Source organism: Peromyscus maniculatus, chromosome 9 (assembly GCF_049852395.1).
Source record: "Peromyscus maniculatus bairdii isolate BWxNUB_F1_BW_parent chromosome 9, HU_Pman_BW_mat_3.1, whole genome shotgun sequence".
Taxonomy (NCBI): Eukaryota; Metazoa; Chordata; class Mammalia; order Rodentia; family Cricetidae; genus Peromyscus; species Peromyscus maniculatus.
This window is the reverse complement of record NC_134860.1, coordinates 44,963,653-45,107,082: the sequence shown is the minus strand read 5'-3', so window position 1 is coordinate 45,107,082 and position 143,430 is coordinate 44,963,653. Positions and strand designations below refer to the sequence as shown.

The 143,430-nt window shown below is 43.3% G+C and overlaps 4 protein-coding genes, 1 long non-coding RNA gene and 1 other non-coding gene across 11 annotated transcripts; 3 read left to right on the top strand and 3 right to left on the bottom strand.

The window, feature by feature from the left end:
* Positions 1 to 3,421: 3,421 nt before the first annotated feature.
* Positions 3,422 to 16,439, top strand: LOC121832264 (uncharacterized). 2 transcript variants are annotated; one of them, XR_013042358.1, is made up of 4 exons: positions 3,422 to 4,727; positions 5,033 to 5,134; positions 14,671 to 14,916; positions 15,727 to 16,439. It is a non-coding gene; the product is annotated as an uncharacterized LOC121832264 (long non-coding RNA). The 2 variants fall into 2 exon arrangements; XR_013042357.1 differs by lacking the exon at positions 15,727 to 16,439 and having other exon boundaries at positions 14,671 to 15,046.
* A 24,336-nt stretch (positions 16,440 to 40,775) lies between these two features.
* On the bottom strand, positions 40,776 to 63,647 carry Mapk1ip1l (mitogen-activated protein kinase 1 interacting protein 1 like). 3 transcript variants are annotated; one of them, XM_076544851.1, is made up of 5 exons: positions 63,513 to 63,647; positions 55,060 to 55,081; positions 53,578 to 53,774; positions 53,082 to 53,119; positions 40,776 to 43,355 (listed from the first exon to the last, which is right to left on the bottom strand). In XM_076544851.1, exons 2-5 carry the CDS (start codon positions 55,075 to 55,077, stop codon positions 43,342 to 43,344), a joined length of 267 nt encoding a protein of 88 aa, XP_076400966.1. In that variant the 5' UTR covers positions 55,078 to 55,081; positions 63,513 to 63,647; the 3' UTR covers positions 40,776 to 43,341. The 3 variants fall into 3 exon arrangements, with proteins under 3 accessions (XP_076400966.1, XP_006987566.1, XP_042140662.1); XM_006987504.4 differs by having other exon boundaries at positions 53,082 to 53,774; XM_042284728.2 differs by lacking the exon at positions 63,513 to 63,647 and adding an exon at positions 62,920 to 63,056 and having other exon boundaries at positions 53,082 to 53,774.
* A 6,882-nt stretch (positions 63,648 to 70,529) lies between these two features.
* Positions 70,530 to 86,074, bottom strand: Socs4 (suppressor of cytokine signaling 4). Its single transcript, XM_006987505.4, has 2 exons — positions 85,937 to 86,074; positions 70,530 to 72,866 (listed from the first exon to the last, which is right to left on the bottom strand). The coding sequence occupies exon 2, from the start codon at positions 72,771 to 72,773 to the stop codon at positions 71,463 to 71,465; it is 1,311 nt and encodes a 436-aa protein (XP_006987567.2). The 5' UTR covers positions 72,774 to 72,866; positions 85,937 to 86,074; the 3' UTR covers positions 70,530 to 71,462.
* A 205-nt stretch (positions 86,075 to 86,279) lies between these two features.
* On the top strand, positions 86,280 to 129,720 carry Wdhd1 (WD repeat and HMG-box DNA binding protein 1). Of its 3 annotated transcripts, none has more exons than XM_076544848.1 (25): positions 86,280 to 86,657; positions 90,744 to 90,855; positions 92,703 to 92,854; positions 93,617 to 93,728; positions 93,897 to 93,947; positions 94,844 to 94,939; positions 97,931 to 98,023; positions 99,675 to 99,781; positions 100,233 to 100,374; positions 103,457 to 103,670; positions 104,699 to 104,880; positions 106,227 to 106,411; positions 107,902 to 108,143; positions 111,295 to 111,432; positions 113,220 to 113,376; positions 118,689 to 118,803; positions 119,433 to 119,564; positions 122,160 to 122,377; positions 122,475 to 122,590; positions 122,919 to 122,972; positions 124,371 to 124,414; positions 124,700 to 124,870; positions 125,036 to 125,163; positions 126,950 to 127,088; positions 128,898 to 129,720. In XM_076544848.1, exons 1-25 carry the CDS (start codon positions 86,581 to 86,583, stop codon positions 129,087 to 129,089), a joined length of 3,369 nt encoding a protein of 1,122 aa, XP_076400963.1. In that variant the 5' UTR covers positions 86,280 to 86,580; the 3' UTR covers positions 129,090 to 129,720. The 3 variants fall into 3 exon arrangements, with proteins under 3 accessions (XP_076400963.1, XP_076400964.1, XP_076400965.1); XM_076544849.1 differs by having other exon boundaries at positions 86,301 to 86,657; positions 100,233 to 100,359; XM_076544850.1 differs by having other exon boundaries at positions 86,301 to 86,657; positions 128,866 to 129,185.
* On the top strand, positions 96,098 to 96,202 carry LOC121832512 (U6 spliceosomal RNA). Its single transcript, XR_006076155.1, has one exon. It is a non-coding gene; the product is annotated as a U6 spliceosomal RNA (small nuclear RNA).
* Positions 129,721 to 135,657: 5,937 nt separating the features above from the next.
* LOC143267125 (uncharacterized) lies at positions 135,658 to 139,265 on the bottom strand. The gene is made up of 3 exons (XM_076544034.1): positions 139,208 to 139,265; positions 138,456 to 139,147; positions 135,658 to 136,917 (listed from the first exon to the last, which is right to left on the bottom strand). Exons 1-3 carry the CDS (start codon positions 139,263 to 139,265, stop codon positions 136,714 to 136,716), a joined length of 954 nt encoding a protein of 317 aa, XP_076400149.1. The 3' UTR covers positions 135,658 to 136,713.
* Positions 139,266 to 143,430: the final 4,165 nt, after the last annotated feature.

Genomic DNA, 143,430 nt, shown 5'->3' with positions numbered 1-143,430 from the left:
TGCAAATGAAAGGTCAGGGCTAGCCAAGTGATTTCTGGCTATGCGTGCACAAAATCAGGAAAGAGCGTTGAAGCGATCGATTGATGCGGTCTTCCAGGAAGCAAAGAGAAACCTGCAAGGGAGATAAACGACTTCAACTCTGACACTACTATTACTCAGTGCTCAATCTGCCTTCGTGGCCAGTTCATTCATTCATTACCATGTCATTATTCATAATCCGGGCTACCGCCCTCCAGACACTCAGTAGAAGCAGATAACACAACAGGAAACCCATGACCCCTGCCCTTAAGGAGCACCCAAACACTGGACCTCGTGAACACAGAGATACTAACTACTGTATGACCGAGTACCTGCTAGGGTGAAAAAATGGGACGTATGCTGTGGTGGGCAGAGCAAGGACAATTTACTCCTCCTGGGAGTGCAGTAAGGAAGGGCAGGACCAGTGGAACACCCCAACCAAAGCCAAGGGTGAGGAGGGTTCCAGGTGTGATAGCAATACGATGGACGTTGCCCTTGGCTTTATTACTCGGCAGGAGCTAAGCCAGGCCTTTTCTGCCCTTCAATTTGTATGAGCCTCACAACAACCTATCAGTGAGTAATAAATACTTTCACTTGTTGATCCGGAAACCAAGGCATCGGGAATTAAATAAATGGACCAGGGTCACACAGAGAGTAAGTGGCTGACTTGGGGTTTGAAATCAGGCAGGGAGGCCTTGGGTCTGTACCATGAGCCACAAAACTGTGGTATGGGTAGGTCAGATTGTGAATGTCCTTTATGAGGGGTTTGCTTTAAAGTAGTGGTTCTCAACCTTCCTTAGTTCTGTGACCCCTTGATACAGTTCCTCATGTTGTGCTGACACCCCACCCACCCATAAAATTATTCTTGTTGCTACTTCATAACTGTAATTTTGCTACTGTTATGAAGAGTAATGTAAATAACTGATATTCAAATGGTCTGCGAAAGGGTTGTTTAAACCCCAAAGGGGTCAGAACTCACAGGTTGAGAACCACTGCTGTAGAGGGATGCTACAAGGGCTGAACTGTAGAAGGGGAGAGTCAGAAGGTAGAGGACTCTAGTGTTCTTGGAATACTTGGAATTTTGGAATACTCCAAGTATTCCAAGACTCAGCTTCTTTTTTTTTTTAATTATTAAAAATTTTTTCTTTCACTTTATACACCAACCCCTCTTCCTCCTCCTTCCCTTCTTCTGCTCCCCACCACATACCCCCATCCCACCCCCATCTCCTCCTCATAGAGGGTAAGGCCTCCCTTGTATAGTCAACACAGGCTGGCACACCAAGTTGGGGCCGGACCTAGCCCCTCCTCTTTGCATCAAGGCCGAGTAAGGCATCGCACCATAGGGAATGGGCTCTACAAAGCCAGTTCGTGTACCTGGGATAAGTCCTGGTCCCTTTGCCAGGGGACCCACAAACACATCAAGCCACGCCTCTTTCACCCACAGAGGGCCTAGTGCGGTCCCATGCAGGCTCCCCAGCTGTCAGTCCAGAGTCCATGAGCTCCCACTAGCTTGGGTCAACTGTCTCTGTGGTTTTTCCCATCACGATTCTGACTCAAGACTCAGCTTCTTAGACTGTGGGTCACATCACTGAATGTGGGGCTCGTGGCAAATGTGGCAACAGTGAAAGTCTTGCAAACGTAGAACTACCAAAAATTAATTCCAAAGCAAACAGGTAACACACCTGGGATGTCCCCGGCGGTCTTCACCCATGTTGTATCACGGGGACCTCACCGTAACGTTGGTTCCGAACACACAGAGTCCACTTTGCGCTGTGCATGCTGTCTGTCTGACATACCTCGGCTCACCTGCGAGGCTCTTCTACGTTATGAGTGGCAGTGTTTCTACTCTACAAGATTTTTGCTTTTAGAACAACGTAGTGGTTTGATTTTAGGAAGCAAAGACTTAAAAAAAAAATGTTAGGGCTGGAGGAATGGCTGGGCATTGAAGAACATTGACGGCTCTCCCAGAAGACGTGGGTTTGATTCTCAGCACCCAGTGGTGGCTCACAACTGTCTGTCACTGCAGGCCCTCTCCTGGCCTCCCCAGGCACCAAGCACACACAATGTAGACATACATGCAGGCAGAACACCCATAGCCATTAAATAATAATAATTTTTAAATTGTTAAATGAATTCTGGCTTGCTATTAGAATAGAATTTTTAACCATCTCTGAAACGGCTATGAACACACTTCTGCCATTTTATGATTATGCAAAGCAGCATGCTCAGCACTGATTATTTATAAAGCAAAATATTGATCAACCTCAAAGAATATTGAATGTCTCTACATCTTGCAGTATCAAACATTCAGCCAAGATTTAATTTTACATTTAAATAAATAAGCACATCCTTTTTTTAAGTGTAAACATTTCTTTCCTCTTAAATAAATGGTGAATTGCTACATACACCAAAGGATTGTTTAAAATACATTTCTTTTTTTTTTTTTTTTTTTTTTTTTTGGTTTTTCGAGACAGGGTTTCTCCGTGTAGCTTTGCGCCTTTCCTGGAGCTCACTTGGTAGCCCAGGCTGGCCTCGAACTCACAGAGATCCGCCTGGCTCTGCCTCCCGAGTGCTGGGATTAAAGGCGTGAGCCACCAACGCCCGGCTAAAATACATTTCTTTATGATTTACTATCAATAAATGTTTGATTTTTAGTCCTATTTGGTATATCTGTACATGCAGGGTTGCATCAATTTCTGCGGTGATGAGGGGTCACAAGTGGGAAATGTTTATTAAGAGACCCTGTTCTGAGAGAGTGCCCAGGGCAATGGCAACCCACAACAGGAAGGAGGAAGCTTCATTTGCTCCCCAGACAAGGTGTAGGCTAACTGGGAAGGACAGTGTGCATTCTGCTGTGGGGGCACAACCAGACAGAACACTGGTTTCTTGTGAGGCTGAACGCTGCCTCAGAATCCTTAACACATGACTCAGGCCGATGAAACCTAGTCACCACCCCTCAGTGGAACAGATGACTCGAGGTCAACTCTCTCTAACAGATCTCAGTGGCAGGAAGAATGCTTGGATGACAGGGGACAGTGTGGTAGTCACAGACATCATAGAGGCTTCGGACTCAGATCCCTGCTGCCGTCAATTACAGTAGAGAGGAGAGTGGAAAAGAAAACCATCGCTTTGATTTTTTGTTTCCAAGGATCGGAAACCCAACAGCATGCCCAAGAAAAGTTGAAGAGAAAATAAGGGTTGCCGGGCAGTGGTGGCGGCACACGCCTTTAATCCCAGCACTCGGGAGGTAGAGGTAGGTGAATCTTTGTGAGTTCGAGGCCAGCCCTGGTCTACAGAGTGAGATCCAGGACAGCCAGGGATACATAGAGCCTGTCTCAGAAAAAAAAAAAAAAAAAAGAAAGGAAGGAAGGAAGAGAGAGAGAGAGAGAAAGAGAGAGAGAGAGAGAGAGAGAGAGAGAGAGAGAAAGAGAGAGAGAGGGAGGAAAGGAAGAGAAAAGAAAAGGAAGAGAAAAGAAGAAAAGAAAAGAAAAGAAAAGAAAAGAAAAGAAAAGAAAAGAAAAGAAAAGAAAAGAAAAGAAAAGAAAAGAAAAGAAAAGAAAAAGAAGGGTCTAAGGTCAGGGGAGACCCCAGCTGGAGCAAAGAGAGAATGACACTGAAGTCTTCCAGGTGACCGTCATCTCCCACAGAGAACAGTGGAGGATGGAGGCTGTACCCCCAAACCACGTAGGGAGAAACGAGAAAGTGATGCCAGATACAGGGAGAATCCGGGCGGAGGTGCTCACGGATGCCCTCTCTTGTCTAAGACAAGAACAGTGATATGTCCGCCGGAAGGGTCCAGCAAGCATCCCAACCACCAACACAGAGAGAGCATTTTCAGAACTGGGGCGTGGGTGGACGCCACCTGCATGGTTTGGTGGCTGAGAAGATAAGGAGTGTAAAACTGTTCTGTGTAGACATTTGCAGGCACAGCTGGGAGCAAAGCCATTGCGCGGGGCTGACCGGAAGGAACGACAGGACGGAAGTGAGAGAGGGAAGTGGGACCTGGACAGGAGGCCGGAGGCCTGGAGGGGGAACAAGGAGGATTTCTTCTCAGAATGAGTTGGCCCTTACTTCACGATGAACTTCACATTTCCTCAAGAGGTTCTTAGCGCCAGCTCAGACTGCCATCCTTTGGTTACCGTATCCTCAGTCTCTAGCAAAATGCCAGGCACAGAATGCTACAAAGCTTGACAGTTTTGTTTTGTTTTGTTGAGACAGGGACTTGCTGTGTAGCCGGGACTGACCTCAAATTTGTAGCCCTGCCTCAGCCTCCCACGTGCTGGGACAGCAGGTGTGGGCTGCCATGGCTCAGCTGACCTCATCCCTCCTCAGACATGGAGGAGTTTTTAAGGTGGGTGCTCTTGAAAGTCAGGGGGTGGTCCACTCACCAGGAGCTACACTCTTTTTTAAAATCACACTTACTGAGTGTGATGCGTGAGGTCAGTCCTCTGCTTCCGCCACATGGTTCCTGGAAATCAAACTCAGGTTGCCAGGCTTGGTGGAAAGCACCTTGACCCATCCACCGTGTCACCAGCCCCAGGAGGCCACACTCTGAAAGAAGACTGACTTTCTCTCTCCCTCTCCCAGCAGCTAACAGTTACCAACAGCTCCTCAGCTAGGGGTGGGCCACATTCCCAGCCCTCCTCTCCACGCTGGCGTTTGACCAGGCTTGAGCTTGCACATGGCTTCCGCAGACTCTCACAGCCACCGTCAGTTCGTTCATATTTACAGCTCGTATTTACTTCTTACACAGTCAACTTATGTGAAAATCTGCTTTTGGGGAACTCTAAAGTTTGAAACAATACGGGCAGACCCATTGCAACCTTATGCCAAGCTCTGCGTTTAATTTACTTCTTTATACTTTTTTTGTTACAGGTGGGGGGCGTAGCTCAGCGGCAGGGTGATTGTCCCAGCAAGTATGGGGTTCTAGGTACAATCATGGCAGTGGTAAAAGAAAAATATTAACATTAGTTACAAAAAGTAAATATTTTATTTATTTTCTTTTTTGAGATAGGGTTTCTCTGTACAGCCCTACTATCCCGGAACCTGCTCTGTAGATCAGGCTGGCCTCGAACTCAGAAGGCTGGGATCAAAGGCATGCACCACCACCACCCAGGTGAATATTTCTAAAGCAGTTTACCTTGTCATCTGTCTATTCCTTAAATTGATACAGCTTTGTAAAAGTAAAACCTGGGACCATAAGTTGTAAGAAAAGACTTGACTTTTGAAAGTTGTTCTGTGTCCTCTACATACCCATTGTTCTGGGTATACATCTAAACACACACACACACACACACACACACACACACACACACACACACACACACATAGGGATCTCTGTGAGTTCAAGGCCAGCCTGGGCTACCAAGTGAGTTCCAGGAAAGGTGCAAAGCTACACAGAGAAACCCTGTCTCGAAAAAACCAAAAAACACACATATAGATGTATACTATATATATATATGTGTGTGTGTATACATATGTATATATATGTATATATAATTTTTAAACTTTAAAAGACTCTTCTTTAATAATTTTTTTACAATGTGTTATCTGTCAACCTTTGCTTTCTATACCCATTTTTATGTAGTTACATGCCCTGAGTCATGTAAAATTGTCTTGGGCAAGAAGGCTCTAGCATATATTTATATGACAGTACACACCCTGAGACACAGACTTTCGGGGCCTAGACATCCATATTTTGAAGAGTGTGGCTCCAGTCATCCAGGAGCTGGACATTCACTTGTCACCTGGAAAGAAAGATTTCTGTCAACATCTTCCCAGGTTCTTCATCCCTTTCCTTCAAAATGAACTCTCTCTGCTCAGCTCAGGAGGCAGGAGGAAAGTCAAGAAAGGCAAAGACAGAAGGAGGCTGTTTCCCAAGACTTCCACTTTACCGGTGAAAGCAAATGTCTCATTTCTAATTAAATGCCAAGTGGTAAGGCCCTGGTGAGAGATGGGGTGCACTCTGGGACTGGGTGTGGCCACTGTACTGGGTTGTTAGTCTCAGGACTCTCCCAGCTGATCTTCCAGAAGCAATTTTCTCCTCAGGATCAGCATTATTGTGACATCAGGGCCAGGTGTCCCTCTTTAGGTAACTGCCTGAAGGAAATGCTTTGGATATGTGAGGAAAACAAATTAGGTCAAGAGGCTGGGCTATGGTGGCCAGGAACTAGACCACCTGCCTTTCAAGACCCTGTTATCTCCAAGAAACTGTAGTTCTGACTTCAGACATGTGGTGGTATTGTGTTCCCCAAAACATCGTGCACCCTAATAAACTTATCTGGGGCCAAAGAACAGAACAGCCATTAGATACAGAGGCTAGAAAATGGTGGCACTCACACTTTTTTTTTTTTTAAAGATTTTTATTATGTATACAGAAAAGGATGCTAGATCTCATTACAGATGGTTGTGAGCCACCATGTGGGTGCTGGGAATTGAACTCACCACCTCTGGAAGAACAGTCGGTGCTTTAACCTCTGAGCCATCTCTCCAGCCCTGGCACCCATACCTTTAATCCTAGCATTCCAGAGGCAGAAATCCATCTGGGATCTCTGTGAGTTCAAGGCCACATTGGAAACAGCCAGGCATGGTGACTCACGCCTTTAATCCCAAGAAGTGAGCCTTTAATCCCAGGGAGTGATAGCAGAAAGCAAAAAGATATATAAGGCGTGAAGACCAGGAACTAGCAGCTTTTGGCTGGTTAAGCTTCAGGCTTTCAAGCAGCACAGTTCAGCTGAGAGCCATTGTGATGAGGACACAGAACCTTCTAGTGTTCTAGAAACAGGATCAGCTGAGGAACTGTCGAGGTGAGGAAGCTGTGGCTTGTTCTGCTTCTCTGATCTTCCAGCTTCACCCCAATACCTGGCCTTAGGTTTGATTTTATTAATAAGACTCTTTAAGATTCGTGCTACACAGACATCTGAAGCAACATTGCCCTAGACTACACAGATATCAGTCCTAAACCAACACGCCCTGTCTGGGGAAGGCAGATGGATGGGACCTTCTGTCAGCAAAGTTCTTCACAGGTAGAAGGCCAAGACTGACAGTGGTTGAAGCCAAAGAGAGAGGAGGCTTGGAGACCCGCGGAGGGAGGCAAATTCCCAGCCACTTCTTGTTCACTGACCTTTTAGAAATCAAATTTCATACCCTGCCTTTGCCGGAGCACTCAGCTCCCTCAAAGGTGGTGGTGGTGGTGGTTGGGGGAGGGGAGCTGAGCTGGTTCTGCATCTTGCTGACTCACCCAGCCATCAGTACAGCCTATTTTATGCACTTTATACACTTGTCTTTTAAACGTGTTACAGGGCTGGAGAGAAGGCTCGGTGGTTAAGAGCACGGGCCGCTCTTCCAGAGGACCTGGGTTTGATTCGCAACACACACACACATGGCAGCTAGCTCACAACCATGTGTAACTCCAGTCCCAGACCACCTTGCGTTCTCTTCTGACCTCTATGGGTATTGCATGGGAATGGTGCACAGATACACATGCAAGCCAAACACCCAGATATGTGAAAATATTAAAAGGTTAAAAAAAAGTGCTATAAAATCCAGCCTATTTTGTCTGGACTCTGTTAGCTCTTTATGTTGCAAGAATGAAGCACAGCCATGTCTCCACCCAGATGACTCACGGGCTCTGAGGCCTGGCTGTTTTTCCAGACCTTCTTAGGGTGAAGCTGGCAGAAACCTGGTCAGGTGTTCCAAGGGCAGGCACCTTGTCCCATGTCCTGCAGGAGCTACAAACACTCCCTGCAGGCCGGGGGGTGGGGGTGGGGGTGGGGGACGACGGACGGACAGACAAACCTCTCTGTCCCCCTCCCCAGCAGCAGACCCTGTTTGGAGTTGTGAGGTGGAGGGTCGGAGGCATTTACAAGGTCCTATACACTTTGGAGGGCTCCCAAATTGACACTCTCCTGTTTTGAGAAGTCTGTCGTACTCATCCTTTAATGTGTGCGGCACGCGGGTTAAAACAAGCAAAGAAACTGAGGCCCCAAATGGTTTTTTTAATTGATTTTTTTTGGTTGAGGTACTCCTGTCCCTGTGTGAGTATAAGCACACATGTAGTCTCTGGGTGCATGCACTTGTACACACGTGTAGAGGCCAGAAGAGGGTATCAGATGGCCTCCTCTATCGCTCTTGCCTATTCCTTCCGGGCAGGCGTCTTCCCTGCACCTGGGGCTCATTCAGCTAGATTGGAAGTCTGCGAGGCTCAGCCGTCCTTCCATCTCTGCCCCTCCTGGCGTTGGCATGTTGGGCTGGTTACGCGGGTGCTGGGATCCAGGCTGCAGCCCCACGACTGTGCAGCAAGTGCTCTTGACCACTGTTCTAGTTTCGTTTCTGTCACATGAAAAAGCACAGGGCAAATGCAACTTGGAGAGGAAAGGTTTATTTGATTCACAGCTCACAGTCCGTCATGGAGGGAAGTCAGGGCAGGAACTCAAGGAGGGACCTAGAGGTAGGAAGTCAAACAGAGGCCATGGAGGAGTGCTGCTTACTGACTTGCTCCCCATGGCTTGCTCATCTTTCTTTCTTATACCACCCAGGATCACCTGCCTCCCACATTAATCATTCATCAAGAAAAATGCCTCCCCGGCCGTGGCGCACGCCTTTAATCCCAGTACCCGGGAGGCAAAGCTAGGCGGATCTCTGTGAGTTTGAGGCCAGCCTGGTCTACAGAGCGAGATCTAGGACAGGCACCAAAACTACACAGAGAAACCCTATCTTGGGGGGAAAAAAAGCCCCACAGACTTGCTGACAGGCCATCTGTTGGAGGTCATCTTTCCACTGAGGTTCCTTCTTGCAAGATGACTTCTAGCTTGTGTCAAGTGGACAAAACCAGCCAGCACAGCCACTGACCCATCCCCACCCCACACCCAGCCCCCCAAAGGAAAGCTTTTGTGAAGCAGCATGGTGGGAATTATATCACTAGTATTGCCGAGACTGAGGCAAGGCAGAGATGCAGGAGAGAGGGACGGCTGGCGTCAGGTAAAGGGCCGCAGAGGTCGCACTGAGTGAGTTACCTTTGAACATAGACTGCTTCTCTGGAAGGAATCACTGCTTGGAGGCAGCTTCTGCCTCTCCCACTCAGCAGAGAAACACTTCCGGGCCTTGCCCTTCGGGTAAGGGGACCAGATTTTAAAAAGTCAGGTTTCCTTGCAAAAATACAAGCATTGTATTTATTAATGGGTTGTAACAAAAGCAAACTTAGACCATAATTACTTTTACGGAAGAGAATAATCCATGCACCAGTATTTACCGAGGACACTTTTGTTGGCTGTTTGCTGTGTGGCATCTGAGTCATTTGACACAAAACAGCTGCAAGACCTCTGCTCCCAGGACACGGTGGCTCTGCTGCCCGGAACCGTGTCCCAGTTTGATGTTTAGATAATTTATTTGTGCTGCTTGTGGCTGCATCGCGAGAGCCCTGAGCAAGACCACCACAGAGCCGATATCCGATGCAAAACACACCACACAGGCATCTATTGATCACAAGCAAGCCCGGGCTTGGTCCGCGTCCAACACACTGGCTAGCCAGGTGAAGGAGGACGGCCCTGAGCTCCCAGGGTGAGGCGTTTTTAAAGGGAAAAAAACCACAAGCAGGGTGGTACAAGCCTCGGCATCATGTGATTGGGTGAAGGTATGTAACCTTTGAATTGACTGGTTGCGGTTACAGTTATCATTTTTGGGCAGGCCTGGACAAGTCCCAGGCTCTGTCCTTGCGCTGCTGTGGAGGCTGGCTGTCCTGGCATGTTCACACTGACCCATGCATGTAGCTTTAAGTTGGTGAGGGGTCCCACACAGTAAACAACTGGCTGAACCTTGAGCAGTCAGAGTACGTGCAGAAAGGGAGCTACTGCAAGGACTATGTCTTTTGTTCACAGTCCTCCCAGAAACTGCTTGCTCAGTCTCAGGAAACTGAAATTGAGGCCTGATCTCTGAGAGAAGACTGACAGCCTGTTATGGCATCTGCTTGGTCCTTTCATGCTGAAATGTGGTGATATTTTATTTGTGCTTTAATAAATAAAGCTTGCCTGGAGATCAGAGGAAAAAGCCAGCCTTTATAAGTCAACAAAGAAGTCAGGCGATGGTAGCACATGCCTTTAATTCTATCACTTGGCAGGCAGGGATCTGTCTGGATCTCTGTAGGTTCAAGGCCACACTGGGAACAGAACCAGGTGGTGGCACACGCCTTAAATTTCAACACTAGTTAACCATGGAGGCCTGGGGGTCTGTACAGACAGACAGGAAGTGACAGAGCTGGGCAGAAAGAGGAAGTGATGTAACTGGACAGAGAGAGCAAATCAGATGGCAGAACAGCAAGGCATATAGGTGTGGATGGACAGGAAGTATCTCACATTTGGAAGCTGCGAAGTTGGTGAGGTAAGGTTAGCTGTGGTTTTCCCTATTTCCTTGATCTCTCAGGTTTTAACCCTATATCTGGCTCCGTGTTTTTTAATTTAATAAGGCCATTTAGAAATTCATCTACAGTCTAGTGCTGACAGAATTTGTATAGCAAATGCTCCAGCCTACCTTGGAGAGTCTACCTGTCCTCTCCCACACGTCCCAAAGTGTCCTACTCGCCCTTTCTCTGGCCCCAGCAAGCAGCACAGACCTTCAAATTAACAGATTCAGAGTGTTGCTTGGCTTCTGACCACATCCATAGGTTGCTTTGCTTTTAATTGATATAATTTATGTCATACAGAAAAATGGCAAGTGGGGCTGGAGATATGGCTCAGCGGTTAAGAGCCTGGCTGCTCTTCCAGAGGACCCAGCGCCCACATGGCAGCTCACAACTGTCTCTAACTCCAGTCCCAGAGGATCTGACACCCACACATAGAGATACATACAGGCAAAACACCAATGCACATAGAATAAATAAATAAATTTTACAAAAGAAAAGAAAAAAGGAAAATGGCAAGCAAGAGCAATATGAGTAATTCATAAATATGTGTCTCACTGTGTAGTTCTGGCCACCCTCAAACTCACACAGAAATCTGCCTGCTTCTCTGCCTCTAGAGAGCCTGAATTAAAGGCATGCACTGTGTACTCCACTCAACCCAAGATTTATTTATTATATTTATTTACGGTTATGTGTGAGTCTTGTGTGCACCACGTTTGTGCAGATGCCCACAGAACATAGAGGGTATTGGATCCCGCTGGAACTATAGTTACAGAGTTGTGAGCAGTCTGGTATAGGTCCTGGAAACCACTTACATCTGGGCCTTTGGGCAAGAGCAGTAAGCATTCTTCCCTGCTGAGTCACCTGTCCAGCCCCTCATATAATTCCTAACCCACAGTCACAGGGTTCGTTTTCTAGTTTAACAACGGAACGATAGTGATTCATTTATAAGGGAAAAGGTTTACTTTGACTCATAGCTTTAATGAAGTTAAGAGGGGGCTGGGCCCTAAGCTGCTTGAATTCACAGAGAAAAGCAGAAAGGCAAACGGATTCTTTGTAACAAGAAAAGGAACAAAAGGGGACAGAGCACATTACAGCTATCAGTCTTGTGAAGGCTAACGCATGCTCATGGGAACTCCATTCTGGAGAAAAGTGTCCATGACCCAAATACTTCCGGCAGGTCCCACCACTTCTCCAATCACTTAAGAGTGAGGAGAGACACGGTTTCCTTCCCCCATAAATACTTCAGTGTGCATTTCCAAGGCCAAGAAAGGACAGACATTCTGTTTTGTTTTTGCTTTCTGAGATCTGATCAAATGTAGCCAAGGCTGACCTTGAACTTCTCATCCTTTAGTCTGTAGCTCCTAAGTGTTGGGATTACAGGTACCGTACCACCTGTAATGTATGTACACGAGATATGTCCCACCACATCTAGCTTTTAGGAAGTATGTTTTCTGCACAGTCACAGAGCAGGTAATTCGATTGGAATTAACCATTATTCTCTCATCTATTTCTCTGATTGCTCCAGGAATCTCCTTACTTTTTTTTTCCTCCTGAGTCTTGGACTAAATCCAAGACCACACAGCAGTGTTTTGTTTTGGCCAGGTTTATTTATGCTCTTTTATTCTGGAACAGCTTGTGAGACTCTCTTTTTGTTTCCTGACTCTGGTGTTTTTCAGAGGATAGATCAGTTGTTCACAGAATGTCTTTGAATTTGGGCTGGCCTTGTGTTTCCTCATGAGTAGACTCGGGACATGCCTTTTGGGCAGGGCTACCACAGGAACAATGCTGCGTTCTTTGAGCGTATGATATTAGATACTAATCTATACGAAAATACAGCTGTTTAGTGACCTGATTGAAGCCTTGTTGGTCACTACCTGTGAGAGACCCAGGTATGCTGGGAGCAGCAAATTAGGCGAAGGCTTGAGTTCCTGGGATAACGACCTGGTATTTATACAGAGCCCGCACACAGCCTTCCCAATGGCCTTGAAGTTGATACGCAGCCAAGGATGAATGTGAATTTCCAGTCTTTCTGCTTTCACTTCACAAGTGCCGAGGTATGAGGTGTGTTACCACTCATGTCTTAGAAGATGGCAGGTGTCTGCCTCAGGGCTTTGCACATGACAGACAGGTTCTCTACCAACTCAGCCATGTCCCTGGCTCTACTTTCTCTTCCTTCCTTTCCTGTTTTTTTGTTTTTGTTTGGGGGGAGGAAGGGAAACAAGATCTTGCTATGTAGCCGATGCTGGCCTTGGATTTGTGATTCTCCTTCATCAGTTTCCAGGGTGCTGGGGGCCACCGGTCTACCATCACTTCTACCTATAAATTTCATTGATTTTTTTAAAATTTAATAGTTTGGGCTGAGAGATGCCTCAGGGGTTAAAAGCACCAGCTGCTCTACCAGAGGACCCAGGTTAAATCTCCAGCACCTACACAGCAGCTCATAACTGTCGATGATTCCCATTCCAGGGGATGTGACACCCTCTTCTGGCCTCTTTTGGCAGCAGCTACACATGAAGTATGAAGATATATATGCAGTCAAAATAACCATAAACAAAAATAAATAAACCTTAAAAAATAAAAAAGAAGCTCTTTCGGCCTTAGTGCCATCTAACGTGAAACTCCTGCTCCGTGAGATCGAAGTGGAGGGAGAAGCAAATGCCGAGGCTGAGGGGAAAGAGGAAAGATGAGGCGGAGGTCCACGTAAATTGTCCCGTGCACCCCCAAAGTCTGCAGCAGCAGAAAGAAGGGTGCTGAAGGCTGCGGCACTGGTACGAGTTGTTGGACTGAACGCTGCTGTCGGCAGTAAGTCTCAGTGGATCTGGGGCATCAGCGCCTGCACCCCAAGACCACACGAGAGACCGTCTGCCTTCCTTACAACCAGGACAGTTGGCCCTCTGCCCTGGCCCTCTGGCATCATGGATTACTTCTGTTCTCACTTGTGGTCAAGTGTAACTCACAAACAGTAAGTCACCTTTCTCAGGGTCTCAGCTGAAGAATGAAAATAAGTAAATAAAAAATTAAAAACAAGAAATAGTTTCTACATGTTAATAGCAAACTTATAAGAATAGAACAAGAGGGGCTGGAGAGATGGCTCAGAGGTTAAGAGAACCAGCTGCTCTTCCAGAGGTCCTGAGTTCAATTCCCAGCACCCACATGGTGGCTCACAACCATCTGTAATGAGATCTGGCGCCCTCTTCTGTATACATGATAAATAAATAAATCTTAAAAAAAAGGAATAATATAAGAGATGGACAATATTAAAAATTAGTGTTTTCTGGGACTTGAAAAGTTGCTCAGCTGTTAAGAGCACTTCCTGATTTTTCTTGTAGCCTCTGCAGAGGTGTATGTGTGCTTACACAAACACACAAACACACATGCACATACTGAGACATACATGCACACACAGAGACATACACACACATACAAACACACATGCACACATACACAGGCATACATGCACACACACAGAGACCCACAGACACACACACACACACACAGATATACACACAAAACAAAACTCAAAACCAAGCACTTCCACACAGGACAACCCTGAAAAGCACAGTGAATAGAGGAACTCTACTTTCTTACAAAAATGCCACCAATACCATTTAGTTGGTCTCAATACAAAAATGTACTTACGTTGAAAAACCCAAATCTTACACACTGAATTGTTAGCTCGATGCATGCACTGCTCTTACGGAGGACCTGAGTTCAGTTCCCAGCAGGGATGTCAGGCGGCTCACATCCACCTGCAATTCTCCATGTCCACATGCATGACACATACACATAATTTTTTTAAAATTTATTCCTATTTGATGCTCATTGGCGTTTTGCCTGCATGTATGTCTTTGTGAGGGTGTTCGAAGCCCTGGAAGTGAGTTAGAGACAGGTGTGAGCCGCCATGTGGGTGCTGGGAATTGAACCCGGACCCTCTAGAAGAGCAGTCAGTGCTCTTACCCGCTGAGCCATCTCTCCAGCCCTGCAATGTCGTTTTCTAATTGTTGTAAGCTAAAACAGAAGCATTTTGCTTGCACTAATGTTTTAGTTTCCATATTTCTATTGCAAGCGCACACACAAATGCGTCTGGACAAATAGCCATTACTTCATCCTGGCTTCATGTTTTTCCACTCACGATGATACACGTAGGGACCTTAGGACTCCAGGGGGATAATCGAACAATTCAGAGCTGTGAAGAACAGGAAGAAGAGAGAAAAAAGCTTTCACGGTCCCCTGACCCTCTTTTTTTCTGTGTTGAGTTCAAACCCAGGGCCTCATGTAGGAGCCATACCGACTGGATCACTGGCTCGGTGGTTAGGAGCACGTACTGCAGTCACAGAGGACCTGAGTTCAGCTGGGAACGGCTGCGAACTGCACCCCCGACCCCATAGCAGAGTCTACATGCTTTTCTCATCATTATAAGCATATTCGGCACAGACAGCAGAGGGCCAACAAAGTAGGCCTAAAGGTCTGTCTGCAAAGGGCCAACAGCCAGGTTCTCCAAGGTACAGCTCTCTTTTGAATTCCTGTACAACCCCTCACCAGAGAGTTTGTGAATGCAATCACCAATCCAGGGCCTCTCACGTGCTAGGCAAGCGCTCTGCCACTGAGCTACACTTCTGGCCCTTATTTACTTACTTGTTTTTTTATTTATTGAGACGGCCTTGAACTTTTGACTCTCCTGCCTCTGCCTCCCTAACAGCTGGCAACTGCAGGTGCAACTGCCATGTCGTGGCTCTGGGTTGTTTTTTGTTTTTTGTTTTTTTCCAAGTGGGAAGGTTCTCGTACATAGAAGCTTGCTGATTTGGTGACCCCAGGCCTGTAAGAGGGTATATTCTCCCAGCAGCGTTTGTAGTCCAGTGTTGCCTGGGTGCTTTACCAGTGATTCACCTGGGGGCTGTTCTGCTTTACAGAAACTCCCTTCTGCAGGTGGAGCTTGGCCCCAAGAGGCCGGTCCACACTGGTATTAGAGAGCAGTGGACCTGTGGTGGCTGCTTCACGAATCCTTTTAAGATTTGTTACCTGCCAGGCGCTGGTGGCACACACCTTGAATCACTGCTCTCAGGAGGCAGAGGTGGATGGATCTCTGTGAGTTCAAGGCCAGCCTGGGCTACAGAGTGAGTTCCAGGACAGGCTCCAAAGCTACATAGAGAAACCCTGTCTCCAAAAACAAACAAACAAACAAACAAAAGATTTGTTACCTAATATAAATAGCTGTTACAATGTATCATTTATGTAACAATGCAAGGAAAACTCTATGTTTAAAACAGATTCAGTGTTTTGACACAATTAAGGAAAATATTTTTGCTTTGCAGCTGGTTGACTCTGAAGACACAGACTCCGGGATGGAGGGAGCAGCTACGGTTGCCCCTTTTCTTACCAGACTTTCACTGGTTTAAGCATCTATTCTCGACTGTCCACCTCCGTCATCCTGTGTTGATGGACATTTTATTGTAATGAAGGTCTCCCTCACCCTTGTTTATTGTTGCTTTATTGCCTTTTACTGAGTGATTTGTTTACTGAATATTACTGAACCAGTAAAGACTTTTATTCAGGCCACATTGCTTACTCTGATGCCTGTCCCACACTTGACCAACCCCTTCATACTGCTTTCCAGGGTCTTCCAGATCCCACTCAAACAACGGTAGCTCTTTGAGCACTACTTGCTTTCTGGTTCAGCCTTCACTTTCTGTACTGGCTGATTGTGTGTGTCAACTTGACACAAGGCAGAGTCATCAGAGGAAGGAGCCTCAGATGAGGAAATGCCTCCATGAGGTCCAGCTGTCAGGCACTGTCTCAATTAGTGGTCAATGGGGGAGGGCCCAACCCTTTGTGGGTGGTGCCATCCTGGGCTGTGGTCATGGGTTCTATAAGAAGGAGGGCTGAGCAAGCCAGGGGAAAGCAAGCCAGTAAGCAGCACCCTCCATGGCCTCTGCATCAGCTCCCGCCTCCAGGTTCCTGTCCTGACTCCCTTCGGTGATGAACAGCAATGTGGAAGTGTAAGCCAAATAAACCCTTTCTTCCCCAACTTGCTTTTTGGTCATGGAGTTTCATTACAGAAATAGAAACCATAACTAAGATAAATCCTAACCCAAATCGACAGCAAGATCCCCTGTTCCTTTAGTGAGGAAAGCTAGCTAGAAACTGATACCCTGAGCCACACCAGGTTCGGACTCAGATCAGGCTCGATCAGTCATCATCAGAGAAGGGATTCATCAAACCCCTCCCCTTAAGACTCCGGGAACTGTGCAGAAGAGGAAGCAGAAAGACTGTAAGAGCCAGAGGAGATGAAGGACTTCGAAGAAACAGTGTCTTCTAGACACAACAGGACGGATGCACACAGGAACTCATAGAGACCAAGGCAGCATGCACAGGGCCTGCACAGGTCCATATGAACTCATAGAGACCAAGGCAGCATGCACAGGGCCTGCACAGGTCCAAGCCAGAGGGGGTCCCACTGCAGAGAGAGGGAAGTTGACATGAGCTCCCACCCCTAAACAGGAAGCTATCTCTAATTGACAGTTGCTTACAAAGGAAAAATTAGTTTTGAATGGAGTCTCACTGGGTGTAGAAACCACACTCAACGGCAGGCCCATGCCCAGCAGTGGATGGCCAACCCAAGAACTCAATGGCATTTGGGGAGATATTTTGCTTTATTCTGCTTTTGGAGGGCACTTTTGTTTTTGTCTTTTTTTTTTTTTTTTTGGTTTTTTTCGAGACAGGGTTTCTCTGTGTAGCTTTGCACCTTTCTTGGGACTCACTTGGTAGCCCAGGCTGGCCTCGAACTCACAGAGATCCACCTGGCTCTGCCTCCCGAGTGCTGGGATTAAAGGCATGAGCCACCACCGCCCGACCTGTTTTTGTCTTTTTTATCCACCTGGTCTTTTGCATGTATATTATAGTTTCTGATTCTGTATTTTTATGGGTTTTGTGTATGAGTGTATGCATGTTTCCAATGCTTTTTCTTCATTTTTTTTTTTAATTCTGGCTGATGTGGTTTATTTTCACTTGCATTGAATTGATGGATGGTGACGTGCAGAGGATCCAGGAGATGAGGGAGGGGAAGCCACGCTCAGAATATATTGTTTGAAAAAAATATATTTTCAATTAAAGAAACTGAGGGGGAAAAAAGGTACCTGGTTGCTAACTATGCTCACTTCTACTGGGTCCTCTGCTTTGAGGCCCCAGTGTTGAGTTAGGAGTCTCAGGTATAGCTGCACACATGTTTCAGAACTGCTAACTATAGCTCTGCTGGAAGGAAACTAAGGATTCAGTCGGGGGCAGTTCTTTTGTAAGATGTATTTATTTTATTACTTTTTTATATGTATGAGTATTTTTGCCTTCACATATGTATGTGTACCATGTGTGTGCCTGGTGCTCTCAAAGGTCAGAAGAGGGCTTTGGATCCCCTGGGACTGGAGCTACAGTCTTGAGCTGCCATGGGGTTGCTGGGAATGGAATTTAGTCCTCTGGAAGAGCAACAAGTGCTCTGGACCAATGAGCCAACTCTGCAGGCCTTAACTAGAATTTTTGTCTGTTTGTTTGTTTGTGTTTTTTTTTTTTGTTTGTTTGTTTTTCGACACGGGGTTTCTCTGTATCGTTTTGGTGCCTGTCCTGGACCTCGCTCTGTAGAACAGGCTGGCCTCGAACTCACAGAGATCTGTCTGGCTCTGCCTCCCAAGAGCTGGGATTAAAGGCGTGCCCTACTGCTGCCCGGCTTAACTAGAATTCTTTTTCTTTTTCTTTTGTTTCCCCCAGAGCTGAGGACCGAACCCAGGGCCTTGCACTTGCTAGGCAAGCACTCTACCACTGAGCTAAATCCCCAACCCCAAACTAGAATTCCTACAGGCAAAAAGTATGTACAGTGAAAGACACAAATCCCGAGTATGCAATGCAACAGAGTCAGCACTGTAGCACATGCGCCTTCTAAGGTACTGGACGTTATTCTCAGTCCTCTCCAGTGTTTCTGCCTAGTCAGCCACCCAAGCCCGAGGCAGCCAGTGCTCCAGGGCCTTGCCTGGTCTGTAACAGGAACTAGCTGCTACCCAACTTCCAGTGTGCCTCATTGCACACCCCGCCCCTGTGCCCGGCCTTCTGCTTTCCTTCTGCAGTTCTGCTCTGAATGCTGTCTGAATGCTTTTCCCAACCAGTGTTGCCAGGGGGCCTGATGCGGAATCGACTCCCACAAGCTTGATACTGATTGATTCCCGCACATCTACATTCTGCAGACGTTGACTGGGGCTCCCCAAAGCCCTTAGCCTGGAGCGTGCTTCCAGGAGAACACGGGCTCCCAGTTCAGCTCTTCTGGCTGGGTAGCACTGCCCTTTTAGGCTCTTCCGAATTCCAAGTCCTGGCTTCAGCTCGACTCATAACTTTTATTTTTTATTTATTTATTTATTTATTTATTTATTTATTTATTTAAATTTTTTGTTGTTGTTGTTTTTTCGAGACAGGGTTTCTCTGTGTAGCTTTGCGCCTTTTCCTGGAACTCACTTGGTAGTCCAGGCTGGCCTCGAACTCACAAAGATCCGCCTGGCTCTACCTCCCGAGTGCTGGGATTAAAGGCGTGCGCCACCACCGCCCGGGCATAACTTTTATTTTTAAAGATAGGATTCACCATGCAGCCCTCAATGGGCTCCAAGTGACAGACATCCTCCTGCCTTTGCCTCCCTAGTTTTGGGCGTAAAGGCATATGCCACTATGCCTAGCATAATTCTTTTAATAATTAAAAATAAAATTAGGAATCTCTGAGTTCCAGGCCAGCTTGGTCTACAAAGTGAGTTTCAGGACAGTCAGGGCCGTTTCACAGAGAAACCCTGTCTCTAAAAACCAAAAGCCAAAACAAACAAACAAAAAAAGGTGGTGGTGCATGCCTTTAATCCCAGCACTCAGGAGACAGAGGCAGGCAGATCTCTAGGTTCAAGGCCAGCCTGGTCTATAAAGTGAGTTCCAAGACAGCCAGGGCTACACAGAGAAACCAAAACACAAAAACAAAAAACAAATGAATAAATAATCAAATAAACAAAATAAAATTAGGGGGCTGGAGATATGTCTCAGTGGCTCAGAGCACTGGCTGCTCTTCCAGAGGACCTGGATTCATTTCCCAGCATCCCACATGGCAGCTCACAACTGTCTGTAACTCTAGTCCCAAAGCATCCTATGCCTTTTTTCTTGCCTCCTTGGACACAGGCATACATTCAAGCAAATGCTCGAACATATGAAATAGAAGTAAATAAAGTCTCAAAAGTTTTAAACTTTTTAAAATTTAAAGCCAGCCTATGAGATATGAGATATCATTATGGCTTTTTAAAAGCGTGCCTTTTCCATTCTCCTTCCCCTCTTCTCCCCGCTCTCAGCTACACTTAACTCCCCCTGAAGCCCTTCGCTGACGATCTCTTTTCATCCTTCCTGTCCGTGTGTCCTCTCACCCACTCCCATCCATCTTTGTCACCCATTTCACCCTTCTCAATCTCCTTTCTAATTCCGCAAGCCTAAATCTTCACATTTCCCCGCTCCATCTTTCTTGTTTTGAAACAGCGTCTCATGTAGCCGACAGTGGCCTCGAACTTGAACTTGTAACACAGCCAAATCTGGCTTGGGTCTCCTGATCCTTCTGGTCCTGATCCTTCTGGCTCCATCTCCCGAGGGCTGGGAACACTGAGCAGCACACAATTGTCTCCACTTGATGGTCACAGTCCTCCCTTCCCACCGAGTGTCCGAGCTGGTGACAGTCTCACAAGGATGCCTTGTGAGCTTGACTGTGACAGACAGGATCTGTCACAGGAGCATTTTGTAAATGTGAATCCACTCAGCCTACCACGAGGACTTGGTAAGTGGCCAGAGTCAGGGGAACAAGTAAAATATGTGGGTGGGCCCCTCCGCAAACCCGTATGAATGACTCTCTTTAATACAACCTAGAAAGGAGGACTCTGGAGACTGGGAACCAAGGCGAGGCCCTAGAACCAGGAAGTTACACCCATGTTAATATTTAGAAAACTGTGGGTTGTAACAGCCCACTTTCCAGGCTCCTGGATGAAAGAGTCAGTGTGGGTCAGCCATGGGAAATCTGAAAAGGCTCTTTGACATGGCCACCCTCAGCTCAGATCTTCACCGGGACCCTTAGTGACTCTTCCTGCTCTGCCTGTGTCTTCTGTGCACTTGGCTTCCCCCCAACAAGGCTAGAGGCTCCTCCAGGGGGCTGGCAGTGTCGTGCATCTTCCTGTTATTCTCCTGGCTCAGCTCCCTGTCTGGTGACCAGAGGTGTCCAGTCGGTACCTCAGAGTTTGAACTGAGTCTTCTGGGCCACCGTGATGAAGCCGTATTTCCCAGGGCATCAGGCTTCCCAGTGAAGTACCTACCTCAGGGGCGCTTCTCAGATTGGTTGAATAGATGATGACCTGATTCCACTGGCTTGCTGAAGTGCCCTTCCTTCCAGGATTCTGCATCTTAGAAGAGGGGAACCGTAGATGGCATTGCTTAACAACGGAAGTGGGGTTAGGTGAGCAGGGTTGTAGTGGGCAGGCACTGAGCCCCGGGGAGAGGGATAGTTACAAGCAAGGCCTGGTTGGTACCCTGCCGTTCATGGGCCTCTCCTGTGGCTGCAGAATTTTGGGCCATCAAGGGATTGCTCTGTCCTTCTGTCCTCCTTTCGTTTGTTCCCATTGGTCCGGCAGCCGGTCAGCTCCAGGACCTCCTTTACAGGCTTACAGGTGACATAGGCCACTTTCCAGTTCCAACCTCCCTGAGTCTGCTGTCCCTCCGTGCCAGGCCAGACACATTCCAGGATTTTGTTCCAGTTCCTCAAATCTTCTCTCAGGAGCCCAGTTATGTCGGTTCTGTTCTGCTGGCTTCCCACGCTGTCTTGACCCAGTTCCAGTCCCGCAACTCCTACCTAGATCGTTTCAACAGCCGCCTCCTAAGGAGTTTACCTGCCGCTGGCTATGGTAAGATGTATTGGCCATTATGTGGGATTTACGATTAGCCTCCTACCCAGGCTGCCACCCGATCCAGTAGTCTTCGAGGCACAAAGGCAAGAATAAGGCCAGGGAAACAGGCCATGTTCAGCTCCCAGCAGAACACCGTTCAGACGAGCCGGGTGAGTTGCTGCTGAATCTGGGGATGGCTCATTGAGATCCAGAGGAAATGGTCCTTCTCAGCCTTGGCTTTAACTGCACTAGAATGTTACACACACATACATAATTAAAATTTAAAAATAGTCTGGGCAGCAGTGGCGCACGCCTTTAATCCCAGCACTCAGGAAGCAGAGCCACGTGAATCTGTGAGTTCGAGGCCAGCCTGGTCTACAAAGTGAGATCCAGGACAGGCTTCAAAGTTACACAGAGAAACCCTGTCTCAGAAAAACAAAACAAAACAAAAATTTAAAAATAGTCGGGCGGGGGTGGCATGTGCCTTTAATTCCAGCACTCAGGAGGCAGAGGCAGGTGGATCTCTGAATCTGAGGCCAGCCTGGTCTACAGAGTGAGTTCTAAGATAGCCAAAGCTACACAGAGAAACCCTGTTTTGAACCCCCACCCCCACCCCCAACTAAAAATAACTGGTTGACTAAGATGTAGCCATCAAGATCATTCATTCATTTATTCCTTTATTTGTTCACTTATGGGGATCAAACCCAGGGCCTCAGGAGAGCTCCAGTGCTGAGCTTCCTCCAGCCTGTTGTTTTCTGTGCCACCCCTCCGTTTTTCTGGAGATGCTGTCTGATCTGGTCAGCTGGAGTTCTGAGACCGTCCGAGTCTGGAACCCCTTTGTTTCACCTTGTTCAGAGAGCTCTGTTGGAGTCAACTGGCCTGAGTCATTTTCCTTTTCACAATTATTTGGGACTGGAGATGGCTCAGTGGTTATAAGCACTGGATGCTCTTGTAGAGGACCTGGGTTCAATTCCCGTCCCTCGGATGGTGGCTCACAACCTCTGTAACTGAATTCAGTTCTAGGAGATTCAATACCCTCTTTGGTCTCATGTGTACAGACACACATCAGGCAAACACACACACACACACACACACACACACACACACACACACACATAAATAAATGCAAATCATTGTGTCCTTATTTCTTTGTGTAAGAGGCCAAGAGCCTGGAAACCTCAGCTGTAACACTGCCGGAGGCATGTAATCTCTTGGGGGTGGGTTGTGGTGTCTATCTGGGTTGGACAGACTTAACCATATCTAGGATTTTGAACTTCTGCATTTGGAATTCCAGCTAACTTCATGAATTGGAGATGATAGAATCTGCACTTTTCCTAGAAGAATGGATGACTCAATTTGGAATTACAGTGACCACAGAGTGGAAACTTTGACTTTGGTAGTTGTCTATTTGTGGGGTACACTGGAAAAGGAAGGACCAAGTTACAGCAGCCCTTTAAAGCAGAAAAGGCAGAAGTATTTATGTCTATGTAACAAGCTCTCCTTAGATACTTCCGCCCACTGAGGCTTACATCATGCTCTCATCCAGCAGTCGCTGGTGTTGGACCTAGACCTGAAGCACAATAGCGGGCTTTTGTTGTTTAGAAGACACCTAGTAGCTAATGTACTAAAGAACTCTTTGCCGCCTAACTAAGCCGGACTGTGTCAAGGTGTTCCTGTGCCTAGCCCTGGCTGTCTCTAGATGCTGCCTCATCTGGCTATTGCTTGGAGTCCTCCCTCGGAACTTGTTTTGCTTGTGGGACTTGCCTGATCCTGCACTCTCCCCTGCTCAGATAAGCTTCACTGAAGTGTACCGGAGGAAGGAATGCTCCTTTCAGCTCTTGCTGTGATGCATTCAGCTCTGGTTAGAGACACCAGCCTCATCTATCATGAAATATATGCTTTTGTCCGGTCATATGTTTCCAGCCAGGGTGGTGATGTAAGAACCCCCACTTGCTAATGGATAGCAGGCATTGGGAAAAGGAAGTCAGGTTCTGTTTTTTGTTCACTAGAAACACCTGTTTTCCTTTTTGGTGCAGGGAATTGAACCCAGGGCCTCGCAAATACTAGGTAAATGCCCTAAGTGATGCCTCTGGCTTTTTTTTTTTTTTTTTTAGGTCTCATTAAGTCACCCAGGTAGGCCTTGATGTTGAAATCTTTGTCTCCATCTCCTGAGGAGTGAAATGACCTGTTTGCACCAGGCCTGGTTAGGTATGAACCTTGAAGGTAATAATAATAATTGTGACGATTGTGTGTGTGAGGGGATGTGCACATGGGGGTCTGACGACAACCTCGTGGGTTGGTTCTCCCCTTCTGCCTCCACGTGAGTTCTGGGGCTAGAACGAAGGTCAGCAGGCTTGCTGGGCGAACCCCTTTACCCGTTCCCAGCTGCTCCCCCTCTCTCCCGTCAGGAGGGACCGTCTGCACCTTGGGGATGGGAGAGTTCCTTAGGTCTTTCATCGTTAGCATTCACAGGAAGAGCTGCCATGGCAGCCTGTGCCTGCAGTCCCAGGTGGGGAGGCGAGGCTGGTGGATCTCTGGAGTTCTCTGGCCAGCCTGCCCGACCGGTGGATGAGCTCCAATATTAGTGAGAGATCCTATCTTCAAACAGACAGTGGAAACCAGAAATTGAAAAGAAAAAGATGAGGGGCTGGAGAGACAGCTCAGCGTTAAGAGCGCCACTGGCTGCTCTTCCAGAGGACCTGGGTTCGAGTCCCAGCCCCCACATGGCAGCGCACAAGTGTCTGTACCTCCAGTCCGAAGGAATGTGCTGCCTTCCTCTGACCTCCTTGAGCACCAGGCATGCAAGGGGTGCACGTGTGCACACACGACAGGCAAATCACTCAAACACATTAAAAAATAAAATTAAAATAAATCTGTAAAAGGAAAAACACACGAACAAAAAGGGGGGGGAATAAAAATAGCTGGGTGTGGTGAAGCACACCTTTGATCCCAGCACTCAGCAGAGGCAGGTGGATCTCGGTGAGTTCGAGGCCAGACTGCTCTATATAGTGGAACTTGTCTCAACAAAGAGTGAGAGTGGGAGGCCTGGCCCCGCCCCTCCTCAGCCATAGTGTGGCATGGGCAAGGGGGAGATTGCCCCCTCCCTGCCTGAGGCGGGTGGGAGAGCGGGCCCTGAGGTCCTAAGAGCAGGAGAGCGGTCGCTGCCCCTCCCCAGCTGCAGCACTTGGAAGAGCAGGCCCTGCACCTCACCTGGACAGCACCGTAGAGCTGGCCCTGCTGGTGCAGGTGTGGGCGAGCCGACCCTGAGGACATGAAAGCAGGAGAACCAGTCCTACCCCTTGCTCGTTGCTGCAAAGGGCAATGCCAGAGAGCTTACCTTGGTGAGGAGGACAGGGAGAGCTGGCCGGCTGACCAACCCTGCAACTACCCAGTCCCAGAAACAGGGTTATGAGTTGGCCCACCCCAACATCCACCCCATCTATGATCTGCTGGAGCATGGGAAGGGGCACATCCTGCAGACCCAAAGCTACAAGATCCCCACGACACAGGGCAACAACAGGATACGCAAGAGGAGTCCCAGTGAGGGCCCAGTATAAATGGTGTAACAGAAACCAGAGGCCTTGAACCAGACCGATGACTCTTTGCAATGAACACTTGCAAGTAAAGATGTGTGGACCAAAGGTTTACTGTGTGACTCACTGTGTCACACTACAGCTTCCAGGACGAGATTTTTTTCTTTTTCTTTTCTCTCTCTCTTTTTAAAAAAATAATCTCTCTTAAATTTTATTTCATTTTATTTTGGGGGGAAGTTGCAAGGCAGAGGGTGGATACAAAGGGACAGGAGATGAATGGGCTCGAGATGCATGATGTGAAAGACACAAGGAATAAATAGAAAGAAAGTTAAAAAGAAAGAAAGAAGACAAATTAGGATCAACCAAGCTTCCTGAAGTGTAACATATGAGCAGAAACATGTATGCATCCTAGGTGTGCTGCTTGGTAACTTTATACAAAATGAACACATGTTCCTGAGGTGTCAGCTAGCCAGTCTGAGTAGTGGGACTTTAGCTATAACCTGAAGTTCTCCTCATACCCCCCACCCCCTTCCAGTTACTAATCCCGACTTCCCACTTATCATACTCATTTTGCTTGTTTTTGAGTGTCATTTCTGATGGTTAGTTCTATTTTAGTTGCTGTATGGTATCCCACTATATAAATGGACCACCATTACCCATTCTCTGTTGGTGGAATTTGGGTTGCTTCCAGATCGGGCTGTTACAAATATTACACTTCTGGCCTGGCGATGGTGGTGCACACCTTTAATCCCAGCACTCTAGAGGCAGAGGCGGTCAGATCTCTGAGTTCAAAGCCAGCCTGGTCTACAGAGTAAGTACCAGGACAGCCAGGGCTACACAGAGAAACCAATCCTGTCTTTAAAACAAAAATAAAAACAAAAACAAAAAAGCCCAACAAAACAAACAAAAACAAATTACACTGCTGTGAATATGCTTGCGTTCTTGTCTTTAGCTGGGCACAATCCAAAAAGAATTTTCACTCACAGTGTATACATACATTCATCGCTGATGGACACTGGAGACAGCCATTATGCGAGGGACGGTCTATTTTTGATAAGGGAAAGAACACAGAGCTGGCACCAGGCCCCAGATTTTTGGTCCCCTCTCAGGCTTGGGCTCACAGGAAGCCAAAGCGAATCACTTACCCTCTGTTTCCCCGGCTGTAAACTGGAAATAATTAATGCCTTCTCTGCCTGCTATGTGATGGGAGAGCCCTCTGCAAATACTCACACAGCACAAATGTGAGCTGTCATCAAAGTGGCAGCTTTTAATTATCAATGAAAACTAAGGGGTTACTACACTTACGTGGGTTCCCATTTCTAATTAAGAAACCAGATTAGATGTGGCAGCTCCGCTAAGCACAGAGCATTGCCAGGCACCACGAGGGAATTCCCAAACATACCCTCAGTCTTGCCTAGAAGATTCCTCTCAGTTTCTTCTTTCAATTGCCAAATACTCCAGGTGTCTTGTTCCCTCCAGTACCAACATGAGTTTGCTTAGTCTGGAAGCACCATCTGGCTGGGGTCTGCCTGGTTGGACAAAGTGTATCTCTCTGGAAAAGCCATAGGGCAGAGTTGGTCCGGGCCTCCACGCACTATTAACTCGCTGACTCAGTATTGCCGATGAGATGTTTTGGTGCCATGGTGAAACACCAAAGGTTATATGATACACTGACTCAAGAGCAGTAAAAAATAGTGAATTGAAAGTATCGACATCTCGTGGCATGTTGGTTCCCATGAGGATAGTTACACAAGCAGGAGACTGCGCCCTCTCCTGACCAGTGTCACACCTGCATGGCTGTGACAGGGGTTTCCGACTCACTAGACCGACTGGCTTTCCCTTGGGGAGGCCCATCCTGGAGTTATCATCAATCTTGAACAAATCATTTTTTGTTTCCTGCTGCCCTTTCCCCTTTAAACAAGCAAAATCAAACCTGTGATGGATAATTTAATGAGTCAACGTGGATAGGTAATGCTGTCCAGTTGTCTGATCAAACATATCTATTCATTGCTGTGAAGACATTTTAATTAATTAATTAATCGGTTTCCATTTTATTCACTTTCTTTCTTTTTTTTTTTAAAGATTTATTTATTTACTTTATATACAGCATGTATGACCAGAAGAGGGCACCAGATCTCATTACAGATGGCTGTGAGCTACCATGTGGTTGCTGGGAATTGAACTCAGGACCTCTGGAAGAGCAGTCAGTGCTCTTAACCTCTGAGCCATCTCTCCAGCCCTCCATTATTCACTTTCATACAATGCCAGCCTATTATAAAACAAAACAATCCATTTCCTTATGATAAAAAAGAATTAGAACTATCACTACATACCTTAAATTGAAACAAAAAGCATTCATTCAGATGGTTTTATTGATGTGTGCTGTTGGACACCGGGTCCCAAGTAGCTGGGGATGACCATGAATTCCTGGGTCTCTTACCTCTTTCTCCCCAGTCCTGGAAGTGCAAGCATCCCCCATCATGCCCAGCCACAGTTGTGTGTGTATGTGTGTGTGTGTGTGTGTGTGTTTTAAGGATGGAATTGTCTACTGTGAACAAAACAAAACCAAACAATAAAAAATGCAGGAACAACACCCCCTGAGGGACCAAACCTTAGGCCCTGCACACCCTGGCTGGGACCGACCTCCTGATGTGTGGCTGCCATGCACAAAGGAAAAACTAGATGGGATGCTAAGGGCTGGGAAGACAAGGAAAGATGGAGCACAGAGATGATCATCGAGGTTGTAGGCTAAACCTGTCCCCCAAAGCCAGAGTCCAATCCTGAAAAGGCCATGCAGAGAAAGGAACGAGGGTGTCAGAAGGAAGGCCACGAGGGCGAAGCTGATGCTGACGAGGATGGCCGTAACCCTGCCCAGCGTGGAGATGCCAAACAGACCAAGCACAGAGGATGCCTGAAGGTGCTGCAGATGCCAAGTGCATCACTCTGGTGCCTATACAATTTTTTTTAATTCAAATGTTATGTAAACATTGGATTTCATTTTATTTTCCCCTAAGCTATCCTATGATGTCAGCATGCAGGACACTTCCTGGTATTATTTATTTATCTGTTCGTTCATTCATTCTTTCTTTATTTAATGTATCCTCAGCTCTGGCTGGCTTGGAATTTACTGTGTAGCCCAGGCTGGCCTCGAACTCACAGAGATCTACCTGCCTCTGCCTCCAGAGTGCTGGGATTACAGGTGTGTGCCACCACGTCAGGCCACTTCCTTGGTTTTTTAGAGGAAGAAGAGCAGGTGCCACTGACACGTTTCCCAGGCTGCACTGGGAGGTTGGGGGAGGTGCCTTTCCTTGCTGGTTTTGATTTCTTCTTGGCTTCCAGAAAGAATTCCCTGATGACACATATAACTACAGTAGCCCAAACAAGTGTGGGAAAACTCAGATCCATTTCTTCCTTCCTTCCTTCCTTTCTTTTTCTTTCTTTTTTTAATTTAGAAGCATATTAATTTGTAATAAAGGAGTTTGTGTACAGTGTTGAAAAATCTACAACTTCTTGTTAAATTCACATTTGCACTTCACCCTTTTAAACAAACATTTATAATCATTATTTTATATAGATATAGATATGTAAATACAACATCGAGTTCAGTGATCCTTCAGCATTCTCCACTTAAATTTTTTTTTAACATAAAAACAGGTTATAATTCCAAAATCCAGAGTTATTTGAAACTGGAAAATATTTTCTGTGTAGAAAATAGTAAAAATGATAACATTTCCCAATAAGCCGTTGTAAGCCAAATAATAGCTGAATTATACATATATTGATTAGATTCTGGGATATAGAAGAAACCTATCTTCATCTGTTCAGAGAGCTATGTTTTACTTAAATTGTGTAAATGAGACTCATATTCATCTTCCCCTTCACTGTTTGATTTATGGCAGACATTTTTCTATAGGCTAATCCATAATCTAAAAAGATTTTAGCCTCTCCTCCTAAATATCCTTTTATCTGCTCTATATGGACAATTCTTATCCTAATAGTGAAATGTTTCACTAAATCATGCCCAGTGATTGGGCAAAACCAAAGCTTATTATAAGCTACAGTCATCCTAGGGTCCTCCCTGCTAGGTAGCCTCCCTGGATCTGTGGGTTGCAGTCAGATCCATTTCTGTGTCTTACCTTCAACTCCCTTAAAAGTTGTTGGACTTTGTGGTGGTTTGAATAAGAATGCCCTCCATGGCTGGGCAGTGGTAGCCCACACCTTTAATCCCAGCACTCCAGAGGCAGAGGCAGGTGGATCTCTGTGAGTTCGAGGCCAGCCTGGTCTACAGAGTGAGATCCAGAACAGGCTCCAAAGCTACACAGAGAAATCCCGTCTCAAAAACAAACAAGCAAACAAAAACAAAGAACAAAAAAAGATGAGCTTTGGGGTTGGGGATTTAGCTCAGTGGCAAAACGCTTGCCTAGCAAGCACAAAGCCCTGGGTTCAATCCTCAGCTCAAAAAAAAAAAAAAAAAAAAAAGATGAGCATCTATTGGGTTCAGACAGATTCAACATGGGCTTCCTTTTTAAGATTTATTTATTCACTATGTAGACAGTGTTCTGCCTGCATGCCAGATCTCATTACAGACGGTTGTGAACCACCATGTGGTCCCTGGGAACTGAACTCAGGACCTCTGGAAAAGCAGCCAGTGCTCTTAACCTCTGAGCCATCTCTCCAGCCCTCAAGGTGGGCTTCCAAAGCTCTTCCTTCAGGCAAGTCACACAGGAACCCTGTCTTGCAGTATTCTACAGAGACAGTATGGAATGCCTTTTTGCCCACGCAAAGTCTGCTGAAGTCTCCTTCATAGTCTAAGGCTGTTAAACAGAGCGTTCACATAGGCATAGTCCTTTGCGCACGCGCAGCCATGGCAACTAAACTTGGGCCTCTTATAATGAGACCAGGCGTCTATCACGAGCCTTGATGTTTTCAGAAAGCAGTCCTGACAAACTACTTTACCACAGTCACCAGTCACTAACAAAAGCCACCCAATGGCTGCATTGTCAGCTCTTGGCCAGGCCTTACTCACGGATCCCTCAGACATGTGCAAGGCATAAGAGAGCTAAACTGCTCTTAACTCTTTTCTCACAGTCCCTGTTTTCTAAGATGTCTATAATTAACTTTATCTATTAACTTCGTAGTCATCAGAGGAGCTGTTACTATAAAAGCATCCAGAGCTAATGATTTTCTTCTTAGTTATCCAGTGGGGTTTTATAATCTTGGGACATTTCCTGCAGTCAGCAGAGCTGCTGGGAAGCATCCCACAGACGCCCATGGGTCTTCTTCTCCTTTGGGGAAACTGTAAGCTTAAGCACAAAGGAGCATGTGAGACCCAGGAGGAAGCCACTCATCACATCTAGTTCAGCTTCTCCATTTCACAGACGAGGAAATGAGAACTTGGAATTGCTGTCTGTTCAGTTGCTTTTATTGCTGGTGTGTGTGTGTGTGGGGGCTTTTTAAGACAGGGTCTCACAACAAAGCATTGGTTGGCCTTGAACTCACAGAGACCCACCTACCTCTGCCCCCTGAGTGCTGGGATTCAAATTGTGTGTTACTGTGCTTGGCTTGTTCAGCTGCTTTTGAATGTCTTTACCACAGGGAAGTGTGATGGTGAGCATTAACTGTCAACTTGACAGGATCTAAGAGTCAAGTGCCTGGGCATATCTGCAAAGAATTGTCTTGACTAGGTTAACCAAAGGGAGAAGACCCTCTGTAGATGTGGGCTCCACCATCCCATGGCCTGGGACATGTGAGTATAACACTCTTCATGGAAAGGAGAAGGGGGGCTAAGGACCAGCTTTATCATTTCTGCCTCTTGACGTCAGATGAAGATGCCTCATCTTCCTGCTTCCTGCCTCCTCCACCATGATGGACTGCGTCTCCTTCAACTGTGAGCCAACAAGTCCTTCCTGTCTGTCTTCCTTCCTCCTTCTTTTTTCTTTTTCTTTTTTTCTTTCTTTTTTCTTTTCCTTTTCTTTTCTTCTTCTTCTTTTTTTTTTTTTTTTTTTTTGGTTTTTCAAAACAGGGTTTCTCTGTGTAGCTTTGTGCCTTTCCTGGAACTCACTTGTTAGCCCAGGCTGGCCTCAAACTCACAGAGATCCACCTGGCTCTGCCTCCCGAGTGCTGGGATTAAAGATGTGCGCCACCACTGCCTGACTTCCTTCGTTTTTCAAGACAGGGTTTCTCTGTGACGCCCTGGCTGTCCTGGAACTCAATCTGTAGACTAGGCTGTCCTCAAAATCAGAGATCCACCTGCCTTTACCTCTTGAGTGCTGGGATTAAAGATGTGTGCCACCACTGCCCAGTTTAAACCCTTCCTCTTCAAGCTGTTTTTTTTTTTTTTTGTCATTTTTAAATAAAAAACATTTATTCATTCATGTATGTTATGTATATGCATGTTCTGTCTTCATGCACATCATAAGAGGGAATCGTATCCTATTAGATGGTTGAGTCTGTGGAGGCTGGGAATTGAACTCAGGACCTCTGGAAGAGCAGCTAGAACTCTTAACCTCTAAGCTGTCTCTCCAGCCCCCTTCTGTTTTTCTTAAAAGTCTTTCTGCATATCCCTGTCTTGCTGACCAGTCTGGCCTTGAAATGGTGACACCGTCCCCTCCCACCTCTGCTACTGAGTGCTGGGATCACAGTCACTGGCCACCAACGCCACCTTCCCTTCTCTGTTGCCCTTCTCCCTTTCATTTGTCTTGTCCTGGCCTGGGACTCACAATCCTCCTGGCTTCAGCCTTTGGAGTGCTGGCCCACAGGCAAGAACCCAACTACTGCTCTCTTCCCAACTTCCGATGCTTAGCACTGTAGTTGGCCTGAGACTTTGGGATGAATGGTTCCTGTGTATTTCCCAAACCTGCAGGAAGGGATGGTGTGGCTGCTCGCAGGCTAGCTGCTGACTTTATGGGCATGGCAAAAGGAAAGCTGTACCCAACATGCCAGTGTCGTCTGTACGGCATGTCCCACTCAAGGCTGGAGGGCTCCTGCAGACTTGGCTCTTCTTTGGACACAGCATCTGCCTGCCCTTCACATCTCCCCCAAACTCACACCCGAACCTGTGCTTCCTGTCTGTCCCTTCTATCCAACAGCGCATGGACTTGATTGAGAAAATACAGCTGCGGACTAAGCAGCAGGTGTCCCCGTCCTGAGACAGGTTTTTCTGAAGGGTCTACTCTGAATCTTACTCTTGTGCCTTTGAGGCCTTGATGAGAAAGTGATTGAAATCTGAAACATTTTATTCTTTTATACACCTTAAGTCACCTTTTTATCATTACTTAAGCTTTTTTTTTTTTTTAAAGATTTATTTATTATGTATGCAGCAGGCCAGAAGAGGGCACCAGATCTCATTACAGATGGTTGTGAGCCACCATGTGGTTGCTGGGAATTGAACCCAGGGCCTCTGGAAGAGCAGTCAATGCTCTTAACCTCTGAGCCATCTCTCCAGCCCTACTTAAGCTTTTTATCCTCAGACATTTATAATTTGCTTTTATATACTTTTCTTCTTCCCAAAACATTTTTTTTTTTAAAAAATATGTCAGCTGAGAGTGTTTCCCATATCAATGGCGTCACACCATTCTAGAGGCTCGGTTCTCACTTATTTCCTTGGCTAGACTCTTTAACATTCTACAAGCCTGAGACGGAAATACCCTCCAGGCCTCAGGATAATCTCACATACAACCTGCCGTTCAGTGGGTGTTGCGGATCACCACCTCTCCTAACGCCATGTGGTTAGGTATTTGCTGCACCCTGAGTTTTAGCTGAACAATGAAGGTAGTAATGGGCTAAGTGACTCGTTCAATGTCATTTATCTAGTTAGCGGGACGCCCAGGGTTTACACACTAGGACCAAGAATGTGGGCTCTTTGTTCCCGTTTTCCTCCACTTACCTTAACAGCACAATGAAAGCATCACCCCATTGCTTCCTGTGTTTGAGGGGCTACATCCAGTCTCTGGTTCTCTCCACCACCAGGCCTGACAGCCTTGAATGTCTGACAATGGTCTCTTTGGGTTTGGTCTCTTTGGCTGGGTATGACATGCTGGTTTATGACTCATTCATTCTCAAGAACACGTTTTGGTGGGTGTTAGTGGACATCAGGCTAACGGATTCCCTGGGGAGAAGACCCTGTACACTTATATTCTTAAAATCAAATGTTTCTTAAAGCAATTAATTCCCCCCTCCCCCAAGACATGATTTTTCTGTGTAACTCTGGCTGTCCTGGAATTTGCTCTGTAGACTGGCTGGCCTCAAACTCACAGGGATCCGCCTGCCTCAGCCGGATTAAAGGCATGCGCCACCACTGCCTGGCTGAAGCAATTAAGAGAACTGGAGGCTTTGTGGTGTGATTTATTGTTACTGGAGGCAGGCTCTTGCTGTGTAAACCAGGCTGGCCTTGAACTTACAGTCCTCCTAAGTGCTGGGATTGCAGGTACGCAGACTCTTTTCAAAATTAAGTGTTTAGGTTCCATATACTTTAGATTTATTATTTGTGTGTGTATGCATGCCTGTGCGAATATATGCCACATGACCCTAGTGCCTGCAGATGCCAAAGAGGGGAAGTTACAGATGGTTGTGAGCTGCCTGAGTTGTGCTGGGAACCCAACTTGGATCCTCTGGAAGAGCGGCCAAGTGCTTTTAACTGTTGGGCCATCATCTCTATCCCCTCCACATGCCTTTTAAAGTCATGCCAGTTGTACATACAACTGAGCACCACATTGAATTGAAGGTGTGAGTCTGTACAGCACTGACCCATTCGACAGCATGTCATACCAAAGCCTATCAAGTCCTCCACATCCTTTTCCTCCCCGATGATGCTAAGCCTGCAAGAGACGTTTTCCGATGAATTAGGTGTGATTTCTGAGCACTAGCCATGAAAGGCGCTGGCAGCTAATGGATAGCAAAGCTTGGAGGATTCTGAGGCACCACTTTGCAAGCAAACTGACATCACAGCCACGTGCGGTCTGCATGGTGAGAACAGATGTCATTCACTACATGGAGGTCTATGTGAAGAATTAACCATTCTGGAATGTTCTATGAGCAGATGCTGCAGATGGGGAAGAGCAGAGAGCAAAAGGTGGGTATGAAGGGACAAGTGACAATAAGCTCAAAGCAAAGCCAGTCTGCTTCCCCCAGTTACAAGAACATCGCCATGTAACTGTGAGGTGGCTGTGGCCGTGATGGGAATGCAGCTCTGACAGCCTGAGGACTACACACACCAGTGTGACAACTCAGACATTTGATTCTTCCTGAGGACCACAGGCTCTAGAGTTCAAAAAGATGCCCCCACAGCCAAGAGGGGGCATCTCCTCAAGCCAGTAGGCACTTCTGAGGTCTTTGCTGTTTATTCCCTGCCACTGAGAGGTCCCATGAAGTAACTGTACAGTGCTTCTCCTCTTATTTTCAATCAAACACTCGAAGGAATTTGACCACACATTGGGCCGTATTTGTGTGTGGCAGTCACCAGGAGCCAAGAAATGTGGTCATTGTTCCAGACTGTATGGGACAAAGAAAACCTGCATTAATTTGTGAGGGGAAAAAAAAAAAAGACATAACTGAGAACACGAGGTGCTTTGGAGGGACAGACACCCAGGGAAACTGGGACCTCCTACCCACCCTTCATTTCAAGGCACCCTTCTCTATACAGCTTGTCTATCCTAACACATAAGGCTTCCGAGTCTGCTTCTCAACTGGAATATACTCTACTTGCCAGTGAGTTACTGAGAACATGACTGCAAAGCATGACTTGGATATTTTTCTTCAGTTTTATACACAGCAGAATGAATAGCATCCTAATATATACTAAGTGAAGGTTAGTTTCTATGCTAATACGTGTGTTGGGTTGGAGGGGCATTTTTCTCTTCCAAGATGAACACGAAACAATCTACACTGGATGTATAGATTTTTTATGTGTGTGTGAGAGTGGATGAGGTTGAATGTGTGCCTGCTATACTTAGGATAACACTAAAACTAATTCTTAAAACAGGATGCTTTTCAGCTGGGCATAATGCATAATGGCATATACCTTTAATCCTAGCACTTGGGAAGTAGAGGCAGGCAGATCTCTGTGAATTCGAGGCCAGCCTGGTCTACATAGTGAGTTCCAGTACATCCAGGACTTCATAGTGAGACCCTGTCTTTAAACAAACAAACACCCAAAAAACAAAAAACCAAGGCCCAAACCAACCAAAACAAACAAACAAACAAACAAACAAACAAACAAAAAACCCAACCTAACCAACCAACCAAACAAACAAACCCAGAAATAATTTTCTCTCTAGTACTAGGAATTGAAGCCAAGGCCTCACACGTATGAACTACAGCCCCAGCAAAAGGAAGATGCCTTTGAGAATGCAAAGCAGAGGTAGAGGGTGGGATGAATAATTATGCTTGGAATTATTCCAGGCAAAGAGGCATGTCTGATCACTTCCTTAGAGTGCAAGCTTAGTGTTTGACAAGTATGTAAATTTAAACAAGCACAATCTAATTTTATCTAATATGACCTGCAGCATATTAGACATACATTACTTTGGTTATTCTAACACAGCAACCCGATCTCTGGCTAGAGGGAATAATGGTCCACCTTTTCCTTCTCAGTTCTGTGGACACTGTCTTATGAACAAGTAAAGTGCACAGGAAGCTGGTCAATCACTGCAAATCACCCCGCAGCTCAAAGCCTGGAAGAAACCCAGACTGTGCCCTCAGCAGTTAGGTAGTTTGGTGCATCAAAAAGGGCCACATTTTGGACTCTGTCCAATCTGTACTGGATGCACCGGAGGAAGACATCTGTCACTACCTCACTGGCAAGAACCTCACCTGAGGCCCCTTCTACAAAGCCCAAGTCCTAATAAGTGGTCATGTATTTGGACTTTCCTACTTTAGCTTCTGGTACCGATCTCTTAAAGCATCTGAGAAGGAATGCAGGTACTGACTGAATTTAGTGCTCAAGGCGTCTTTATTTACCGTGTCCTGCACTGGCAAGTTGAAAAGAAGAGTCACTGGGCCATGTGGCAGAACTGTCTCCTCCAGTCCAGTCACCCTCCACTAGGCTGCCCATCTGCTGCCAGGTCTTCTGTCCGGCTACTCCATCACCTTTGGCCGAGCAGTTACCACAGCTGCATACCTTATGCTTTAAGAACTGCTGACTACAGACTGGACTGGAACTAGCGGGTCTGACCTTCTGTTGCCTTTCGTAAGCTGTTCTCAGATCCACATTTTAAATGCTTTCAACACTGACGCCTTGGAGCATAACTTGCCTTTATAAACACAACACTTTGATTTTCCATCAGTATGTGAAGCACTGCAAATCACTATATGCTTCCAAAACCAGCCCTTTCATACAATTAGTGAACCCAGAGAAGGAATGTGTGCCAAACATGCCACCCAACACTCACCGATACTAGATGAACTTGACTTCCTACGGAGTCCTGTGAGAAGACAGCAGTAGGCAGCCAAGGCAGGGACATGGAACACAGAGAACCTCTTTAGAAAACAACAAGCTACTAGGGCAGTCTGTGAAGACTCTAATCCTGGCCCCACAACAGTCCTGTGGGATATCTTCCTATATACGCTGTCCATGTGTTGTTCTGATTGGTTGATAAACTAAGGCTCCGTTGGCCTATGGCAGGGCAGGATGGAGCCAGGTAGGAAAATCCAAGAGAGATAGGAAAGGAGATAGGGGAGTAAAGGAAACACCTGCCACCACCCAAGGAGCAGCAAGATGCCAGCTGACTGGTAATGCCACAGCCACATGGCAACTTGTAGATTAATAGAAATGGGTTAAGAGTTAGCTAGCAAGAAGCTTGAGCCATAGGCCATCCCGTTCACAATTAATATAAGCCTCTGTGTTTACTTGGGTCTGAGTGGCTGCGGGACTGGGCAGGACACAGGAAAACTTCCAGCTACAACATAAGGTCTGTGAGAGCTCTACCACTGACCAGCCTTAGTTTCCTCATCTATCAAATGGAGATAAAAACCTTTTGCCTTCATTTGTGAGGCCAAGTGGGACCATGCATGCAAACTGTAGAGGCGTTATTTCTCTTCCAAGGTGCTGGAATGACCAGAAATATGAATAGCAGAGAGAGCGAGCTATCATTAGCTCCCAGGAAATTCAGCAGAGCGAGAAGTAGGATGATAGGAGAAAGCACCACTGTCTCTGGCCTCTTCATCTCAAAACGTTAGAGCTGAGCCTTTTCTGTGAAAAGCTTCCCCAGAGCTCTGGCACCTATTCAGGATACACTAAGAGGTCTGAACCAAGACAGAATGGCTCGTGGCAGAGTTCTATCTAGACTGGCCATGAAGGAACCATATGGAAGTGCAGGGCATAGATGAGTGTGGCCCAACTCAGGGCACAGGCTGTCTCACTGACAGGAAAGCGTCAGGGATGAGGGATGGCCTTGGGGTTTTACCTAACTTCTTCTAAACTTGATTTCTTATCTCTAAAGAGAAGCTACCCCCCCCTTCTCTTCTAAGCATTTATTTATGTGTATGTGTATGTGTATTTGTATGTGTATGTGTATATATGTTTCACCTGCATTTTTGTGCCTGGTACCCACAGAAGCCAGAAGAGGACATCAGATCTCCCGAGTTAGACAGTTGTAAGCTGCTATGTGGGTGCTGGGAACTGAACCAGGTCTTCCAGATGAGAAGTCAGGGCTCATAACTGCAGAGCCATCTCTAGCTCCCAAGAAGCTACCTTTTAAAACTACCTTAAACCATCTTTAAGCAACACTAGCCTAAATAACTTTTACATGAGGCTTAAAAAGACAATACAAACACAATAACTTAAATTTTCCGATGCCTTATTTCTGTGTGCATGCATTCATGTGTGAATGTATGTTTGTCATGATGCACATGTAGACAGAGGACAACCTTGGGTGTCCACCACCTTGAACAGCCTCTTGTGCCTCCCTGCTGCTGTGTGCCCCAGGGTAGCTGGCCCACAAGTTTCCAGGAATCCTCCTGCATCTCAGGTTTGAAGAGATTACCCAGCATGCATTACCACCCTGGCTTTATAGGTCCTAGGGATTCACATTCAGATCGTCCTCATGCTCTGGGGTGTTAAGATCTTTACTCCACCCCTCCCCCGATCTTCTCACTCCCTTAGCTTCCTTACAGCTTCTCCAAAGTCAAGACTTCAGCAGGGTTAGAAACCTGGATATTCTAAGATTCTATCGCACCATTTCTAGGACCTGCAAGTAGGATTCAGGCAAATCTCAACCAGGAAGTAGCCAGTGTAGTGTACAATGTCAGTTTTCACAACTTAGGGTGGCACACTCCCCCCCAACTCTGAGCAACTTATGTGTAAGTACTTTTTTCCACCACAAACCAGTATCAGAAAAAATGGCTTAATCTGCTCACTTAAGAGAACACACAGAACAGCTGGAGAGAGAGAGCGCGCGCGAGCGCTTAGTGATGAAGAATGTCTGCTGCTCTTCCAGAGAACCCACATCAGGCAGCTCACAAACACTTGTAGTTCAGGGATCTGATGCTCCTTCTGGCTTCCACAAGCATACATCCAGAGACACACACACACATACACATAAAATAAATGTAAAAACCACAGAAATAAACTTCACAGGATGGTGTACATAGTTAGATTCTATTGTGTGTCATATTTGAACAAATATGGTCATGTTAAGATTCACTCTTGCTTTAGACATCCACTAAAGCAGAGAGGTGAACAGTTAAAAGTATTAGTATGGTGGTTAAAAAGGACCAGCCAGGCCAAGAAACTTAGCATGTATTTGTAGAGCAATGTCATTTTAAAATGAGAAAGCCAATCAACCAACTGGGCCTACCTCAGGATTGTCTTACATTTCTATTTCACTATTTCTTAGCTCTATTTTATTTAGGTGGGCACTTTCAGGCCTACAGAATATCAGAAACAACCCTAAAGGGTAAAAGGCTGCAATCTTTTCCAAAATTCTCATTCTTAGCCCACTCACACTATCGTAAGCTGTAAGGCTGGCTAACTCCCATGACTCAACCTCATTAGGCTTAAAGTGACCCTCACCACATGTGACAGAGCAAAAGGCATCGGGGTGGTGGCCACAGGGGTGGAGAGGTGGCTCCCTGACTTCAGGGAGAGATAACCTGGTTACAGTGGCCTAGCCTTGGGGGAGGTCCTCACTACAGGTATCGGCATCTTTTGCTGAAGATGTTTAGGGAGCAAGGCTCTTTCCAGGCAGACTGGTGGAATTCCTTAGAGAATGCAGGCATTGCAGGGCCTTGTTTTCTTTAGGACTATAAACAGAATGTTAACTGAGCTCTGGACTTTTTAGGGAAGCCTAGAATTGGGCCCCAGGAATAAAATACATGGAGAAACTGTGAAATCATGAAAACACATTTCTTAAGAAGGCTTTCAGATATTACACACAAAACCAAACAACTTTACCTTAAAAATATCAAGTATCACATCTGTAACCTACTTCTAATTATAATTACTTCTTTAAGCAACTTTGTCTTTGCAAATACAGCAGCAGGTGATTAAACCTAGAATCTTCCATTTCTTACAGTTCATAGTACAAACATGTATGTCTCAAACCACACCACAGGCAGCTTAAGTGAAAATGCCTAGACTGTAAAATACATCAAATTTACCATTATTCAGTAAGTGGAAAATCACAATCTCAAGAAAAGCATCACAAAAAACCTTGATAGAGCATACAAGTCAAATCTACTCAATGGCAACATGCCAGTGTCTGTTAATGAGTGACGGGCTGTGCAAAACATTTGCACAGGAAAAACATCCTCTTACTTTGCACTCTTGAATAGTTGCACTGATCAGCACTACAATCTTGAAAGATATTCTTTTGCTTCTATTGTTGTTTCTTTGAGACAGGAGATCTGTCTATGCTCCCTGAATGCTGGGATTAAAGGTGTGCACTACTACCACCTGGCTCTTGAAAGATATTCATATATGTATGAATACACAGAGAGAGAAAGAGAGAGAGAGAGAGAGAGAGAGAGAGAGAGAGAGAGAGAGAGAGAGAGAGAGAGAGAGAGAGAGAGAGGGAAGGAGGGAGGGAGGGAGGGAGGGAGGGAGGGAGGGAGGGAGGGAAGGGAAGGGGGAGAGGGAGAGGGAGAGGGAGAGGGAGAGGGAGAGGGAGAGAGAGTGTGTTTAACAAGCAAGGGACATGCCTTTAATCTCAGCATTTGGGAGGCAGAGACAGGAAGACTTTTTTGAGTCACTCATCTACATTAAAGAGCTCCAGGCTAGCCAGAGTTATATAGTGAGACCCATGTCAAATAAGAAAATAAGTATCAAATCCAATGCCATTTAAAATGCCCCAAGACCAATCTGTTACCTTGAGAGTTATTATTCACCACTTTTTATTTAGGTGGCAGGTAATGGTGTGGCTAACTCTTTAGCACAGATGTGCACATTGGATGGACTCAGTCCGCAGATGGGTTCTGCAGCTACAAGTGTGCATGGATTCTCAGTCCCATCACCATTACTCATTTTTGTTTGACTTGGCAGAATTCTGCAAACAGTGTAACATTTGCTCCCCTAGGATCAGGCTTCTCTGAGGGCACGCACTGCTCTCAGCAGCTCCGTCAGGAAAGCTTGCACTTCTTTAAACATGGCTTGTGCTTAGACTTTACTTTCCAGAGCTTCCAATGCTGGCATTTCACAAAGCTAGCTCTAAATCAGAGGCAGAGGAACACATGGCACTAGTAGTTTAGAAATGTAGACAACTACCCCAAGTTTCAAAAGCTGTGTGTGTGTGTGTGTGTGTGTATCTGGAAAGTGTTAGCTTGTGAGGTGCATCATGACTGTTTTCTAAAACGTTCTGTTGTCTGCCCTGTTACACTCTGAGAGTAAGATGAACAAAGGGAGAGTTCTTGGAAAATAATACACTGTAAAACCCCAGATTTCAACGTCAGAAGCACTATTCTTGCACACACCTCAATGTTTTTGCTATATTTATTTAAAAATTTTTGTCAGCCTGTGTCAACAAATTTTGTAATTTGGACCAAACACTTATTGACAAGCTGTCTTTTTAAGAGACCAGTCCTACTCCAGCATGGCTTATTCTGAAGAGAGCATTATTCTTTTCTTAGGTTAAAACACAAACAAAAATAGAAAGCCCTTTCTTTCTGGATTCTTTTCCTCATTTGGCTACCTTTTATTTTTTATTTTATTTTTGCTTTTCTTGATTGTATCTTGAATCCAGAAATACTCTACCCTGACAGCAACAGGAGAAATGTTCTAAACAAAACAAAAATAGAAAATTCTGCCATACCTTTGATTTCCACTTACATTAAATAACAGTAATAAATTTATTAAGTCCCAATTATCAGTTGGAAAGTCCAAAGCACAGGGTTTAAATGGAAGTACTGTCCACAGCACAACATGCAGGATGGATCATTAGATTCTACTAACTACCCTCCCCCCAAACACCAACAACAAAACAGCGGCTGATGAACTTGGCAGCTAATTATTGGCTTAAAATTACATAGGTAGGCAGGGCAGTGACGGTATGTTCCAGGGTCCAGATGCCCAGACTGGCAGGGCGCCCCCGGGAGGAGAATCAGCAATCTTTTTGTGGCTGCTAAGCTTAATTCAATCATTATATCCAGTTCTGCCAAAATAACAAAATGTTCCTTTTAAAACTGCATTACATCCTAAGAATGGGTTTCTTGCTCTGCTAGAGTACTAGAAAAATGTTGGCACCAAATGCACTTAAAAGTTTTAAGGCTTAAGTTAATGCAGGAGGTATCTTTGGTGAATCACTGTCTGAACGCACCTGGTAGTAAGATCAGTGGCATTTTGGGGTCACCAGTCACTGCCATGGCACCCCTGGCACACACAGCACAAACAAGCTCAAGGATCATGCTTTGCTGTGTCAAGCCCAAGACTGTAAAATCTCACCCAAAGCTGGACAAACCTCACACCTAGAGTAGCAGTGAGAAGAGGAGGGCAGCTCCAAGTTCCAAAGTAGTGGAGCACACCGAAATGCTGAAGGCCACACCCATGGTTGACTTGGGCCATGACTTTCTCCCCATAACACGGTCTTAAACCTACCAGGAGGCAAATCCAGCATCCCTTTTTTCTATTTCTTTTAGAGACAGGATTTTTCTGTGTAGTCCTGGCTGTGCCGGAACTCACTTTGTAGATCAGGCTGGTTTCAAACTCAGAAACCCACCTGCCTCTGGCTCCCGAGTACTCCAATCTTCTTTAATCCCTTAAGTTGGAGTGGGAAAGGGTCTGTCATACAGGCCTTGTTGCTACTGGGAGAGCACAGCAGACTGCCTTCTGGACTCATAGCAGGTCCAGAAATGTCCTTTGGAAAAGCAAGTTGTGCAGTCATGCACACTGATCGATCTAGATGGTTTAGTGTCTGCAGGAGCCACTTGTCAGCCTCTGCTTCCTACTGGTCTACTGAGAGGTCTGACCGTGGCTTTGTCAACTAGTTTCACTTCGTTGTCCTGTATACTACGGCCAAGCAACATGTATTAACTACATGTGTAATTCTGGAACAACTCAAATGGGTTGTGGTTCAGTCATTAGGAGAATGTCATTTGGAATTCAGAACATTTTTTTTCCATTAAAAAATGTCATAAATGATGTTTATTTAGTCCAGCCAGTAACTTAACTTATAAGGAAATGGACCACCTTTTGTAAATGCTTTGAAGAAAAAAATGATTTGCGAATTCCAAATTAGATTGTCAAGGACATCCCTATGTTGGAGCTGTCTGCTAGTGAGAGGAAAGTTCCCAGCTCCAGCTGCTGGCTCACACAGCTGGATGGACATGAGGCCCTGCAGCAGTGACTGCCCAGCCCAGCCGCCTCACTCATCTCCTCTTCCTACCTTCCTGAGGTTGGACAGTCTGACTCCTGTATTAAACCTTGTTCAAGTGCATGTGGCACCAACCTTTTTCTAGAACTCTGTCAGAGCAAGAAACCTGTCCTTAGATCATAATGCAATTTTGATAGGAACATTATCTTATTTTGGCAGAACTGGGAATAATGTTGAATTAAACTTAGCAAACACATACACAATACATTTATGTAGCTAAAATATAACAAGAGGTCCTGGTTTGTGTAGGCAGAGGACCTCAAAATGTTGAGGAGTCATGTTTCAATTAAGTGATTGTTTTCAGTTATATGGGAGTGCGGGATGATTATAAAAAAAAAATACTTGAATTACTTTGCCAATTAAGTTACAGAGTCTAACAATAATCCATGTCACTTTAGATTGAGGGTACAGCTATATTTTAAACAAGTATTATCAAAAGCTATTTGATATACACAGCCACATTAACCACACTTGATTTGCTTTTACATTTTTATCTGATTGTACCCATGTGCTGTTCTACATATCCAAACACATGAAGCAGGAACTCTCTGAGGTACAAAAGTTGTTCTTTCAGGAACGTCCTTCACCAACAGTGAAACCAGCCACTTGTGTATAAGCCTTCATGTGCATGTACATGTACTTCAAAAAGCAAGGCGCCATCTCTTCATCCACTCTCAACTTAATGGTACTGCAACAGAAAAAAAGGAAAAAAAGTCAATTTCTAGAATGGTGTATGGGTGTCTATGTGAACACGACAGCCAGCAGAAAAAAAAACAACCGTTGGAACAGTACAAGAATGCAGTCATGTGAGATTTCTGAGTGCTCATGAGAAAACTCCAAGAAATTAAGACAAGTCTTGTGACCTCAGTTTCTTCAAGAACATAAAATTGATCTTGGATTGTTTTTGTCTCTTTCCCAGATGCATCGGACAGGAGTGAGTTTACTTCAGATTATTCATCACAGCTGGCTATTGTTATTCATTTATATGCTTCTATGGAGAAACGTTTTTGCTGCGTTCAGCTTGCCCATCACATGTAGTTTGCACTTGTGACTGGACACTTTGCTCACGTGAATACTCTTGACCCTCAAAATATAAAATGTCAGAGGCGCTAAATAAATAGTGGCTATTGCATGAGACTTTAGTCCACCTCATTTATGGGCTCCATTCTCCCAGGTACCACCCCTCTAGAACAGTGACAAGTGGCACGCAGAACAGGGACCTGAAGTCCCTACAAGATTAGAGTGGGGATGCTCACACAAGGAGGTGAGAATTACAGGACAGAAACCAGGGAAGGCTTTGCCTGATGTCGACCTTATGCATCATTTTTTAAAGAGAGGAGGGGCACAAGTATTAAAATCAGATATTAGACTGCTTGCAAGTATTCCTGGTTTCCAGAAGAAGGAACTTTAGGTGAAGGAGTATAGGACAGAGTCCAAAAGAATACTGAATAAGGCATAGAAACAAGAGGAAAGATCCCCATCCAAATTTGGTCACTTGGGCATTAATTCAGACTGTTATTAAAATGGTTAAGGAAGACAAGGAGAATATTAATCATAAGGTAGAGATGGATAGTTCCTTGAATGAATATAAACTGGATGATCAAATCTTAAAATTGGTAACAGGGGCAAAAAAGTAGATTTCTCCCACCCCCCTGTTCAGGCAAAACTGAAAGCAAAAACCATGGCATCCATCACTATGCCGGCGATGACCCCCCTCAGCTCCCTTACTGGAACTTCCTTTAGATCGGTTTCCTCCACTGCCTGAAGATGATCCAGAAGCATGGGGTGAGGAATCTGATAATCAATCTAATCTCATACTCCCCCCATTTCCTGACAGGGATTTAGGAGAGGCTATGAAAATGCCAAGTTTACAACCTAGGCAAGCTAGGACACAGCAGGGAAACGGAATTCATCCATCAATTCCCCAGCCTCATGAGCTGCATTTGGTATTTGCAGTGTAATTTCAGCAAAATCAAAATGTTTATCAGGGATCAGACATGGATATAAAGATTTTAAAGAGGCTTGTACTTCTTATGGACCTTACTGCTCCATTTTGCTATGAATATCTTTTTGGTTAGAGCATTATTGCACAAGGATGCTTTATGATTTTCATGCAATTGTTATGTTATGAAATGGTTCTAAGCCCTTCCCAATTTCTTCAAAGGCAAATATGGCTTACAGATGAAGCCCATGAAAAAGTCTGGCATCTAGGACTGAGGGGTGATCTGGAAAATGTCTCCTATGATATGCTGATAGGGACGGGACCAACACATTAGGGACATAACTCTGGCTGCTTGGATGAAAATTGGTAGGGGATCTGACTCTGGGTCTAGTTACACACACACACACACACACACACACACACACACACACACACACATACACACACAATCATATAAGGTCCCTCCGAGCCTTATGTTGATTTCAAAGGGAGACTCAATCATGTCATTGAGAAACAAGTAAAAGGGGAACAAGTTCAAGCATTATCATTAAACAGCTGACTTTTGATAATGCCAGTGAAGATCACCAATGAATAATTGGACTTCATGGAGAGACAGGAAATGTTATGGACTTTCTCAAGTCCTGAGAAATGTGGGGACTTACAAACTTAGAGCAAAATTAGCTGCTTTTGAAACCCATGCCCTTGAAACAGACCTCAGCAAAATGTGTCAATTGTGGCTGACCTGGCCACTTAACAAAGGAACACTCAGAATCTAGGAATTCCTGGCTTATGCCCTGAACACAATAAAGGAAAACACTGAGCTAAGGAATGGTGGTCTAAATTTGATAAGGACAGAAATACACTTCCTAGTAACAATGACAATACCAGTCAACAAGGAGATTAGAGGATTCAAGTAAAAAAGCAGTAATATTTGTGCCAGCTTCAGATTGTAATCAATCTATTTCTTCGGTATAAACTACTACTCAAGGAAGAGCTGCTATTGCGATTCCTCGCCCTAAAGATATTCCCATTTCCCACGTATACAGACGGCCAGCCAAACCAGTGGAAACTCATGAACTGTGGACCAATAGCTGTGGAGTCCCCACAGGACTGGACTAGACCTTCTGGATAGGTGAGACAGTTGTTTAGCTTGAACTATTTAGGGGGCCCCCAGGCAGTGGGATTGGGATCCGTCCCTGGTGCATGAGCTGGCTTTTTGGAGCCCAGTGCCTATGGTGGGACACCTTGCACAGCCTTGTTGCAAGGGGGAGGGGTCTGGACCTGCCTCAACTGAATGTACCAGGTTCCGCTGACTCCCCATGTGAGACATTGCCTTGGAGGAGGTGGAAATGGGGGGTGGGTTGGGGAGAAAGGCTGGGTAGTGGGCAGAGACGGGGATCTGTGGCTGGTATGTAAAATGAATAGAAAATTTAATAAAAATGGAAAAAAATCCCATTTCCCTTCTTCAGTGTCCTTTTAAGTTACTTATAGAATATTGGGGACCTATACTGAAAGTTGCAGTTTATTCATGAAAGGAATAATAGTTCATAGAAGAGTCATTGATGAGAACTATATACGGGAAATTGCAGTCATGATCATAGTGCCCAATGACCTGCAAATTAATGCAGGAGAAAACAATTGTATAAGTGCCATTTCACAGAAAAATGTGCTTCGAGAGGAAGAATTTGGCAGTACAGATAAAACTGAAGTTTTAAGCACTTTATGATAAACCATTATTGGACTTAAAAATAACAGGAAAACCTTTCACAGGATTGATTCTGGAGCTGACTACTGCCTGTATTATAACATAGAATGGCCTCCAAATGGCCTGTTATGGAGGTAAATTAAACCCTCCTAGAGTTGAGAACTATGAGCTCTAACAAGATTAAACAAAGTGGTACAACATTAAAATGTAAGTACAGAAAATATAATAGTAGCCCTACAGCTTTGTTACTGATGCTCCCATTCATCCTTGGGGGAAGAGACTTTTTACAAACTAATGAGATCTCTATTCCACCTCTACTGCTACCTATTCATAGGAGCAATGGCTAATGAAAAGATCAGGACAGCAACAAGGAAAAGGACCAGGCAAAGAGTTGCAGGGAATTATTAAACCTACCTTCCCACAAGGGCAAAATCATGAACACAGATTGGGTTTTCCACAGGGGTCATTGAACGAAATACCACCTCTAAAAATGACATGGAAATCCAGCAAGCCTGTCTGGACACCTCAATGGACCCTTACTAAAGATGTGGTACCTGCACATCTGCATTGACACAGAACTCTAAATTTCTCTGGGCTGTACCTTAGTCTTCAGAGAATGCTTCTGCAGTATGCTCTTCTCTTACACAAACTTTTGCTGTTATGGGAGTGCCTACTAAACAATGGACCAGACTACAGTAGGAAAAAAACTTAACTTCTAGAAGGAATGAGTATTAATCATATTACAGGCAATCTTTTAAATCCTCAAGGCCAAGGCATAATTGAAAGAACATAAAACCAATTACTAAACAATAAACAGGAGCACCAAAGGGTATTCTTGTACTTTATTTACTGTTAATTTTTTTAAAATTGCCTCAAGGCGGTATGTTTAGAAGAGCTCAAAAACATTTCTCTATAGAACATTCTCAACTGCCTTTAGATGGGCCTGTGTGGCTTAAATAATTCGAGAATTGGAAGCCTGGGTGGCTGGAGAAAAAAAAATCAGGATTGGATATGAGTCTGTCATTGCAGAAAGATCCATGAAAACATTGTGAATTCCTCTTTGGCTCCTCCAGCCCTGGGCCATCAGAGATGATGGTGGAGGGCCTCCAGCTAAAGGGCAAAAGATACCGAGCAATACACCAGAAGTCAAATGTGCCCACCCGGGGCCAAGATAAAGTCCTAAGCACCATGGGAGAGGTTATTTTACAACACACAGAGTTCCAGGTCACCCGAGAATCCCTTTCAGGCGATGCAAGCTGCTTTGACCTGGGTATCTGCAGTGAGTGCCTCTGAGCACAGGTATTGGTTTTATGTTTCTCATTCTCCTCTGCTTCAACTTGTAGATGAACAGATCCAGCTCCTGTTATCTTTACTAATGACCCGTGTTTGTGCCTGGACCACATCTGAATACAGTACTGCATTTAATTTTCCTAGAGATTTAAATCACTTTCTATCTGCATAGGGCATTATAACATTTATGTTCCTATTAAAATTCTATAAGATACCATAACTACTAATTATACGGGTCTCTTTTTGTGATTAATATATCGTAACCAATAGTACTGGACATAGTCTAGATCTCTATTCTTCATGGCAGAATATTACACACAATGTTTTTCACTGTTTTAATATTATTATAGTTATAATTTGTTTGCTTATAGCATACTCATGCATCAAACAACAATTAGATTTAGCTACAACATCTCAAAATTATAGCACCCTGGATATCTTGAATTTAAAAAAACCATAAAGGGGGAGACAGCAAAGCATGGTGCAAGACTGGAGTCTTATGAGAGATTTCTGAGTGCTTGTGAGAAAACTCCAAGAACTGAGACAAGTCTTGTGGCCTCAATGTCTTAAAAGACACAGAACTGTTTGGAATATGCTTTCATACCCCTCCCAGGCGTAGTGGATAGGAGTGAATTGACTTCAGCTGTTGTTAATCATATGCCTCTATGTAAAAACATGTTTTTGCTGCGTTCAGCTCACCTACCACATGTGGCTGTCTGCCAGATGCAGACTGCCCATCATGTGTGGCTTCCCCCGCCACATGCAGCGGTCACAAGTAACAATCTGCAGGAGGCAAGACAGCTCAGTTCAACAGGATTCAGTAGCTGGTTCAAACTTTGGGAGTCTGAACCTGAGTAGTTTATTTTAGGCATATTTAAGTACAGTGCAATTTAGTGAAAAGTCTCCTGGTGGTAAGCAACTCAGTCCCGTGTGTATAATGACGCTTAAGACAGGAGTACATAGAAACACTTCGTGAAGTACATATGACATCTTACATAAAGATGAATCTTACAGATTGACAAGTTCACGGTAAGTGTCTGGGGGAGGAAACAGTGTGGCCTTGACCACACATATCGTGCAAAGGTCACCAGGCTATTAACCACATCTCCTCCCAGTCTTCTGGGCGGAAAACAGGTTATACATCTTCTCCTTAGAAGAGACAACCCTGTGTGTTTAACATTCCTGGTTCCCCTAGTGCTTCCACATCTCCTCCTCCTTTTTAATTTTTAAATAAAAATTGCGGTCAAGGTTAAATGCACTGTTTGCATGGCCAGTTTAGTATAGGCAAGCATAACAAAATTATAAGAATAGCCAACAGAGGACCAAAGAAAGGGGAACGCTATCTTAACCATGACAGCCATTCAAAGGTCACCTGTGAGATTATCTCTATGCAAATCATTAATTTTATCAATGACAGTATGAGAAAAATCTGATACATCAAAGCAACACATCCCAGAAAATTATTGACAACTATGACTATATCTGAGCAACAATAATCCATGGTAGCTCTGTTTTGTAAAACTGTGGTTCTCAATTCACCCATCTCTGACAAATTTCTGCTCACATATTTGTTGTAATATCAGTAGCTTTACTAATCAGACAGGCCATCTTTGAGACCTCTCCTTGTATTACAGTAATGACTTCTGGAACTGGTAATATAAACGCTCTAGTGGCTCTCACTACCACAGGATGCAATAGAAGCAAAGAATCATCACAATTTTCAGGAAGAGCTCTCTATTCTAGTATCGACTGCAAAGATCTACTGAACACAATGGATGTAATATGGCCTCTCCCACATAAACCTTTAAAACCTGCAGGAAGGTCATTACAAGCAGCATTTGCATTGTTAAAAAAAGTGTCCATCGAAAAGGCAGTTGTTTACCAAAGAGTATGATTAGATGTGATATTGCAATAATGAGGGATAGAAGTACATTTAAAGCAGAAACAATGTATAAAAACCAAAAACAAACAAAAACCCACCACTGACAGGATTGTCACGGGGAGCCCTATGAATATGGGCATCGGTAGATTCTATTTTGTCCCCTGTTATTTGTGAATAATGCATGAGTAACTTCTATGTCATATAAATTTCTGTTTAAGAGCCCAGGATAGACGGGTCTCCTCTGTACAAAAAGATTGGTCTTGTTGAATGATAAGCACCCAATCAAGCTGGGTTATTTTCTAAGCCATTGGCAACAGATAGCACTATTCTAGGTACAATAATATCAACTCTAGTAAGCAATACATCAGAAATTCCTTTTTTAAATTTTCATACAACTATAATTTCCACTCTCAGAGCTTTCGAAAGAGTACTTAGTTATGCTAAAATCTGTATTATTCCATTTGGACTGATCTCCTTGATTAGTCCAACCAATATATCCATTCATGTGACTAAATATTTGTATACCATCTTTTGTTCAGACAACTGGTCCCAAAGAATTAAACAATCCTTAGCATGGCAAAACAACATCATACTGTTTATTACAGGTATACCTTTACCTCCCTCAACAAAAGTCATTTGGGATCTGAAGGGTCATGCTGAGAATTAACATGTAATATAGCCATTAAACATAACAGCATCATTTTGGGGTCAGTTGTACTGTGTCCTTGTTCTTTCCCCAAGGTCTCAGCTTGTTGAGTTAAATTCTTGATGTCTCCCCAAGTTATTGGCTTACAATTCTTCCTCTTGGGATTCCGCTTCTTGATAGCTTTCTTGTCTACCTTGAGAACTTTCATTTGTCCATTGGACTCTGGGCTGCTCTCCTGGTCAGATACATCAGAATGGGAGCCACCTGGAACTTCACTCACTTTCTAGAAAAACACAAGCATAACCTCGCCCTGATGTTAGGTGAACACTGGGCCCTTCCACTCATTAGCCTCTAGAGCTTTCCATTTAACCTATACTTTAGGCTGTGTCTCTTTTACGGCAAAATGCTTTTGGGCAGCAGAAGAAATATTATCCTTTAAAGTGAAACAATTTAAAGTCAGTAGAGCTACATGCAGCACACTGTGTGGGGATTTAGGTGAGTGTCTATACCCCCTTTTTACTTTTAAAATTTGCCATTTAAGTACTGGTGGTATTGTTCCACAACAGCTTGACCCTGTGGATTATAAGGGATTCTAGTAACATTATTAATATTCCATAAATTCCAAAATTCTTTAAAGTATTTGCTGGTATAAGCAGGACCATTATCAGTTTTTAGTTGCCTTAGGAGTCCTAGAGAGGAAAATGTATATAATAAATGAACAATGGCGTCCAAGGTTGTTTCACCTCTGTGAGCAGAAGCAACAATCATATTAGAAAAAGTTTCAACATATTTTAAACATCCAAATTCTGAGAGAAGAGTATATCTGTTTGTCAAATGGCATTCGATTTCAACGCTCAGGAATTAATTCCTTTAGCAGATAGCAGTGGGGTGAAAGAATTTAACAAGGACAGGTTCTGATGATCTGCCGAGCTTGGTCACGAGGCAGAGGATTACACCTGCAAAGATTCTGTATTTTGATGAAGTTCATGAGCGTTCTGAGTGACCTGAAAAGAATTAGGGATGAGGAGGCAGCCAGTACATTAGCTTGGGCACCAGTAGCTGTTACTGGACCTGGTAAATCGGAATGAGCATGGATACAAGTTATAACACAAGGTTGAGTGCGTTGTCATAGAGACGGCTGAAGGGAGAGAAACAACGGTGAAGTAACGTTAGGAGCGGGCATGGGGTTAAGTCTTGTAGTTTCTAACAAGAACAGTTTGAGCACAACATGCACAATCAGTAAAAATAGTCAATGGCTGAGAAACATCTCAGCATGGCCCTTGGCCACTCAGATAGCGCAAAGGTCACCAGGCTATTAACCACGTCTGCTCCCAGTCTTCTGGGCAGAAAACAGGTTATATGTCTCTCCTGTTGAAGAGACAACCCAGTGTGTTTAACATTCCTGGTTCCCCTAGTGCTTATCTGTGAGCACAACGACCTCTGTGCCTCCCACATATAATCAGTGTATGTAGTTATTAACTTTATGGTGGTGTAAAATAAACTTACTATATAATAAATGCAGACATCAAGAATGCTGTGGCATACTTTGCAAGAAAAAAATTGAGGGCGGGGCAGGGAGAGAACATAGCAAGAAATTGTACTAATGAAATTCCGGAAGAAACTACTAAAAATGTTTGTCTTCAGAGCTGAGATGGTTATTAATTACTCAATGTAGAAATGTGCTTACTTATCTGGTGGTTTAGGAGTTAACCGATTGCTTTCTAAGGATAGTGGCTGTAGTGCCAGGTTCAAATATACCAGGGAGGGGGCCAGGCGGTGGTGGCGCATGCCTTTAATCCCAGTGTTCAGGAGACAGAGGCAGGAAAATCTGTGACTTCAAGGCCAGCCTGGTCTACAGTGAGTTCCAGGACAGCCAAGGCTACACAGAAACTCTGTCTCAAAAAAACCCCCAAACAAACACAAAAAAACCAAAACCAACCAACCAACCAACCCACCCAACAAACAAAACAAAAAACCCAGGGAGAACTGTATGACATGGGCAATACCTATTATATACTCAGTGACCCATGTTCTCTCCATCAACCCAGACAAGCGTTTTCTCAAGCTGCTCTTTGATGTGATGCAGTAAAAGGACACCAAGAATTGTAAAACAGCCGCTCTGCCCCACAACACAGCCCAAGACATGCGTCTTAGTCATCTAAGGGTCCTGAGGAGCATACTGCTCATCATAGTCCAATGTCTTTAGGGATCTCTGAGATCTTCCCTTGCTATTTTTAATAGCAGGAGTACTTCTGCTCTTTGAAATGCTGCACCTGAACCCCAAGTGCTTACATTTATTCAGTGTATAGATTCACAACCATGTAAGTATTAGAAGTTCTCTAATCTCCCACCTAGAACAATCTTCCAGTGTGTGGTGGTATTGTGTTCCCCAAAATATTGTGCACCCTAAATAAACTTATCTGGGGTCAGAGACAGAAGAGCCACTAGATACAAAGGCTAGAAAATGGTGGCACTCACACCTTTAATCCTAGCATTTCAGAGACAGAAATCCCTCTGGATCTCTGTGAGTTCAAGGCCACATTGGAAACAGCTAGGCATGGTGACTCACGCCTTTAATCTCAGAAAGCGAGCCTTTAATCCCAGGGAGTGGTGGTAGAAAGCAGAAAGGTATATAAGGTGTGAGGACCAGAAACTAGAAACATTTGGCTGGTTAAGCTTTTACTGATTAAGCTTCAGGCTTTCAAGCAGCAGTTCAGCTGAGAGCCATTGGGATGAGGACACAGAAGCTTCCAGTCTGAGGAAACAAGACCAAGCTGAGAAGTTGGCCAGGTGAGGTTAGCTGTGGTTTGTTCTGGTTCTCTGATCTTCTAGTTCACCCCAATACCTGGCTCAGGTTTGATTTTCTTAATAAAAACTTTAAAGATTCATGCTACACAACTGTGTCAATGTGACTCTGACTGCATTGTCAATAACAAGCGCAACACTTACATGGGGGCCACCAGGCATTGGTGGAGCACCAGAAGGTCCTGAAGGCACTTGGTAAGGATTATTCGGAACAGGATGGGGTCCTGGTGTGGGATATGATCCTGCAGGGCCAGGATATGGTGCTGGTGGTCCCCAGGCTCCCGGTGGCACAGTGCCCCATGGAACAGGCGGTGCTCCTGACACTGGAGGAGGAGGAGTGGGATATGGCCCTGGAGATCGATATGGCATATTAGGATGCTGCCCCCCAATTCCTGGTGCCCAAGGTCCAGAAGACATGGATCCCCATGGACCTAAAGTACCAGCTGGATCTGTGGGTGCACCATATGGCCTAGGTAGCTCCGGAAGGGGCATATTTGGCGTAGCATATGGCCCTGTGGGGCCAGGGCCTGGCACAGTAGGGGCTGGATAAGGACCACTAGGTGGGGGACATGATGGTCCAGAAGGAGGAAAGGGTGCTGGGGGTCCTGGCGGTAGTCCGGTTGGAGGCATGGAGGGATACATTCCTGTTGGTGTTGGTCCGAAAGGCACAGTGGAGGGTGCTGCAGCACTTGGTGGGAGTCCAGATGGCACGGCAGGTGGAGCACTTGGGTTATTCCAAGGGTTGGAGCCTGGCCAGCCTTGAGGAGCCTGGCCAGCTTTTGTATTGCTCACAGCAGACGTTTTGGCAGAGGATGGTTCAGGCAGTGCATCTGCCAACTGGAATACAAAATAGATATGTCTTATCTGTCTTATCCACGGCAAGTCCCAGCAAAAGTCAAAGCAAACATGGCGATAATCCCATACAAACTATACACAATCCCCGGGGATACAAGCCCCAGTGGCACCTTCAAAGACTAAATCACTCATCTTAAAAAAAGCACTTGAGATGTTATCTTGAGCATTAACTTCACAGTGCAAATTCTCCAAAGCTCAATTTTTCTAAATACAGCTAGTTCTACTGTGTTTCATTTCTGAGCACTGTAAATAGAGTGCAGTATGGTAAATAAGACAGGATACGATCTCTACACTCGACTCTCAACCTTTACTTTTTCAGTTTCAAGAACATTTTTGTGGTTAAGTTCAGCATTAAATGAGGCAATTTACATAATGTTGTAAATACAGTTTAAAGAAAAATACATTATTTTTAAGACAAGGTTTCATGTAGCCCAAGTGGACCCTCAACAAAACAACTTATTTTTATGTATGTGTGCATGCTGGTTGGTTTGTTTTGCCACCTTGACACATGCTGGGGCCACCTCAGAAAAGTCAACTCCAATTGAGAAAATGCTTTTCTAAGACTGGCCTGTAGGCAAACCTGTGAGGCATTTTCTTGATTAATGCCCACCGTGGGGAGTACCATGCCTGGGAAGGTGGTCTTGGGAAATATAACAAAGGAAGCTGAGTGTGACTCCAAAGAGCAAGCCAGTGTTCCTTCATGGCTTATGTTCTAGTTCCTGCCTTGAGTTCCTGCCCTGGCCTCCCTTCATGACGGACTATGAGCTCTAAGATGAGGGCAAGCTTCTTCTTCCAAGTTGCTTTCTGTCATGCTCTTTATCATAGCAACATGAAAGCAAACTCATGCCTTCATGAGTTTATACAAATAACACACATGCCTGGAGCTGGCAGAGGCCAAAGGATATTGGACCCCTGGAACTGGAGTTAATATGACACACACTTATACACATAAATAAAAGTAAATCTGAAAAAAAAAATCATATGCCTAAAGTCTAAGCATGTATCTTTTTAAGTTACAAAGCCATAGATGCCTTATAGTTAGGACCACGTGGTTTATTTTGTTTGAAGTTGTCCACTATTTATAAGGAGACAGGGTCTCACTGAATAGGCCAAGATTGCTTGGAACTCACAAACTTCCTGTCCCAATCTCTACAGAGCTGACATTACAAGTGTATAACCTCCTTCCCTGGCAGTATCATGTTCTCCTTAAAAGAAAAAAGAAAAGAAAACAAAACAAAACAATAAAACTTAGCAAGGTTCAACTTACCGAAAATTCATCTGACATTTTCCTAAAAAAAAAAAAAAAGAAAATTTCAAAATTAGTATTTGTATTTTATACATTTTAAAAAGAATTTTTTTTGTGTATACATTTTACTTACATGGAATCTTTCTCATTTATGTTTTCTTTTATATAGGAAATTTTTTCTATTAAAATTGAGATGACCATACCAACTTCATTCTTGTCAGAACTGCATATCATCTACCAGTGGGCTCTCACTGTCCAGGCTAATCTCAAACTCCTGGGTTCAAGCAATCCTGCATCGCCAAGAGATCCTTGGTAGAAACTCCTTGAATCTCTCACATGATCAAGTGTAGACTTTACAGCTCAGCTTGAACCACAATTTACGGTACATTTTTATTTATTTTTTTTGACAGCAAGGTGAGGTATATTTTATCTTATACTCCCAGGTCACAGTCCATCACTGAGGGAAATCAGGCAGGATCCAAGTGTTATGAACTGAAGGAGAGGCCATGGACAAATGCTGTTTACTGACTTGCTCAGCTTCTTAAACATTTTATTTTTGAGATTATAATTAATCTCCCCCTTCCTTCCTCCAAGCCCTCCCATATACCTCTTCTTGCTCTTTTAAAAACCAATTACTGTTACATGTATGTGTGTATACACATATATATTCCTAAACGCAAGCTGTTCTGTCTGTATAATGCTGCTTGTCATGCTGACTGTGGCAGCAAAGGTTCTGTTGAGCACCAGCGTAGCAAGCACACACTCATCTCTCCTCAAGTCTAACTAGGTATAATCAAGAAAAAGCACCAGAAGTGGAACAGAGTCAAACACGCAAGCTTACCTAAATCCACCCAGCACAACCTATGCAAATTTATGCTGTATCCTTTAAACTTCAAACAAACAAACAGATGGAACCTCTGGATATTACCAAAGCTTTATAACCTGCTTTAAGTCACGGCAGATTAACAATCTTTTTAAACCCAAATCCCAATTATATTCACTTCCTGTGATTCCTCTGCCATCACTGAATGGACAACTTGCATTACTGTATTAGACAGGGAATCCAGGGCAAGTGTTCATGCCGGACAATCTATATTTATATATTTATTTTTGAGACAGGATCTTCTGTATATCAGTCTGGCCTTGAACTATAACAGAAAACGACCTCGAATTTCCGATCCTCCTGCCATGATGTCTGGTTTACGTGGTGTCCCACCCTGTACCAATTTTCAAGTTGAAGTATAATCAACACTGGATAAAGTGCAAAGTTAAGTGTTCACCTTAAGCTTGGCCCACTACAAACAAGATACACGTCCATTCCTTTCTGGTCACTGACCCCTGCTGTCACTTTTAGCCCTGAATTTGCTTGTCCTTGACTGTATCACTAGAATAAAACAGGTACTTTTTCCCTTGTCATTAATACTTAGTGATACATCATTCCACCAAACCATTTTGTTAGATGGCAAGAAAGCTGTTACGTGAGATAAACTTTCTGCAAAGGCCCTTTTAACTCTCTTAATGGTATTTATTAATCTGTCTCTGCTTGGGTTTTTGTTATGTAAATGAACCCATTTATTAGAGGCTAGGCGGTCTCAAATGGTAGCACTTCTGGTCTCTCAGTCCCTCCAGTTTTCTGGAGACTTCACTGTGACCTCAGAAGTAGTGTTGCAGGTTCAGGACCCGCTAGCCACTGTTTTCATGCTGGGATCAAGAAAAACGGACCTTGGCGGTTCCTGTTACTGGAGTTGTATCCATGCCAGTGGATGTCCACACACTCCAGAAGAGAATTTGACATTGCTGCTGCTGCTGTTGCTGTTATAGCAATGGTGGCCACCGCTGCTACTGTTTCTGGAATTACCATCTCATAATTGCTTACTACAGCTAGCACAGTGGAGACCCTGGCAACAAAAGTAGCTACCACAGTTAGTTAATCTTCCATTCTCTTGGGCATGATAAATTTAATTCAGTAGTTATATACATCTCGATTGGCTTTGAAAATTATAAATTTATAAACTCAAGTTCCAGTTGCTTTTGGGATACTATCTTACAAGGACTCCAGCATACAGTATGGCTCGTTAAGGAAGGGAATGGCTCAGTTGCCTTTAGCCTACTGGCTATGGGTGAGAAAGGACCTTTGTTGGTCTTTTCTGTATCGAACACACAGATTGCAAGCCCAGTGCCACTTTGAGATCTTTGGCAGCAATTAACCATGCAGCTCACACACAACTGAGCTGGTATTGAGTATTCAGAGACGGGTATTGCCTGGGGGGCACTCACCAACCTAAGACAGAGTACCTGTGTGGCCTGAGCAGGCGTCTCCATTACAGGTAAGGTGACCTGCTGACATCCCACGCAACCCAAGTCAGAAGCTCATTTTTTAATAAAAGGGGGACCTGCAGGGCCCTGGCCCCCGTTTTGGGTAACTGTTGCCTTGCTTATGGACCTTGACCTTTATATCCTCCCTATGCTAATTCCCTGCCAGGTTCCACCCTCCTGAATGCTTAAGGGAAGTTCCTTGTCTGTGTATTCTGAATAATGGGCATTAACAGCTTAGATGCAAGATTGTAAAACATCAGTAGCAAACTTCTGCCCTCCAGGGTCCTCCCATTGTGCTGTAAGCCTGTATTTAAGACCTCCTACCCCCTTCAAGAAATGACATTCGACATTTAAAATTAAAAAAAATATATATATATATATATATATATATATATATATATATATAAAATTGAATGGATACTGCGAATGTAATCTATGAATACCACAAATGGGATTAACATAATGAGTGTAAGTAATGAATATCATGAGTGTAATTTAAAAAAAAATAAAAATAAAAATAATTAAAAAAAAGAGGATAAACCTTTGGAATGGATTTATTCACACCACAAGGGCCATAAAATACTAACTGCTTACCTTACTCTTCTTGCTCAATTAGTAAATCAGGGTAGGATCCGATGTCAACAATTACATGGATTCTGATCCTTGCTGTATTACTAACAATCAGCTTTAAAGAGTGTTATAGAACTCTATGGATTTTCAGATTTCATTTGCATATTATTATGGAAGGATATGAAATCATTATCTAGCTAGTAAGCTATGGGATTTTCTCATGTGAACTGAATTTGTGATTATGAAAATTGTCCAACCATCTCCCACCCCATAGGCAGATACTTATTCTATTGATGGCCCAACAGGTGAAAATGGTTGTTTTGATTCATCTATTTTGGTTACTTCCTAAGTCCTTAAATATTGTTTCAGTTTCTTCTTATGTTGTAGGATACTTTTCATCAACAGAAACTGCTTGAATTTTGTCTTCACATTGTTATGCTTGCATTACTACAGGAACTACAACTTCTGGTCAATACCCATATATATCCATTGTTTATTTCATACTCCTGCAGTATGAAATTCTAACCTCCCTGGTCTTACTGCAAAAGGAAATAAACAAGCTGATGCATTAACCTGCCCAATTTTTACTTCTCCAGAAGAAAAGGAGGGGTGTGCATCTGTCATCGCACATGGAGTCACTGAAAGATCATGCATTCCTCTTTGCCTCCTCCAGCCCCGGGCCATCAATTCAATGGCAGTGGAGGGTTAGGAGACCGAGAAAGTCACCAGAAAGATACCAAACCTCCAGCTAAAGGACAAAAGGAGGTATCAACCATATTACCAGAAGTCAGGTCTGCCAACCTGGGGCCGAGTTAACAACCTGTGCACCAAGGGAGAAGTTTCTTCACTAATGACTCTGTATTTATGAATGGACTTTGAGACTATAATAGACTCATTCATCCATCTGAAGAAGGGACTGTGTTTAACTTTTCCTAGGGATTTAAATCACTTTCTATTTGCTTAGGACATTATAACACTTGTTTTCTATTAAAAGGCAAATATGGGCTTACATTCTACAAGATACCAGAGTCATAAGTCTCTTTTCAAGCTATTCTCTATCAATAAAATGTAACCAATAGTACTGGACAGTTTGGATTCCTGTTCATGGTGGCAGAGTATTACACACAATGATTTCATTGTTCTAATATTATCATACTTTGTTTGCTTATAGGATATCATACATCAAATGACTATTAGATTTATCTACAATGTCTCAAAACAAAACCACTCTGGGTATCTTGCATTTAAAAGAATCAAAAGGGGGAAGATGTCAGAACACGGTGTAAGAATGGAGTCATGTGAGGAGATTTCTGAGTGCTTCTGAGAAAACTCCAAGAAACCAAGACAAGAGTCTTGTGACCTCAGCTCCTTCAAAACAACAGAATTGTTCTTGGGATATGCTTTTGTGCCCCTCCCAGATGGATGGGATAGGAGTGCATTCACTTCAGATTATTCATTACAACCGGCTATTGTTACTTGTTTGTGCCTCTATGAAAACACATTTTATCTTTTCTCAATACAGCTTTCCCTGATGATTATACATTTTACTCATGTGACTCCTCTTAACCCTCCAGTGTGTAAACTGTCTGATGCTCTGAATAAAGTGGATTATTGCATGAGGCTTCAGTCCACCTCACTTACTGGCCCTATTCCCATTCTCCCAGATCCCACCATTCTAGAGAGGTAAACAGTACGATGCTGGAGCTTCCTTGCAGAAGGTCACAACACCTAGGTTTTCTCAAAAACTATATCAAACACCCAACTGTACTGATGCCAATGAAGTGGTTGTAAATTTTAGCATATAAAAAAAGAAGTTTAGAACCTGGCAGCGGTGGTGTACACCTATAATCCCAGCACTTGGGAGGCAGAAGCAGGCAGATCTTTGAGTTCGAGACCAGCCTGGTCTACAGAGAGAGTTGCAGGACAGCCAGGGCGAAAAATCAAACCAAATAAATAAAAAACAAAACAAAAAGCCAAAAAAATAAGTTTAGAACCAGGAGTATTTTTAGGTTGGGTGAGATGGGGCACCCCATCTTCTGGAGGCTATGGCATTGAGGCGGGAGGGCTGGGAACTTGTGGCTAGCCTGTGCCACATATACATCTTAGGCTCAAACTCAAAAAAGACACTTTCTTCTTTTTGCACAACTGAAAGCTTTTACTTCCCAAACTCTCCATTACTATTCCAAACACCGGCTCTCCTCCAAGAACAAGGTATGGGCAGACAGTGCTGTTTGCTTTCCTTGCTTCCCAGTTTCCTCCCTGTCAGATAGGGTCTCATTGTTCCCAGGCTGAAAAAGACTTATTTCCTTAGGAATAAAAGTAAAAAAATATAGTGTAAATATCTTTCGCCAGTCACTGGAAGAGGAAAAATACAATACACCAGTAATTTCTATGGTCTTTCAGGCAATCATCCCATCCAAAGTTTAAGAAAGCTAAAATCTGGGGGCTGGAGAGTTGGCTCAGAGGTTGAGAGCACTGATTGATCTTCCAGAGGTCCTGAGTTCAATTCCCAGCACCCACATGGTAGCTCACAACCATCTGTAATAAGATCTGGTGCCCTCTTCTGGCCTGCAGTCATACATGCTGTATACATAATAAATAAATCTTTAAAAAAAAAAAAGAAAAAAAAAAAGAAAGCTAAAATCCTTGGCAAGAGCGGGGAGAACAAGGGAATCCGTGGCTGATATGTAAAATTAAATTAAATTAAAAAACAAAATTAAAAAAGAAAGCTAAAATCCATTGAATTATTAGTGACAACTGGCAAGCAATACTTCAGAAGGCCACCAACTCTACACTTAATCCTTTTTGACAAAAGCAGGTTTCTTAACATCTGTAAAAGCTGCAATTCCTAGATAACTTCATCGACCAAGAATCTAAACAGACAGACACACATACACACAGATATATAAATTCAGAGAAACCAAGGAAAATCAGGACTTTTGTGATTTTAGTGTGTTAATATTCTGATCCCGCCCCTTGGGGCCAACCCCGTGCCCTGAAGCAGAAGCCCCTTCTTAAGGAAAAACTCCGCCTTGCTCTCTCTCCCTCCACCCCTAACCCCTCCTTTCTTTCCTATCCTCTCTTCATCTCTATTATAATAAACATTTCCGAGCAATGTAGCATCTGGGTTGTGCATGTCACCCGCTGTCCCACCACCATGGCCCCATGGTGTAGATCACCGACCGGCTAGCCCGCCGCTGCATCTGCCCAGTATGCCAGCATGTTTCCCTGAATGCGTGGGGTCCCCGAGTAATAATTCATAACAGTGAGAACAACAGTATGTTATACCGAACACAGATTCTGAATTAGAATCTATGTTAGCTTTTAGTCCTGGCTAATTTATCAGATTATATTCAATTTTACAACTGAGTAAGTAAAAAAGCACGGGACATTCTTGAACATTTAAAAATTCCTAGTATCATTTATAAATTATTCATATTTATTGGAACCCAAGTGTGACACACTGCTGGACTTTAGGGGCAATTAGTGGCATGGCATAGACATTCTTGGTGTCTCTGCAGTCTAGAACTAAGGGAGTATTAGTTAAAGAGAGGCTCCAGGGTAAGAACAGTTTGTATAAATCTGGGAGGGAGAACGGACAGTCTGTGGAAAGCAGCCATAGTTCAGACTGGTTGGAACACTGAAAGAAAGCAAGTTCTAGCAGAGATCTCTAGACAAGGATCCAAATCCTTTAACTTTCTAGCTTATTTGAGTCCTCTTCTGTTTCTGGACATACTCAGAACAGGCCAGTAATGCTACACGGGAACTAAACAGAACCCCATCTGACCAAGTAACTAAACCAGTGCTTGGAAAATAGATAAGCAACAATCCAATTCTCCTTCTTGCTATTTTTAAGTTACAAATATATATATGGGTTTGTTCCCGTCAATGCAGGAGGCTAGAAGTGCAGAGCTCCCTGAAGCTGGAGCTACAAGCAGCTGTGAGCGGCCTCCTGTAAATGCTGGGAACAGAGCTCCAGTGTTCTCCAAAGCAGTGCATGCTTTTAACCTGAGCCACCCATCTCTCTCCAGTCCTCAGCCCCAGCTTCCCCTTTTTCTCATTTAGACACAGTGCACAAAGGTAATGGAGTAGACTGCCTGTCTGGCCTCTGGTCAAATCCAGTTAGCCGAGTCTCATGAACGAGTCAATGGTTATTTCCCAGAGATTTGCTGAGGCTTACAAAAATCTGTAAACAAATCTCTTAAATCACTGCCTAGCACAGAGCAAAAACTCAACAAACGTTAACTTTTACAGCTGCTACAATATGACCACAAACCTTTGTCTATTTTCAAACCAGAAAGCTTAGAAAATGCAACCTCCTATCCGAAGTATGGCACAAAACTTATTTGGTGCCAAAAGGTGACCTGACTGTATTTATCCATTTTATTTCCCATTCACCCCCAGCTATGAGCATTTACGACTGCAGTATTTTTTTTTTTCCCTTTCTCTGAAGTTTTGAGGACTGACTTTAAGGCCTCACTGGAGGCCTGGCCCACGCTCAATTACTTGAACTACCAGCCCAGCCTGTACAAATTATTAATACCGGGTTAACGGGCCCCCGAGTCTAGGGGTGTTACCGCTCCTCTGAAATAACAGTCTTTATAAATTACAAAATCTGAAGGTTGCTGAATTCCTAAGCATCCTGGCCTCGAGACTCAACCTCAGTTAAGAGAAGGAAGATGGACATCGTGATTCCTTCTGCAATCAAAAAGCACATTGCAACTTTGGCAACTGCATTAAAAAGTTTGTGAAGCACATTAGTTTTACAGAGTGGTTCCTACACACCACGAATAGGAAAACTACTGTCCCTAGGCAAGGAGCACCACGAAACAAAGACGTTCGAAGACGACCCGGGTAGTGAGGGTTTGGCTTCAGACACAGGCCTTTACCACACCGGGGGGGGGGGACGACACGTGTGTATACCCGCAGCAGGCTGTAATGGATCTGGGGTGGGGTCTGGTTTGATTCAACACTAGGATTAGTGAAATGCATTACTTTCGGTTTTCCAGGCAGAGAGGAAAACGGTTCAAGCGCTGGTTGATCTGCGCCTAAATCTTACAAATGGAGAACGTTGCCCAGCCCTCGGCACATTCTGTCCCGGGGAGTCATTTCACCAGCGGGTGATTACCAACAGCCGGGGCCTTGGCGCACAGACCCGCCTGGAGAGGAGGATTCGGGTCTCCTGCACTGCCGGTTTGTATCAGCCATCAGCGGCAGGGACACCGGTGGCGGGGCATGGCGCAAGGGGAGCCAGACAAGATGCTCTCCAAGGCTCAGCGAACAAAGGGAATCCGGGATCAACCGGAGCGAACCGGCCCCCGGCGGATCCCGCCGGCGGGAGTGTGGGGGAGGGTCGCCCGCTCCCGCCCCACCACCCCACGAGTCTGGCGTGACGTGGTCGCCCGGGGATCCGAGCGGCGCTACATCAGAACCCGTCGGTCGCCCGCTCCCGGGAGGAGCCTCCGAGGCGCCCGGCCGACGAAGGTTCCAGAACCGCCCGGCCCCCGGGGACCCCCGCGTCCTCGCGCCGTCCCCCGCCGTCCCCGCGCCCCCTGCCCGCCCCTCCGCGGGCGCCAATGCAGACTCACCCGGCAGGATCCGAGCCCTAGGCGCGGCGCAGCGGCGGCGGCGGCGAGGAGTCCGGAGAAACGAGCAATGGAGAACCGGCCCGAGGCCTGACGGACCAAGGCGGCAGCGACACGGCTCCTCCTGGCACCGGAAAGGGAAGCGCGGAGGCCCGCCTGGCCACCCGTTGTTTCCGCCCACCCCGCCCGGCGCCCCCAGCCGGCCGCCCACAAAATTGCAGGCAGGACCGCGTGGCTCCAGGAGCTAGGGCTGTTTTTTTTTTTTTCTGGGTGGAGCGCGGGAAAGCTTCACCGCTTCCTGAGTTCAAAAGACCCCTCAACGAAAACCTCTCTGGCCATGGATGCTCAAGGCAAGCCCGTGGCTAGAAGCAGATTTTGGACTCGCTTCGTTCAGCGGTTTCTGCAGCCAGGCTCCAGGCTGGCTGTTACAGTCCACCAAAATTGAGGGTTAAAAGATGAGGGAAGGGGGATGATTTTGCAAAGGGGTTGTGAATGACAACTTTTGAGAGCAATCTATATCTGCAGAGACTGAGTGGCTATTTAGAATTTCAGTGCTGTGGAAGGATTGGAATGTTGCAGGTCCAGATGCTAATTACCTTACCTAGCTCTAGCCCTCCAGAACAGAGGCCGATCCTTGCCCGCCTCCGTCGAAACTAACATCTTGTGGCAATAGATAAAAACCTTTCGGAATGTACTAACAGACAACTAGCTTCTACCAACAGCTAAGAATGTCATCTGAGGGCATTTTAAGCCTATAGAAAAGCCTCCTCTATCCTGATATACCTGTCTCTCCAATGTACCCCACCAGTGTATTTTAAACCTACCTTGATTTATGACTTTGCTGTTCTATAAAACTTTAAAAACTTTTGGTACTGGTTGAGGTAACCTAAATTTGTGTTTTGGCACCGTCATTCAAAATGGCTCCAGAATGAGCCATCTTACTCCCTTTAAGTTTTTGAGAACAGTGGTTCCTAACTTGTGGGTTATGATCCCTTTGGGGGTCGAATGACCCACAGGGGCCGCATATCAGATATTTATATTACAATTCATAACAGTAGCAAAATGACAGTTATGAAGTAGCAATGAAAATAATTTCATGATTGGGAGTCACCACAACATGAGGAACAGCTGTATTCAAGGGCTGCAGCATTAGGAAGGTTGAGAAACATTGCCATAGATGAGGGCCGTGGCTTTTGAGACTGGCTTCTGGTTCTTGTGGACTCAAAACTGATACATCAAAAAGCAAAGTGTAATTATATCTATAAATTCTTCAATTTTTCCTTTGCAGGCCTTTGATTTGAATATATAAGGTATGCAAGGTCCCCAGGAAACCCAGGACAAGTCTCAACTCGGGACCTGTGCCTCCCACCCTAAGCCTCTCAAGGACAGTGGCTGCCCTCCCTTTCCCTAGCCTGATAACTACATAACCCCAGCCATCTTGACTAAGTGCTCTCTTGGTCTCCCAGCCTGCTCTTAGCCTCTTAGTCCTCGGTTCTTTTGGTCTGCTCCCCATGGCCTGGTTCAGTTTGTGTTGTGGAATAATCTTCTTGTACACTGTGAAGATGCGTCTCTGCCTAAGGCACCTTCTGATTGGTTTAGCAAAGAGCTGAATGGCCAATAGCTAGGCAGGAAGAGGTTAGGTGGGACTTCTGGGGATAGAAGAGGACTTGGAGAGGAAGAAAGGCAGGGTAGCAAGCTAGACACAGAGGAAGCAGGACACATACAGGAGAGGTAAAAAGCCATGAGCCATGTGGCAGCATGCAGATTAATAGAAATGGGTCAATTTAAGTTCTAAGAGCTAGTTAGAAATAAGCCTAAGCTAAGGTTGAGCTTTCATAATTAATAATAAGTCTCTGTGTCATGATTTGGGGGCTGGTGGTCCAAGAAAGTCTGCTACAAGTTTGGACCCTTCCAGGTGCCTCTAGAGGTTCTCTCCCTCCTATCTACAAAAGAACCCCTCTCCTCAACCACACCCAGGAATGGTCATGTCCTCCTAATCATTTAAAGATAGGAATGCTTTCTAAGATAAAAACACTGGCCAGAAACCTGGCTCAGCTGGTTAAAGTGCTTGCTGTACAAACTTGACAGTCTGAGTTTGACCCCTGGAATGAAGATAAGTAACTCCACAAATTGTACTTTGACCTCCACACCTGCCATGTGACATCTCCCTCTACCCTCCCCCAACGCCCAATAATAAAGAACTGAAAAACAAAACCACAAGGCTGGGGCCAAAGTTTTAGATTAGCAGGTAAAGGTGCATGCCAAAAAATCCGACCACTTGAGTTTGATCACCTAAACCCATGTGAAAACCCAGATGCTGTGGCCAGCAGTTGTAATTCTGGCACTTCTGAGGTGAAGCTGGATGCAAACAAGGAGAGACCCTGCCTCAGTCAAACCACAGGAGAACCAGCCCTCAAAAAGTTGTCCTCTGACTTTCCCAAGTGTATCAAGGTATGCTCCTGAATTTAACATAGATGACACAAATCTTTAAAAAACAACAACAAAGCTTTTGGATTTCATACATGAAGATTTAATTAAGTGAAAATTTATTTAGATCCAAGTTTTTTTAAACCCACAAATGTTTGTCAAGATTAGAAAGTTGAGATAGTATGGGTCACACACCATGATTGACAACATAGCTTTATGAAATCATTAGGTTCTGTATGTTCAAGTATATATAGTTCATACTTGGCTAAAAAAAATGATGCAATTCTAACAAAGCCATCAAAATTTAAATAAACTTTCTTGAGTTTTACACCATAGCTCCCAAATCTGAAAGCTTAGATTTGATTTATGACCATGGCAAAAATCATCTTTATTTCCTGCAAATGTAATCAGCTTTCTAAATAAGGCAAATATCAGTTTACACAGATCTTATGAAAGGCAGGAGGAAATTGCAATCATCTAACTGTAGAGTTTGAACCATAGACCCAAATTGTTCCATTATCTCCATTGTCAGATCAAGTCAAGAAAGCCTGTTACAGACTGAGTGAATGTGATTTTCTACGCGCCACAAAGGTGCTTTTTGAAAACTGATCATTCTCAATTAGTACTGTATAGCTACTCAGAAATTATTTTCAACTGTGCTCCAAGGGATATCTCTTAGTGAATGAACTTTCAGGAAACCAAGGGACAATACCATTACCTACGTTTCACAGGCAATTACGACAAAAGAGGATTTAGGATTGAGTAATCCATTCCAGATTACAAATTAGAAACACTATCTTGGAGTTAGTTTTGCCCCAAAGCCTTTTCCACTGGATAACCATTACTTTATATTTTTTCTTCATCTTTTTTTTTTTTTCTCTTGATTTTCTTTTCTTTCTTTTTGTTGAGACAGGCTCTTGTTATGTAGCCTTGGCCTGGAATTCAGAGATCCACCTGCCTCTGCTTCCCGAGTGCTGGGACTAAAGGTGTGCACCATCACACTTGGCTAAATAGGCTATTTTAAATATTGTTTTATCTTCAGGACTGTCTTAAAATTAAGTCTATAGTCTGTGAAATTTGTCCTGCCAAAATAAAAACATGCTTGTCTACTGGATTCTGATTATATTTAAAGTGACAAACACAAGAGAAGAAGGTAAGAGATCTCAAAGCACCTGTTTCACAGGAAGAAGTGCTCTATTACATGGATCTATAAAAACAACCCAAACTTCAGAGACAGGAAGTTGATAATCTGATTCATCTTAATGGCTTTAGCTCATGAATAAATGATAAAGGCTTATGTTTTTTCTTATAAAAAGATGATGAGTCTTATTTGTACATTTGCTTTATATTTTAAAAGATTTCTAATTACTAAAACATTCTTTATCTTATTTGTAGTCAGTCAAAACATTAAGTGAAAGCCATTCTTTGACCACGGTTAGCCATTAGCTGAAAGTCAGCAAAGAACACAGGTTTGCTCACCAAATCAATACATCTAGCCCCAGGCTGTCTAAATGCTTCCTTTAATATTCCTATCAGGTTCCTTTTAAATTAACAGACTCCCTCCATATAACTATTCAGGCCAATATGGTTATGTATCAAAAAGATCACGTAACTCTTCACAGAAAAACACCCAAGGAAACGAAAAAGAACCCATTCAGCATATTTCAGGAATTACTCAAGATGTAGGTTTAGTGAAGAGCAGAAGGGCCTGTCCTGAAAAGCCTCAAGAGAAATGGAAAAGTCAAGTTCATTTCCTGATTGTGCAGATGATTCCCAAGGCAGTTAGCGTCTGGTCCAGACGAGCTATTAGCGGTAAAGTAGTTCCCTTCCCCTGGCAAGGCTTTTCCCTGAGGTAATGCCTAAATTTTTAAATTTTAATATCTTACCCTGTTTCTTTTAGCTCCATCCTCTCTCACAAATAAACTCTACACAGTTCTGCCAAACCAACTGCATTTCTTTCTTCTTTGTGTTTGTTTTGAGACAGGGTCTCACTATGTAGCCTGGCTGGCCTGGAACTCACTCTGTAGACCAGGTTGGCATTCAACTCTCAGAGACCTGCCTCTGTCTCCCAAGCGCTGGGATCAAAGATGTATGCACCCGGCCCTGCACTGGACACCTTTTCATCTGGAATTGACACTATTCAAATGGTTCAAAATTCAACTCAAGAGTTACAACATTACTGTTTAATTTAGACCTGTGTACTTCATAAAATTTATTCATTTTAGCTATTTAACTCAGTAAATACATTTAATTTTTTATGAGTTAGTTTTTGAATATAGATGTTCTTCACAAAGACACAGGGAAAGTGGGTAATTTCTCTAAATTCAAATTCCCTAATATTTTTGTCACTCTTTTCCCTTCACAATAACTAGTTCTCTTCTCAAGTCTTTACAAACCTCTACTTTCCAAATTCTTCTCATTGTAGTCAGTACCAAAGGAAAGATACAGGACATTTCAGCGTAAATCAGCCTCTCTCCTGTTCTCACTTAATACACACTTCAAAGCTACACATATGGCAGTATTCTGAAAATATTAACAGTTGTTAATACCTTGAAATTGAAAAGAATAAAAAAGCCAGAGAAAATATATCATAAGCAATCAGTCTGAAGTATATTAAAAGCTAATCAGATCTTGACTTTCATATAAACACTAATTTTACCACTATAAAAGACATGATTATATTTTACTTTTCTTTATAAAACTACCTTTTAACAGAATATTCATAAGCTAGTCATCCCTTAGATAGTTCTGTACTGATAAAAAGTTACTTGTAAAAGAAAAATATTAAAAATAATTGTTTCACAGAAACAAAAGGTTTTATCAAATTCTGATAAAAAGCTGTATTTATGAGTAGAGTCTTACCACACTATAACTTTTGCCACCAGATATGGAGACTTAGGAAATGTTATACTGGTTAATAAGATGAGCATCTCGCAACTTCAAAAATGCCACAGCAAAGATGAGGTAGTCGGAGACTCCACTTTCAGGAAGGGTCAGCATCATCTTTGGAGGGTATGTAGTTATCTGACATGTGTTCATAGCCTGAGCCTCATTACATCTCTAAGAGGCAATCTTGAGTGGCCACCTCTTCACAGAGATCAAGACGATCTTTAGACCACTAAGGAAAAAAAATTCTAGAAGAGAATGGTACCATTTTCCCCATTTTAATTTTGTAATTGGTGAAAAAAATTAAAGCTATTAGTTTTTGTTTTTTGTCTTTTGGTTTTTCAAGACAGGGTTTCTCTGTGTAGCTTTGCGCCTTTCCTGGAACTCATTCTGTAGCCCAGGCTGGTCTCGAACTCACAGAGATCCGCCTGCCTCCGCCTCCCGAGTGCTGGGATTAAAGGCGTGTGCCACCACTGCCTGGCAAGCTATTAGTTTTTTTGTTTGTTTGTTTGTTTGTTTGTTTGTTTGTTTGTTTTTTTGGGGGGGGGTTATTGAGACAGGGTTTCACTCTGTAGCCTAGGTTGTTCCTGAACTCATGGTAATCCTTCTGCCTCAGTCTCCCAAGTTCTAGGAATACAAGCATGAACTACAATGATCAGTAAAAGCTATTGCTAGAAAATGTTTTCTTTACATTAACAGCCTCCCAACACTGAGGAAGGCTACTTTAATGTACATGCAACAAGAATTAAGGAAAAAAAAATTTTTGAGACATATTCTCACCATACAGCCGTGACTGGCTTAAATTCACAGCAACCTTTATCTCTCTGGTTCCCAAGTGCTGGGATTACAGGTGTGCATCACCATAGCAGCAAGAAACATTTGTTTTAACTTGGAAACTTCTGAGGCAATGTCCTGTCAATCCAGGTTGAAGCAAGTTTTCTAATACAGCTGAACAAGCATCAAGAAATCAATTACTAGCCAGGCGTGGTAGAGCACGCCTTTAATACTAGTGCTTGGGAGGCAGAGGCAGGAAGATCTCTGTGAGTTCGAGGACAGCCTGGTCTACACAGCAAGCTACAGAACAGCCAGGGATATACAGAGAAATCCCTGCTTCAAACAAACAAACAAACAAAATCCAACCAACTAAACAACAACAGAACCAAAACAAATAATAACAGCAACAAAAAAGAAAGAAAAAGGGAAAAAGAAAGAAAAGCGAGAGAAAGAAATCAATTACTAGCTCTTCATGGTGGTTCAAACCTGTAATCCTGAAACTCAGGCTGTACTATCTCAAACCTGAAGTCAGTCTCCGCTACGTGGAGGGACACTCTCTCTCTCCTCTCTCTCACACACACAAATAAATAAATAAAAATTACTACAATATTTAAAAGGGGCAGATAGCCTATCACAAGGAAAACTGGGCAATCTGTGATCAGTCACTGAGGAGAGAAATAGGGCACCAGTCCACGTGTCTTTCTTACTGGTTACTCCAGGCCAGTGATGGTCCTAAAACACTGTGCTGCCCTTAAGATAGTAAATGTGAAATATTATTTTGTCCTCCTGTCCAGTATGTTATATCTTGGAGCTATTGCTATGTCTTCTCTTTTTTGAAGCTACATAAAATATATGTTAGTTCTGAAGACAGAAATAATTATTTAGGTTGTGAAGACCGAAAGCAATATTAAGCTTCCTAAATATTGAACCACGTGTTTTGTTTGCATCTTTATTTAAGTTCAATTTAAAATAATGAGAAACTATTCAGGTCTTTTTGTTACTGGTGGATACAGTAGCTGTTTAGAAACTGCCTATATCCCCCTGGGAACCAGAGTTCCTAAGAAAGAGCTAAGTAGATGTAACAGTCTATAAATTAATATAGAAAAACTCTAGTTGCCTTAGCAACTCCAAGCTTCTAATACCGCTGTTTTAACTGTAAAGCTTCTAGTAAGAAAGGAATCCAAGTTGCATTATGACGTTATTCACCTCTTCCAGGGTGAAGGGCTGCTGTATTTGGATCTATTGACAATCCTGCCATACTGCCGAACAAATGCACCTCTAGATCGTAACATTCTCTTTCCATTGGCCATATTAATAAGAAACAAACTTGCTTTAGTTAATATTTAAAATGAAAACACACTGTTTCACTTTAAAGCATTTTGTTGCCTAACATTCCTATTAGCAATTACAAAAGTCAATTACATTATCATGGACGGATTACAACACTCATCTTTACTGAAGAATTTTAAAATGAAAATGGGAAAGATAACTATTCTGCCATATAAGAATACTGATAGCGTACATTAGCAAAATATTCCACATGTAGGAAAGGGCAGAAGATTACTTAAAAAAAAATACAGAATATTCAAATGTATTTGTAATGCCTTGAAATTTCAAATATGCCTGGACCATATGTAAATTAAGTGGAAAAGTATATAATTTACACGGTAAAAACAAAAACCAGACACCTGCTTAAAAATATATAACAAGTGTATCATAAGAAAAATAAATTCATCTGGAATTAAAATTTAGGGCAGTTTTATTTTGGATTCTAACTGCCTTTGTAGAAAAATTCGAAGAGGCATAAGAAAAATAAGATATGAAATGAAAATATGTATGCAAGTCCACATTCCTAACCTCTCTCCATCATTGTTGCTCTGGCACATCAATCCTGAGTAACCTAACTTTCGATTTATAATGGTATTCCTTCAGATACAATTTCATAGGAGAAGGAACTGGCAGGGCATCAATGCCATCGTAAGTTGTACAATTACAGATGACTGTTCTGCAAATGTGCTGCAAGGAAAAGGGGAAGGTCCGGATTAATGGAGTGGACAGAAGTGGTTCAAAGAACATACAGGCGCTGGGGTCCTTATAATGTTCCAGGAGCCCAGTAATGTCGGGAGAATGGAAGACACACGGATCATGGGCATCAAAGCTAAAGTTGTGATTCCACTGTTCAATTCTCGCGTGAAGAGAACGACTATAGCGTCTAAAACTAACGGAGAATAAATAATCTTCCTGTGCTGAGTCTCGAAGTAAAAAGGTGCCCTCTGGCTTTCCTTCTAACAGGGCTTCGGCTGCGTATTTATCCATAACTCCCCAGTAGCATGGATTGTTACTGATCTGAAGGAGGTCTGGTACAAGGCAGTGAACGTAATCAATCTGGGTGTGGTGCTTGGGAGGGGTCTCCAACTGCAGGATTTCATCATCCATTTCCCACCTGGGCTTGTTTCTTTTTCTGGAGCTTGTGCACAGTGTTATAATTTCATCCTCTGAATCCATATCACTATCTTCTATGCTGTTATTTGTGACCAAGTTCATCATAGAGCCAGTTATGTGACCACCTCTACATGAAGCACTGCTGGTAGTTACGACACAGGGCTGAACACTGGTCTGCGAGAAACAGGGTATGTCTTCTTCTATGTTTCTTCGCTTTAGCTGGGCATCCCTCACTTGACTCTCAGATAAGTCTGTGCTCACCCATTCATCTGAATTTGGACTTACAGGAACAGTATGTTGTTTAATAAAATGCCACCTAAAGGCTAAATCCGATCGAGGTGGGAAAGGGCACTTATCTAGCATGAGTTCACTGATATGAATTTTTCTTTTAGATGGAAGCCCTGAAGAGTGCCGACTACTACAATTCATTATTGGAAAACACTGGCCCACCGCATCTTGCAGTTTCTGTTTAAGGGATCGGCCTAAAAATCTGTGCCCACAGGAGTGGTCCAGGTCCAGCTGAATGGATGAACAGCTCTGCTCCCTCTCTCGGCCCCTTCCGGGAGCTTCAGCCTTCTCTCCAGGACACACGGTTTCAGACTCGGAACAGCTCTCCCTCTTTCTGGACCAAGACAACTTCCTTCCGCTCCACACATAGCCATCCTTTCCATCAGCACTTCTGCTCCGGCCTGTTTTCGGCCGCACATCTACGTTTTTACTATTGTTTTCAGCCATTCTGAACAAATTATTTACAAATCCCAGTGTTAGCAAGACTGCATTTTCAGCTTTTCTGACAGGAAGTTTCTTCTGGGTACTTTCTGGATGAATCTAGGAAAAAGAAGAAAGGAAGTCATTAGCAGCCTGTTCATCTATTGGACACAAGATAAAAAGCAGAGTCAGTCCATGAAAGGACAGTCCATGAAAGGACACCACCATGCTGTCGGGCAGCCCTGGGTATCCCGTTCCCACAGTGCGGTGCTGCTCTACCATATTGGGTTCATATTGGGTTCCTCATACCATATTGCTCTACCATATTGGGATAATAGTTCCTCATACCATGAAGGTAAGATGATGGAGTCCTTTCTCAGAGCTAAATTTCAGTATGGGTCCTCTCTCAGGAATAACACATGCTTGGATAGGAATAATTCCTACTTTTGCAGTTTACTTTATGCCTATTTATCCTTCCCTTATTTTTCTTTTATTGGTTTTTTGAGACAGGGTCTTGCAATGTAGCCTTGGCCAACCTAGAAATCTCTATGTGGCCCAGGCTGACCTTAAACTTGCAACATTCCTTCTGCCCCCAATTCTACGCTAGAAATTACAGTCATGTGTCACAACATCTGACTTTCACTTTCTTTTTCTTATTTCACAACAGGCCAGTGAATTCTTTACGAGAAGAGGCGGTTACAAATCTATGAGCTAGTGCTCAGAACTAATACCCTGCATTGTTTCTTCTCTTGTTTCCATTTCTACTGATTAAAATACCAATTTGAGTTGTACACTGTAACATGAATCTATTAAGTAAACAATTACTACTGAGCAACAGGAATGCCAAGTAAATATTCCTAAGGGTTTTGCCAATTAATTCCAATAACTAGTTACATCATTATCTGTCTTTGCAGTTTTTTTAAGTATTCTACTCACATAATACTCTTACATTCTTTATCATTTGAAAACAAGCAGGTACATTTCTACAGGGCATCCCTTGGCTACACATACTAGAATTCATAATGAATTTATGTAAGTATTTTGAAAACCTTTTCTTAGTCATTTGAATTCTGTGTTTGTGTGCACCATGTACATGCAGGTGCCTGAGGAAGATTAGAAGGTATCAGGTCCCCTGAAACTGTAGTCAGAGGTGGTTGTGAGACTCTTGGTGTGGGTGCTGAGAACCAAACCTAGGTCCTCTACAAAAACAGTGCATTCTCTTACCTTCTGAGCCATCTCTCTAGCCATACTTAGGTTTTTGTTTTTTTTTTTTAATTTTTTTATTTATGTGCACTGGTGTTTTGCCTGCATGAAGGTGTCTGCTAACCTGGAACTGACCTGCCACGTAGGTGCTGGGAATTGAACTCAGGACCTCTGGAAGAACAGCCAGTGCTCTTAACCACTGAGACATCTCTCCAGCCCCCCTACATAAGTGATTTCAAGTGAAGCAAAAGTTAAGCTAGGGCCGGGTGGCGGCGGCGGCGGCGGCGGCGCACACCTTTATTCCCAGCACTCAGGAGGCAGAGCCAGGCGGTCTCTGTGAGTTCGAGGTCAGCCTGGTCTACAGAGCGAGATCCAGGACAGGCACCAAAACTACATGGGGAAACCCTGTCTGGAAAAACCAAAAAGAAAAAAAAAAAAAAAAAGTTAAGCTAGGAACTGAGAGGCAGGGTCCTATAATTCCAAATATTTTGCAACTAAAAGCCGAATTTTGTATCTGTCAGAAAAATCAGTCATTTAACATGCTAATTATGATTAAGTTTCTTAATTTCAGAACATTAAAAACCTCAACAGTCAAGTGATGAGGTTAGAGACTAATATATTTTAAAATAAAATCCTAATTTTACCTAACTTTTCAAGCAATACTATCACTTAATACTACCTTTATCTTCAACAGTATTTTTTTTCCCTCAGAACAGAGGCACATGAGTTTCCATAGTCAAAGAGCCTGCTAAATAGTACATCATTCTAAAAGCTTAGAATCCTAGAAGTAATGAAGATAGTTTGAGGATCCCTACTGTAAAATCTGAAATGCTTCAAAAAAATCAAACTTTTAAAGTGTCAGCTTGTGGTCACCAGAGGAGGATTCTACATCCGACCACGAGGTTGGCTATAGGCAAAATACAGGCACATTAAAAATGCTGTGTAAGATTACCATCAGGTTATGTGTATAAGATATATATATATATATATATATATATATATATATATATATATATAAATCATGAATGAATTTTTCAGACTTTGCTCATTCACAAGATATCTCATTACATATATGTAAAAATTCCAAAATCTGAGCCGGGCGGTGGTGGCGCACGCCTTTAATCCCAGCACTCGGGAGGCAGAGCCAGGCGGATCTCTGTGAGTTCGAGGCCAGCCTGGGCTACCAAGTGAGATCCAGGAAAGGCGCAAAGCTACACAAGAGAAACCCTGTCTCGGAAAACCAAAAAAAAAAAAAAAAAAAAAAAAAAAAAAAAAAAATTCCAAAATCTGGGAAAACAAACAACATTTAAAAACACTTCAGGTCGCAAGCCTATCAGCTAAGGGAGACTGAGGTAGCCCAGAGAAGGAAAGCCTTACAAACAACTACAGGTAAAAGTGCTTCTCAACAACACTGGAGGTTAAAGATGAACTTCTTACTTTGAAGGAAAAGGAGCCAAAGCATCAAACAGAGGAGAGAATGGAGCTTCCTATTTACCAACATTTCACTTAGTCATGGATAGGGTGTTCTCTAAAGTGGGGTGTAAACTCTAACAAGACACCAGCCAGGAGATATGTACCCACGAGAGGGAGGTCTGGGGAGAAGATAGGAGGATATCTCCTGACACACAGGAAGACGATGCCAAGGTCAAACATCAGTGTCAGGAAAGGTCACTGAGAGAGTGATAAAGCAAATTAAAAAAGATTAGATGACAACTCTGAGGAGGTCATCACCCCCTCCCCCCGACGTGTGCTGGGGATTGAACTCAGGGCCTTGTTCCTGGTAGGAAAGCTCTCTACCACTGAACTACATCCCAAATCCTTTACTTTTTACTATGTAGCCCAGATGGGATCCACCTCTCAATCCCCTGCCTCCTGAATGCTAAGATTATAGGAAGCTATCATGGCAGACTAAGGAATCCTAATTTCATAGAACAGCATGTTACAGTTTTCAAAGTAGAAAGAAAATTTACCTTGCATTTCTTGGTTTCCTAAAAGTTAAAGTGTATGAAATTGATTCTTTGCTTGCCGATGCTTTCATAACTCACTGGCATGTGGTAATCTGCCTGAGGCTACCCTGGAGGGAAAGGTGGAGTCCTAACATGCTGAAGTCAGGCCAGCCTGCTCCACGTCTACTCCCTTAGTGCAGTGTACTGCACGTGTCTGTAAGATGAGGGGAGGGATTTTTAGACTGTAATATTTGAAGTGAAAGAATCTTTATAACGTTATATTGAGATATGACTATGAAAATTGTGTTAAACACCAGGGTTGCAAGTTATCTCAAGATACGGTATTTAAATTAGTTGAGCTTTGGGGGCTGGAGAGATGGCTCAGTGGTTAAGGGTACTGGTCATTCTTCCAGAGGACGAGAACTGGGCAGCACTCACATCAGGTGGCTCACAGCTGCCTTACCTCCAGCTCCAAGGTATCTGATGCTCTCCTCCAGCATATCTCTCTCTCTCTCTCTCTCTCTCTCTCTCTCTCTCTCTCTCTCTCTCTCTCACACACACACACACACACACACACACACATAAATAAAAATTAAAATAGTTTTAAAGTAAGTAAGTTAAACTTTTTTTTTGAGAGACAAGGTTTCTCTGTGAAAGAGTCCTGGCTGGCCTCGAACTCACAGAGATCCACCTGCCTGTGTCTCCCGAGGGCTGGGACTAAAGGTATGCACCACCACCACCGAGTGGCTTTAAGTTAAACTTTTAAGAGGAATCCAAATCAAATTTTCTTCTTTCCCAAAATGGCAAATGTTCTAATTTCACTTTTACTGAGCTAACAAGTGACTCTCCAAAGTGACTAAGCAGATTTTTAACAGTTTACATTCCATAGCATAGGTAACCTCTTAACAACTTCTAGAAAAGCCTTTGCTACAGTTAAGATCATATTAGAAAAAGGTAGTTAGGATGTACAGACCATGTTGCAAAAGATAGTCAGAATGTCCTTCATTGTACAGAAAAGTAACAATTCATCATGTGAGCTATGCATGGTGGCACAAATGTACTCCTAGTATTTGGGAGGTAGAGGCAGGAGGATCAGGAGTTAAAGCTTATCTTTGGATACATAGTGAGTTTGAAGCCAGCCAGGGCTACATAAGATCCTGTCTTAAACAATCAAACCAAACAACCAATATATCATGTCAAAGTAATAACAACAAAAACCCCTCTTGTATCTTCCCACTTAAGGACTGGGAGGGATTGTTCTAATATCTTTCAAAAGCCTCATTAGATTTGTGGTGCTTGGGATCAAACCAGGTTTCACAATGCTCTTTTAATAATACATCCCTAGCACCCCAAATTCATTTATTTTTGAGACTCGGTCTGGAACTCATTATGTAGATCAGGTTAGTATCTACATAGTAAAAGAGTATGAACTCACAGAGATTTGCCTGCCTCTGCCTCCCAAGTGCTAGATCTAAAGTTGTGCATTACTATACCTGTCTCCAAATTCTTAAAAATATAAAAATGCAATCATACTGTTCCTAATAAAACTAACATGGCTCCTGTGGTGTTTGAATAACAATGGCCCCCGTGATTCATATATGTGAATGCTACGTCAACAGAGAGTGGCATTATTTAAAAGGATTAGGAGGTGTGGCCTTGTTGAAGGAAGTGTGTCACAGGGGGGGGCTTTATGGCTCAAAAGTCCAAGCCAGGTTCCAGGGTCTCCTTCTTCCTGCTGTCGGCAGATCCAGATGCAGACCTCTCAGCTATCTCTCCACCCCATGTCTGCCTACATGCAGCCATGCTTCCTGCCCTTGGAGAAAATGGACTAAACCTCCGAACTGTAAGCCCGCCCCAGGTAAAAGCTTTCTTTTTTAAGAGTTGTTGTGCATGGCCTCTCTTCACAGCAATAGAACAGACTAACACAGCTCCAAACAGCCAGTCATTAGTTCTTGAAAATGTCTTCTTGTCGTCGTCATCGCTCTTTACAAGGATGGGGTTAGAATCCAGGCTTCATGCATGTTGGGTCAGTGCTCCAGCCCAGCTGATTCTTGGAATTTAAACCCAACTTTGTATAGAAGAAAAGGAGCTACAGAATGGCTGAGTGGTCTGTGACCAGTTTGGGTGCAGTACAAAATCACAGACAAGACTTCGAGAGATGGAACACACTGAAGAGTGAGTGTCAACAGCTAGAGAGAAACTCCCCTTCCTCTTTCTTTTTAAAGAAGAGGAAAGACTCATTTGGGAGAAGCTGCTTTGGTTCCTGATTCAATATTAATTTTTTATGAAGGGAGCCATGTTACACACAGCCCTGGGGAATAAACAGTGACATTAAAAAAAAAAGCCATTATTTCTTAATGAGCAAGAGGCAAATGTTTAAAAAGCAAGTTTACGTAAAAGCCACTTCAAGAGAGCAAGTTTCCAGATCCAACTGCCATGATAATGATGAGAGAAAAAAAAAAATAATGTCCATATGCTAATTTCACTAACAAAAGATATAACTTTCTATTGTGCAAGACTAGGAAGGTAATTTTAACTCAAGTAAAAGTTAACAATGAAATGATTAAACATTATCAGGAAAACTAATTTGTATTCTCTATATTGCTGGATAATAGAGCATATTTTATATGTGTGACTATAAATTATTTATTGAACTACTTATGCCTACAATGCCAATATACATTTAAGACTAGAATTCTAATTTCTAATACTAACCCAAAATAAATTTGATGATTCAAAGAGTAATTCAACATACTAAATAATTCACAAATATATTATTATTGTGATAGCAATTTAGTCCTGTGACTTTTCCTACGAAATTTGTGACTCCAAGTTTACCTGCAACCACCCTGCCCAATCTCCACCAAAGCAGTCAGATTATAGCTTGATATTTAAGTTGGATGTTGAATAAACATTTAGGCTTCACAAATGGAATTTGTTGGATAGCAGACAACAGAGGAATTCCTTGGAATATTACATCAAAAAGTGAAAATAGGTTGTACAGGAGAAAAAAAAATTGAGATGAAAAGTTTTCCTTCTCTAATTATCCTTTCTCTAGTAATTTTTTAAAAATTTTCTAACAAAAAAAAATTTTAAATTTACATTTATTTTCTAGAAAGTATTTAAAAGTATACCCTTTAAAGAGTTAGCCAGGGCTCACAAGGCTAAACTGGATGATAATTACAAAAAAAAAAACAGCAAAGAAACAAGAAGGGCAAACCCAGACAAAGCCTTAGTTTAATACTAATAATAGTTAATACGATCACTCTCGTTTGCCCTCCCCCTACTTCTTGCACTCTCCTTTCCACGCACAGCTTGCTCATGCCAGGTTCTTTAATCTATATATATTCCAGTAAACAAACGTTCCAACAGTCTGGGTAGGAGGAAGCTTCAGTGCTTTATCATACTGCATGGAGACCACTGTTAACAGTAATGTATATTTAAAAATACGCTAAGGTAGACTTTTTAACTTTCTTACTACAAAAGTTATGTTAACTTGAATGAATCATTTCATTATGTACACATCCATCGAAATCATATCGTATTCCACAAGTATATAAAATTATTATTTGTCAAAGTAAAACAATTCGACTCAAATACCTACTCTGGGAAAAAAGGTGGGGCTCCTTGTTAAACAAGTCTGAATAGTGCTCACTTGGCAGACCATCACCCACATTAACAAAGTTTTTCAGAGGCCCTTCAGTAAAAAAATCTGCTTAAGGCACAGATTCCTGCATTTACCACAAACCTTTTTTGTAGAACAGAATTTGGGGAACATTAAAATGATTGTACATCCCATAAGTTCATGAGCTTATGAACTAAATATAAAGAGATGTATCTAAACACTTCTCAACTGAAGTCAGCTACTGTAGGAAAAAGCGCAAGCAGGAAACCAACGGCTGGAGCACAGGTGATGCAGGCGAGCCCAGGAACAGTTCAGTAACCTGGGGCTCTACTCGGGTTTGTGTTACACACACGCTGTTCTTCTCATAATGGACTCGGTAGCTTAGGCCCCTTATCCATAGGTACTATGAACATACCCTTCTCTGAACAATGCACCTAGCAACCCGCTAGCAACACAGGGCCCCCACCTACATCAAGCTATGCCTACACCCCTTTTCAATCAACTATGCAGGTTTCTCTTCCCACATGGGCCAAGGAACAGTTTTTATTCAAATATATTCCCAGTATTTCTTGGTCCTGATCTGATGTAAATTGACTTTAGGTACATATGCAGTAAAACAAAACTTGTGTCAAGTTCATTGTCAGAGAATTCCCTATTACTCTCTTATGCCTATGCATAATAGGATGTGTATATGATTAAAGTCAGATGCATTTTGGAAAGAAACATGTACAGGAGAAAAGTGACTGTATGACCTAATCTATCAACCCAAACAGGAAGCCACCCTGCCCATGCCCCCTTTAACTAAATTCCTTTTTCTCTGAGCCCACAGAAAGAAGCCCCAAACGCTAACTGGGGCCCTTGAGAACCTGGGTTCATGAGGCCTACTGCTCCCTAACACTATGATATTTTTATTGCTTTCTTTAAATAGTTTCCTTGCTACTTTTGCAATTATGTGTGAGCTTTTATTTCAATTCCATGAATAAGGGGCCAAGAATCTGGAAACACTCGACTCTGGCCCTCAGTCCCTGACCACCACACAAAACCTGGCTTCCTCAAAGTGGAAGGAAGAGCCAACAGATCCCCCCCCTCCCCTTTTTTTAAATTTTATGTACATTGGTGTTTTGGCATGGGTGTCAGGTCCCCTGGAACTGGAATTACAGACAGTTGTGAGCTGCCATGTGGGTACTGGGAATTGAACCTAGGTCCTTTGGAAGAGCAGTCAGTGCTCTTAACCGCTGAGCCATCTTTCCAGCCCTGAGCAACAGACTCTTAGAACCGGAATATTTAAGATTTGTTATTAAAACACTTTATGGAATAAACTGAATAGATGTATTTTCCTCCTAATTTGTAATTTTCAATTACAAAACTTAGTGTGTATTGATTAATATGTGGAATATTCAAATAAGTTTAAAAAAAAAGGAGGTACAGATCACTGGTAGAGAACTGGATTAGCATGCATGAGGCTCTGTGATCAATCTCCAACACTGCAAAACTAGCCAAAAGTGTAACTCTTATTAAACTTGATTTTCTCATTTGTAAATTGGGACACATTTTTACAGAGTTCTAATCATTTTAATCATACATTTTATATGAAAGCAGCATTCAATGAGATTAACAAAATTAATTTAAATTAGATTAACAAAAATAAGTACCACCAAGAACTTTTCTAAAAAAAAAGAGGTGAAAAAGTGGCAAAAATAGCAAGAAGAGGCACCAATGGCTATGTATTTAAGGCTAGAAACTGCACACCAACATATCGTGGAAATCTGAACATATACTAGGCATGGTGGTACATGCTTGAAACCCTAGTACTTGGGAGGTCGATGCCAGAATATCAGGAGTTCAAGGTCAGCTGAGCTACACAGAGCCCAACTCAACAAAACAAAACAAAAACCCAAAAACTCTGAAATTGAAAAAGCTCCAGTATTTCTAAAATACCATAAAGCATAAAGCACATTACTCTTTAGTTAAATGTGCTCCTTTAAACAAGCTGCTTCTTCTGTGACTGATACAGGTGTGTATACCACCTGTGTAGAGGTACCCTGAGAAGCCAGAGGAGGGATTCAGATTTTCTGGAACTGAAGGTAAAGAAATTGTGAGCCATCAGATGCATGGTGGGACTTGAACCCAGGTCTTCTAAAAGAACAGCAAGTGCTCTTAGCTGCTGAGCCATCTCTCCAGCCTCAAAGCTTTAAATGTTTAGATTCCTTAAAAATACTGAGTGAAAATAAACAAACTTTTAGTGATAATTTTTTTATAGTTTCTTTTAAAGATATTTCATTTTATCTTATGTGTATGGGTATTTTGCTTGCATATCTTGTCCCTGGGAATTGAACCCAGGTCCTTTAGACCTGGACAATAGAGCAACCAATATTCTTAACCTCTGAGCCATCTCTCTAGCACACACATCCCCTTCCCCGAAACATTTATAGTTCCTTAGAAGCTAACTTAACAAAAATTTAAACAGAAATACTGGGCAAGAGGTTGTTTTTTTTTTTTTTTTTGAGTGGGCACGGGAGAAGTAGCAGGTCCCTCTACATAGCCCTGGCTGTCCTAAAACTCACTATGTAGACCAGGCTGGCCTCAAACTCAAAGATAGCCACCTGTGTCTGCCTCCTGAGTGCTGAAGCTTTGAAAAGGTGTGAGCCACTATGCCAGGTTTTTTTATTTTTATTTTTTTTTATTTTTAATAAAAAACAAAAACTACAGATCATTCTTTTCACTACTTTATAATAATTATATATGATTACATTTAAGGTAAGTAACACACTTTACCCAAATACTAGTAGAATGTGAATCTAGATTTCAATTTTTTAATGTTTTAATTTTAAAAGCCATGTGTGGTAGCACAACCCTCTAATTCTAGGACTTAGGAGGTGTGAAATAGAATCTCCAGCTTGAGGTCAGCTTGGACTACACAGCAAATCTGAGACCAATACCTGTCATGATTAAATTCTGATTTTTATGAAAACAGCTTGATTTAGAGGGAGTAGGGCAGCCTGTCTTAGAGAGTAAAAGAACTGGAGTCTGACACTGGGAGGTATGTGACTTTGGTGAATCAGAGCATTTCTGAGTTTTAGTTTTCCTAACTATAAACATTGAATATTGCAGGTATGGTAGAGCATTTCTTTAATCCTAGCATCTGGGAAGCAGGGACATTGATCTCTGTGAGTCTAAAGCCAGCCTGGTCTACCTAGTGGCCAGCCAGAGCTACAGAGTGAGACTGGTTCAACAAAACAACTTCAGAACCACTGAATATGGTCAGGGAGCTTAAAGGCCCCAGGAGTAAACTACTGTCATTATTCTGTTAAACGGGCATAGTATCAAACTGCCTTCTAAATTCTTATCTCTGTACCAATAGATTACAATAGATTAGCACATTTCTCAGGCCTTATCAGAGAAGTTTCTTTGTATAGTGAATGGTGGTTAACATAGAAATTCCCGATTGATCAAAGTACAGAGAATAAGTGTGAATGCATTCAGCCACAAATGGAACATCCATATCACACACCCCCCAAAACTAAGGGACCACTGTGGAAGATGAAGAGAGATTTCAAGAGCCAGAGGTCACGGAGAACTGGGGTGAGGCAGTGACTTCTGGACATGACAGGACCATTGAATTAATAAACTCACAGAGGCTGTGGCTGCCTGCACAAGGCCAAGCCAGTTAACATACTAGTATGGAGTTGGGAGGTACTTATGAGAGCCCACCCTGAACTGACAAACTACTGACAGCTGATGGCTTCTAGGGGAGGAAGAGTCAGTTTTCTTTAAGGGTGTGGCAACCATGTTCCAGTGGCTGGCCCCATACTCCCAAGTATATTGGCAACACCAATTAGACAGTGGGAGCTATTACAGTGGGTACAGGCTGGAAGAGGGTGGGGAGGCAGGAGTGGACCTCGGAGGAATTGGGGGGAACAGTGAAATGGTGGTGAATATGATCAAAATACAATGTGTGAAATTCTCAAGGAATAAAATGATATTAAAGTTGATCATGTCCCTCTTGCTCTGATAAAGTCAATCCAGTGCCGCCAAGGTAATACAAGAATCAAATGCCTGCTGTTTCCCGTAGAGGAACTGGGCGGCTGAGAGCAGAGGCACTTTTACTATAGTCCCTTTTGTAGCTTACTGGGTCTCTACAAGTATTATTTCCTCCCAGAATAAATGTTATTAACATTCATTCATAATACATTTGGAGAGATTAAAAAAATATTTTTTTTTCAATATTTAGCTCTCCTCAGTTATTGTTACCCTCTCTTCCAGCCTCAACTTCCATAGTAATGATAGGGTTTTCTCTGTAGCTTTGGAGCCTGTCCTGGAACTCGCTCTGTAGACCAGGCTGGCCTTGAACTCACAGAGATCTGCCTGTCTCTGCCTCCTGAGTGCTGGGATTAAAGTCATGGGCCACTGCTGCCCGGCTATAACGATGATTTTTTACATCAAGTATATATTCTATTAAAAAGAAATTTATGGGCCAGACTGGAGAGATGATTCAGGAGTTATGAAGACTTGCTGTGCTTGCAAAGGACCCAAACTTCAGTTCCCAGAACCCGGATCTTGCAGTTCACAATAGTTCACAATTGCCTGTAACTCTCCAGGGGATTTGATGCCCTCTTCTGGCCTCTGCAGGCACCCTCTTCCTCTCTCCCTGACCCCTCTTCTCTTTTCTGTTCTCTCTCTCTCTCTCTCTCTCTCTCTCTCTCTCTCTCTCTCTCTCTCTCTCTCTCTCACACACACACACACACACACACCTCCCCCCACATTTTTTATAATTAAAAATAAAATCTTAAAAAAAACTCTGCTGTAGGAAATACTGTTAAAGTTTCTTGGATAACTGTGTAGGCTTATATGACATTATTTATATAGATAATATTACCTTTCATAGAATGCTAATATATCTATGTTTTCTCAACCTATTGCCCTTGAGATCAACACTATTTGTGAACCTCAGAATATTAAAGTGGTCACAGTAGGGCAACTAACCTTCAGTGTAACTGAATCTCCAATTTTGGCTTTGTTTTCAGTGAGTTTATTCAGATACCCACTCAAATGGGATATGCACTGGTAATAAACAATTCATCTGGGAAACTTTGGTACCCATACCAGAATCTGGACATAAGTATCATTTCCACTTTGGGGGTGAGAAATCTGACATTCAGGAAACTAAAGACACACTCACACTCAAGGTCATACAATAGGTTAGAGTTAAAATTAAAACTAGAACTGTTTAATCCTCAGGCTAAAGCCTATCCACAACCGTGAAATCAGCAAAGGAAATATTATCTTAACCTGTGAATAAGGCTTGATTACTCGGGCAGAGAGAATGGGCAGGCATGCTGACACTGTTCATAGTTTTAAAATCAGGTGGTAGTACAGATACTATGTCTAAAGTATTTACAACTATAACTCTTGTTCCTCTTTGCAGGTTTCTGAATGTTGAGCTCTGAAAAGCATTACTATGAGATCCCGTGATATATTCGATATATAAATAAGTATCAGCTCAACTTGAATCTCACCCTGTACCTAATAATTTTTATTGGGCAAAAGAATTATAAATTGGTCCATCTAAAAACTGAATAATTTCAAAATAAAACTAAGTTACTCAGAAACCATCATCTCAGGTACCTTCGTTCCTGTAGAAAATTAACAACTAGATATTTTAAAATAATCTCAGGTTCTTTTTGGGCCATCTACTCCTTCTTTTCGCTCATATACAACTCTGTCTATTTGGAACCCTCGTTCTTACAAAATGCCACCAGAACAAGAATACCACGGTTTGAGGAACTAAGCTTGCAACTTTTTAGAATGAATCGAGACTGAAGGACAGGGAAAAATATACCTCTACAACGGAAAAATGTCTCAGATGATAAAAATAAGTGACAAACCGGATGGTGGGTACCACAAAAAAACTGAGAATTTCCATAAGATAAACACTAAGTAAAAAAAAAAATCATACTTTTCAACAGAGACCAATTTACTAATATAGAGAACGTGAAGAACCAAGAAAAGCATAAACCTGGCGGGCCAAGACTTGACTTAGCACAGGATGTGTTATGGGTTGCAAGGATGAGAGGAAGCGTTCAACAATATAAATTAGAGCTCTTCTTTCCGATCTAAACGCACTTTAGTAAACTTTGGGTGGGATCTGGACAGGAAACCCCAGTTAATTCTCCTAAGCATCATTTAGCTAGAGTTGCAAGAAAGCAGAATGAATCCATCCTTTATCACTACAGAAAACGACAACGTGAGGGGCACGGAGGAGGATGGTCAAGAATAAAGGCTTGACAAGGTCTGTCTCTAACCCTGTCCCGAGGAGCTCGATCGGTTCAAGGAGCCGATTATGGTTGCCTGGGAGGAGAGCCTGGAAAGGTAGGCGCAAAACCCCAGCCCCTCACGGCCACCCTTCCCCCGCTCACCTCTCTGAGCGCGACTTAACCGGGGCTGTCCGAGCCACTGCCGCCATCACCGCCGCCATCACTCGGCGCTCGCTCGCTCGCTCAAGTGCGGAAGGGAGGCCCGGCCACTCCCGCTCCTCGCGTAGCTCCCACCAGGCGGATGCCTCTCTGCCAGCGCCTTCCCCCGCCCCCGCACAGTCAGTCCGGTGTCAGACTTGCCGCGGTCTCCGCCTGCTCTCCAGGGACCGCCACCACTTCCGGGTTCCGCTCCCACCTTTTCTTTCAGAGCCGCCCCAGCCGCCGGCTCTGGGCTCCGCGGCGGCGCGCCGCTAACGTCAACACCCGGCGACCTCGGTCAGGACCTGCGCTGGGCGGCGGCGGCGGCGGGGGCGGGCGCGCGCATGCGCACCGGGCCAGCGCGCCAGAGCGCGGGAAGCCGCTCCGTGCGAACTGCTCTTCCCTCGCACGGGAGGCTGTTGCACCCTTCCTGCTCCTTGTTCGCTTTGCCGGAGCCTGCAGAGGTGAAGCTTGTCAGCTCCCCGTCCGGCCGTGGCGTGCTGTTGCTCCTCGGGTGAGGGGAACGGGACTGCGTAGCGCGCAGAGGACCGACCTTCCGTCTGAAAATACTAGTTCATACAGGACCGTTCAGCTAGGCAAAGGGAAAGATGCCGGCCACACAGAAGCCCATGAGGTATGGACATACGGAAGGACACACCGACGTCTGTTTTGATGATTCTGGAAGGTAAGCGTCTTTGGAAATTTAAAAAAAAGGGACTCCTGAGGTGTGAGTGTCAGCGGTCATTTACTGCACGTACAGACACCCCAAGATGACCGATGCGGAGGGAGAGAGGGAGAGGTGAACAGGACGTCTGTTTCCTGAGACTTGTTTGCCTTCAACTGTCGTGGGAAGTTAAAGTCCTCTTCCCAGAGGAGCGTCTTCTCGCCACTCACAGTTTCATTCGGTGTCACGTTCATTTCATGAGCTCGCTCACTGCATACTGCTTGTCAAATCCCGCAGCCCGTCGGGAATTGTAGCCTCCTTTGGCTTTAGTAATGTTATTTCTCTTTGTTCTCTTTCCTTCCCTTTTCTTTCTAACTTGCTGACTCCGAACCGACTTCGTTGTGTTTCATTCCTAAACTATTATTTTACGAGGGCTATTCTCTTCTCTTTAGAAAAACAGAAGGTGTGTTTATTTTGTTTCATGTCTGTGTGTGTGTGGCTGAGTATATTTGAGCTGCCATGTGAGTGCTGGGAACCGAACCCAGGCCCTCTGAAAGAGCAGCAAGTGCTTGCAGGCCTGAGCCATCTCTCCAGCCCCCATGTTTCCCATTTATCTTTCTATGTGCCGTTCCTGTCAAGTACTGTTAAGTTGTGTGACCTCCAATGCCACACCTCTGTTCATTGATCCATTAAAAAAAAAAAAAATTGTGAGTCTACCTTTCTGAGGGCTAGAGATAATGACAACAAGCCAGGACCATTTCCTTTATTGAAGTTAAGGTCTTCTTGGATTAATAGGCATCAGGCACAAATTAATTACAAAACACGTATATTTAGAAACACACTTAGAACTACTAAGTGATGTGTGCAGTGATAAGGATATGGTCAGAGAAGGTGTGGGTTAGAGGACAGAAAGCTTCTCTAAGGGCGTGTCCTGAAATGAGAACTGGAGATTGAGTAGGTATTAAGAAATAAAGATAGGCCAGGGATGTAGCTTAGTGATACTACATCCCCCAGCCTCCTGAAAAAGAAAGAAAAAAGAAATATAAGAGTTGGAGGCATGGTGGTAGGGTGGTGATGTTGGCGGTGTGAGTATGTTCAAAAGACCAGTAGAGCCAGGGGCCCTGCTTGCTTAAAAATGAAAAGGTATCCATAGTAGAAGGTGAAGTGATGTTGAGCTTCGTGAGATGGCTCTGTGAAGGTGAACAGGGAGTGTCCTATGTAAGGCCTTCTGCTTTTCATCTTGCTTGGAGAGGGTGGGGAGATGGCCAACCAGAGTTCAGATGGGCCTGTGATACCAGTGGTTAGGAAGTGGAGGCAGGGGATTCTCAGAGCAAGCTAGACTACCTGAATTCATGCGTACTGGGTTCAAGAGAGATCCTGCCTCAGAATGTGAGAGCTATAGAGGAAAACGTCTGATGTTAACCTCTGGCATTCACATGCTTGTGCCCACACATGCACCTGTACCCACACACATATGAACACATAAACACAAGTGTACACACAACATACACACACACTTGTATGTACACACATAAGAATCTTGTTTTTGTCCTAACAGTGGGAAGGTCTTGAATGTTTGAAACAGAGTACAGCTATTCATAGAGTACATGCATGGAGGATGAATTAGTAGGAGATGCTTTGGTTAGTTGTGTGGCAGAAATGGACACTTAGAGTGGATATAAGCATGGAGAAAACAGGTAATCAATGGGATAATTCAGATGTTGAGGATAGAAAGATGTCTGATAGTATCTGCCTATCTGGATGTTATAGTTGAGGAAATTATGCTGTCGTTTGTAGGTACTGGAAATAGTTGACACTTGAAGAAGGGCGTGGTTTAGAGGGAGCAGGGAGTGCAGATAATGAGTTTGCCTTTGGACAAGGTTAGTGTAGGACTTCTTTGAGATGTTCAATGAGAAATGTAAAGAAAACATTTGGAAATCAGAAAAATGTGAGCGAGGGATAGAAATAGACATGCATATCTTTACTTGATGTCTGTCAGGGTCAGGATTGAAGTCGTGACTGGGAACATGAGTGGAGTTGTCAGCATGTGTATAGATAATCAATACCAATTGCCATTAATTTAGTTGAAATCACCTAGAGAGGAATGAATATGGTGAGAAAAGGGTTCAAGGGCTAGGCCTAAAAATTTAGATATTACTTTAGAGGAGGGACAGCCCACCCCCAAGGAGACCTTAGAGGTGCCTAGAAAAAGAAGGGGAGGTAGTACCTGTATCAAGGGCCCTTGGTGGCCAAATTGAAAAAGAAGAGTAGATTTATTAACATGGAGGAAATCGAAGATCTTGTGTAAGTTTGGTGGGGCAGAAAGAATAGTTGGATTTGAGTCAGGAGAACAGAAGGGAAGGAATTGGAGTTAGTGAGGATGACATTGTCAGAGAATTGGATGGCATGTGGGGTCAGGTGAGAGATTATAACACGTATGTGTATGGAGATGATTTAATAGGGAATGAGGAGTTTATGGGTAGTGGGTATCCCGAGTAGGTGAGAAATTCACAAGTGTTAAGTGAAGGTAGAATGGAGAGTAATGTCAACCATAGACTCTGCTTTCTGAGTAAAGCTGGAAGCAGTCGTTTGAAGATGAGAAAGAAGTTGTTTGAAAGAAGAGGAGTAGGCATGAGACTAGGAGAGAAGCAGAGTCGATGGACTAGGGAGCATTAGAGGACATGACGTAAATGCCTTGTTTAGGGCTCAACACTGAGAAGTCACTTACCTACCTTGTGCATTCATGAGTCTCTGCATTCACTACTGTTCACTGGAAATACCGGCTTCTGTCATAAAGGCTGAAAGTAGCATCTGTAATGCACATAAATATTTGGAAGGCAGTTTAAGGTTATTCAGTTTAGCTAAGCAATAGTACTGAGTAACCTTCTGAAAGGGTTACTGTACCAGGAATGGGTTCCCCTTTGTGGAATAGATCTTGAATCCAAACATCACTTTGGTTACCCCCATCACTGCCATACACATATGTCCACACATATGCCTAGAAGCTGGTGTCCTAGAATCAGGGTCTCTTATAGCACAGGCTGGCAGGTGAAACCGACTGCCTCCCAGACACTGAGATTATAGCCTGGCTAAACACTTTCTTATGACCCCTTCTCATTTTCCCATTTAGAAATTAATCATTTTTTTCCTTTTTTTTTTTTTTTTTGGTTTTTCGAGACAGGGTTTCTCTATGTAGCTTTGCGCCTTTCCTGGAACTCACTTGGTAGCCCAGGCTGTCCTCGAACTCACAGAGATCCACCTGCCTCTGCCTCCCAAGTGCTGGGATTAAAGGCGTGCGCCACCACCGCCCGGCCTCATTTTTTTCTTTTAAACATTAATTTTATTCATATTCTTTCCTTCCTTCCCTCTCTCCCTCCCTTCCTCCTTTTTTTAAAAATTAAAAAAAAAAATTTTTTTGCCATTTGCCCTATACTATTTTTATTTAGTTTGCAGGGTTTTTTGTTTGTTTGTTTGTTTTTGCAAGACAGGGTTTCTCTGTAGCCTTGAATATCCTGGACTCAATCGGTAGACCAGGATGGCCTAGAACTCACAGAGATCTGCCTCTGCCTCCTGAGTGCTAGGATTAAAGGTGTGGGCCACCATCACCTAGTGAATTTTCAGTTTTTTTATGTATCCCGATAGGACATTTAAAAAAATGAACACAAGCACTTGGGAAATGAGACGTTTGAAAAACAGGCTATAACAGATGCATGCAACTATTTTAATAATTGTTGGGTAATTGAGCTCATATATTTATTCAACAAATATTTGCTATAATTTCTGTGTGTCATATGCTGCTTGGTACTAGGAATATGATGGTGATAGATGCAGAAATAGTCTCTGCTGTTGCAGAGATTATGTACTCAACTTTCTCTTACATTATTACAAGAAATAATTTTGTGCCAAGGAGGAACTGTAGAGAACATTAAACTCATCTTCATTTTGTAGAATGAGAAGTTAACAGTCTTTTATTGATGTTTATTTATTGGAAAAAAATGAGAAAAGTATTCACTAATGTCTTGATTTTGTTTCAAAATATATAAAAGGAGTATTCCATAAAGAGTATTTCTGAAAGGTGGCATTTTAATATGTGCATGTCCTTCACAGTTTTATTGTGACTTGTGGAAGTGATGGTGACGTGAGGATGTGGGAAGATTTGGACGACGACGATCCCAAGTCCATTAATGTGGGAGAAAAGGCATTTTCATGTGCCTTGAAGGTACAATCAGTTTACTTGATGTGAAGTAATGCTGGCATGTTACTTTTATGCTTGGGTGAAAAATTATATAAAAATATAAATTTTTCCTTGCTGCATTTCCTTTATTCTGTACCATATCTTTGGGGAAGCACTTAGTTTTTTTATATTTATAAAAACCATTTACTATGTATGGAATGTGTGTTTGCCGTTGCATGTCAAATCCAGCAGAGGGCATCAGGTCCCTTAGGGCTAAAGTTGCAGGCAGTTGTGAGCCACCTTACATGCTGAGAACCCAACTCAGGTCCTCTGGAAGAGCAGTAAGTGCTCTTAACTGCTGAACCAAGAATGAAAATATTTCTTATAAAAGTTTTGAATATATTGCATGCATCTTTCTTTATCACCCCTACTCCCTGTTTTTGTTGTTGTTTGTTTCTTCTTCAGCCAAGGCTAGCCTTAGACTCACTGTCTAGTCAAGGCTGGACCCTTGAACTCATGGTCCTCTGGAACCTGAACTCCTGCTTCCTTCCATCTACCAAGTGGTGGGATTATAGGCATGCTCCACCATGCCGGGTTTGTGTAGTCCTGGGGATCAAACCCCAGGCTTTCCTGAAAGCCAGGAGAATCCTCTCCCAACTGAAATACATTACAGCCCAGTATCACTGTAATAGCAAAGTTGGAAGCAATTGAGAGAATTCTTAGAGAATTTGTTTTATAATTTGGTAGAGCCACAAAATATATAGGAAACTACTAAAACAGGGTAGATTTTGTATATCTGCATCAGGAAAGATGTTTATAACAAGTGAGAAAATTAAAAAGTTGTAGACATATCTGTATCGTGTGATGTTAAAAATACGAACGTATTTGCGTGGGTTTAGGAAAAAGTTAAAATGATATAACCTTCATATGTTAATAGAGATTACTTTATAAGAGTAGAAAACTCTTTTTTTCTTTTTTTTTTTGTTTTTTTTTTTTTTTTTTCGAGACAGGATTTCTCTGTGTAGCTTTGCACCTTTCCTGAAACTCACTCTGTAGTCCAGGCTGGCCTCGAACTCAGAGATCCGCCTGCCTCTGACTCTCAAGTGCTGGGATTAAAGGTGTGCGCCACCTCTGCCCGGCATGAATAGAAAACTCTTTGCTCAGGGCACTTTTATATTGTGTTTTTCCCTCCAATAATAGTCATGCATTGTGTTGTATGAAAAAGTGTATAAGGAAGGAAAAGTAAATGAGGTATTATATATTAGTTTGCTAGTCCTTGTGTAAAATTACCACACACTCGGTGGCTTAAACCCCTAGACCACGGTTGCTTCAAAGAGGCAACAGGATTGACTGTTGCTGTTCTCTGAGTGATGATCTGTTCCTCGTCTGCCTTCTGGTTGTCATAGTCCGAGTCAACCCATGTTTCCATATCACTCCGTGTCAGCAGCGGGCTCTGCCGTGGTCTTCATCCTGTTCCGAAAGGCATAGTTGTATTTGCTGACAGGGCTGCTGTAGTGGCTTTGTCTGTGGATGTCGTCTTCTGAAACTGTTTTCTCTAACTTCTTGTGAGTCTTCTCATGTTGATGATGATACATGGCATCCATTGAAATGTAACTCTTTTTCTTACCGGAAGCTAAAAATAATTACAGGCCAAAGATTGGCTGGTGAAAGGTAGAATTAAGTTTTCTAAAGCTAGGAGACTTTTCTTACTAGTGTTTACTTTAGACAAATTGTATACTGATAAGTTCTCTCTGGGCATGAACTACATTTATAATTGTCATAAACTACATTTGTAAGGCTTTGCGGTTTTTACAGGATTTTTCATTATGGAGATACTATTAGCTGATTTGGATTTGTTATGCCAGCATGTCTAACCTTTATTTTTCTTTAAGAATGGAAAATTGGTCACTGCAGTTTCTAATAACACCGTCCAAGTCTATACATTCCCTGAAGGAGTTCCTGATGGCATACTAACACGCTTCACTACAAATGCAAACCACGTGGTCTTCAATGGAGATGGTACTAAAATTGCTGCTGGGTCAAGGTGAGCTCAGCTCCCATGCGGTGGTAGGACGGTGATAGTTTCAGGACACTGTCCACTTTCATTGTTGTTGCCAAGTCTTTAATAAAGGGTTTTGAGGACAAACTTGTGAATTAAAAAAAAAAATTAAATATATTGCTTCTAGTGCTGAAAAAGATCAGAGAAAGGTAATAACTTGTTAGAAATTTTTAAAAAAATTATTTCAGGTAGACCCCAAATCCAAATTTTTGCAGAATCTTTCTTTTTTTGTATTTCTTTTTTCTTTTCTTTCTTTCTTTCTTTCTTTTTTTTTTTTGAGACAGGGTTTCTCACTGTATCCCTGGCTGTCCTCTAACTCCCTCTGTAGACCAGGCTGGCCTCTGCTGGGTCTAAAGGTGTGCACCACCACACCTGGCTTCTGCAGAGTCTTTTAATTCTCCTTTTGGGGTGGGGGTGGGGGAACTTGTTGAATTGTGAGGCAGGATGTGATAGTACTTTCTAAAATGGTTGTAACTGTTAATTAGATTAGCAGTGATAGCTAGAAGTATCCAGAGAAGCCATTTAGGCAGTGGTTATATTTTAACAAGGTCAGAAATTTTGACTTTTTTATTTTTAGCATTTTTATTGAATAAAATGAAACAGCAAGTTACTAAATTTGGGTGAGAGTTTGCAAGTTGTTATAAAAGAATTCTAGCAATCACTTTTGTTTTTGAAATGTTTAAGCCATGCTTTAGAAGAGGGTTTTGTATTGGCATTTATTCACGTACTTCCTTTGCACTGTTACAGTGATTTTCTGGTCAAAATTGTGGACGTGATGGATAACAGCCAGCAGCAAACATTTAGAGGCCACGAAGCCCCTGTTTTAAGTCTGTCTTTTGATCCCAAGGGTACCTTTCTGGTAAGTCTTTCATTCCTTTTTCATTTTCTTCAATGTGTTTAAAGCTATGGAAGAATTGGTAGAAAAATTTACCCTATTGGTAAAAAACTTGTTTTATTATTAGTTGAACCAATTTCTAAGTGGTATTATGGCTGTAATTACAGAGAAATACATTGTTTATTTCTGCAGGCATCATCTAGTTGTGATGGAACTGTCAGAGTGTGGAATGTTTCTGATCAGGTAAATTAGTAAATTTAAATTTAAAACATTTTGCCCATTTCTATAGTATTTTGGGTGTTACATAATATATTATTGGTCCAAATAGTTATTTATCTTTATAATCTGTTTCTATGAGTAACATTAAGCATTGCTTTCATTATTTCAGAATAATCTGATAGAAACATAAATATGTTTAACAATAATTGCTTTTACATCAACTCATAGGAGGAACTAAATAGTATTTAACTTTTAAGCTTGATAAATTAAAGGGGGCAATTTAGTCATATATCTAGAGGATAACTATCCTCTATATTAGATTGTATTAGATGTTGCTGATAGAGAAATAAAGACAGAGGCCACACTTGATCAGAAGAGTGACATAGAAATTAAGCTTCTGCTAATCAAGCCTGGTACAGGTTTTTTAAAAAGCTCTCCAGATGGGCAGAGGAAACAGTCTGGTCTCCCTGAGGCAGTCAGTGGGTTTGCCATCACACAGATACTGTGGCTTTAGGAAAATATCCCTCATAGATAGACTTCAGTGGCCACAGTTCTGCCTGAAGTCTTGAAAGAAGAAGTTCTGACTTTGATAACTTTGATGCCTTGCCATTTTATGGCAGACCATTCGAGATTTGTTTACTTTTGTCAACATGTTTAGTTTATTGAGGTCTTTTCTGGTCTTTTTGTGAAAGTCGTGTTTGCTTAATGTGCACAGAAAATGCTCTTGTAAAGTTTCTACTCTTCATGTGTCTGAAGGACTTAAAACAGAATAGGCTAATTAGTTGTGATAGTTAAAAATGTATTAAGTTGCTTTTTCCTAAGGCATAACAAATGGAGGAAACCACCTGTTAAATTTGTTTTGCATCTCTTTTGAGAGAAATTTTGCTAAAGAGGAGTAAATTTTCTTTTTGAAAAAACAGACATGTGCTGTTAGTTGGCCAGTACTACAAAAGTGCAACGATGTGGTGAACGCCAAGTCCATCTGCAGACTCGCGTGGCAGCCCAAAACCGGGAAAGTATGTGACTAAGCTTAGTGTTCAACCCTTAAATTACTTCTTTCAGTCCTTGTTAATTTTTAATGTGAAAAGTTTGCTTTGTATTGTAATTTTATTTGTATAATATGTTTTAGAACTCTAAGCCAAATAATGAATACTGAAATGCTTCAAGAACCATTTTAACTTTAAAACATTTTACTACGTGTATGAATGTGATGTTTGGGTGTATACATGCATGCCGTGACATGCTTGTAGAGAGGACAATGGACAATTTTTAAAAAGAATCCACGAAAGCTTGAGGTGTGGGCTGGCAGGATGGCTCCACGGGGTCAATAACAATGTATAACAAAATATACCATTCTATGAGATTGCAAATGTCTTAGGTGTTCATTTATAGGGAACTGCTTAAATAAATTTTGGTAGTCCTGAACGTTAGATTTTCTCTAATTGTTAGAATGAGGAATATCTTTCAGGTTCTTGTGAAACAGACTTTAAGATATAACTACAAACTATCAAGCTACAAAGTAGTAGGTATAGATAGAATGTTAATGCTTATTAATAAAGACATATCACTATACATGAATACTTAAATATATTTACTTAATATTTATATTTTACCTAACATAATTATAAATACTTAAATATACACACATGCATATATACATATGCATTCTTTGTTTTATTGTGAGAAGGGGCTCATGATCAAGCTTGCTATGTAGCTAGGATTTCAGGCTCATAAGCATCCTGCTAATATTCATACTTTTTTTTTTAAAGATTTATTTATTTATTATGTATACAGTGTTCTGTCTGCACACACCCCTGCAGGCCAGAAGAGGGCACCAGTGGTTGTGAGCCACCATGTGGTTGCTGGGAATTGAACTCAGGACCTTTGGAAGAACAAGCAGTGTTCTTAACCTCTGAGCCATCTCTCCAGCCCCAATATTCATACTTTTACAGTCTGCCTGTATTTGTCCTTATGAGTAGAACTGCTTCTGATTTGGAGAGACTTTCATGACAGACCCTTCCTTTTAGATCTTGTGAATATTTTTTTCTTTAACACAGGGACTGGCTGTGTAGCCCAGAAGTCAGGATTCTCCTACCTCTTTCTGAATGCTGGGGTTATGGGCATGTATAACCATACTCAGCTTTCATAAATTGAGTGAGCACTTAGGAGTGTAGATTCACTTTGGTAACATATTTACTAAAATTGGAATGATACAGAGAATTTTAACATTGGCCCCATGCAAGGATGACATGCAAATTCATGAAGCATTGTATATATTTTTTAATTCCATGTTATATAATAACTTGTGTTATTTAAAAATAAAATACATTATTAGATTTTTAATTAATTAATTTTATGTGTTTGTATGTTTTGCTTGCATGAATGTCTTCTGCCTCATGGGCATGCCTGGTGCTTGAGAAGGTCAGAAGAGGGCATTGGGTCCCCTGGGACTGGAGTTACAGACTGCTGTGAGCTGCTATGTAGGTGCTGGGAATCAAAGCCAGGCTCTAGAAAAGCAGCCAATATGCTTAATTGCTGCGCTGTCTCTTCCGCCCCATTTTTTAAATTTATTTGTTTGTTTATTTATATTTTTATTTATTTTTTTGGGGGGGGGAGTTTTTGAGGTAGGTTTTCTTTACATAGCCTTGGTGGTCCTAGAACTAACTCACTCTGTATACCAGACTGGCCTCAAACTCACAGAGATCAGCCTGCCTCTGCCTCCCAAATGCTGGAATTAAAGACATGCACCACCACTGCCCAGTTCAGCTTCACTTTACTAAGCTTTTTAAATATGGAAAAATATACATTTTTTTTTTTTTTTTAGTGTTTTGATAGTGCTGTTTTTTTTGGGGGGGGGGGGTTTTGGTTTTTCGAGACAGGGTTTCTCTGCGTAGCTTTGCGCCTTTCCTGGAGCTCACTTGGTAGCCCAGGCTGGCCTTGAACGATAGTGCTGTTTTTTGTTGTTATTTTTCTTCCTAAGTCCTGGGCCTTGTGTATTTAAAGCATATATTCTTCCACTGATCTATCTCCCAGCCTTTCTACAGTTTTATTTTTTCTACTTATCTGTTTCTTGGAAGAGTATAATAAGCAAGAAGTTGATTTCTTTTTTCCTCTCAAGGCATTAAAAGTATTATGGAGCTAGTAAGATGCTCAGCAGGTAAAAGTGCTCGCTGCCAAGTTTAACTACTTGAGTTTGAGCCCCGAGACACACTTGGGAAGAGAGAGCCAACTGCTGCACATGCACAAATGCAAAACAATGAATAAATATCAATGTCATTTTAAAAATTAAAAAACCAAGGACTCTGGCTTGATTTCCCAGCAGCAAACAAGGTGGATTTTTAGATAGAAGAAGGCTAGATTCTGAGGCTCGAGAAATGGCTCAGCGGTTTAGAGTACTGGCTGCTCTCTCAGAGCATATAACCATATAGCGGTTAACAGACAGACATCTGTAACTCCAGTTCCAGGGCAGCTAGCACTCCCCTCTGGCCTCCACGGGCACCGTGTGTGCAAGTGGTGCAGACGTACAGCAGGCAGCATGCACACATAAAATCAAAATAAATAAATCATAAAAAAGAAATAAATAAAACAAATATAGTAAAGGGCCAGTGAGATGGCCCCGTGGATAAAGGTACTTGTGGCCAAGCTGACAGCCTGAGTGTGAGCCACAGACCCTGACAAGGTGGAAGAAGAGAACAGACTCTTCCTACCAGTTGTCCTCTGATCTCTCCGTGTGCACTGAGGCGTGCTTGCTCTCTCTCACACACATGCACAGTATTTATTATGTGCACTAGCTACTACACTTGCTTTGTTTTTCATCGAAAGTAGTAGAGTGATGTTCACTTGGTTTTTTTACTTATCAGGATTTCAAATCAAGTGAGTTTTGAGTTTTGTTAGTAGTAGTTGAAACTCAAATTTGCTCTTACGTCTTGTGAGTGTGCCTAGATTAGCGTTGTGTTCTTTTCCTCTGCAAATTGGATTTTTGTCATTTTATTTGTCTTCCCCAATAGTTACTAGCAGTTCCTGTGGAAAAATCTGTTAAGCTGTACAGAAGAGAGACTTGGAGTAATCCGTTTGATCTCTCCGATAGTTGTATCTCTCAGGTAGGTTTGTAAGGACACCTGGAGTAGTAACTGTAGCGAGGATTGAATGCATACTTCTTCATGCATACCTCACTAAAAGCAGTTGTCCAGTATGAAGCATGTGGGCTGGAGAGGTGACTCAGTGGTTAGAGCACTGGCTGCTCTTCCAGAGGACCCAGGTTTGATTCCCAGCACCCACATGGTGGCTCACAACCATCTGTAACTGCAGTTCCAGGGGATCTGATGCCCTCTTCTGGCCTCCACAGCAATGCATGCAGATGGTACCCAGGCATACATTCAGGCAAAACACCCATACAGATAAAAATAAATAAATGGACATTTATAGGAAGTAAAATTACCCTTAGCTTGATATTAGAGTAAATTTTTCTTGAATTTTTATTGTGAGTTTCAGTGAGACTTGTGATTCTAGTCTCCAGAACTTTAGTAGAAGAAAGCTTATTAGGTTTTTTTTTTTTCCTTTTTAAAGATTTATTTGTTTATTTATTTATTTGTTTGTTTTTTAGGCAGGGCCTGTCTTAGTTAGGGTTTCTATTGCTGTGAAGAGACACCGTGACCGCAGCAGCTCTTATAAAGGAAAAACATTTAACTGGGGTGGCTTACATTTTCAGAGGTTCAGTCCATTACCATCATGGTGTAACATGGTGGCATTCGGGCAGACACGGTGCTGGAGCAGGAGCTGAGAGTTCCACATCTTGACTTGCAGGAAGTGGCTTTCTCACTAGGCATGGCTCGAGCATATATGAGATCTCAAAGCCCGCCTCCACAGTGACACACTTCCTCCAACAAGACCACACCTAATAGTGCCACTCTTTGGGGGGGGCATTTCTTTCAAACCGCCACAGGGTCTCACCACATAGCCCTGTCTGGCCTGACATTCTCAATGTAGATCAGGCTGGCATTAAACTCATAGAAATCCACCAGCCTCAGTCTCACTAGAATTAAAAATGTGTGCCATTACGCCAGGCTAGATGATTCTTTTTTATTTTAAGGGTATGTGTTTTTTTTTGCGTGTGTGTAAGTGACTGTGTATGTGCCTGGTGCCTGAGGAGGCTAGAAGAGGGCTCTGAGTCCCTGGCACTAGAGTTCTGGATGGTTATGAGTTGTCCTGTGAGTGCTGAGAACTGAACCCTGGTCCTCTGCAAAGGCAGCCAGTGCTCCTAACCACAGAGCCACCTCTCCAGCACCTGGTTAGTTTTCTTATTCTGTCTCTATCTTTCATTTCCTCATTTCTCTCAAATTTTAGGCCGAAAATTACTCATCTATATTCTTTCTCTCTCTATCCTCATGTAAGTTTTTGCAGTTAAAGGCTCAGGGTAGCAACAGTGACTTGCTGAGGTTCGCCTCATTTACTGGTGTCTCCATTTGATAGTGAATGATAGGAGGACCACCCCCCCACCCCCTCCCCACCCCCCCACCCTCACCCCCGCTTTTTCTTTTCAGGATGATAACATTGTTTTGTATTGTTATATTTCATTGTTAAAATTAGGCAGGTACTAATTTTCTCTTGGCTAACAAAACAACATATGCTAATAGCTGAATATTATTTAAAATGTAATTAGAATAATATAGACTAGAGATTTAAAACTATTTGGGGGTAATAAAGTGGGTAGTTTCAAAATGTACAACATCATTATTAACTGTTTCTTTGTAGACACTCAATATAGTTACCTGGTCTCCCTGTGGGCAGTATTTGGCTGCAGGTACTATTAATGGCTTAATTGTAGTTTGGAATGTGGAAACCAAAGACTGCATGGAAAGGTACAATTTATTGTTCTTGTTTTATTAGGAAACATTTGTACGTTTTGACTGTTAATCAAAATGAAAATAGCTCTTAGTTATGAAAACCATTTAGTTTTTTAAATATTTATTTACTTATTAATTGTGTGTGTATGTGCACACTGGAGAGAGCCTGCATGGCACAGTGTACTGTAGCGATCAGAAGACATTGCATGAGCCAGTTCTCGATTCATGAGGGTTCTGGAGATCAAACTCAGGCTTGGTGACAAGCATCCTTACACACTGAACCATCTCTAGTACCACGTAATCTTTTCATGTTGAAATTTACCTAGAAAGTAAAGAAATGTAGTTTGTATTTGTTTTTGGATGGTGCTGAAGACTGAATGATTGCTAGACAAGGACTCTACTACTGAGTCACATTCTCTAGTCCAGTTGACTGTATCTTTAAAAGAACCCACTTTTTCATTTTTAGGGTAAAACACGAGAAAGGTTATGCAGTTTGTGGCCTGGCCTGGCATCCTACTTATGATCGAATATGTTATACTGATGTGGAAGGGAACCTTGGGATCCTGGAAAATGTTTGTGACCTCGGTGGAAAGGTGTCAAGCAATACGGTAATGTGTAGCATGCTAGCTAGAACAGGCTTTTCCCAGTGTTCTGCCAGTGTGTAGATTTAGAAAAGATGAGTAAACTGCCTTATTTTCTTGTGAAATTACAATTTATGTTTCTATCTTAGATGTTCAATAATCATCTGTAATAAAGCTATTTAAATTTGTTCAATCTAACATTGCTCAAATGTATTTCACAAGGAAGCTTTGCTTCCTCCACTGAATGCTTTTCTAAGTGATTATTTTCTTTTTTATTTCTTTGTAATTTTCTTTATAAAATACTATTTTTGCATTTTGTGTGATGATTGTTAGATAAATGTTTTAGAGCTAAAACTTAAATTTAATAACCAAAACAGGTCTCAGTTGGCTTATAAGCCTTTTCTGCTCTGAATTAGGCTCTACTCTTAAAGCTTCCTGGCTACCTCCTCTGCTTGGTCATTTACCCTTCTGGAGTGCTTTGAGCTCACAATCTTGTTTTATATCTCCTTGCTTTTGTTCATTCACGTTCCTTGACAAATGTACCTTCTCATATTTCAAGTTTTATTGTGGACTTCTATTTGAAGGCTGCAGAATAAATGCTCCCCCTGAAAACCCTATTAAAGTGAAGAGTCACATAGGATAAAGAAGACAATTGAAGCAGTGCTAGAAATGAAATTTTTCAGAGTAAAAACTCAGAAAGATTATTTTAAATTGGGTTTTCAGAAGGTTGGATTTAAATACTGGAGAACTAAGGTACACCCCAGCTTGCATGACTAAATCCCCAAGATGCAGAACTTTGTAGCATTAAGCACTTCCAAAAGTGGGGCTGACAACAGTAGATTTGATTCAATGAGCAAAGAGACCCTCCAGTCTCAGTGTCAGATGGACAGAAAGGTAACCCTTCTCCCCAAATCCTCATGTCTACTTTAGCAGATGTTGGAAATTTGTTCTCTAGAAAGGCAAAGTCGAGAAGGTATTTGGTCTGGGAATTCTGGACACAATTGAGTAGCATTAGATGAGGGAAGGTTTGGAAATACTGTACTGAAAATAGGTTTACATGAAAGTGGTGATGCTTGGATGTTAAGATTCCCAGTTCACTTGTATGTGGCTCCTTGCTCTGTTCTCAGAAGGAGCTTCTTTTTTGGTTGTTTCTAAATTTTATTTATGAATTAATACAAAATATTCCAGATCAGTGTATTCTAATCCTCCCCTCCTTCATCCTAGTTAATTGAGAAGGGATGTGATTCATAACTAACTCTCTTTACTGTTAGTGTGTAACAACAAGTCTCAGAATTTTTAATTTGAAAAGGAAAATTTTCAGTTGAAAAAATTAAACAATATATTTATTCATCAACATGATACAATTTAGAATTGTAACATACAGTTAAAAAAAAAAAACCAACAAATTTCTCAGTGTTTTCAACTCTAACTCTGAGAGGCAGAGACAATAAATCATCATTCCCGGATATTCTCAAGAGTTTTGAAAACTATGATACTTTGAATATACTTCTAATAATCTTTACATTATATAATTTGATTAGTTAAAATTCTTATTTCAAGAATAAAATACACTAAGTAGTACTTAGAAAGAAGTACATCCTACAAGAATATTCCATGAAAAGCACAATTTAAAATTCAATTCCCTCTGCTGGGCAGTGGTGGCACAGATCTTTAATCCCAGGACTTGGGAGGCAGAGGCAGATGGATCTTTTTGAGTTCGAGTCCAGCCTGATCTACAGAGTGAGTTCCAGGACAGCCAGGGCTACATAGAGAAACCCTGTCATGAAAAACCAAAACAAAAAAAACCCCAAATAACAACAACAAAAAAAATTCAAGCCCCTCATGGAATCATATGTGGACCCTGCCCATTTAAAGATTTATTTTGCACTGAAAATGTTATACCTTGAAAGAACATTCAGAACACTTACACAAAGTGACTATGTATGTGAACTCATAGAAAGTATTTTCCTCTAAATATATTGTGGTGAAATATTTCAAATACTTTTGGAAAAAGGCATCTTGGAAGTGACAGTGACCTCACTCTTGCTCCTTCCAAGGTCACAGCACTTCTACCAGATTCCCACCTTCCCCTCCACTCTGATTCTGCCCTGGTGGAACTGCCTGAAACTGGCAGTATCCATGATTCCTTCCTCTTCAGGGAGGGTGCGTGCAGTCGGGTGAACTTCAAAACCCGCTGCTCTTTTTGCCCAGCTAAGTCCCCTTTACCACAAGCTTTTTCAAGGACACCGTGGCAGTATAGGGGCTTCTTTACTGTCCCTTCATGGTGACTGCATGTTATTGAGGAAATTGGGGCTCCCTTTTGTGGATTCTTAGTTTTATTCATAAACTAATTTAAAATGGACTTAGGAGGAAGCTTGAGTACTATTTTATTAGAAAGGAAAACAATAGTAGGCAGGTAGAAATTCCCAGCAGTTGCGGAGAGCCTCGACAGAGATGGAGAAGAGTCATGCCTTTAAACTAGGCATGGAGGTCAGGAAGCAGCTGTGGAAAGCTGGGCGGGTGGGTCGGAGTGTCTTGAGAACAGCCTCGGGAGCCAGTGTCAGGGAAAGCACGCCTGGTCCTTTAGCAGTATCTGGAAAACAGGCGAAGCTATGTTTTTGAATCAAAAAAGCAGGCAGCCTTAGCAGTGCTGTGTGATGACGGCACTTCAGGTGGCTGCCTGCATGTGGTGAGTGCACACACGTCTATCTCTAAACCTGGCCTGTCCCCAGGGTGCAAGGCATTTAAAGTAAAAGTATTCGTTAGTCACTTTCAATCATAGGTATGTGCTTGGCAGAGTTGATACACGTCTCTAGGAGCCAGATGTGTTGGCTGTCTGGAGTCCCTGCACTTGTAGGCAGAGCAGCAGGACCAGAAGTTTCAGGTCAACCTCAGTGGCATCGTGCGTGTGAGGCCAATGTGGGATATACGAGACAGTGTTTCAAAAAACCAAAAACACAAAATGTTGCCCTTGGGATCAAGGCTATACATTTATGTGCAAGGAACTTTTATCTCCGGCGCCACGTTCACAGCCAAAGAAAAAGAGCCGCCTTTTGCCTGATTGTTGTTCTAGATCACTTACTGATGTGTTCTAATTTAATTTTCCAAGGTGTCTAGTAGAGTGGAAAAGGATTACAATGACCTTTTTGATGGAGATGATACAAGTAGTGCTGGCGATTTTCTAAATGACAATGCGGTTGAGATCCCTTCTTTTCCAAAAGGAGTTATAAATGATGAGGATGAGGATGATGATGACCTCATGATGGCTGCAGATCGTCTCCGACGGCGAAGCCATGTCTTGGGAGATGATGAAAACTCACTTGGTATGAATTTGACTTTGTGCGTGTGATCATCCCCTTGCTGATTAGTTTTCCAAATGTTATTAAAACTATCAGAGATGGCTTCATTAGTGTGTAGTGCTACATTCTAAATCCTATGTTAAAAAAATTTCAAGTCAACCATGTAAGCCTTTTTAACAAACTATAAAGTAAGCTATAGTCCGAACAAAGAGGAAATGATAGAGATTAACTCAGTGAAACTGACAATAGAAAAGTTAGAGAGGGGGCTGGCTCAGAGGGTAGAGGCGTTTATGCCCGGCCTCGTCACCCGAGTTTGAGTCCCAGATATCCCACGAGGTAGCAGGAGAGAACTCAGTTCCCAGAGTCATCCTCTGACCCCGCCCGCACACGTGTGCCGTGGCCTGTTCACATCTGCACTCAAAGACACAGGAAACTAAATGGGCCAGTGAGACGGCTCATCAGGCAAAAGTGCCTGCCCGTTAAGGCTGACAACCTGGGCTCGGTCTCTGGGACCCACAAGGACATGGTGAACACCATGGAGCCATCTCCACAGCCCCGGAGCTTTAAAGACAAGTATGATTCGTGTGTGTGTGTGTGTGTGTGTGTGTGTGTGTGTGTGTGTGTGCACGTCACAGCATACATGGAGCTGGCTCTCTCCCTCCACCTGTATGTGGGTTCTGGGGATCGAAGTCGGGTTACCAGGTTTGCACAGAAAGCAGCTTTAACTGCTTAATCATCTCACTGGTCCACCCAGAACGTCTTTAAAAACGAGATAGAAATGAAGGATTTGTAAACTGAGTTTGTACTGTAAGTAGGTGGTAGCTAACAATGCAGTGACTACCAGCAGAGTTGGGTGTCCTTGCCTAGGTTGACGGGAGGCACCATGTGTTCCGCCTCCCGGGACCTTTGAATCGTCACTCTGCGTCTGCGTCTTTAACATGCCGGGGGAGGCGACTCGTGTGTCAGCTATTGCTCAGAAACGTGGGAGTGTCACTCTGCTCTTCCAGAATGTTTTTCTTTTTGTGATTGTCTTATACTGCTTTGTACTGTAGATGCTACAGTGCTAAAAACCGATCTTCACAAAGAGGAAGGGGAAGATGACCAGGCAGGCAGTCTTCACAATCTCCCCCTTACAAAACCCCAAAGGCCATTCTACGATGGGCCCATGCCAACACCCCGACAAAAGCCGTTGCAGCCCAGTTCTACACCCTTGCATCTCTCTCACAGATTCATGGTAAGCCTTCTTCTACACCTAACTTTTAAGTCATTCTTCAGCATTGTTTCCTCCCTACTTATTTGATGGATTGAAACATAATTTCAAAAACTTTGCTTAAGTGGGCTAGAGCATTTTGACTGATATAGTTTTATGGTGGGTTTATTTCATGGTTAACTAAAATTTTTAATCTTATTTCAATCTTACTATTGAAGATTTTGTGAATTCTGTTTTGCAAAATGAAATAACATAAAAATATGACTATGTATCTTGTAATACTTGTTGGAATATTTCCAAACCTTATTTCTTAAAATCTCACTGAGTAGCCTAGAACTCACTATGTAGACCAGGTTGACCTCAAATTTGTGATAGCCTCCTGCCTCTGCCTCCTGAGTGCTGGGATTATAGGTGTGTACTGTCATGCCTGGCTATATTTTTTATATAAAATATTACTTGGATCCTAAAACATTTGTTGGAAGATGTTTTTTAAGACAATTTCTTTTCATTTCTTTTCTTTTTTTTTTTTTTTTTTTTTTTGAGGCAGGGTTTCTCTGTGTAGCCCTGGCTGTCCTGGAATTTGTTCTGTAGACCAGGCTGGCCTCGAATTCACAGAGATCCGCCTGCCTCTGCCTCCTGGGATTAAAGGCGTGTGCCACCACCACCCAGTTTGTTAGACGTTTTTATTGAAGACATAGTCTTGGCATACATTTTTGTGTAAATACAAAGAGTGATATTTTATGATAAAACTATTGTTATTAAAAATTCTCATCAAGAAATACATCTTAGCGTCAATATTTTATTTTATAGCAATGTTAACATTATGCTTTTCTGGCCTTGGTGGCACCAGACGTGCACATGGTGAATATACATACCTACACGCAGGAAAAACACTCTTACACATTAAAAAGACAGACAGACAAGGACCAAGTGTGAGCCTATAATGTACATAAGTGAAAAATAAACTTTCTAAATGGTAACAATTTATATATTTATCCTATAACAAACCAGTTACTTGACCAGAAAAATAAATCTGTGGCACTTACATCTTTATTTGTGTAGAAACTCAAAAGTTCAAGGTATTTTTTTTGAAGAATGTAATGGCTTGGTTAAGTGCTTTTTCATTGTATTACTTAATGTAATTCTTAACATGTTAAACACTCCATTTGCCAATTGATTCTGTGACTTTTTATAAAGGAAAGAATAATTAGTCATTGTAGCTCTCATATGACCACTGCTTCTGAAGCTATGCTGAGTTAGATAAAATGTGGTAACTCTAGGTACAGCTTGAGTTAGTGTTGTTAGTCAGAGCTCTTGCAATGTAGCCTTAGGAGTTGCTGTTTTTCTTACTCTATCTTACATACTCATAGGTGTGGAACTCTGTTGGGATTATTCGCTGCTATAACGATGATCAAGACAGTGCCATAGATGTGGAGTTCCACGACACCTCCATCCACCATGCAACGCACCTGCCCAATGCATTCAATTACACAATGGGAACTCTTTCCCATGAAGCAATTTTGTTGGCCTGTGAAAGCACTGATGAACTAGCAAGGTACATAGGGGAAATCTGGCAGTGAACTGTTAGATCAAATTGTGTCTTCTACTACGGAACACCAGAAACTAGAACTGGGTGTAAGCAGAGTTCACCTCAGAGTGTTGTCTCCTCATTGCATCTTCTGCGTGGGAAAATGATAGGATGTAATTTATAATACAGTAGAGATGAGGTTATATTTTATGTTGTTACTGCTGTTACTATTATTACTGTACCATTCATAGAACATTCAGAAAATGAAAGTTCCTTTCATTCCTTTGAAAATTCCCTTTAGAATTCTCTCAGAATTAATAGTTTGATATGTATCCTTGACATCTTTTTTGTATGAACCCTCCTTTTAAAATTTAGTTTATTGTAGTATAATTTATATACAAGAAAATGTAACCATACTTCAGGTTGATGAGTTGACAGATTTGTATATACTTGTGAGTAAATACTACTACAGAGTATAGAATATTTTTTATTATCTGAAAATTTTCATATTTCTTAATATTAATTCAGTCCTAGTCTTGAATAACTGCTGGCCTCAGTTTTTTTGTGTTTGTTTTGTTGCCATAGATGAGATTTGAAATTTTTAAAGGAAGATAACATTAAGATGTAATAAATATCAAGGTTTTCTTTTTGCTTAGTGGATTATGGACTAGTTTACATGGTTTGATAGGTAGACAGATATCCTTTTTGTTCTCCTTAGACATATATTACAGCTCTGTATATTTCCTTTTTATTTTAAAATTAGTATTCAGAAAGTTAGTTTTTCTTCTGTTTCCAAATTCAGGTGGTGCCTGTATTCCAAATTCATACAGAGAAAAGACTGGAAATACATTAACTTGTAGCAGTGTTAATAGTTTTACTGATGATATATGATTCCTTTTTCTTTCCTTTTGATCTTTCATTTTTTTTTTTAAATGAGAACTATTGCTTAAAGTTTTGCTACTTTGTAACTTTGTAACTTGGCTAAAGTCTTGGTTGTTGTTTGTGTATTTATGGTATAGAAACACTTCATAGCCTTTACATCCTATTTTGCATTCAGTATTTTGTAAATATGTTCTTATATCTTCAAATATCCTTAAAAAATATGAGTCAACAGATTAAACATAGATTATTTTAAGTTTATTTCATGGGTTTGGGATGTAACAGACACAGAGTATTTATCACCTTCAAGGCAGTGGTTTTATGCCTGATACTAGACATGCACACACGCATGCACACCCCAAATGAATTTTTTCATGATTACTTCATTAAAATCAATTGTAATAAAATAGAAAAATAAACTTTGGCATCATGATTAATTATGTATAAAAATATCTGCATGCCTTTAATCTCAGCACTCGGGAGGCAGAGGCCGGCGGATCTCTGAGTTCAAATCCAGCTTGGTTTACAGAGTGAGTTCCAGGACAGTCTGGGCTGCTATACAGAGAAACCTTGTCTCAGGGAGAAAAAGAAAACCACATGTAAAACTTTGGTTGTTTCTGTCTTATTTTATTTCTTAGCAAGCTTCACTGCCTGCACTTCAGTTCCTGGGATTCCAGCAAAGAGTGGATAGTAGACATGCCTCAGAGTGAGGATATTGAAGCCATTTGTCTCGGTCAAGGGTGGGCTGCTGCTGCTACTAGTGCCTTGCTCCTCCGGCTGTTTACTATTGGAGGTGTTCAGAAGGAAGTCTTCTGCCTTCCTGGACCCGTGGTGTCCATGGCAGGACACGGAGAACAGCTTTGCATTGTTTACCATAGAGGTGGGTTTTTCCATGTCTTACATGATAACAGCATCTTGAGTAAAATGGAAACTATTTGAGCTATTTTTTTTATTGTTATTGACATCCTTTTTTGATTGTATACCTCCTTTTACATTTACTTAGTATTTTCATCACTGTAGTCTTTGAATTTAGAAAATTCTGCTGCGTTACTAAGCAAGGAAACTGAGGATGCTCCATTTATTTATAGACTGTTACAGAGGGAATTCCAAGGTAAAACCTGGTTTTTGCATGGATAAAGTGTATCTTTTGGCGGGTACACTGTTCAGTATAAATACCTCAGAATAACCTACAACTTCTAGTGTGACAGACCAGGGCAACTGTGAGCGTGGCTTTTCAGAAGTGGGTCCTCCTTTTCCTCGTTTCTATCCTTATCTCGCCCCCTGCCCTTCCTCCATGTTAACAGAGACCTTAGCGAGGTTAGTGATCGAGGTTATTTGTTTTGTTTTCAACAATGGTGATGAAAACACTGTCTTTTCTTGACTTCTGTGACATCCTTGTCTAACTTTTCCCCTCACTGACCACTCTTTTTCTCCTTTTGGCTCCTCCTGGTGTTGACTTTTTGCTGGAGTTAACTTCATCTTCCCTGGTATTCTCGGAAGGTCAGAGCCTTGCAGTCTGTTGACAGCGCAACTACAATAAAAAATAGATTTTCCCTGGGCGGCGGTGGCGCACGCCTTTAATCCCAGCACTCAGGACACAGAGACAAGTGGAGCTCTGTGAGTTCCAGGCCAGCGTGGTCTACAGAGTGAGTTCCAGGACAGCCAAGGCTACATAGAGAGACCCTGTCTCAAAAAACAAACAAGTAGCTGGGCCAAAAAACAAACAAGTAGCTGGGCGGTGGTGGCCTTTAATCCCAGCACTCGGGAGGCAGAGCCAGGTGGATCTCTGTGAGTTCGAGGCCAGCCTGGGCTACAGAGTGAGTTCCAGGACAGGCTCCAAAGCTAGACAGAGAAACCCTGTCTTGAAAAACAAAAACAAAAATACAGCTTGAAAGCCAGGTGTGGTGGTGCACACCTTTAATCCCAGCACTTGGGAGGTAGAGGCAGATACCTCCTGCTTTCAGGGTCACCCTAGTCTACATAAGAGAGTTCCAGGTGAGTCAGAGCTCTATATCTGTCCAGAAAGTCAGACCCTGTCTCTACAAAACAAAAAAGCCACCCCAAAACAGTTTGAGAAACTACTGTAGGGGATTTTATTTAAAAATATGGTTTTAAATATGTGTGTCCATGTCTTCTTCTAAACTGGTATACTAGTCCTACCTCATATCTTGTCTGTGGGCATCCATATTTGGTTGCTCATTTGGAAAATGTGTGTTGTGTTTTCACTGGCCTTTCGAACTCATCTTGGCCATATAAGTGAAACCTTTACAATTTTTCTTCCAAACATTCTGTTTAGCAGTTTGGTCACCTTGGTAATTAGCATGTTAACAGTTCATTTTAACAACCGCTCAAGCCACATAAACTCCTTCAGTATGGTCAGAACCTGTTTTGTTCTGTGGACTAGCCCATTCCAAGTCTGTCTCATTTCATAAACTAACACCCACATGTCATGCTGCATTGCTGGTCACGGTCGCCCCGACTAGTCTTTCAGCTCTTAACGCTGGCTCGTTACAGTCTGTTTGCTGCATAGCTGCCGGGGTGATCTTTTAAAAGCATAGCTCACCTCCCTTTTCTGCTTCAATTTCTCTAGCTTCCTTTCATTTTTATAATTGCAACCAAACTACTTGCCAGAACAAGGCTTTTACTGGTCCTACGTGATCTGAATGTCCTCTGTTTCTTCAACCTCCTGCCTTTCCATTGTCTCTCAGGCTGCTGTGGTCACGCTGGCCACTCTGTTCTGTGAACTCTTCATCCTTATTTCTGTCTTAGGACCTTTCCAGTCCCTGTTCCTGTGTCACTGTAACCAGTTTTTAAACGTGAGCCCATATGAGGTTATATAACTGAATGGCAGTCACCAAAAAATTTAGCAATGGTAAAAGGCTTCTAAATGCAACCATAAATTAATTCAAAGCGCGCAGTAAGTCTGTAGTGTTTGTATAAGGCTTGTCTTTGTTGGTGTGACTTCACTGGGTTCGGAATGCCCAATATGCACTCGGAACTGTGCCTGCCATCCCACCACCTGAAGCACCTTGACTAAAATGTATATGAATTCAGTGTGTTTGCTGTCCATGGGAAGTTTTCTACTCTTAAAGAAACATAATGGTTTAGTTATTGGAAACAAAGACAATATTTTCCTACCATCATTCCTCAAATAAGTATCTTTGGATTGGACTGTGTCAGGATGCTTGATTGTAAAGCTTGCTGTTTTAGTCTCATAAAAAGTGGTGAATGAAGCTGGCCACTAGTGGTGCACGCCTTTGATCTCAGCACTCGGGAGGCAGAGGCAGGTAGATCTCTGTGAGTCAAGGCCAGCCTGGTCTGGTAAATGAGTTTTGGATTGGGATTAAGACAGAGTATCCAGCCATTTCTGAATGGCCCTGTTTAGTTTCTTTTCCTGTTGCTGTGATAAAGTACCTGTGTGAGACAGTGGTGGTGCAGCCTTTAATCCCAGCACTCAGGAGGCAAAGGCATGTCAATCTCTGAGTTCGAGGCCAGCCTGGTCTACAGAGAGAGTCCCAGGACAGCCAGGGCTACACAGAGAAACCCTGTCTTGAAAAACCAATAATAATAATAATAATGATAATGATGATAATAATAGTAGAAAGTACGTGATATAACCAGCTTGAGGGAGAAGGGCTTACTCTGGCACAGTCCATCATGGTGAGGATGTAAAGGCAATCAGCCTTATTAAATTAGCTGGTCACATTCCATCCACAGTGAAGAAGCAGGAATGGTGAACACCTGTTGCTCACTTCCCTTTCTACATTTGTATAGTCCAAGATCATGACAAGGAAATGGTGTCGGTTATGTCCTCCACAAATGTTCCTGAGTGAATGAATAACTGCTTTCTACAAATAGTCAGTGTAGTATATTAATCTGTTTGTAATGTATCAGAACGATTCCTTGTGTGGGTTAACTATAAAAAACAGTGCTATTTTAAGAATGTGTCATAAAGTTAATTCCAGAATATAATTCAGACCTGATGATGGCTGAATAACCTCTGGTCCTGATCCATATGTGCATTTCTCTAGGTACAGGGTTTGATGGAGATCAGTGCCTTGGCGTTCAACTGCTCGAGTTGGGGCAAAAGAAAAAACAGGTTTTGCATGGCGACCCTCTTCCTCTTACAAGGAAATCCTACCTTGCGTGGCTGGGGTTTTCTGCTGAAGGCAAGATAATTTTCTTTCTTTATAATAAAAACATATTTCAAGAAGGAAATATTTTTGTTATTTTCGTCTTTATTTAAAAATACTGTTTATATTTAGGTTTTTAAATTTTACTATGACATGGAAACTGCAGTTGTTATGCAGAATAGTGATTGTTCTCTTCATGAGAATTCTGGTGAGAGCTTACAAAGGCAGTTATGTTTGTATTGTTATGTTTATTTAATTATGTGTATGTGTGTGCTCAAGGAGTCCAGAAGAGGACATTGGGTTCCCTGGAGCTGTAGTTATAGGTGGTGGTGAGCTCTCTCTGTGAGTCCTGGGACCCACACTGTAGTCCTCTGTAAGAGCAGCAGGTGCTTTCAGCCGCTGAGCCATTTCTCCAGCCCTGGAAAACTCTGTTTCTGGTATTTATTTATTTATTTATTTATTTATTTATTTATTTATTTATTTATTTATTTATTATATAGCAAATAGAAGATCCAAATCATTAATAAAATTATATCTTTCCCTGTAAATTCTACTCATAAGTTAGTAAGTTTCTAAAATTATGCTTAATCTATGTGTGGCTCTTGAACACTTGAACTGTGGCCATTCTGAATTGAGATATGCTATAAATATAGATTAGTGTTAAAAAAAGGAATATAAAAAAACTCAGAGCCAGGCAGTGGTGGCGTATGCCTTTAATCCCAGCAATTGGGAGGCAGAGGCAGGCGGATCTCTGTGAGTTTGAGGCCAGCCTGGGCTACAGAGTTTGTTCCAGGAAAGGCGCCAAAGCTACACAGAGAAACCCTGTTTCGAGAACCCCCCCCCCCAAAAAAAAAAAACCTCAGTAATTCATGTACATCAACTACATACGTATTAAATCATAATATTTTGGCCATATTGGATTAAATGCTAAAATTTCTTGTTTAAAAGTACTATAATAAGATTAAAGTTACATTTGTCGGTCACATGGTATTTCTCTTGGGCAGTCCTATTACTGACCTGTTTACAGTAGGTTGTAACAGGTGCTTTGAAGAGTGCCTTATTTAAGCATCTGCTGATTCTCAAGGGCTTAAATACAACTTACTAGGAATGACCACTTCAATGACCACTGGTTTACTTGAAAACCTTGGTTCATCTTGACTGTATCAGCCATTTCTGTTGGAAGGTTATTGGTTATTTATGCTTGAATAACGCTGCCATGAGTAGCCTCCATTTCTCTAGCTTTTTCTTTTCCCAAGTGCCAACCAGGTCTAGCACCTGTGGGAAATGGTTACAGATAACAAAAGGGGTAATTTGTACCTTCTGAGGAGGAACAGTAGGTGGGCAACAGTGATGTGTTCACTCTTTTCCTAAGAATTGCTTCCCTGGGAGCTTTTGACAGAACAGGAATAAGACCATTAAAGAAAAGGGGCATAAAACATTACTTTAGAGCAAGTGCTGGTCATTGTACCATCTTTCTTAACCAGGAGACTTCAGATGATACATGTTTAAACTTTTTAAAAAGTTGAATTGACTTAAAAGAATTACTGTTATATTCCAGCAGGGGGCATAGTTTTCACTGAAACTGTTTTGTTGTTTTGGTTTTGGTTTTGGTTTTTTAAAATAAATTTTAGTCAGATCCAGGTTTTTTTTTTCCCCCCCAGTTGGGGCTGTGTGGTAATGAAGTTTTGCAGAAAGCAACCTTGAATTATCTCCCCCTCTTTTTGCTTTTGAAATGGAAGTGGAATCCTTGGTATGTCTTTTGAAGGTTTATTAAACAGTACATAGCTGTATTTTCAAGTGATTTCTTTGTTGTTGGTATTTAGGTACTCCCTGTTATGTGGATTCCGAAGGCTGTGTTCGCATGCTTAACAGAGGCCTTGGGAATACATGGACTCCTATATGTAACATAAGAGAACACTGCAGAGGAAAATCTGATCACTACTGGGTGGTTGGTATCCATGAAAATCCCCAGCAGCTAAGGTGGGCTATTCCACGGTATAGAAAGTTGATTGATTTATGATTGATTTAGGGGCAGGGGCTGAGATAAGATCTTGCTGTAGAACTGAGTCTGGCCTCTTAACTCAGGCAGTCCTCCCCTTGTCTCCTGAGTGCTAGGATTTACACTTGTACACTTGCCTGGCTCCACTTCTTCTTTGTATGGGACTCTCCGTACATTTATTTTCTTTTCGTCTTCTGTCAGCTGATGAAGGGGAAATTAAAATGTGATCTATCTATATTACTGGGCTGTAGAAAGTTATAAATTGCTGATACATACTTATAATGTAAATGAACCTTGAAAACATTATGCTAAGTAAAAGAAATCAGGTCTTAAAGGACTACATATTGTTTGATTCCACTTATAAAAATACCCAGAATAGGGTATCTCCAGAGACAGAATAAGTTAACAGGAATTCCTATATTCTATTCCCGGCATCTCTAGGCAGACTATGAGACAAGAGCAGGAGTGTTTGTGGGGGCGGAGGGAGGAGTAGTCTACACTGTGGGGATTTGAGAAGGGAAAATACAGTCGTTTTAGACAATGCAAAAGTGAATTTAGTACCGTAAAGGTTTTTAATGCTTATTTCCACGTTTGTCTAGAATCTGCAGAATTCCATTGTTGACATATTTAGTATTATAAGCTATATTAGTTAGCTGGGGATATGACTTAGTGGTAATGCTTGCTTAGCATGCAGGAGGCCCTAAATGTCATCCTCTGTACAGGGGGAAATGCAATTTTAATTTTTAAAGAAAAATCTGGGCGTGGTGGCACAGCACTCTGGAGGCAGAAGCTGCTGAATCTGAGTCTGAGGTCAATCTGGTCTTCAAAATGAGTTACAGGTCAGCCAGGGTTACTTAATGAGACCTTGTGTTTTGTTTTGAGACTACATATTAACTTTTAATCAGTGTTGGAATGTTTGGTTGTCCTCAGAAACTTCTTGTCTTTCTATTTCTAGAAATAAAGCTATTTAGTAGTTTGAGTTAGAGTTAAAGAATTCATATTACGTCTTAATAGGAGGTTATGGTTTGAACCCATGAGGAATTTTACTGGCCTCTCTAGTGCTTACTAAAGTTAAGATGACTCATTTTGTTTCATCTTATTATTTGAGACAGCGTCTAACATGTAGACCAGGCTGGCCTAGAACTCAGAGAGCCACCTGTTTTGCCTCTGAAGTGCCAGGATTAAAGATGTGCTGTTCACAACTGTAGCTCTAGCTCCAGGGGATCCAGTACAGTCTTCCAGCCTCCTGGGGCACCTTATATACTTGCACAAAGCCACGCTCGGCCATACTCATAATTAAGAATAACAAAATTTAATTTAAAAATTATTTTGGTTTTTTTGAAATTGAATCTCATGTAGCCCAAACTGGGCTCAGCTCAAATACATCTTTAAAAAAAAAAAATTAAGCTGGCTGGTGGTGGTGCACACCTTTAATCCCAACAGTTAAGAGTCTGCTTGTGAAGAATTTATTTCTGCCAGGTATGGTTGAATTGGAGAATTGGGACTAGCTCAAGGCTAGCCTGAGGTTTGTATTGTGACTGTGGTTCAAACACAGAAAGGAAAAAAAAATGAAATTGTGTTTAGTTCTGTGCGTTGAGATAGGGTATTTTCATACTTTCCTTGGTCTTATTCTAAATAAACAAAGATTTTTTTTCAGAGGTTGGAAAGTGCTACTCAGTCACTGCTGCTGCTGTTTCCTCCTCCTCCTTTTTTTGAGAGCTTCTTAAGGATTTGAGCCTGGCTGGCTTCAGCGAGAGGATAACTGTACCACGGTGCCTGTCTGCTCGTTCATTTACACTAATTTAGAGATGATTGTTTTCCTTTGTATGGTAGAGATAACTAAAGACCAGGGAAGAGACCCTACAGCTTTCTTCAGTAGTCTACTGCTGTGTTTAATGAAACTTACCCATCCTTGCTATCAGGAAAGTTATTTAAAATTTCTCAAGGCTTCGGTTTGCTCTTGGTGTTTGTGGTAAAGATAGTGTGGGCTTTGTTACTCAGAAAGGTAGTGTGGTATCATTCAAGGTCTGTTGTTTTATTACTCTTTGGGGGGCCCGCCACCCAGCTCCCAAATAAATCACACATGGAGGCTTATTCTTAATTATGAATGCCCAGCCTTACTTAGCTTGGCTCAGTTTCTAGCCAGCTTTCCTTACCCTTAATTATCCTGACTATCTTTTGCCTCTGGGCTTTTCCTGTTCTCTTATTTCTGTAAATCTTACTCCGTGGCTGGCTGTATAGTTGGGTGGCTGGCCCCTGATGTCCTCCTACTTATCTGGCTCCTGGATCTTTTTCCTCTATATAATCTCTCAGCACGCCAGCCCCGCCTATCCTTTCCCTTGCCTCTATTGGTCGTTCAGCTCTTATAGACCATCAGGTGTTTTAGACAGGCACAGTAACACAGCTTCACAGAGTTCAACAAATGCAACATGAACAGAAGTGACACACCTTCAAATATTCTACAAGGTCCACAGCTCAGTCTCTGAGTCATGCTGCCTGCTGCGCAGCCAGGTCATACCGTTTAGACTTCGTGCCTTTTCCTCAGCTCTTGCACAGAAAGAAAGTACCCATCTCAGAACTGCTGGGAAGGTGAAATGATTTTGTAAGTAGAGTATACATAGACGGTCCGTGTCACCAAGTGAGTCGTGTCCATTGAAGGTTAGCTGATAAAAATTAGGGGTTTTGTTTTTGTTTGAGACAATGCAGCTCTTACCTGTATAGTCCTGGCTGTCTTAGAACTCACTTTGTAGACCAGGCTGGCCTCAAACTAAACAGATCCACCTGCCTCTGCCTCCAAGTGCTGGGATTAAAGAGGCATGTGCCATTGTGTCCAAATTCTTTCCATTCTTGGTCACAGGTATTTTGCTTTCTGGTTAATAATACTTGTTTCTTTACTATTTTGTTTTGATGATGGCGTTGGAGAGGCAGTGCTTGAGTCTGAATGAAGGGCCTCACAAATGCGAGGCAGGTTTTCTGTTTCTAAGACTATCTCTACCTCCTATCACTTTAAATGTGTGTTTTTGTTTTTTTTTTTTTTCTGTTTTTTTTTTTTTTTTCAAGACAGGGTTTTTCTGTGTAGCTTTGCACCTTTCCTGGAACTTGCTTTGGAGACCAGGCTGGCCTCAAACTCACAGAGATCCTCCTGCCTCTGCCTCCCGAGTGCTGGGATTAAAGGCGTGTGCCACCACCGCCCGGCTAAATGTGTTTCTTAACACAATTTCGGGAGTACAGTTTGTTAGAAATAGTTAAATAAGGGCTGGAAATACAGTTTAATGGGAAAGGCCCCAGTTTCAATCCCAGAACTTTAAAGTTAATTAATTGATTAATTTGTGAGTTCAAAACACCTTCCTTTAAGTATGAATTTAAAAATAATTGCTGTAGTAAGTAGAGATAACATCTATACTTGTTTGTGGGGAGAAACCTGCAGGTTCTCTCTGTATGTCCCTGACTGACCTGCAACAGAGACCTGCCTGCCTCTGCCTCCTGAGTGCTGGGTTGAAGGTGTGCGCCACTACACCCAGCTCACTTGTACTTTTTTTGAACTGAACTTCAGTTTAGCAAAACTGCTATCATTGTTTCCTCCAAAGAATGTTTTCATGATTACTAGTGATTAATACATAACTGGGGTTAATTTATCTGTGCTATTTTCTGTGAGCAAAGAGCAGCCTTCCTCCCTTTGCTCTTTTGTTTTTAAAAAAAAACAAACCTCTTTAATGAACCTGCAAGTAAATTGGTTTTTCTTTTCTATTGTGTATGTGTATGATGTGAGTGGGTGCATGAATGCTGTGTTGAACACGCAGAGGTAAGAGGCCAGTTTGTGGGAGTAGTTTATCTCCTTGGCCCATGGTTGCTAAGGGTATGGAACTCAGGCCATCAATCTTGTCAGCAAACCCCTTTACCCACCAAGCCATCTTGCTGGCCCGGATTCGTTTCTCTGGTTGTGTTCATTTAACAAGCGTTTGTTAGAGTCCTGGCTGCACATACTATACTACACAAATCAAGTGCCACCTGGAAGAGGTAGGCCCGTACAGTCATGCTCCCGAATGTGTGCTTTAAAGAGGTGTGACAAAGGCCCCTGAAACCCAGAAGAGAGTCTGGCCGGTCCAGAGGATAGTGTAAAGCTTGCCTACTGCAGAGGGATAATCTGCACACTGGCCACAGTGTTCTGTAGCTTGACAGCTTTTCAGTTCTTCCTTTAATATAATAACAGAACAGATTCTGTGATCAGTTAGAAAGGCAGTTGAAGTAGCTTTGTCTCCTTAGTAACATAGCTCACCCTTTCACATTTCCTACTCCAAGTAGTTTAAACATGGTTTATAAGAAACATGTCCATAATAGACAAACTCTACTAAATTGGCAGTCAGATGTTACACACACACACACACACACACACACACACACCTCAATTCCTCCATGAGGAAAAAGTCTTTAGTTCAAGCCTTTAAAGCTAAGAAAATAATATGATCAGTGTCCTGCTGTGATGTACAATGGCCTGGAAAGTGACTTTTAAATAAAATCCTAATCGTATCTTTTTTCTTTGTGATGAAATCAAGGAAGTGTTTGAGTTGGAAAAGGTTAAATAAAAGACTGGTCTCTTTACAGATAGAATGTTCTTCCTGCTTGTTAGTGGCATGCATGTGTGTCCTTGTCCTCTGAATGCACATGCCCTGCCTTTTTCATTCACCCAAGTGGCAGACTGGTCCTTGTGACTAAGTGCATGGCAGTTTCCACAGCAGATTTTTCACGTTTGAAGTGTTCATACTCCTATCTCACACTCTGTGCTACAATCTCTATAAAACCATAAAAGAGAAGAAAAAGAAATAAGATTGTATGCTAAAAAAAAAATTAGTTTGTGGTTTTGTTGGTGTGGTTGGTTGGTTGGTTGGTTTTTTGGTTTCCTCTGTGTTGCAGCTCTGGGTGTTCTGGAACTCTGGCTTTGTAGGCCAGGCTGGCCTTGAATTCACAGAGATCCGCATGCCTCTGCCTCCTGAGTGCTGGGATTAAAGGCGTGCCGCCATGCCCGGCTCATATTGTCAAACAATAAAGAAGAGGTTGACATTTCATGACAAAGGGGCATGTATCATGTGAACAGCATTTTTGAGTGTGGCTGCTTCTTAATTTCTCTGGTGGGCATTTAATAATACTAGGAGTAGTTATAAAACATTTGAAATCCACGGGCCTATTAGAGTAGCATTACTGTTCATAGTTCCTAATTCCTGAAAAGTTTTTATTTTAGCAGCTTTTGTCATCCTGTAGAAAGTCTTTAAGGTGGGACTTTTTTCTTCACTGACAGGTGCATCCCTTGTAAAGGGTCTCGGTTCCCTCCCACCCTTCCACGTCCCGCCGTGGCCATATTATCCTTTAAGCTTCCTTATTGTCAGACTGGGACAGAGAAAGGCCAGATGGAGGTATGCAGATGTCTTAATACTCTCAATTTGATAGTGAGTACCCGTGACACAGAAGACTTTAAGTCATCACAGCGGCCAGTGTTGAGTAGTACTACACAGTGATTAAATAATGCAGTAGGGCACTGCTTGTGATCCCAGGGCCACCCGATGTGGTCGTTGTCACAGCTTCCAGGGCTCACTGCAGAGGAAGTGGTTATGACTGGGAGGGCCTTACCGGGGCTCGGCCTTCCGTGGTAGGGTCAGGTAAGCCTGCTGCTCTCTGACCATAAACTCATCCTACTCTAGACCTAGCTCTGTTGTCCTAAGAGACATTTGAAGCCTTGCAGTTAGTTATTCTAGTTAGGAAGCAAGTCATCTACAGGACTAGTTTACCGAGTTCTCTGAGAACTAATTAATATAAGAGATATAAATATTATGCAAATACACACATAGACACCTTTTTTTTTTTTAAAAGATTGGAACATAAGGCCGAGCTATAATACCACATTGAAATTAGAGTTGTAAAATAAGCTTGTATAGAAAGGAGGGTTTCAGAAAATAGTTTAAAGCTGGTATTGTAAGATGTACCTAACACTTGAGGGGTATTAAGAGGATGTTAAAGGTTTTATGTGCTTTGATCCATTTTGCAGGAACAATTTTGGCATTCAGTCTTGTTTCACAACTACCTTGATTACTTGGCTAAAAATGGTTATGACTATGAGGAGAGCACTAAAAATCAGGCAGTAAGAGAGCAGCAAGAGCTTCTGATGAAAATGCTTGCGGTGAGTAAAATGTGCTGAAAAAATGAACATTTAATTACTCTGTCTTAGTTTGGGTTTATCTTGCCATGAAAGTTCACCATGACCACGGCAACTCTTAGGAAGAAAACATTTAATTGGGGTGGCTCGCTTACAGTTTCAGAGGTTCAGTCCATTATCATGACAGGGAACACGGAGAATGCAGGCAGATGTGGTGCTGGAGCCAAGAGTCTACATCTTGACTCAGAGGCAACAGGAAATGGACTGACTGTCACACTGGGGGAAGCTTGAGAAAAAGAGACCTCGAAGCCCACTCCCACAGTGACACACTTGCAACAAGTGCCCAATTGAACATGTGCCCTCCAGCCTCCTCCAACAAGGCCACACCTAGTAGTGCCACTCCCTATGAGCTTATAGGGGCCAGATACATTTAAATTACCACATTTTCTTAGGTTGAAATCCTTTTTTTCTTTAAAAGAGGGTTTGTCTGTGTAGCCCTGGCTATTCTGGAACTTGCCTTGTAGACCAGTCTGGCCTCAAACTCAGAGATCCACCTGCTCTGTCTCCCGTGTGAGTAAAGGCATGTGCCACCATGCCCAGCCCTAGTTAGAACTTACACACTAAATTCTACCATCTAGGGTTTATAGATTTTATCTTTTCTCTTAAAATTTCTATCTCCCTCATGATGTTACAGTTAAAACATCTGAAATTTTTCCTGTAGCTAAGGCCATAGGTGGAGAGTAAGCTTTCCTGGAGCTGTGCCCCCGCACTGTGCTCCAGGTGTTGACTGTTCTAGATCTCCAGGGTTAGACAGTTTTAAAAATGTCTTTGGGCATTTGGATTTCCCAGCCTTTTGTCATAACCAGTGGCCAGGTCTGGTGCCTTGGGGTCTTCACTACATTTATTTTTGGAGCAGGGTCTCTTAGGGTTCGTTGTCCTCATTTCAGGTTTGTTTATTGAAAGGACTGTAATCCCATGTCCTCTCCACTGGATGTGTACTGTTGACCTTTGAGGGAAGTGACTGTCAGTTCATTCTAGCTCCTGCAGGAACCACGCTGCCCTCTGAGTCACAGTTCCTCCTGATTAGAAGCGCTCCTGGGACTTGCCATACCAGCAGTCTCAAGGAGCCTCCGGTGCACGTGTAGAGCTTCTTGCTCATAGGTCAGGTGTGCAATTACAAGTGCTCCAAGACCTCTGGTGTCCTTCCCAGCGGCAAGAACTCATTTTGAGCTTGAGTTATCATGTGCTGAATTTTCAAAATTCAAACCAAAAAGAGCCTGTATTTTCTAAGACGTATTAAGTGAATATTCCTCCTCCTCTTCCTCCTCCTCCTTTTTAATATTTACTTTTACTTGATGTGTACGAGCATTTGACTGCATGTGTGTATATGTGCCATGTGAGTGCCTGGTGGTCACAAAGGCCAGAAGATGGTGCTGGGCCCTCTGGAGCTGGAGTTCCAGAGAGTTAGGGCCAGTGTGGGGGTGTGGGGAACATAACCCAAGCCCTCTTCAGGAGCAGCAAAAGAACTATAATCGACACAGGACACCTCAAGACCAAGTTCTCATCACCAAGAGATTTAATTGCCTCAGAGGGTCAAAGGGCAAGGAAATAGAGACAAAGACAGGAGACAGAGGATGAGGGAGAAGGAAGGGAACAGGGAGAGGGGAAGGGATGTTTGCCCCAGAGAACAAGGACTGCCTCTGGGTAGAGAGGAGACAGACACGGCCCATAGTCAAGGGGCGGTTTATAAAGGGAAGAGGGAAACCCCGTGTTAGGATGAGTTGGCTTGTTTTGACTGGGCATGTTAATTGGGGCAGCCAAAAGGGGGCTTTTGATTGCTGGACTGCAGAGCTTTGATAGCTGGACCGTGGTGGTCAGCCTCAGGAGGAGGAAGTAGCCAAACAAGGGAATGGACCTTGGTGGCTAGCTTCAGGAATGTAATCTATGGTTTAGCTAGGAGGAAGGGAGGGAAAGGGGCAGGGCCTGCCAGAGCCATGTTTGCCATGCTCGAGACTCTGGACCCTTCCTTCGTAACCACAGAGCCATCCCTCTTGCCCCACAGCACCATCCACTTTATATTATAGACATAATCAATGCAGTGTTAGTTTACGAGTTGTGGAGCTGTTTCTGTAGTTGAAGGTCACAGGCGTACATGAAATTTTAAGGATGTTTACTTCTCCCATCCAAATTCACTTAATAGCATTTGTTTGCAAGTTCTGAGCAAAGTAATAACTAATTTTTGTTTTAATTCACCTTTTAAAATTCCCTGCCCTAATGTGATTGGTGGTAGCTGGAGAAACATTGGGGAGAACTACATTTGAATTTTGAACGGCTGCCTTTTCATGCAGTTAACATCTGAAATATGTCAGGTCTCATTGAAGCTAAGCTACTGTTTGTAAATGCGTCATTTTATTCATTAAGTCACTAAGAAATACTGCCGGTCAAGCCAACCCACCATTAATGGAAGATACTTTTCAGTTTTGCAGATGTAACATTGTGCATTGTAGAAGCGATGAAATAGTTCGCCCAGAAGACTGTTTTTGGTTTTGCTAATCCTGTTGGTTTTTTGTTTTTTTAAGTTTGACTTAACAAGATTTGATTTTTATTTTCCCTGACTAGCTTTCTTGTAAACTGGAACGAGAATTTCGCTGTGTGGAACTTGCCAGTCTGATGACTCAAAATGCTGTCAACTTAGCCATTAAATATGCTTCTCGCTCTCGGAAATTAATATTGGCTCAAAAACTCAGTGAACTCGCTGCAGAAAAGGCGGCTGAATTGGCAGAAACCCAGACAGAAGAAGAGGAAGAAGAGGATTTCAGAAGAAAACTGAATGCTGGGTAAAAGAACAACGGCCATTTGAATTTTCCTTCACTGTCCGGAATATGAAATGGGTCTTGCGTTTGTTCCTTATGGAATAATACTGTTGTCCATCAGTTACAGTCACACCACTACTGAGTGGAGCCAGCCACGGGCCAGAAACAAAGTTGAAGAAGACACTGAGGACAGAGAAGAGACTGTTCCAGAAGAAAAACTGGAGTCACACAACCACGGTGAGACAGGTTTTCAAGTCATGAAAGAGACGGAGGCTCAGCAGGTGATGGCGCTTGCCGTGCTGTGCTGGCAGCCCAGGTGCCACCTCCAGAGTACACCAAAGGTAGAGCGAACTGACTCTGCAGAATTGTCTACAGAGTGCCCTCCTCCAACAGCAGTAAATTAAATAAATGAATAAGAGGGGAAAGCTATCGAATTACTTTTCCAGTTTGGTTGGCTGAGGGAAATAGAATTCCCATATTTTTTCAAGGTATCACTGCTGTCTAGATGTTAAATATCAAGGATGGCTTCGTCTTCCTCTCTGACATTGTATTGTTTTAATTACAGGGCAGAACTTACTCCAGAGTACAAATTCCCCTGATATGCCAGCGCTCAAATCAGGTGAGAAATATCTGGAAACTTGGAGCATGTAACAGTGGCCGTAATCCTGTCAGAAGGGGAGAGGTACCAGACGATGTCCTCATGGGACGCTGACAGCAGACACTAGAGATGAATTCGCCAGCGAGGGAGGAGTGGATGGGAGCAGGGACAGAGGAAACACTGTGTGTGAAGACTGCAGGAGAATACAGGAGGCAAAAGAGCAGTTAGTTCAGTCGGGCCTCAGAGGGATAGACAGCAAGCAGGCAAATGGTAAAGATGTTCCAGACTGTGTTAAAAACCACAGGAGGCTGGTAAGTTCTAAGCAGAGGCTGCTGTAGGTTCTAAGCAGAACATAACCACGCGTGATACTGAGGAGGAATGGACCTAAGACTATCCAAGTGAGACCGAACAGCTGGGCTTGGGCTAGAGCAGTGGTAGTAGAAAGAACGGGTAGCGTTGTTGAGGTGTTCCTAAGGTGCAAGACGGTTCCACGGGAAGAACAGTAGAGCATCAGAAACACTAGAGAAAAGCAAACAGGTTTAAGGGGAAGCTGATGTGTTACCATTAGCTAAGTAGGTCATACAGTTAGGCATTTGCTTCAAAAACTCTTGAAACAAATTTAAAACCATTGGCATAAGTAGAGCAGTTTATACCTTGGGCACAGGTGAGCATGCATTAGAGAGTTTTTAAAGCCAGAAGAAACAGGAGCCTCAGTTGGGGATTTCCAGCATTTCAGCATTTGGTTACAGAAGGAGGGCTGGACCTTATACCGTTGTATGGAGAGAGGTACAGGCGAGGAGGAAGTGATGGCAGTAATGTCAGTGGCTTCGGGAACATTTGGTAGGGTTGTAAGAGGAGGTGGTAGTTGGAGGTGTAAAGAGCGTTTTTGAGAGAGGCAAATGAAAGGGGGTAAATGTCAGAAGACGGGAGGCATCAGTAGGTTGTTTCCTTGACAGGTGGGCGTGGGTGTCCGCATTCAAGGGATTATTCACCTTAACACCATGTTGCATGGCCACCAGAGATAAGGGATCTACACCCTGGTGTGTTTCATAGCAGCAGATTGGGACAGTTCCCATCTAACGTTAGTTTGTCTCAGAAGAAGGAAAGAGGTCGTCTGTATTTGTTGATTGTTTTAAAGTTACGTGGGGGCCGGGTGTGGCAGCGCACACCTTTGATACTAGCACTAGAGAGGCAGAGGCAGTGGAGATCGCTATTAAGTTTGAGGCCAGCCTAGTTTTTTTACATAGTAGTTCCTGGCCAGTCACACCGACTTAGTGAAACTCTGTCTCCAAAAAGAAAAAAGTTGTACAGTGCCTTTGTTTTCATATAATACAGACTAAAATATTCTGTTTAGTATTGTGAAAGAAGTTATCTTTTAAAAAACCAAAACCACTACTGAGAGTTTTTTTCTTGTAATAGGTGCAGTTTTCTCTAGCAGCCAAGGACGGGTAAACCCCTTCAAGGTAACCAGTGTTGTTTTCTGTTTGAATAATGTCATTAAAAGATACTTCCAAATGACCTCCTTAGACTCTGAGGGATTCAAGACAGATCCCTGAGGTCGTTCCCATCTAAGCGTTCCTCTTAGTTCTGAGTGCGCATGATTTCTCCCTGTTTGTCTTTGGGGTGTGGTATTTGAGAGAATATGCTTCAGTCCCGATTTGGGTTGTACTCCATGGCTTCATTTCCAAGAAGGATACTACAATGGGGCTGTTTTCTTCTTCATGTATAATATGCTCTTTTCTCTTCAGGTGCTAGTTAATTCCAAAGAACCAGCTGTATCGATGAATTCATCACGCTCAACTAATATTTTGGACAATATGAACAAATCCTCCAGGAAGTCCACCCCTCTTAATCGAGCAGCAAATAATGAAAAATCTCCAGTTATAAAGCCTCTCATTCCCAAGCCAAAGTCTAAGCAGGTACTGCTTTGGTGGCCTTGTGCCCTCTGTGCTGGGGTAGATGAGGTGCCTGGGTTTATCTCTGTGTGGCTGGGGAGTATGTTCAGTCCTGGTGTAGCCCCAGAATCCCCTTTTTAAATGCCTGTATGTTTGTCCCCAGACTCACACATCTGTTTGTTTTCATAGGCGTCTGCAGCATCCTATTTCCAGAAAAGAACTTCACAGGCGGACAAGACAGAGGAAGTAAAAGAAAATCCTAAAAATTCATCATCTGAAACTCCAGCTATATGCCCTCAAAACTCGGAAACCCAAAGGTCAGTATGGAGAAATTTGAAGATACAGTGTCCCAGCCAGGTGTGGTAGCTCATCCCTTTAATCGCAGCACTTGGGAGGCAGAGGCAAGCAGATCTCTGTGAGTTCCAGGACAGCCTGATCTACAGAGCAAGTTCCAGGACAGCCAGAGCTACATAATGGGACTTTGTTTCAAAATTAATTAATTAAAAATAAGATTGTAAATTAATTGTAAATACCTTTATCATTTAGGGTATTTAGAATCTATTCAGCCTCAGCATAGTGAAAGGCAGTCTAGACTGCAGGTGGACTAAACATGGGATTCTGGGGTCAGGCTGCTTAACTGTTCAGTCTCGGGTCCTGCTCTTGTTCTCTGATCTCTCTGAGTCTCAGTTGCCTGGTTTATCAGTTGTGTTATTTCCAAATGATAGGGCTTTGCTGTGAGGTAATACACATAAAGCATCTAGGATGCATGACAGCAAGTGCTCAGAAACTGAGATCTTTCCATTAAACCTTCTGATGGCCAAACAGTCTGTGCAGAAGGTATAACAGAGTCCAGTCAAGTTCACAATGTGCTTTGTTCACACTTTCCCTAGTGATGGTGCAGGAAGAACTCAGGTCAGTGGAGAGAGGGTGAGGTCGGGAGGGCTGAGAAGTCAGCACGGTTTCAGATAGCTGCTTGGTAAATGATGAGCCTATGAGTAACAGCTGGAGGAATTCTCAGGCCAGACAGGCTCAGAGAGATTGCAGACCTTGAACCTATAAACATACAGAGCTGAAAAGACAGAGTTCATGTTTCTGCACTGACAGATGTAAAGTAAGTGGTCCTCCTGAATTACCCTGCAAAGGATTCCAGCTCACAAATCTTTTTTTTTTTTTTTTTTTTTTTGGTTTTTCGTGACAGGGTTTCTCTGTGTAGCTTTTGCGCCTTTCTTGGGACTCACTTGGTAGACCAGGCTGGCCTCGAACTCACAGAGATCCTCCTGGCTCTGCCTCCCGAGTGCTGGGATTAAAGGCGTGCGCCACCACCGCCCAGCTGTAACACAAATCTTTTTTTTTTTTTTTTTTTTAAAGATTTATTTATTTATTATGTATACAGCATTATGACTGCAGGCCAGAAGAGGGCACCAGATCTCATTACAGGTGGTTGTGAGCCACCATGTGGTTGCTGGGAATTGAACTCAGGACCTCTGGAAGAGCAGTCAGTGCTCTTAACCTCTGAGCCATCTCTCCAGCCCTGTAACACAAATCTTAAAAGGTCTTATAATAAAAAAAAAACAAAAAAAAAAACCCAGAGCCAGTTATTGGGGTGAAAGCTGAAAGATCAGAGGAGCAGAACAGCCACTAGCTTACCTCTACAAAATCCTCAGCCTCAAGAAAGCGCGTTCCTGTTTCCTCACGCCTTGTATATCTTTCTGTGTCCTGCCATACTACTTACTGGGATTAAAGGTGTGTGTCACCGCTGCCTGGTTCTGTTTCTCTCATGTAGGCCAGTGTGGCCTTGAACTCACGGAGATCCATTGGGATTAAAAGTATGTGCCAGCACTGTCTGACCTCTATGTCTAATTTAGTGGCTGGCTCTGTCCTCTGATCCCCAGGTAAGCTTTATTGGGGTACTCAGTATATCACCACAGACCCTGAAATGCCCAGGCTCTTGGAAGTAATATGGATATTACTAACTAGTATAGTTGTGTCTCCCTACTTTATATCATTCTTGAAAGGCTGATGGTTAGTTACTAATTTCAAAGGTCATGTGACCTTTTAATTAGTATATTTCCCATAATTTTTTTCACATAATTATTACTTTAGGCCGAAGACTGGGTTCCAGATGTGGCTGGAAGAAAATAGAAGCCATATTCTGTGTGACAATCCTGACTTTTCAGATGAAGCGGACATAATAAAGGAGGGAATGATTCGATTTAGAGTGTTGTCCGCCGAAGAAAGGAAGGTAAGGATTACCGTGTTGAGATGAGACCTCGGTGGATTTCCCGGGTTTAAAAGTTCTTTTATGTGCCTTTTTCGTTGGAAAATTGAATACATCAAAAAAAGCCTTGGTGAAGAGGAAATTAGATGTGGGTGAATTTTGACAAGTGGACTTGTAGTTGTTACTGAGCACCCAGAGATAACTTTAAAAGCTACCTGTGTGAATGTGTGTCCTTTTCGGGAATACTCCCCCAAAGGGATGTTTTAGTTAGGAGCTGAAAACAAAAGGATTAATAAACAAAAATGAATTCAAACTTTAAACTACTGTTTTCAAGTCCATGAAAGCAGAACATTTTTTTTTCTTCTTTTTTTTTTTTTTTTTTTTTTTTTTTTCTTTTTTCCGGAGCTGAGGACCAAACCCAGGGCCTTGTGCTTGCTAGGCAAGCGCTCGACCACTGAGCTAAATCCCCAACCCCAAAAGCAGAAAAAATTTAATGCTATCTCCTTACATGAGAATAGTTCCTTTTGTTGGCGCTTTGGTCCAACTTTCACACAAAAATTAGGCTGGGAGCTGGCTCGCCTCTGTTGTGTTTAGGGATGAAGGAATGTGGGTGGTGTGCCAATTAAACCTCAGACTTCACTTCCTCAGAGAGGTAGTGCATGGTATATGCACCTCTTGGTATAGACACCCCTGGTGCAGACACTGGCTTTGATGAATTGGGCTTTATGAGTGATAGGTATTGCATGATCCAGAAGCTAGAAAACAACTGTTTCAGCTGCATTTAGTACCTTCTTAGCATTGTCATTTTTCTATATAAATTGACATGAATGAATTTGTCACAAAAGAGGGAGAGACTTAACAAAATTTGTGTGATTGTGTGGTTTTTGTTTTGTAATTTGGGGGAGTTTTGTTTTTTCTATGTATAGAATGTAGGGCTTTGTGAATGTTAGGTAAGCATTCTCCCACTGAACTACATTTTCATCCCATGATTATGGGGATTATAATCCCATGGCTTTGGGGATTATTTGGTTTTGTGACAGGACATTGCTCTATAGCCCTGACTGGCCTGGAACTGACGATGTGAGTAAGGCTTGCCCCACACTCTGGGCAGTCCTCCTGCCTCCCCCCCGCCCCCCCATATTCCCCCATATACTGAGATTATAGTGTTGAGCCTAGTTGCTGACTATGTTTTGTTTTAATTGAAAATGTACATGCATGTGTATTTGCCTATATGTATACATACACAGCATGTTTATCCTTAGTGCTCAAGGAAAGTACATTCTTTGCTCCCCACCCCCCAAGTACATATGGTTGTTGGTTGTTTGTTGAGACAGGATCTAATTAATTAGCCCAGACTGCCCTTGAATTCTTGACAGTCCTGTCTCAGCAGGCTCCCAGGTGTCCAGAATTATAAGTGTTCAGTGCCACACTCATGTGGACATTACCTTTGTGAGTTGTGATTTGAACCCTAGTGATTGAGACAGGCTGAGCCTTTCTGTGTTACCCGTTGGCCATTTGTGTGTATCTTGAGATATCTGCTTAGAATCTATTTTGTGTTTTTAACCTGATTGTTTAGAGTTTTGCTATTGTTTACAAAGTTGCTTAAATATTTGGCTATTTACACCTTGTTCAGATGGTGAGTTAGCAAATATTTTCTTCCAAAGAATAAGAAATCTCAATCTGTCAACAATTAGAACCTTTAACGATAAACCTAAAATGTCTAGTGCTGATTACTGTTCTGTCTACAAGGACATACCCGTGGAAGTAAATAGACCATTTTCATGCTGTTTTCTTCTCCAAGCATAAAATCTCTTTACCCACTGTTTTACAAAGGCATGGACCAACAAGGCCAAAGGAGAGCTTGCCAGCGACGGAGCCGAAGAGAAGAAGCGAAAACGTGAGATCTGTGAGCCAGAAAACCAGGAAGAAGCAGCGAAGGAAAATCTGGATCTGTCTAAAAAGCAAAAAGCGTTAGGTCTTTCCACCAATCAGAAACTGTCGGCTTTTGCATTTAAACAAGAGTGAAGGAAGAGTCAGGAAATATCGAAACTTGGCTCCGACTTTTGATGAATCCTGGACTCGTTCTGGTCGTATGGAATGTATTATTATAATCCCGTGTGTTTAGAGACAGGGGTGGGCAGGGGTGCAGCTCGTTGTGGAGTGCTTGCCTAGCATGCACAAGGCCCTGGGTTCCATCCTTATTGCCACAGAAGCAAAAAAGATGAAGTAGCAATTTGCTGCATCAGAAACACAAGGTAAGAGCTGTCTGTGCAGATTACTTGCCTTCCCCAGACAGAAGTGTCACGAGTACAGTTACTACCCGGGACACCATCATTTTTACTGTTTCTTACCTTTAAAAATCATTAAAAGCTCAGTCCTGAGACCTCTGCACATTGTAGTACCTTCTAAGGTTTCCTCCCTCCGTTTATGTTTCGTAGAAGTGCCATGGCTGTCGGCTTCCCGAGTGAGTTATTATAGGCTACTTTCTTGTCAACTTGACCTCAGGACTGTGGCTTTAAATATGGGCCCCAAAGTGTAAATAATCTTGTAGATGAGATATGTTATTTTGTGTGTCTGGAAACTTTTTTCATCTCTGGCTTTCTGTTGTGTTTGTACAGCCTGGGTTTTTTATATAAATAAAACTTATTTGTCTTGATGTGGTGTTAACATTGGATTTCCACGTTGTGCCACATCATTTTGAAGGCCTTACTTTAGAGATTGTGGCTGTGTAAGCATCCATGCTGCTGGGTGATGCCCGTCTTATCAGCAGCAGCAGTGTTTTGCTGGGTGAGTCTTTGAGAGCGTGATAAGACAGTAGTTAGAGGAACGGAAGTGTCCAGCAGCTCCTAAACAGGCACGGTTTAATTATTTTGTGCATTTGGGGGGATGGGGTGGTGTATAAAGTGCAGGTTAGTACGCCACGCCTTAGGTGTCGGTCCTAGCCTCCACTGTGGTTGTTGTCTGCAGCTGGCCATGGGCTTCTGGGATTCTCCTGTCTCTACCTCTCATCCCACCGTAGGAGCCCTGGGATTGCAGCTGTGTGCTGTGTGCTCAGCTTCATGTAGGTTCCGGGGATCGTGTAATGGGTGCTGTACTCACTGAACCATCTCCTCAGCCCCACATTTTGTCTATTCTAAGTGGAGATGCATACAAACCAAAACACAAAGTATGGATGCAAATAGTAAAGTGGGGTGACTCGCAATCAGGCATAGTTTACAGGTTGAAAGGAATCAAAGAAATTGAAATTTTAGTGCAGGAACCAGAGGATAGTTCTTCTCCCACAGTGACTGAGGTTGGGAAGGGTACACTTCAGCTCAAGGACAGGCACATCACTGAAGAAGAATCTAGCAATTATTAACTTTGTATGAGTTTGGTTTCTGATGTCACACTTTTTTGTTGTTTGTTTTTTGTTTTGTTTTGTTTTTGAGACAGGATTTCTTTTGTATAGCTTTGGACTTGTCCTGGATCTCACTCTGTAGACCAGGCTGGCCTTGAACTCAGAGATCTGCCTGCCTCTGCCTCCCGAGTGCTGGGATTAAAGGCGTGCGCCACCACTGCCGGCTCAGCTTGCTTTCTTATGCTACCCAGGACTATGCCCAGGAGTGGTCCTGCCCACAGTGTTCTGGTCCCTCCCACATCAATCACTTAGAAAATACCACACAGACTTGCTTACAGCCCAATCGGAAAGGCATTTTTTCAATTGAGATTCCTTCTTCCAGGTGATCCTAACTTGTGACAAGTTGACAAAAACTAAACAGGACACATACCCTGGGTAGAGGCACTCCCATGCTGAGCCATGAGACTTGCCCCACAGAGAAAGAAGGCAAACATCAAATCCAAACTATATGCTTTCTAGTTCTCTGCCTCCCCTCCCCGACACGAACTATGTGGACAATGTGATCTCAAACATGATTGGGGGAATGTATTCTTTTTTTAATGATTTATTTCTGTTTTATGTACATTGGTGTTGTGCCTGCATGTGTGTCTGTACAAGGGTGTTGGATCCCCCCTGGAACGGGAGTTACAGACAGTTGTGAGCTGCCATACAGGTGCTGGGAATTGAACTCAGGTCCTCTGGAAGAGGAGTAGCACTCTTAACCATTCAGCCATCTCTCCAGCTCCAGGGGGAGTCTGTCTTAGGTATATGATCCTGTAGTAAGAAATTAATGCCCCATACAGTGTCTAGTGTAAATTCATATTCCACATAGGACATGATAAAAAGAAAATAACTAGCCACTTTAAAACAACACATGCCTAGAATTCGAAATGTGTCATTGTGCCACAGAAAGCAGAAGGTGTGGCTGATCTAATTTCTCCTTAATCTGTGATGATATTCTACAGAGAAAGAACATAGACAGAAAGTAAACAACAGTATAAAACAGCCAGCAAAACCAATAATTTAGAAAAATATGGCGAGAATGACAAAAATAGAAAAGAAAAAATACAAATCAATGATCTCTGAAAAAGAAATGATTAGCTACAAACAGTGTAGGTATGGAAATGGCTGTAGTTTATATATCAATTTTGGCAAGACTACAGGTGGTGTTCATCTGTATTGTGAAGATACATCACAGCATGTTTCAAGTCAATAGTTAAGAGACTAGTAAGTAAGGGAGAATATCCTAGAACATAGGATGGGGCTAGTTATGTCACTGAGGAAGAAGGAGTTTGGACATCATCATCTCACGCCCACTATTTCCAACCTATTTTACTAGAAGACCTGCCCTGTGGACTCAGAAACGAAGAGAGAGCAGACACAAGGACACAGAAAAGCTGGGACTGGGCTCCCTGATAGAGAAGCTGCAGGACTGTGGAAGCTCAGTGTGTTTATACACAGTTGAACAGGGCGGAAGGGTCATTGCATACAGCTGAACAAGGAGGTGGGGTTATTATACACAGCTGAACAAGGAGGCGGGGTTATTATACACAGCTAAACAAGGAGGCGGGGTTATTATACACAGCTGAACAAGGAGGCGGGGTTATTATACACAGCTGAACAAGGAGGCGGGGTTATACACAGCTGAACAAGGAGGCGGGGTTATTATACACAGCTGAACAAGGAGGCGGGGTTATTATACACAGCTGAACGAGGAGGCGGGGTTATACACAGCTGAACAAGGAGGCAGGGTTATTATACACAGCTGAACAAGGAGGTGGGTTATATAGAGCTGAACAAGGAGGCGGGGTTATTATACACAGCTGAACGAGGAGGCGGGGTTATTATACACAGCTGAACAAGGAGGTGGGTTATATAGAGCTGAACAAGGAGGCGGGGTTATTATACACAGCTGAACAAGGAGGCGGGGTTATTATACACAGCTGAACAAGGAGGCAGGGTTATTATACACAGCTGAACAAGGAAGCGGGGTTATTATACACAGCTGAACAAGGAGGCGGGGTTATTATACACAGCTGAACAAGGAGGCGGGGTTATTATATACAGCTGAACAAGGAGGCGGGGTTCTATACAGCTGAACAGGGCTCTATAGGAGCAGTCTGCAGGGGAGCAGTCTTTCCAGCCTTAAATATGGATGATGGGAGAGAGGGCTGCAGTGGACATTGTTTGCACATGCTATCAACATTTACATTGAGATCACAAGAAAGCTATGCCATCCCTCGGAGCCTCACCTAGGAAAGGCTTTCTACTCCCATGGACTGAGGCATTAGTCCTTGACATAGCTGCCTTATGTCAACTACACCCATCCACTCAGGACTTTACTCACTTCCTACAGATGTGTCAGACATTGACTGGTACATACAGATGACAAATAAACACACAAAAAGATGTTCAGTAACATAGGGCTGTTGGTGTTTTGTTTTGTTTTGTTTGTTTTCAAAAATATGCATCTAAGTTCTAGAGAGATGGCTCAGTGGTTGAAATCACTTGCTCTTGCAGAGGACCTGGGTTCAATCCCTAGCATGTACATCAGGCAGCTGGCAAATGTCTATAACTCCAGCTCCAAGGGTAGTACCAGCCATGTACACAGTGGACAGACATACATGTAGGCACTCACACATACACATAAAATAAATAAAACTTTTAATAAGAGAATATGTATGTGGTGGTGGCTCATGCCTTTAATCCCAGTACTCAGGTGGCAGAGGCAGGTGGATCTCTGTGAGTTCAAGTCCAGCCTGGCCTGCATAGTGAGTTCTAAGACAGCCAAGGCGATGTAGAGAGACCTCTTGAAAACAAAAAAACCAACAAACCAAACAAAAATGTTTCACCCAGGGTTGTAAGTGGTCACCTTCAAAGAGTGTTCCTCTGAAGGCTGGCTTAAAAATTAATAGCTTTTCTAAACGGAGAATATTAATGTGGTACAGTAAGATAGGAATACTATGACATTTCCCTCTAAAACAAAAATGCTACTGATAAAAAAAAAATGTAGCTGGGTGTACTTAGACAAATAATAAAACTTCAAACTCTACATTGGAAAATAAAACACACAAACATACAATCCAATCAGCAGATGAGTAAAATGTGCGCAGACAGCAAATGAACAGTGAGACAATTTTCAGTAGTATTTATCATTTCAGATGCAAATTAAAATTGCAATGAGGTATCACTACATGTCTGTCAGACTAGCCACAATGAAAAGTAGTGGTTACAACAAATACTACCGAAGATGCAGAAAAGCTAACTGTGCACATTTTGCTGGTAGGAATGTAAAACTTCACTCACTGTAGTACAGTCTGGCAGTTTCTTTCAGAACTGGAGTAGAGCCATGCATAGTGGGAAGCACCTGAAATACCAGCCTTTGGGAGACAGACACAAGAAGAGCAGAAGGTCTAGGTAGGTCAGCCTTAGCTACAGTGCAAGTATGGAACCAGATGGGGCTAGATGAGACCCTGTCTCAAAAATGAACAACTAGGGATGTTGGTAGAGTCCATGCCTAGCATGGACAAAGCCCTGGGTTTGGTCCCCAGCACCATATAAAACAGTGCACACCTGTAAATCCCAGCACTTTTGAGGTAGAGACAGAAAGAGCAAAAATTCAAGGTCATCCTTGGCTACATAGCAATTTTGAGGACAGCCTAGGCTCCATGAGACTTTGTGCCCCCTCCAAAAAAAACAAACAAACATAGAAATGATACAGAACCCCACTAAAATGAGTTGCCCTGTAACTTAGCATCTTTCTTCTGTATTTATCCCAGAGAAATTAATTTTAATTTGTAAATTGTAAACTACCCATGCTCTTGGACACAACCAGTCACCTAAGTTGAGGGTACCTCAACTGCGAATTGCCTACCCCATATTGACCTGTGGGCATGTCTGTGGAGCATTTTCCTAACTGCTCATTGATGTAGTGGGCCCAGCTCAATGTTCGTGGTGCCATCCCTAGGCAGGTGGGTCTTGACTATAGTGTTAGTTACTTTGAGGCTGGGCGGCGGCCTTTAATCCCAGCACTCGGGAGGCAGAGGCTGGCAGATCTTTGTGAGTTCCAGGCCAGCCTGGTCTACAGAGCGAGATCCAGGAAAGGCACCAAAACTACACAGAGAGACCCTGTCTGAAAAACGAGAGAGAGAGAGAGAGAGAGAGAGAGAGAGAGAGAGAGAGAGAGAGAGAGAGAGAGAGAGAGACCATGACCAAAGCATCTTAATAGAGAAAACAGTTTATTGGGGGCTTGCAGTTTCAGAGAACTAGAGTCCTTCATCATCATGGCAGGGAGCATGACAGCAGGCAGGCAGGCAGGCATGATGCTGGATCAGTGGTTGAGAGCTCATATCTTGATCCACAAGCAAAGGGCAGAGAGAACTAACTGGGAGTCTTTTGAAAGTTCAAAGCCCACCCACAGTGACACACCTCCTCCAACAAAGCCACACCTTCTAATCCTTCCCAAACAGTTCTACCAACTGGGAACCAAGTATTTAAACATATGAGCCTATGAGGGCCATTCTCATTCAAACCACAACTATATAAGAAAAGTAGGGGGGTGGGCTGGGGGTAAGGGGAGGGAGAGGGAGGGGGGAGAATAGGGGAACCCGTGGCTGATATGTAGAACTGAATGGTATTATAAAATAAAAGAAAAGAAAAGAAAAAAAAAAAAAGAAAGAAAAGTAGCTGAGCAAACCAGAGAAGGAAACCATGGTCTCTGCTTCAGTTCCTGCCTCTATCTTTCTGCCTTGAGTTCCTCCCTTGATGGTAGACTGTAACCTGTAAGCCAAACAGACCCTTTCCTCCAAGATGCTTTTCGCCAGTGTGTTATCACAGCAACAGAAAGCAAACTAGGGCACTATCCAGACACCCCTCTGTGAGTGACTAAACAAATGATGGTATTTGCATACAGCAGTCTACTGTGCAGGGACAACACTCTACAGTCAACACCTTGTGCTAACCCCAAGAATATTGTGCTGTGTGAGAAAGCCAGTCTTGAAGGATATACCACACTGTAACAATCAAGGAATGACACAGGGCCCTGGAGAGATGGCTCAGTAGTCAAGAACACTTACTGCTCTTTCAGAGGTCCTGAGTTCTGGTCCCAGTATTCATGGCAGGCGTCTCATAACTGCCTGTACTGCATGTGAAAGACCCCCGGCTGAGATCTTCCTCCGGGAAAGACCCCAAACCCAAGGAACACACCGAAACCACAGATCAGATGCAAAAGCAAGAGGGTTTATTTAGACCAGGTACCTGGGGCGAAGTCTCTTGGAGGACTTGCGCCCTTTCTTAGGGCAAGGGGGACTTTTTATGGGATCCCAGGGGCAGAGGCGCGGTTACAGAAGCGAGAAGCATAGTTACAGGGTCCCTATTGGTTGTTTTAAAGAAGGCCAGGGTGAACTTGGGGTCGTATGTGTGTGGCTGATTTGGCCTTGCCTAGGCCAGCTGCTTATTCCTCAAGGCCAGGGGGCCAGCCATAAAATATCCTGATTCGACTCAACTGTCTTTCTCCCAAGGCCGCCGACCACAGTTATCTCTCTCAAGGCTGAATGGCTGGCCATAGCTATCTCTGTCAAGGCCGGGTGGCTGGCTACGGCTGTGAACTCCTGTTTTTTTGATTCCTTTAGAATGGCGTTTCTTAGGCTAAGTTATAGGGGGGGGGGAGCATTTCATTGGCCCAAAGCCCCATGTCCTCATAATGGAGCGGGGGTCTTTCATTCCCCCATTTTCTTTTGTACCAAATGGAATCTTTCATTTTAGGATGGAGAATAAGGGGTTAGCTCTATCTCTGACTGTCTGAGCCTCTGATATTGCTTGGTTAGGATCAAAGCCTGGGCAACAGAAACCCTATTTTTGATGAATTGTACCAATCTGTTGAGGATGTATGACCCAAACAATAAAATGAGCAGGAGGATGATTAGGGGGCCCATAATGGTGGAGACAAGGGTCGTAAACTATGGTGACCTTTGGAACCATTTTTTTTAAACTATCTCTGTTGAGCATGGCTACTTGGAGCTGTCTGAATTGGCCGGTCTCCATAAGGGCTGCGGTCCTGTATCTACCCCAGCAGCTATTCCGCTCATGGTAATTTTTCCCAGTAACAGGGCCAGCGTCAGGGAAACAGGCTCTCTGGTGATGTCCCTCCTAATGTCAGGAGGACTATTAGGGGGATCAAGGGGACCCCCGGGTGAGTCTTATCTTTAGTGGGTTTGGAGAGCGTTGAACTAGATGTCTCGGTGCCCTCAGCTTCATCGGGTTCCTTGGCAGCCTTTACATGCGACGTGTGGACCCAAGCCGCTGTCCCGTCAACCTCGGCTCTAGGTTCTTGGATTGATGGCGTCGGACCCAGACAGAGTCCCCAATCTTGAATGGGTGAGGCACCACCGGGCGGTTCAGTTGCTCCCGGCAGGCAGGGGTTTCCACACTGTCTTTTGCATCAATTGGAGGGCTTGGAGGTGTGCCTCTAGGGTAGGGCTAGTGGCAAAAGAGGAGATATCAGAGTGAAGGAAATTTACAATTGGTGGGGGAGCCCCATACATGATCTCAAACGGGGTTAGGCCATGAGGCCCAGGAGTATTCCGGGCTCGGTAAAGGGCTAGGGGGAGTAGGAGCACCCAATCTCTAGTGCCAGTTGCAAGCGTTAATTTGGTTAAAGTCTCCTTAATGGTTTTATTTGTACGTTCTACCTGTCCTGAGCTCTGGGGGTGGTATGCACAATGAAGTTTCCAATCGATCCCCAGTAGCCTGGCCACCTTCTGACTTACCTGGGAGACGAAGGCGGGCCCATTGTCTGACCCCAATATCTGGGGTATTTCATACCTGGGAAAGATGTCATCCAGGAGTTTTTTGGTTACCACGTTAGCGGTTTTTTTTTTCTTGGTAGGCAAGGCCTCTGTCCATCTATGATGTAAGCTTGTCGCTCGGGGCTCCATTCCGCCCCCATTTTCTTTGTTAGTTCCTGGTCCTCCGGGCTTCCATCATCCGGAGGGCCTGGATCAGCGCGATCAGCTCTGCCTTTTGGGCCGATGTTCCAGGTGGCAGTGGTGAGGTCCCAACTATCTCCGATTCGGTGGTGACGGCTGCTCCGGCCCTCCGTTCTCCTTCTTGGAGGAAGCTGTTCCCATCCATGAACCAGGCAGCAGGGTTGCGGGGTTGAGGGAGACAACTGGTCTGAACACCACTCGATCTGGGGGCTGCTGGACCAGAGCTTTCATCGTATGGGAGGATAACACAGTTAATGCCTGTCTCAAAGTTAGTTTCCCTGCATCCTTGAGCAAAACAGCAACGGCGGCTACCCCACGCAGACAGGGGGCCATCCTGCAGCTATCGGGCTTCCATGGCCCCAGTCTCTGTACCAACATTTCTTTTGCAAAGCCTGAGTTCTCGTCCACGAACAGTTTAAAGGGCTAGGACTTGTAGGGGGGTCCCTTTGGGTCCTGTCCAGATGCCAGCTGAACCTTTTTTTCGGTGGTCCTTCGATACCTCCTGTTACCTGTGGCCCCCTGGACCAAAGCTGTGCGGTCACTGAGAGAGCCTCCGGTATGGGTCAGGACTGAATGTTGAGCCCCGGTGTCCACTAGGAAGGTCACTGGCTGCCCCCCAATCTTGAGAATTATCCTAGGCTGGGGGGGGGGCTCCTGGCCGTGACCTCCCCAATCCTCCAGATTGAGGACCCTTGGCTTAGGTCTCCGAGACCCTTGAGGCTTTTTTTGATCAGTCACGAGCCCAATGTCCTCTCTGTTTACAGTAAGCACTTTGTCTTTGTCAAGCAGTGTCCTTTTTAAGTCTCCCGTCGTAACTTCCTAACTCCCTCTCTGACCTGTCCCTGAGACATTATAGTGGCCAGGACTTTTTTTTTTTTTTTTTTTTCTCCCTCCGTGTCTTTTTAAGTCTTTTTAAAAACGCGCTGCCGGCGTCTCTTTCTGGTAACCTGAGCCGAATCGGTAGGGGGTCTAGAGCCCCTTGGAGACCCGCTAAGAGCAACTGGCAATAGAGACGTAGGTGTTCCCTACCTTCGCTGGTTTGTCCCGCCTTCCTCGTAGGCGACCGGCAATTGGGGAGGAAGCAGGAACCTCATCCTCCGCTGTTTGGGGGCCGCTGCAGGAGCCGCCGGTCCCTCCGGCGCTGTCGGGGGGGGGGGGGGGGCTGTAACACTCGGGGCGGGGTGACTCGGCGCCCACGGGTGACGCCGCCCCCGAGCCATCTTTTTTATACCGGGCCCTTTCAGCCGTCCCGGGCGCGCTGCGCGCTGTTAAGGTGGAAGTGCGCTCGGTGGCTGTCGCCGGCCGGGGGCAGTCCCCCGCCGACCCCATCCCTGGCCCCACCTGCGCGCCCCCGCCATCAGGGATGCTGAAGGCCGACTGTGCCGCTCGGCCGCCCGCCGCGCTACCCACCGCCCCTCCGAGTGAGCGGCTGCGGGGCGCTGTCGGGACCGAGGCCGCCGCCGCCGCCGGGCACCGGGGCCGCGAACCGGGCCGCCCGAGCGCCGTCCGCCCCGCCGCCGCCGCCGCAGGCTCCCCGCCGCGCGGGTCCCGGCCTGCCGCGCCGGGGGCCGCCGCGCGCCGCCGTAGGGCAGGTCCGAGCCCGAGTAGGCGCGGGTGCGGCCGTTGGCGGCAGGGCCGCTCTGCTTGGCGCCCATGTCCGTGCCGCCCCGGGCCGCGAGCGAGCGAGCAAGCAAGCGAGGCAGGCTGGACGCAGCTCGTGGCTGGCGCTCAGGTGGCCGTGCGGACACGGTCGCTGCCGGGCCGCCGCGACGGGCCGCTACCGTTCGCTGCCGCGCTCCGCGGCCTCCGCACCGCCTCCTCCCGGGCGGCCGCCGCCATCGCCGCCATCCTCCGGCTCCCCGGCGGCTCCTCCAGAGCGGCAGAACTTGGGGAGAGGAAACGACACGCTGGTGGAGGGGTCGGGAGGAACAGGGAGCGGGAGAGATCCGCCGATCCGGCTTCCTATGACTGTTTCTAGGAGGAGAACGGTTAAACAGAAAACAAAAAACGACAGACCAATACAAATAAGACTAACACTCGCTGCGCGGCTTCGGTTCCAAACCGAAAGCAAAACCTCAGAAGAAGACTGCGAGGGTCCAGCCCCCTCTTCTCCAACCAACACAACGTATCCCTCGGATACGTGAGTGGCCCCAAAAAAACCGTGCCCCAGAGGGGACTTCAGACCGTGCCCCAGAGGGCACTACAGACCGTGCCTCAGAGGGCACTACAGACGAACCGTGGAACGTCTTCCAGGTTCCCAGTGGCGAAGTCCGGACCCGTCGGTCCCCCCTTTCAGATCCACTGACACAGACAGATTATCAGACGCAGGCGCGGAGACAAACAAACAACATTTAACATTCAGACAAACAGACAACACTCAGACAGGACAGGGATGACATAAACCAAGGCCGGCCGGCTTACCTCCTGATGGTGGGTCGGTGGTTCCAGGGAGGGGTCTCAATCCCCGTACGGGCCACCAAATGAAAGACCCCCGGCTGAGATCTTCCTCCGGGAGAGACCCCAAACCCAAGGAACACACCGAAACCACAGATCAGATGCAAAAGCAAGAGGGTTTATTTAGACCAGGTACCTGGGGCGAAGTCTCTTGGAGGACTTGCGCCCTTTCTTAGGGCAAGGGGGACTTTTTATGGGATCCCAGGGGCAGAGGCGCGGTTACAGAAGCGAGAAGCATAGTTACAGGGTCCCTATTGGTTGTTTTAAAGAAGGCCAGGGTGAACTTGGGGTCGTATGTGTGTGGCTGATTTGGCCTTGTCCAGGCCAGCTGCTTATTCCTCAAGGCCAGGGGGCCAGCCATAAAATATCCTGATTCGACTCAACTGTCTTTCTCCCAAGGCCGCCGACCACAGTTATCTCTCTCAAGGCTGAATGGCTGGCCATAGCTATCTCTGTCAAGGCCGGGTGGCTGGCTACTGCTGTGAACTCCTGTTTTTTTGATTCCTTTAGAATGGCGTTTCTTAGGCTAAGTTATAGGGGGGGGGGAGCATTTCATTGGCCCAAAGCCCCATGTCCTCATAATGGAGCGGGGGTCTTTCACATGTAATCCCATACGCTGTTTTGTATTCTGTGGGTAGCTGTACACGTGTGTCTTATGTTCACACATACACAAATACACAAGAATAACAGAGGTCTGGAGAGAGAGTGAGAGAGAAAGAGAGAGAGAGAGAGAGAGAGAGAGAGAACTTCATGGATAAGGAGCTAAGATGATAGAAGGGTGTGGTCAGGGGGCAGCAAGAGGGATCTGGGATGATGGTGATGCTGTAGTAGTTTCCATTGAGTAGCGTTGACCAAAATAACCAAAGCTACGCAGAGGAAAGATTTATTTTGCCCGTCATTTCAAAGGGCCCAATTCAAACTTTCTTTGCCCCATGTGCTTGGTCAGAATATCAGTCATGATGGACAGAGCTACAAACAGGAAGCAAAGAGAGGACTGTGGGATATGATATGGCCCTGAGGTCAAGTCCCTAGTGGCTCCTGTCTTTCACTAGGCCTCATCTCCTAAAAACCATCACAAATTGGGGGCTGGAGAGATGGCTCAGCAATTTAGAGTACTTGTTGCTCTTGCAGAAGACCCTAGTTGGGTTTCCAGCACCCATATGATGGCTTACAACCATCTGTAACTTCAGTTCCAAAGGACTGGATATCTCTTCTGACCTCTAGGGACATGAGGCACACATATGATGCATGCACATACATGCAGGCAAAACATTCATACCTAGCCGGGCGGTGGTGGCACACACCTTTAATCTCAGCCCTCGGGAGGCAGAGGCAGGCAGATCTCTATCAGTCTGAGGCCAGCCTGGGCTACAGAGTGAGTTCCAGGAAAGGTGCAAAGCTACACAGTAAAAAAGAAAAACCCTGTCTCAACACGCGCACACACACACATACACACACACAATTCATACCTATAAATAAATCTAAAAAACATTTTTTAAAATCATAAAATAGCAACAGCTGGGGTCTGCACATCCCCCCCCCACAGGCCTGTGGGAAACATCCCCGTACAAACCACAGTAATAGGAGAGTTGGCTTACTTTGGTTATGAGGGTGGCTTCACGAGGCTGCACATGTTGTAGAATTGCATACATACATGCCCCACACGGACACAACTGAGTCTGCACTAGTCAAATGGAGTTCAGTGGTTTGTAACAGTTACTTTTTTGGTTTTGTTATTGTATTATAGTTGTGTAAGATTAATGCTGAGGAAGACTGGTAGGGGAGCCAGTAGCTGGGGATATCCTACATCTAGTGATAAGAAGCCCTAATGTGGCTCTTTTAGCCTAGGGGGGAAAGTTAGATTCTTTAAAAAATAAATAAATAAATAAATAAATAAATAAATAAATAAATAAATAAATAAATAAAAAAAATATGCCTTTAATCCCAGCACTCAGGAGGCAGAGTCTGGCTGATCTCTGTGAGTTTGAGGCCAGCCTGGGCTACAAAGCAGGTTTCAGGACAGCCAGAGCTACACAGAGAAACTCTGTCTCAAAAAACCAAACAAAGATTTACATTTTTGATTTTTTAGATTTATTTTATATGTGTGAATGTTTTGCCTGCATGTATGTATGTGTACCACTTGCATGTTTGGTGTCCTCAGAGGTCAGAAGAGGACATTGGAATGGTTGTGAGCCACCACGAGGATGCTGGGAATTGAACCCAGGTCCTCTAGAAGAGCAACAAGTGCTCTTAACTACTGAGCCATCTCTCCAGTCCCTACATTTATTTATTCATTCATTCATTCATTCATTCATTTTCAGGTAGGTGGGTGTGTGTGTGTGTGTGTGTGTGTGTGTGTGTGTGTGTGTGTGTTTATATGTAGCATGGAACATGTGTTTAGGAGAGACAACAACTGTCAGGAATTGCTTCACTCCTTGCCACCCTATGGATTCCTTCCGGAGATCAAACTCAGGTCATTGAACTTAGCAGCAAACACCTTTACCCACTGAGCCATTGTGCCAACTTAAAGAGAGGTGATTTTGATTTCACTTTCTTCACTGTGTTTGAAACTTTTTCTTTTATCCCTAGAATTACAGCAGTCATCTGAGTGAGAGAGTGGAGACAGGGACAACAGTCTAAGAATGACTGTGGGCAAATGTGCTAAGAGCTGGAATCCTGGCCAACATACTGAGTGCCCAAGCCATGCTCACAACATCACGTCCAGACTTGGGGTGTCTACACGGCTCAAGGCATTGACGCTCAGCCTTGGAGAGCAGGGGACTTGGAATCAGATCTCTCCAGGACGGAGGCAGTTTTCCGGGGATTCCAGCATGCATCTAGCTATGAGAACCACTGACTTAAGCTGATTTTAGTAGCTATCCAGTTTCTAGCATAAAATAATAATAATAATAATAATAATAATAATAATAATAATAATAATAATTACCTGGGATAGCATCTTACTGAAAACACTTATTTTTTTTTTTTTTTGGTTTTTCGAGACAGGGTTTCTCTGCGTAGCTTTGCGCCTTTCCTGGAGCTCACTTGGTAGCCCAGGCTGGCCTCGAACTCACAGAGATCCGCCTGGCTCTGCCTCCCGAGTGCTGGGATTAAAGGCGTGCGCCACCACCGCCCGGCTGAAAACACTTATTTTAAGTGAGAGAGAACACAGGACCCTGGAGTATTGAAAAGATCAGAACCAGTTCATTTCCCCATCAGCTTTGGTTCAGCCATCTGTGAAACTTTCCTAACATTGACATTAATTTCCACAGGTTCTTGGATGACTGACTGGGACCAACGTACAGTGAAGTTGCAACACTAAAAATAGAACCAACCAGAATAACGAAGAAACGTGGTTTGGTCCTCCGCCTTGCTGGAACTTCTCTGTATTGTCACTGGTAGTGTTTCTGGCAGGATGGTGGCCCTCCCTCGGACTCGGAGGCAGCATTGTGTCTGTCCTTTCCAAATGCTAAGCAACCAACCAAAGGACCAAGAGATGCTGGCATGAGGATCCGTTCCATTAGCTTCAGAAACATCTGTCATGGTTTTT

Bases quoted from the DNA above. Each gene is read 5' to 3' on its own strand.
- Socs4 (XM_006987505.4), bottom strand. From the start codon at position 72,773: ATGGCTGAAAACAATAGTAAAAACGTAGATGTGCGGCCGAAAACAGGC.
- LOC143267125 (XM_076544034.1), bottom strand. From the start codon at position 139,265: ATGGCGGCGGCCGCCCGGGAGGAGGCGGTGCGGAGGCCGCGGAGCGCG. The intron at 139,148-139,207 runs GTAGCGGCCCGT...CCTGAGCGCCAG, and splicing joins GCGGAGCGCGGCAGCGAACG to CCACGAGCTGCGTCCAGCCT. The intron at 136,918-138,455 runs GTAGGGAACACC...TTTTGCCACTAG, and splicing joins GGCGGGACAAACCAGCGAAG to CCCTACCCTAGAGGCACACC.
- Wdhd1 (XM_076544848.1), top strand. From the start codon at position 86,581: ATGCCGGCCACACAGAAGCCCATGAGGTATGGACATACGGAAGGACAC. The intron at 100,375-103,456 runs GTAATGTGTAGC...TAATTTTCCAAG, and splicing joins GAAAGGTGTCAAGCAATACG to GTGTCTAGTAGAGTGGAAAA. The intron at 124,871-125,035 runs GTACTGCTTTGG...TTGTTTTCATAG, and splicing joins CCAAGCCAAAGTCTAAGCAG to GCGTCTGCAGCATCCTATTT.